This window comes from Triturus cristatus, chromosome 6, assembly GCF_964204655.1.
Source record: "Triturus cristatus chromosome 6, aTriCri1.1, whole genome shotgun sequence".
Taxonomy (NCBI): domain Eukaryota; kingdom Metazoa; phylum Chordata; class Amphibia; order Caudata; family Salamandridae; genus Triturus; species Triturus cristatus.
Genome location: NC_140589.1, coordinates 338,318,030 through 338,462,208, shown reverse-complemented (window position 1 = coordinate 338,462,208; position 144,179 = coordinate 338,318,030). Strand labels below are relative to the sequence as shown.

General features: G+C 45.4%; 1 protein-coding gene across 1 annotated transcript; it reads right to left on the bottom strand.

Moving 5' to 3' along the window:
- Nucleotides 1–30,328: 30,328 nt before the first annotated feature.
- LOC146817145 (uncharacterized) lies at nucleotides 30,329–139,246 on the bottom strand. The gene is made up of 3 exons (XM_085609175.1): nucleotides 138,331–139,246; nucleotides 69,711–69,763; nucleotides 30,329–31,570 (listed from the first exon to the last, which is right to left on the bottom strand). The coding sequence occupies exons 1-3, from the start codon at nucleotides 138,844–138,846 to the stop codon at nucleotides 31,471–31,473; spliced, it is 669 nt and encodes a 222-aa protein (XP_085465301.1). The 5' UTR covers nucleotides 138,847–139,246; the 3' UTR covers nucleotides 30,329–31,470.
- Nucleotides 139,247–144,179: the final 4,933 nt, after the last annotated feature.

Below are 144,179 nucleotides of genomic sequence, written 5' to 3'. Positions count from 1 at the left end.
TCTGAGATGGTGAACTTCAGACGACTTACACACCTGAGCTGTTATATAAAAATGCAGATGTTACACATGTTTTATTTCAAGGCTCAATCTTTCTCTCTGTAGATGCCTGTCGCCGTCGTGATAAGCCCGGGGCAAAAAGGTGATGGGATTGTGACTTAGGGCCTCTTTTAGGGTTTGGTGGAGTGGGAGGAACGGGACACGGAAAACCAATGGTTCTGCCACCCCCCAAACCCACAGGTCCTCTGCATTATTATAATTTTGGGGAATTGCTGGGCTACTGTTTGTTCTGCCAACTGTAAGTCTGACCCAGCAGTCCATCCACCCCAGAACCTCTGGGTCCTACTAATGATCACCCCCTCCCTATGGAGAGTGTGGCGGAGGTCACTTATTTTCCCTGCCCGGGCAGGTAAAATGTTAAATGACTCCTACCTACAGGGAAAAAAGCTCCCCACACGTCTGGGCCATTCCATTGACTGTTCAGAAAAAAAAAACTTCTGATTTGGAAAAATACTATCTCACAAGCATGGGAAAATATCTTACGTTTGAATGAGGAATAATCAACACAAATATTTAAGGCGCTATTTAGACTTTGGCAGGTGGAATAGTCTATAAAGAAAACTGTCCTGTTATCCTGTCTGCAGTATTACAAGTACCATAGGCTATGATGCACTTATAACACGGTGAACGGAACATCCACCACCTTTGTGATGGCGCATTCTTTTACCCAAACTCTAAATCTGACACTTACTCGCCTCAGTAATATAAGCACATATCTACTGTAGCTCCATGTAAAATCTACGGTGTTGAGAGAGTCCGTCGGGGCAGATTTACGTTTCCTGGCGCATCCCTGCAAATCAGCAGGGATGCGCCAGGAAAGATGCGTGATGCAAGTTTACCCTTGTGCCACCGCAGATGCGCCGCATTTACAATGCGGTGCATCATGGCGCATGGATAAACAGATGCATGTCGCATCTGCCGGCGTAAGGTTGGTGCCATGCTGGTGTTGTGTCGCGGGTGTGATGCAACCCCAGCACTGTTCCAACCTGGCCTATCCTCAACATGGTGCATCACGCCTTACGCCTGCTTCAAGCAGGCGCAAGGTTTTGACGCAGCGGCGTCGGAAAAGTGAGTGAGTGAAATCTTGTAGATTTCACTCAGGCACTTTTCCGAGGCATTCCTGCGACGGAACACCCCCCCCCCGCGCCAGAACACCCACATGAAACCTGACGCAGGTTTCATGTGGCGCAGGGCTTTACAACGTGACGCATCTCCCTAGATGCGTCACGTTGTAAATAGGGTGCAACGTGGCGCATGGTTTACACCGCCGCTGTGTCACAGAAGTGATGCAACAGCGGTGCAAATGTGGCGCACGGGGCTCGTAAATCTGCCCCTGAGTGTTTAGTATGATCATCACGTGCCAGCTTGTTCTAAACTCTGGACCACAGCCTGCTGTATTTTGAAATGTGCATTTTCTTTAATATGACCCTCACAGATTAAATGCTCGTTTAAAACACTACTTGCCACTTATAAGGTCCAGTGGAGTGGTTTCATAGTTTCATAAGTGATTAATCATTATTGCTTAACAGAGTAAACCTTGCTGCCTAACATTTCAGTGTCCTACATCTAAAATGCTTCTGAAGGACATATTTTTCATCATGATTTTTTTTAAATTAGATTTTAACTGGATTTTCGCATGGTATCAAAACATTTTACATCTGTCACATCAGCTTTCATATACATTTTCTCCAAACTTCTGAGATATGTTTTTTCCATATTGCGACCCTGTATACTTTTTAGGTTCCTTTATGAAACTCATCTTAACAACAAGGAATAAAAAACAAACCAAACATTCTCCCCACCATCCCCATTGTTGTGATAATTCGTGTGAAATAGGAGAAACATAACTTCCTTTCCATAATGTTATACCTATACTTGATTGTTTCTCTGTCAGTCCTGTCTCTATCAGTTGCTCATCTAGAATAATTTATTTTTTGCATCAACTATCATGAGGGACCAGGCCCGTGCATCCTCGTCTAACTTATCTCTTCTGACTTTTTTCATTCGAACTAGTTCTGCGGTTGCCCATTCATTCGGATCTTTTAACCATCCCTCAATTGTGGGAGAGTCCAGATTGAGCCATCTAATCGCTATCATACTCTTTGCCAGCACTAACCCTAATAGAACAAACTTTCTGCTTAGCTTTTTCGATTTTGTTGTGGGGAGCAGGCCCAGTAATACAGCTTTTATAGTAGGTGGTATTTTCCACCCCTTGGCTATTTGAATGAAATCTATTACCTTTCCACAAAATTGTGTCAATGTTGGACAGCCATATATCATATGACTGAAATGTGCATCTGTATGTCTGCATCTAGGGCATTGGTTTGTATGATCCGGGTATATTCTATGTAGGACTTGCAGGGTTAGAAATGTCTGGTGTATAATGTTATATTGTTGAGTTTAAACCACGCATTTGAACTTCCCCTTTGATTCCCTCGTGTAGTTTCTTCCATTCTTTCTCTGTTAAGGGTTCATCTATTGTACCGTCCCACCGCGCCTGGACTGGAAGGAATTTGTTGTGTAGGTCATCTCTTAGTGCTTTGTATATATTTGTGAGACTAATCTACGGCCTCCCGAAAGGCTAAGTATCGCCTGAAAGACCAATGTAATGGGCACCTCCTGCGGAAATGCAGGCCACTACTCCCGGGCCCCTGCAGATATTTTCAGGTATTGCAGATATTGCCTTTTCCCCAGCTCAAATATATTCTTGTTAATGTATAGGTCTCCCATTGTTGGACAGCCACCTTCCACCCATTTTTTTATGGACATTGTTTCTTCTATCTTCTTGAAGGGTTTCACCACCCATAGTGATGCATCAGGGGCATTGGGTGCATGTCTAACTACTGTCTGTATTGCTGTTTCCCAGAGTGCCACCACGTGCTGGATGATATATGGATAGGACCTGGGCACCCCAGACCCCATTATGAGGAGCTCCGGGAGAGTGACCCTTCCATAACTCGGATAAAACCGAGGTGATATTGTTTGGCAACAACATCAAATTCTGGACGCCCAACTGGTGGCCGGACACGATGGGCACTCTCCCCGTTCCCACTAAAAAGGTAAAATACCTGGGCGTAATACTTGATGACAAATTCACCTTAGAGCCCCAAGTGAATGCGTTGATATCAAAAACTATGTTCGTTATCAGAATGCTGAGGAAAGTGCTGCCTTCTTTGCCCCGGGAAAGCAGACAAACTGTGGTCATGGCTCTTGTAATGGCAAGACTGGACTACTGCAATGGGCTCTATCTAAACGTTCAACAAAGATCCTTGAATAAATGGCAGACGTTACAGAATGCTGCAGTAAGACTGCTTATAGGAACGTCGAGATTTTCCTCGGTTTCCAAATATATTAAGAAATTGCATTGGCTTCCAGTTAAAAGTCGAGTACGCTTTAAGGCTCTATGCCTGGTTTTTAAGGCCCTCCATGGCATAGGACCAGATTATCTAAAGCACAGACTCCAATGGTATATTCCTGAAAGAACACTATGGTCAAAAGGAGCCAAGCTGGTCTTGGTGCCGCGCATAAATAAAGCCCGATGGGGTGGCAAAAGCATCATTCAGGGTGCAGCATTTATTGAGTCTAAAAGCAACTCAGCCTTATCACTCCCACCTACGCGTTTCCACCAAACTGGTCTTGATCACAGTATACGATTCAGTCAATCATTGCTTTCCATCCTAAATACCTCTCTCCCACATTATCCATTAAGAGGCATTGTGGGAATGGTTGTCCACATAAAAGATAATATAATCCAATCACTTTATATAAATCCACAAATCAACTGTATCAAGTGGTGTATTGTAATTATACTATTTCCTAATTATTACACATTATTATATGTTTAGAATATAATTCAAATTACATGGTTGTTCATAACTCTGCATACAAGGTTTATCTAGTTCAAATTGAATGTCATGACTAAGTGTCAATGTAATGTAGCCATGATACTCTGTATTCTTAGAGGTCATCGTTATATACCACACTATTTATATCAATTACAAAACCATCCCATTGGATTGTATAGTAACCATCCAGATATTTATAACTCAGGATTCTCTGATATCTATAATCTATTAGGGCAACTGAGTGCTTGACCCCAACAGCCTGATAGATTTTCTGTATTCAGGGCTATACTACTTTGTATTTGCTATTTATGAAATTTTATGATCTTTTATATTTGAGGATAAGTGCCTTGGTAGTCCCATTACTATATTGTTAGTACCTTCATATGTGGTATATGGCTTTACCCTTAGTATGAACATTGTTTTTCACTTGGTAACCCGATATCGAAACATATATTTACTACTAGTTATGTTGCTTATAGTTTGCTTATTCAAGCCTGATACATATAATGTTTCTTACTAATAGGGTCAGAAGTGAGTTATAATATTGCATTACAAATGAATGTACATTTCCTCCTCCCTGTTTAAGCCTGAAGGGGTCTTTGTCTTAAATCTAATAATGAGTTGTGACTCCAACAGTCTCAATTTAACAGTTTTATTGCCACCCCTCTCATCTCTTGGAGCTGTGGCTATTCCAGAGTAGGTTATGTTGAGCCAGTTCATTCCTTCATGTGTTATCATATGTTTGGCGTTCGCATCATTTCCGTCTTTGTTCTCTAGAGCTCTTATATGTTCTATGTTCGTTGTTTCAATGGACATATCCTGCTGCCGATGTATCTTTTGCCACAGAAACACTCAATTAGGTAAACTACATATACTGAGTCGCAGGTGATTTTCTCATTGATGTTAAATATTTTACCTTTAGCTTTTAGCTCTTATGATGGGTTGGTGGAAAAAAGACCGTAGCTTGAAGAGAGGAAAATTAACAACACATAGCCAAAGTAGCCCTCTGGCTGAGATTCCTAGACAATCACTTTCTGATATGGAATGGGAGTGAAATTGAATTCATGGAATACTTTTCCATAGTCAATAATAAAGATGTAGGTCTGAAATTGACTTGCAATACAAGTACTAGAGAAATACAATTCTTGAACACAACCGTGTACATAGATGTAATGTAATGTAACCAGAATTACTAAAGCGCACTATCATCCCACGGGTATCCTGGCGCTGAAAATGACAGAGGTTCCTCTACAAGCACATGTTTTACCCACTGCATGAGTAGACTGCACTACATCCTAGGGAAGAGGTAAGTGTTAAGTTTTTTCCTAACTGAAGGAACTCCTCTATTTGTCTGATATTGGGTGGGAGAATGTTCCGCAGGTGTGCAGCCGCACAGCTGAATGCTCTCCCCCCATAACTGGAGGTTCTTATTCTGGCAGCGCAGAGCAGGTGAGCAGTGGAAGAATTAAGAATTTGTGATGGGGAGTGCCAGACAAATTTTTCTGCAGTGGCAGAGGTCCAAGTCCATGAAGGGCAATAAACACAATACATAATGCTTTGAACTGGATTCTCTGAGCTAGAGGGAGCCAGTGGAGATCATTGAGAGCCGCGGATGCAGAATCACCTCGCCTCCTCTTTAAAGCTAACTTTGCGGCTATTGTCTGTATTCTTTGTAGTTTCATAATGAGGAAATTGGGTGCACCAAGGAACAGGGCATTATAATAGTCCAGCCGGCTCAGGATAACACTTCTGACTACTAGAGCCCTGGCTGACAAAGGTAACATGGGGAGGATTTTCCGCAAGGGTTTGATGAAGGAGAAGCAGGTTCTAACTGTTTTTTTAACATTTTTCTCCATACTCAACTTGTTGTCGAAAACTACCCCCAGATTGCGCACAGCTACCGCTGGTGTAGAAGGTGTGTCTGCCTGAATCTGCCAGAAATTATCTGGAAGTGGACCAGGGGGAGCCGATTCACAGAACTCACTTAAGACGAAATCCTAAACTTACTACTTTTGGCATTCACAGAAGTTAGGATTTTGTCTTAAGTTTGTCTTAAGACAAACTTAAGACAGACTTAAGACAGTCTTAAAACAGACTTAAGACAGTCTTAAGACAGACTTAAGACAAACTTAAGACAGACTTAAGACAGACTTAAGACAGACTTAAGACAAACTTAAGACAAAATCCTAACTTAAGTCTGTCTTAAGTCTGTCTTAATTTTGTCTTAAGTTTGTCTTAAGACTGTCTTAAGTCTGTCTTAAGACTGTCTTAAGTTTGTCTTAAGTTTGTCTTAAGACAAACTTAAGACAAAATCCTAACTTCTGTGAATACCAAAAGTAGTAAGTTTAGGATTTTGTCTTAAGTTAGTTCTGTGAATCGGGCCCGGGATTTTTTTCACTGTGCAGTGTAAGATTTCCGTTTTCCCTCCATTAAACTGCAAGGAATTATCCATGAGCCATCTAGCAGTCTTCTGCATGCATTTGTGGAAGTTACTGAGGGACGTAGACTCTCTGGGGCCGATTCACAGAACTAACTTAAGACAAAATCCTAAACTAACTACTTTTGGTATTCACAGAAGTTAGGATTTTGTCTTAAGTTTTTTGTAAGACAAACTTAAGACAGACTTAAGACAGTCTTAAGACAGACTTAAGACAGTCTTAAAACAGACTTAAGACAAACTTAAGACAGACTTAAGACAGACTTAAGACAGACTTAAGACAAATTTAAGACAAAATCCTAACTTAAGTCTGTCTTACGTTTGTCTTAAGACTGTCTTAAGTCTGTCTTAAGACTGTCTTAAGTCTGTCTTAAGACTGTCTTAAGTCTGTCTTAAGTAAGCCTGGGCGAAGCACTACGCTACGCTCGCGTAGTTTGCGAAGTTCGCGCTACTTCGCACTACGCGAACTGCACGTAGCACAGTGCGAACACGCGTAGCGTAAAGTTGCGTAGTGCTGCGGTCATTTTTTTCTTGCTCGCGGTCCTCAACGTCAAGTTGGCGACCGCGAGCAAGCAAAATGACATCCCGGCGAGACTTTTTCCTTGTTCGCGATCAGCAACTTCAAGTTTGCGATCGCGAGCATGGAAAATAAACCTCCCGGCGAGATTCCCAACGCGAGGAGGTCAGGTTTCTCATTGCGAGTGGTCGCGTATGCTCGCGACCGCTCGCGATGAGAAACTACCAGTTCGCGTTGAGAAAGCTGAAGCTCGAGTAAAAATCTACTCGAGCAGCAGAAAACTACAGCTCGCACTGTGCAAGATGCCATTTTCAATGATTGCACAGTGCCGGTTGCTTGTCCGCACTGTGCAATCATTGAAAACGACATCTGGCACAGTGCGAACAAGGTACTACGCAGTTCGCGAAGTGCTACGCGTAGCTCACGTAGTGCAAACTTCACTTTGCGTAGCTTCGCGAAGTGCTACTTCGCGAACTGCGCCCAGGCCTAGTCTTAAGTTTGTCTTAAGACAAACTTAAGACAAAATCCTAACTTCTGTGAATACCAAAATTAGTAAGTTTAGGATTTTGTCTTAAATTAGTTCTGTGAATCGGGCCCATTGCCTTCAAGAGACAAGATGAGCTGCGTGTCGTATGCATAATTCACCAGCTTGATGCTATAGGATTTAATGATGGGAATCAGTGGTCTTAGATAGATATTAAAAAGGATCAGACTAATGGATGACCCTTGGGGACCCCATGCTGAACCGTTCTAAATTTAGATAGAAAAGGGGGAGGGCCACAGCTTGTTGCCTATTCTCCAGATAGGACTGAATCCTGTTAAGAGCCAGGCCCTCCAGCCCAATTTCAACAAGCCGCCTCAGTAATATTGTATGATTGACCATGTCGAATGCGGCAGACATGTCCACTAGAATCAAAACGGTCGACTTACCTCTGTCTGCCCGCAGTCTAAGTTCGTCCAAGACCATTACTAGTGCTGTCTCTGTCCCATGACCTGGTCGAAAGCCAAATTGCACATCTTCAAGTCTCAAATTGGTTTCCAGGAACAGAGAGAGAGTTCTGCTGACCAGGCGTTCAAGAATTTTTACTGGGTATGGGCGGAGGGAAATAGGACGATAATTATTTGGACACTGAGGGTCAAGGGTGGGTTTCTTCAGCAGAAGTGTCACCATGGCCTGTTTCCAGCAGGGAGGGGTGTCCCACTGCTCAAGGTTTGGCTGCAGATCCGATGGAGCTGTGGTAATAGCTCCCTGCAATACTCCTTCCAGACCTTGTGGGGGAGAGGGTTCATCGGGGACCCTGATTTGGTGCTCATAGCAAGTTTATAAAACTCTTCTTCCATGGGTGTAACAAACTGGCTTAGAGTTACAGGTCTATTCTCACCTGCCCCTTCCTCTAACTGATAGGCTAATGGCTGAGTTCAAGTCTCAGATACAGAGTCACACGAATTTTCCAAACTTTCTGATAACCCAGTAATTATTTTTGAGATTTTCTCCTCCAAAAAAGTAGCTAAGCTTTCGCATAGTTCTTGAGTTGCGATAGTTTTATTATTCAAGCAGTCAGGGTTGGACAATTCATCGACTATCTTAAAGACCCTAGGGGGTTTGTTGGGAGCCCCTAAAATTGAGTTGGCAAAAAACTCAGCTTTTGCTTTAGAAATCTCCTTTTTATAGTTATTCAGTGTGGCCTTCAAAGCTGCTTTATCAGCTGTATCATAGCATTTCCTCCATTTTATTTCTGCCAGTTTACAGCTCTTTTTAAGGTTTTTTAGATTCTTGTTAAACCAAGGGTCGGATTACTTACGCTTAGGGGCATATTCTCAAGGAGCTATCGCCGAGTTAACGGCACTTTATCGCAGCCAAAGTCGCGATAAATTTATCACCCCATTCACAAGCCGGTGCTAACAGCCCATAGCACCAGTTTACTCACGATAGCAGCCGCAAAAAACATCACCGCAGATGACCCCGGCAACTATCGCTAATGAGATGCAGAGTAAGCATTCCAGAGCAAAAACCCGCGACAACACCACACCACAACATTCTCAACGACCAGCCAGATCGTAGATAAGACCACGAAACAGGCGATAAGGCGCGTTAGCAGCAGGAAACTAACACCTGCTCTGACCTGGGTTAAAGTCGGATGGCACCCTGCACCACAAAAGGGAGCCCAGCCCAGAGCCACACCTGAAGAACAACAGATGCCATAGAGCCACTGATCATGTGGGCCGGACAGCCAAGAGGGCCACAACAACCACCGCCACCACCCCCAGGACCACCCCCCGGGCCCCACCCCAGGCATCCCTCAACTCTCCCAGACCAATACTGAAGACAGCGACCCTCTGAAAATGCACTAAACTCACAGACCCAATACCAGAGAATGTCATTGCCCACTACAAGCCCAAAGGGACAACCCTCCTCTGCATCCTGACCACCATTGCCCACAGGCTGATGGTACCAACACAGCATACAACCAACATCCCACCTCAGACAAAGCTGCTGGCCGTGCTGCAGGTGCTGGCCTCTGGTACTCTCCAACCAACATCCGCCTGAGACGGAGGAGTCACACAGCCAGGGCAATCCAAGACCCACACAACGGTAATGGATGACATCATCAGCTTGGTATCCCACTATCTATACTTCCCACACACTGCACAGGAACAGCCGAAGACCAAGCAAGGCGTGTATGCCACAGCTGGCTTCCCGCACGTGTTAGGGGGCAATTGACTGCACACATGTCCTACTTGTGCAGCCTGGCAACACTGCACACAATAAGCGCAACAGAAAGCGCACGCATCCCACCAATGTCCAGGCAATAGTGGACCACCTGGGAATCTCTGCCAACGCCGCCGCAAACCACCCAGGCAGTGTCCATGATTCCTAGACCTCCGACTGTCCATCATCAAGCTGCGCCACCAGGATGGCACCCACGTAAATACACTGCGTGTTGGCCAATACCAAATGCACACACCACACACCTCAACTCCACAATCATGCAAAACACAACACAGGAAATGCACACCTCACAAGCTCACATACAACATGCACACCCACCAGACACGACAGCACAACTCACTGTGGGCCAGCCATGTACATTAGCCATCAATGGGATGGCACCTCGGCCACACAATAGCAGAATGTCGGTTGAGGTGGGGGCCAGGCATGTGTGAAGGAGGCAAGGGACCGATGAATGAGACTGTACACAATGCCAAGTGTGGCGTGGATGTGCTGGACAGACTGCAGTATGCATACCTGTTAGAAATCAGATTTTTGGTAGGCTAGGGCGTGGGCCAAAGCCAGGCAAAAACCACCAGTCTAGTCAGGATAAGGGAGTTACACTTCTCAAATAACCCCTGCTCACCCCCTTGGTAGCTTGGCACCAGCAGCTATGCTTATCTTAGAGGCAGTGTGTAAAGCATTTGCACATAACCAACAGTAATACAGTGTACACACTACAAAAGGACACCACACCAGTTTAGAAAAATATCCAATATTATTATATAATTAAAACAAGACCAAAAACGATAAAAATCCACAATACTATACTTAAAAGCTCACAGTTCAAATATACGTTGATTAAAAAGAGTTCCTTGTGTGGATAGCTTCTTTCGGGCTACCACGGCGTCGTGAACACACAAATCCAAAAACAGTTCTGGCTGACCGCGGGGTCGCAGGCCATCTACGGTGTCGGAAAGACCTGCAAACAGTACCTTTCAGAGATGCAGGGTGATGGGGCCCTTGAAGTCACTCGCGTGCATACAGGTTGAGCTCCGTTCTGATGGGATCAGGAGCGTTGGCGCCAACATGTGTCAGGTGCTGTGGTGCGAAGCGCAGCGGCATGGTGTGCAGTGACCCCGGTGCGAACAGCGGCTCAGTGGCGGCATCAGCTGGTGTCGTCGGTGAGACCAGGGTTGCAGTGCGAGATGGAGGCGGTGCTCGTCACGGTGCTAGCAGGTCACGGTGCAAGCAGCAGCGTCGTCGTTGCTGAAGTGCTGTTGTCGGCTGTCGAACTGGAGTCGATGGTGCCGGCGTCGGTAGGCCAAGGCTGCAGTGCGGGATGAGGGCGGTGCGTCGTGTGACTTACGAGCAGTGCCCTTGAACCACGGTGCAAGCAGCGGCGTTGATTTCGGCTTGAAGTGGCGGCGTCAGGAAGGCCACGGCGTCGTCGTGTAGGGAGACGGTGTGGAGTGCGGTGCCCACAGGTTGTGGTGCAAGCAGCGGCTCGGTGGCAGCGTCAACAGGCATCGTCGGTGAGACCAGGGTCGTGGTGCTGCGTTGCGGCAGTGCTCTCTGCGGTGCCAAAGCTTCGGCGTGAAGCAAGGTGGTGAGGAGTGCAGTGCCCACAGGTCACGGTACAAGCCGCGGCTTGGTGGTGGCATCAACAGGCGTCGTCAGTGAGACCAAGGTTGCGGTGCAGAGTTGCGGCAGGGCTCTCTGCGGTGCCAAAGCTTCAGCGTGAAACAAGGAGGTGCAGAGTGCGGTGCCCACGGTCGCGGTGCAACATTGCGGTGGTGCCCTCTGCGGTGCCTTCATGACACGGGGTCGGCAGGGTCGTCGTAGGCGTCGTCGAGGTGGTGTTCTTCGGTTTGCAGTATGAAACACACAGTCCCCAGTGCTGCGAGTTGAAGAACCTGGAGTCTTTGATGTTCCTGAGACTCCGTGAACAGGGGGCAAGCTCTACCTCAAGCCCTTGGAGAGACTCACAAATTAGGTTGCAGAAAGTCCAGTCCAGGCCTTTCACTGCCCAAGACAGAAGCAGCCACTGCAGGTCAGCCCAGCAAAGCACCCAGCAAAGCAGTCGTTCCTTTTCTCAGCTTCCACGGCTCTCCTTCTTGGCAGTCTTCTTGTTCCAGATGAGTTCTGAAATTCAGGGGTCTGGGACCCAGTATTTGTAGCTAAAAATCCTTTGATCTTTCAGGTAGAGGGTGTCTGTGCCCAGCCATAACCAGTTCTGCCTTCTCTGGTGTAATTTCCTGGCAGGAGGTGGAGACAGCATTGTCCGAGGCAGACCAGGTCCTTTGAGGTGCAAGGAAATTCTTCCCCCTTCCCCCATCGCAGCTCAGGTCTAATCAGCCCTTTCCTGACCTATCCCGACCATCTGGAGCCCCTCCGGCCCCCCAGCCTTCTGTCCACCAAAACCCAGACAGGCAATCCACATTCTAGCAGAGGCATACGGGATGACTGAGCAAGAAAATACCCACTTTCTAAAAGTGGTATTTTCAAACACAGAATATAAAAACCACCTTCACTAAAAGAAGCATCTTTAGATTCTGAGTTCAGGCATACTAAATTCTATTTTCTTACCGAGTTCCATGGGCCAGTTATATTTATAAGATGTTATAAACAGACCTCCCATTCTATCCTATGGGGAACTGGTAGCCTTGCAATAGTGAAAAACGTAATTGGCTGTAATTCACTATTAGGACATGCCACACACACCAGGACATGTCCTACCTTTCACATACATTGCACCCTGCCCACAGGGGTACCTTGGGCCTACCTGAGGGATGTCTGACATGTATGAAAAGGGAAGGTTAGGGTCCGGCCAGTGTGTGCACTGGCCAAGTCGACATGGCAGTTACAAACTGCGCGCAGACTCTGCAATGGCAGGTCTAAGTTACCGTTTTCAGGGCTACTCACGGGGGTGGCACAACTAGTACTGCAGGCCCCCGGGTAGTATTTAATTCACTGGCCCTGGCACACGCAGTGCACTTTACTAGGGGCTAACAGGTAAATCAAATATCCAATCATGGAAACACCAATCTATAACACAATTTACACAGAGAGCAAATGCACTTTAGCACAGATCAGCAGTGGTAAAGCGCCCAGAGTCCTAAAACCAACACACACAGGTCAGGGAAAAATAGGAGGAAAAAGCAAAAAGTTTGGGGATAACCCTGCAAAAAGGGCCATTTCCAACAATACCACACACATATCCATGTCGTCACACACCGCTGGTGTTTGGAGTGTAGTGCACAGTGGACGCAACCATGTCACCCCAGCCAGTGGGGAAGATCGCGAAAATGTAGGTTGTTACATCCCCTCCGTAAGCGTGAGCGGAGTGGGCTGGCTCGGCGTACGCCAGGCCAGCATAGGGGTGTGAATAATAGGCAGGTAACTCTGGGCGTGGTCCTCTTCCGGAATGCCCAAAGTCTCTGCCAGGGCAGCGCCTCTCACCCCGCCACGAGGCCGACGCTGTGAGCGGAGTTGCCAGCGATCCTGTGCGCCTGCTGCATCCTGGGACGCTAGTCCCCGAACCAGTCCTGCCCACCACTGTGCACCCAGGCCTCAATGCGCAGATGCCGACACCGGCGTGTGTCAAAGAGGGCCCACCACGTGCCGGTGCAAGCTCCAAGCCCGAGGCCCCCGACCTTGCCAGACTCCTCGGACCATCACGGCCTCTGCAACACAGGCACGCGGAATTCCTTTCCCGTTGACGTACTCCACCGGCATACACAGCGGACAAGTAGGTCACACATTTGGAATTGAGTCTTGATTACACCATGGCAGAGTACATGATTTAAGGCTGAGTCCATGTCACTATACTCCCTCTGATGTGGTGCAGCCAAGTCTGTGCATAGGACTCCCACCAAACGTGTCTGTAGGCCTTTGCTGACTCCGGTCTTTGGCCTGCACTGTGGTCCTGTAGGCCTCACACCAATCCAATGCAGTCCGTCACAGGCAGGACACTTTACATTTTCATGAATGAATAAATAATAATACATAAATAAAAATATGGTTTGATCAGAAATACTATTAACAATGTACATTCGTTTTTACATAGGAAAAGTGCAACTTTTGAAAAATGCAAAGAAGAATGCGCGTTTAAATTACACAGTGCTGTTTATTTCTGTGCTTAGAAAGACACTTATTTTAAAAGTGCATGTAGGAATGTGCTCTCCCCCTCTATGAAAAAGAAGCGGGGAGAGACCAGAGTGGACCAAGGGCGGTTTATTTCTGGCAGGCTTGCTCTGGCACTTCGACCTTGGAAGACATTCCGAAGGAGGGGGCCTGAGCGTAGAGAGAGAGGGGAGGCTCTGCTTATGATTTTTGGCAAATGACCAGGCAGGTTCTATGAAGACATAAGAGAGAAAGAGGGGCAGCAGCGTCTGTGGGCCATTAGCAGCTCCTGACACAGCGAACAGCTTTGCCATGCATGCAGAATAATGGTTTCAATTTAAGGTTGCTGTGCCAGGGCCAGATGAGGAGACAATAAAATAAAGTTGGCATTAATGTGCCATCATGTTAAACAGCACAATAAGCTAAATGAATTGGTAGTTGGTCATTGGATTAATGTTTTCTAGTTATCTCAATGTGCTTGTACAGCAACATTTACAAAGTGGTACAGTCCAATAGTATTGGACATGGCCTCTTTGGTGTGGTTTCCCCTAGTTATTACCTCCTACAAGTCTGTTCATGCTCAGCTGCCAAAGGCGGTAAGTATTGTCGACAGGAGGTCACCTGCCTAGGTTACCTACTGTCAAAGGGGAGTAGGAGACTAGCTCCTGGGCAAATTAAGGGTAAGCAAAATTATGTAACACACTGTGTTTTTTTTATTTTTTATTGATCTGTATATTTATTATTGTGTCCTTTTTTCTTGCCTTTTATATGTATTATTGCGAGCTATTCTGCGTGGAAAGTACGCAGGGCAGCTTGTTGTTGTGTACTCTCTCTCTCTCTCTCTCTCGCTCTCTCTCTCTCTTTTAAGCCTGTCTGAGCTGTCTAGGAATGGCCATGAGACAATCAGTTGGGCTTGCTTTAGTCATTCACTTCACAGGATGCTGTGAATATGTTTTTGAATAAATAGAGACAAAGCACCTCACCAGTACACGTCTAATTGTCTATTAAGTAATACTGTTTGAACACATTTTTAGAATTAACAAAATGAATAAATAAATACACCATGTTACTACTCCTCCTTTCTGTAAACTGATGAAATTGGTATTGGATAAGGATGAAAGGATGGGTAGAATAGACTGATGTTCCCTTATTTGACCTTTAAGGGGAACTATATGTTGGTGGTTTTTGTTCCAAATTCCCAGGTTGCAACACCATTATTGTTGATGTTATTGCAGCACTACATAAGTCGCAGAGGCATCATGAGTCCCTCATCAGTTAGTCTATAAAATTGAGCTGACAGCCCTTGCTAGAGCTGGTGAATTGGTTTCACCCCTGAATATGATATTACATGGCCCGGATTGTGAAAAGTATTATGCATATGGTTCACAATGCTAGGAAAGATGCACATATGCCCTTAGCACACATTTTTAAGAACAACATGTTCTTTGCTTGTTTTCTTGCCTGCCACAATGTTCTGCTGGAGAATTCATGTTCCTATTAGGTTATGTTTAATTTAACAGTTATTCATGTAATATGGATCTCTGTTACATTCACAGTTTTAGAGTTTCCCGCTACACCTATAATATGAGAGCATGGTCATCAGAGTAAAACTTGGTTGTTCTTATGCAATGAAAATAATTTTAGAGGTGTCTGCAGTTTTGCACAATAGTAGAGGTTCACAAAGTAGAAGGTGTATTGTGATTCCTATGACTTATAAGTACAAGTTTGTTAAAAGAATAGTTGTTTTGAAATTGCTTTTTTTTTTAGTTTCCTCAGAAGAAGAATATAGGGGCGTTTCTGAAATTGAATATCCTCTTTTGATTGATTATTTGTATGTTGTGTCTAAAATTTCCGTTATGTTCACTAACAGATATCTTCTGCCCTACATCCATTGCCAGAGGAGCCAGGATATCAGATCCAACCAGGGGACTAAGTGCAAGTCTAATTTGGAGCCGAGGTGAAGGGACCCAGCCCAGGTGTTGATGGCCACTATAACAGTGGTGAAGGTGGAAGGCCAGAAGAAACGTGTACCCCTACCACTGTCGGATAATTCTTGGGTGAAAGACGGGGTCACAAATCAGGATGGAGAGCTGATTCCTTGCTTTGTTCTCTTTTTTTGATGCCTAGCTAGGAGAGGCACAGACCGATAACAAGAGCAAGGAGGTTTTGCCTGAGGGGACTCCCTCTGAAACAAGCGTTGCTTCAGATATTCAAAGTTTCTGTGCTTCAGGCCTCTGAGTCCCGGTCCCCAAGTGAGTGCAAGCCTGCACCTTTGTTGCTGATAAAGTGGTGCCTGGGCACACTAGGTACAATCTGTGGCCCCGACGAAAGTACAGTGCGCCAGCAGGGCAACACAGGAGTTAGGGAAGGACTCGAGTTTAGGTTACAGGTGCTGTTCCTTTGGTTCCTGTTAGATTAGAGTGAAAAATGGCCTGATGCCCTGCCCTTAGAATTGCTCTCCATTAGATCGATACCCCACACTCGATCTGGCCTTACACCTTATGAGGTTGTTTTTGGAAGACCCATGAATATTTGGGGGGTCCCAAAGCCACGCCCTATACATGATTTTCCCCAGGTGTTGATGAGTGACTACTTGTCACAGTTGACTGGCAGCTTGCTTTCTATTCTTCAACAGGTCTAAGAAGCTCTTCCTGACAGGTCGCAAGGTGATGGTCATGATCTGCGGCCTCGGTGACCAGGTGATGGTGAAGGTGTTCCAGGGGTCGAGCAGCCTAGAACCTCGTTGGCGTGGACCTGAGCAAGTTCTTCTGTTTACCAGAACTGCAGTCTGAGTGACCAATCGGAAGAACTGGGTCCATTCTACCCACTGCAAGAGGGTGCCGTCCGCCTTGGTGGAACCTGCTGCGCTGAAAGATCACCGCGATATCTTGGACACCGAGAAAGGCTGACCTGCGTCACCTGAAGGATCTGAGGAAGTCTTCCCGTACCACACGATTCCTGGTACATCTCGGTATCAGCTGCGACCCCGGAAGAAAGACACTTCGTTGCTGAAAAAAAACTGTTTGAGCCACTGTCCTGGGTTAGTGAAAGTCTGAGTAGCAAAGGGGGGACTCTTTTAGTGATACTCTTCTCAACCTCAGTGAAGAAACCAACGGCTGCCCAGGACCTTAGGGCCCCATCTGCTTTGTTGTTTAACGTCGAGATGAACATGCCTACTGAGAAGAAATCAACTGCTGCAAGAGTCTGTGATCAAAAGACTATGTTCATTATTGGACTCACTTCGATTATTGTTCTGATCACTGTAATAACATGGGTTGTAGAGGGAGTAGCTCCTGCTCAAAATCTACTGACTGCTACTAATCCTGTCCCCATTGAACACCACTACTTCACTCTTCCTTTTTATGAGAAAAAGCACCGAATGTCCTATCTCAACAATACGTTCATTCAAATGTTGCACCACACCCACAATGCTACGAACATTACCAACTGTTGGGTGTGTGGAATGATGCCAGCTCATCAGAAAAAGGGAGGAACTCCTTTTATTCCTTTGCTGTTTTCACACAATGGCTCTTGCAGGGCCTGGTTTGCGCTGCTGTGGGCTACTCATGTTGCTAACATTACTGACTTTGGTGTAGGAAGACTTAATGCCCAACTAAACAGAGCCTGTTACCCTGATGAAGAAGGAGATCCACAAGCTAAAGGAACTGTATGGGAAATGGAAGAGTATCGCCGAGGAAATTCCTCCACACACTATGTTTTCCCTAACACTCGAACTGCCAAGGGTAAAGGACCTCCTGTTATAGCTGTTACTAGAGCTCGAGCAGACTTTTGTGTGAACAGTATTGGCAGCATTCCTGTGGGGGAAAGTGATTGTACTCTGGTGTTAAATATTACTTGAGCGAACAATAGCAGTTTTTTGTCATCACAGAATACCTATTTTATTTGTGGAAATAAGAAATATTACCCTCTACCTATTGGTTGGTTGGGTACATGTTTTTTGTCCTTTTTGCTACCACCTGTGTTTTTGGCACATACATCCTATCATAAAGACTATAAACTGATTCAAAAGGACAATAAATCACGATGAGGTGGATCAAACTGATACTGCATTGCAGCAGTATGTTGACTTTAAATTGGGACTGTTTTTCTTTGTTGGTGTGGCCTTAAACAGCAGAAAGATAAGGCGCTTGACACGTGTTGTAGAGGCTGTAACCAATCAGACAGCCATGGCACTTGGAAATATCACAGAAGAACTACAAATTGTAAGAATTGTGGCGCTCCAAAACAGGATGGTCCTCGACGTAGTTCTGGCCGACCGTGGTGGAGCATGCCGCATCATCGGGAGCAGTTGTTGTGTCTACATCCCTGACCACGTCCCTTCATTTTTTGAAGCAATTTCTAAGCTTCACAAGATAGCCACTGAAATCCATCAGGATTCAGGGACATGGACTTTGACTGGATGGTTGTGGTCTTTGTTCACTACCTGGGGCTGGAAAATGTTAACAGTCCTATGTATATTTTTTGCGATCCTTTTTACCTGTTGCTTATGTATACAATGTGGCCCAATGCTCTGTTTCCTTTGTGCTTCTACCTGTACCTCATGTATACCAGCTAAACAAAATGCCAAGAATGTATATGCCCGACTAGTAACAGATCAAGAAATTAGTGAGTTAATGATGATTGACATCCATGATATCTTCCATGCTCTTTCTAAATCATAGAGATGTCTTCAGCTAATGCTAAAAGGGCCGTCTGTGGAAATCGAAAATAATTGCTGTTAGCATGAGCTGAAGCCATCATGTTTGTGGCATCCATTTTGTTAGCCATGTGGTTCTTCCGTCTTCACTGTTGCTTGCCTTCTATTCTGCTTGAGTCATCAGCTTTAGTTAACTCCTTCTATTCTAAGCTCAAGCAATGGATGAGCGCAGAAAGGCCTGTAGCTGCTAGAATGCACCTGTTTGAAAATGTAACTGTCCATCATGTCTTGCTGATGTAAGCAGTTCTGTTTCCCCACCCACTTTGCTGACTAAGTGATTTCCCATTTGTCCATGTTTGTCGGTAGTTATTCTTGTGTAGGCCTGTAACTTCTATTTGTAACTACATGCTTACCAGTGCAGAAAACTCTGTATATAAGCACCATGGTCTGTGTATTCAAGCCACTACCTCCTGGAACACTTGAGGGTGTTGTATGGACGTGGTCTCACTCATGAGTGAATAAACTTGTTCTTTGAATTCCAGCTTCAGTGCCAATCTCTTCTTTGTTGGTTTAAGGACCCGTGGACAGATAAGAGTGAACCCCTGAACCGGTGGGCCCCTAACAAGGTTCATTTCCCCATAGGAGTTGCTCCCTCGTGTACATCTGTCGTGGCGTAACAATGAGATACAAACTACAATGTTTCACAAACCAATAGCGACTAATAGCATTCATGGCTCAAGCTTCCATCCTAATTTATTGATCAGAAGTATTCCATATGGAGAATTCATAAGAATGTAAAGAATTTGCTCTGGCACAGATGAGATGGAATCCAAATTCATGGTTACAGAGAGGAGATTCCTACATAGAGGATATAAACACAGTGATATCAAACGTGGTGAAGCAAAAGTGAGATCTCTGACTCGGGCACAGACTCTTGTGAATAAAGGAAGAAAGAATACTAACAAAGAAGATGCAAGCGTTAGGATGATATTAACCTACAGTAAGGAGAGTTACAAAATCCAGAACAACTTGAATAAATATTGGAACGTGTTAATAAAGGATACAGACACTGGAGAAAAATTGAGAACAAGACCCAAAATAACATTTAGAAAGGCACCATCATTGGTGGACAACCTGGTAAAAAGTCACTTTACCGAGAATAAATCGAACAACTGGTTGCAGATACAACAAAGTGGCTTTGTCAAGTGTGGCAAATGTAAAGCATGTAAAGTTGGAACGAACATAAGAGCTCTTATAGATCCTACAGGCAAAATATTTACCATCAATGAGAAAATCACCTACGCCACAGTATATGTAGTTTACCTGATTGAGTGTTTCTTTAGCAAAAGATACATTGGCAGCATGATATGTCCATTGAAACAACGAATTTTAGAACATATAAGAGCTGTACAGAACAGAGATGGAAATTATGCCATTGCCAAACATATGATAACACATGAAGGAAAGAGCTGGCTCAACATAACCTACTCTGGAATCGCCACGGTTCCAAGAGATGAGAGGGGTGGCAATAGAACTCTGGGGAGGAGAAAATGTACATTCATTTATTTGTAATGCAATATTATAACTCGCTTCTGACCTTACTAGTAAGAAATGTTATATGTATCAGGTTTGAATAAGGAAAAAATAAGCAACATAACTAGCAGCAATTGTATGTTTAGATATTTGGTCAGCACAGAGCTTGCCAAACTCTGTGTCGCGTCACAGTGTTTTGTCGCCTGCCATGTTTGGGTGTGTCGCGCAACGGCGAGGAGACGCGCTCTAATCTTTGATTGAGCCGGACGGTACTGCACATGTCAGTGACGCAGTATGCAGAGGAAGGCGAGGGAGACCGTTAGGCGTGTGCGCGCGGCTTAGTTCCCTTTGCTGCGCGCGTCAAATGCATAGTCCAGTCCACAGAGCCCCCTCCGCTCCACATTCCCGGTGTTCGGTACATTTTGCCACGAATGGTAGCCCGGGGACAAGGAGAAACGGCAGGGAGTAGATGGTAAGTGTAATGGAGCATTAAGGATCCACGCAGAATATGCTCACTTGGGTATTATGGAAACTTCCAATGTGTGCTAAATAGAGGGTGGTGTGAAAGTACATATTTCCTGATAACACATTGCACAGTATAGTTGGGCTGAAAACTTTGCACTCATAAACAATGGTACCGTGTAGGAGCACCTCAATAGCGCTGTTGCAGATTATTCCAATAGAATGAGAATAGATGTGCATACTCAAGATTTTGGTTGACATGCCACATGGAATACCCTGTTTGGTGGGGATTAATGCTGCCACTTAGCACATGCCAAGAGGAGGTATTAAATAGAAGCAAGGAGATGGTGCAGGGCAAGTGTTGGGGGGAGTGGGGTAGGGATGGAATGAAGGCGCTAGTGGAGAATGTAGTAGGGCAAGTAACTCCCCCCATCCTTTCCCCCATGTGTTAGAAGGGGGTCAGGTTGCAGATGTCAGGCTAAACTAGATTTATAGCCCAGTCCCAAGCCAATTTTGATGGCTGGATATTCTGTTCAATAAAATAGGGTTCAGTGTTCCTGTACCCAAGAAATCCGGGTGCAGATATACCAGGCCGGGTATAATTTGGCAGAGCGTTATCAAACCCACAATACTACTTTCCTCAAGTTATAGGTCCAAAGTTTACTAAATTGGGCTACGCTGAGAACATTTTGAAAGTATGCTTTTATATTTTATAATATTAGGAGCAGCTTTCAGAATGCTGGTATCATAAACGTGAGTGTAGCTGAAGGGGTGGGTTGTTAGACAGACACGTATGGCTCACAAAAATGTCATGGGGAGCAAATAGACCCTGAATGGTTTTGGTAATTTGTGTATTCTTTACAGACGTTATTGCAAGCAAGTATGCTGCAAGCTTTTCCCTATTAATCGCATTTTTTCAATGGCACAAGGATGACAAATGATTGGATTTGTCCCTGTCCCACTGGTCTTTTGGCAGAACAAGTCTAATATGATTCTAACTCTTCTTCAGCCCACAATAATCGAGCACCGTGAGGTTGACGAGAAGGGACAGATACATACAAAAAGGGGACTTAATACATGGAGCTGATCATGGGGGAAGAGAGTGCAGAATTGAATGCATTGTGTTCACTGCAAAATAGCCTAGAATAGATAAAAGGAAGATACATGAAGATGGCACGTCAGAAGAGCAAGTAGCCGCAATGGTGCATGCCAGTAGTTAAACCCTATTTCCTCCCAATAAAAATGATGAAGATGTCTGACATGCTGCCTGGCTGTGTCCCTTTAAAAACAAAATTTGATTAATACTGTGACTTTCATTTTAAACGGGCAGGGCCTTCTCTCTATAGCCCCCCTTGCCCAGTTTTGGAACCTACTATTTTACAAATTTCATTTTAGCTAATCCTTCATAGGCTTAAAAAAGGAGCTTCAGACTTACTTATTTTAGGAGTATCACATTTTGTATGCCCCGCACCTAAAGACCCTTCAGAGTACTATGTGGGCCTGAGTAAAGCAGGCAGTCAGTCAACACTGACTGCACAAGAGCATTAGGTGGCAGAATGATTGCAATTAATTATGCATAGGGCGACAGTGGAGCAGTCAGTAAGCAGCCTGAAGTCTTTAACCAGCAGGACGTAATTACGAGGGTAAAGTAACATGTGGGACATTTTTTGGTACTTTACCAGACAGTACTTTACCAAGCAGGTATTTTTTCAAAGTCATAATATTTATTTTAAGCCATTAAAAAGGGGGCTGTTTAAGGGTTCAGGTGGTGGGACAAGTAAGGTTTCAGTGTGGTAAGGGTTATAAGGGGTGTTTAGGGTTCATGGTTGGGTGAGGGTAAAGGGTATTTAGGGGTTTTAAAAGGTTTAGGGATCAATAGGGGTATCCGACCTTCAGAAAGCTTTCATGTTTACAGTTTAAACAAGCCACAGGTGGTAGCTCAGCGTTCTAGTGTTAAATGTTAATAACCTGCATGCTGCACAACTGTCTGTTTTGTTTGCTCATTCTTAGAAAAGCAGACAACCAAAGGGCGGTTGGGTGTTTTTTTTAAGAATGGGGTTGCCAAATGTGGCATGTGGCCTGCGCAGTTTGCCTTATTGAAAAGAAGACAGCTGTTTTGTTTCTAGGATATGAGGAATCGTAATTTTATATTTCTGCTGTTTATCACATTTTAGGGCTCTGTAAACAAAGAAGCAGTCGCAGCTGCTGCCTGGAAGCAGAGGTGGGGCGGGTGGGGGAAAGGGGTGGATACCACCGGTTTAAATTAAGCACTGCTCTTCTCCCTATCTCCAGCCTCACTCATCTGTCCTCTTTCACCTGGTCTCCTTCCTATCGCTTCATGTCTCTTCCCCTCGTACCTTTCACTCATTCTTATCGCCTCCCTCCCTCTCATTTTTCCATCCTCGTTCGTCCTAAACCCTCTTCTTTGTTTTTCTTTCTGTTCATTCTATATCCTTCCTCTCATCATATCCATCACTAGCCTTCATGTTTCTCTCCATCTTCCACCATCTTCCACATGTTTGTTCTTTCCATGCCATCCTTATTTCTTTTTCTTCCGTATCTCCTTTACTAATTCTGATCTCCCTTTCTTTTTCTGACACTTTTTTCTGTTTTTTCAACCTGTCCTTTCACTAATTTGCTCTCATATGTAATTTTTGAGATATGAGAGCAAACTATCCTATAAATTGGTCTGTTTTCCAAAATGGGCTTTCCCCCTTCTAGTGTGAACTGGCTTGGGTGGGATCATCGTCACTTGCCACAATGTTGGCCTGGTAGATTTTTTTCCAAAGGTTTCTTTTGGTTCTTGGTCTGGTAGTGTACATTTCTAATCCAACTCGTTTAATACATTTTGTTTACCTTACTGGTGAGAGGCGGATTTAACTTGTACACTGGAGGATGGCATGATCCCTTGGCAAACCAGAGTAGATGGAACATAATTGAACATAGACATTAACAGGACAATTATGTTGTCAGCATATGTATTTGTCCTTATCTCTTATATGCAGTTAATTTTACCTCAAAGTGCTGAATGGAAAAACATATGACACATCTTATTTTCTGTTGTCTTTTGGAGCGCTGCGCTGAGGAGAGCGGTCCCACCTGAATTCAATGCGCAGAGACCGGCTGATAAGTTGCATGATTGTTTTACCACTCACAATTCCCCCTTCCTGAACGGATTTTTGTATAACTCATATTCAGCAAGGCAGCAGGTGGACTTTGTGCATGGTTGAAAGGGTTGGCAGTGCGTGCAACCGCCCTTTTTGTGCCGTAAATCACTGGGGCATGTGTCAATGTGTGCATGATTATATTCTTGTTTCAGGAACAAACCTAACCTTACACCCAGTTTTGCCAGTCACTGTCTTTGTTAGGACAGATTCTCAATTGCTTTATTAACCTTCCTGCTTTCTCAAATTTGCTTGAAAATGCACCATTTGCTCACTTTTTTTACGAAATTTTCTTGGGAGAGATCCCTCCAAACCTCCCTTAGGTGGTTCGGTCTCACTCGCTACGCTCACTCGCTTCACTGCCTTACCGTATCACAAAATTATACATGTCTTAAAAGTGTGTCACCAACATGAAAAGTTTGGAAAGCTGTGGGTTAGAAAGTGAAAAACAATGTTCATACAAAGGGTAAAGCCATATACCACATATGAAGGTACTAATGATATACTAATACTCGGAGACTACCAAGGCACTTAGCCTCAAATATAAAATTTCATAACATTTCATAGATAACAAATACCAAATACAAGGTAGTATAACTCTGAATACAGAAAATGTATCAGGCTGTTGGGGTCAAGCACTCAGTTGCCCTAATAGATTATTGATATCAGAGAATCCTGAGTTACAAATATTTGGATAGTTACTATACAATCCAATGGGATTGTGTCGTAATTGATATCAATAGTGTAGTACATAAAGATGACCTCTAAGAATACAGAGTTTCATGGCTACATTACATTGACACTTAGTCGTGACATTCCATTTGAACTAAAAACAACTATGTGATGTATGCAGGGTTATGAACAACCATGTAATTTGAATCAATTTGTTAACATTAAATAATGTGTAATAATTAGGAAATAGTATGATTACAATACACCACTTGATACAGTTCATTTGTGGATTTATATATAGTAATTGGATTGTACTATCTTTTATGTGGACTAACATTCCCACAATGCCTCCTAATGGATAATGTGGGAGAGAGGTATTTAAGATGGAAAGCAATGATGGACTGAATTGTATACCGTGATCAAGACCAGTTTGGTTGAAATGCGTAGGTGGGAGTGATAAGGCTGAGTTGCTTTTGGACTCAATAAACGATCTGGAAATTACTCTGGCAAGTGCAGCGTTATTTTCTTCCTGATGGATAATATATATATTGGCCCAGCGCAAGAAAATCTGAAATAAATACATTTTGCACAACAGAAAGAGGCGTCCGTTCCGTTTTTCCGATTCTGGAAACAGTGAATCACGAAGGAAAAAGGTTACCTGCAAAATATATATATATATATGGCGGCAAACTGCACGGAATAAAATAATTTGCACTAATTTGTTTGGTCAGTGTCCGTGTATGCTGTGAAGTGGCGAAGATTTAGCTGCTGCTCATCTGCGGAGTGCTATATATATATATCACTTAAAAAAACATAGGTTTCACACATGTTATAGTTAGATGGATATTTCACTCGTAAAAAACCAATGAAATTCCACCGTTATAGTTAGTTCAGATAACTATAACTCGCTCGCCCACAATCCTCTGCTCATGACATCACATATTACATCACTCATAACATGGTCAGTGGCATCACTCTTGACATCACTGATGACATCATCCTTGTGATAGAGTGGCGGTCACGCGAGTTATAGTTATCTGAACTAACTATAACGGTGGAATTTCATTGGTTTTTTACGAGTGAAATATCCACCTAACTATAACATGTGTGAAACCTATGTTTTTTTAAGTGAATTTGCAAGGTTTTTTAAATGCTAATTCCTAACTATAACGTGTGTGAAACCTATGTTTTTTTCAGTGAATTTGTACGTTTTTTAAATGCTAAGTTATGTATGTATTATTATTTTTTTTATATATTTATTTTTCTATAAACTACGTATTAATTTTTTTTTAATGGTTTTTCTCCGTGCGCGCACGGTGCGCGCACCCCGCTGTTTACAAAAAAAAAATTTCAATGTTTTTTTCTGCCTTCGGGGTCCTTCAGGGACCCCCTGACAAAGGCTAGGGGGTCAGGAACTCTCTACCCTGCCCCCTTTTCACGTTCGCCACCTTCCTTTTCCACTCTCGCACTGAAAACAAACAAAATGGCGGCCGACACTTCCTGATTTCGACCGATTCGAACGTTGACTGACATGTAACAACCAATCAGAATTACGCTCGCGCACGTTAGGGTACGCGCACAGTGCGTGGCAATAGATATGTATGTGCTTTTAAATGCAATTTTCTCAGGAACTACTGAACAGATTGACTCCATATATGCAAAAGGCACATCCCTGACCTGAGGACTACCTCTCTGCCAAATTTCAAGTAATTCTGTTCAGCCATTCGGGCTGTACCGTCGACTAAAGGTCCTATGGGAAAATGCATGGGGAAAACGTGTTTTGGGACCCCCCTTTTTTCTTGGCCCCCGCTTGACGAATCCCCCCGAGACTTTCAGGGTAGGAGCTGAGCGGAGCGCCCCATTAGTTTTGAAAATTTCGCGAAGATTCGTCAACCGGCGCCAAAGTTATTCAAAATAGAATTTTGAGATTTCCTATGGAAACACAGTCCTAACTATAACTATCTACTGTCGACCGCCAGTAGATTATATATATATTACCTACTGGCGGTCGCCAGTAGGTAGTTATAGTTAGGACCACGTTTCCATAGGAAATCCGCAACATTCTATTTTGAATAACTTTGGCGCCGGTCGACGAATCCTCGCAAAATAGGTGGGGCGCTACGCTCCGCTCCTACCCTGAAAGTCTCGGGGGGATTCGTCAAGCGGGGGCTGAGATAAAAGGAGGGTCCCAAAATGCATTTTTCCCATGCATTTTTCCATAGGACCTTTAGACAGGGCTACAGCCCGAACGGCTGAACAGAATTACTTGAAATTTGGCAGAGAGGTAGTCCTCAAGTCAAGGAAGTGCCTTTTGTAGGTTTGGTGTAAATCTGTTCAGTAGATTCTGAGAAAATAGCCTTTAAATCAATATATATATCTGAGCCAGCTTACGGTGCGCTTACGGTACGCTTACCATACGCGTACGGTGGCGTGCGCGAGCGCGATTCTGATTGGCTCTTAGATCTTAGTAAACATTCGAATCGGCCGAAACCAGGAAGCGGCGGCCGCCATTTTCTCTCTCGCACTGAGAGTGATGATGAAAATACAAAGCACAAAAACATGTAAAGGGGCTGTTTAGACAGCTCCCACACACATAGCCAAGGTGGGGGGGTCCCCAAAGATCCCCCAAGGCCAAAACCGGAATTTTTTTTTTTTTGCTAATTTCGCCGATTACGCTTACCGTACGTGTACGGTAAAAAATTATATATAAAAAAAAATTATCCACACTCTCCCCACCCCGTGTGCAATTGGTGGCCGAAGACCACCAAATGTGCATGGCTTATAAGAGAAGAGAAAAACTATAATATTTAAAAAAATAAAAATAAAAAAATAAATTATCCACACTCTGTCCACCCCGTGTGCAAATGGTGCCCGAAGGGCACCATTTGTGCATGGCTTATAAAAATTACGAAAAATTAAAATATTACCTTTCAAAACGAAGTGCATCATATGTCCTCCATGTGCGCACGGTGCGCGAAGCGCATCGTGCGTACATGGCCCATCTAGCGTAACGTGGGCACGCGGTGCGCGTAGCGCACCGCGTGCCCACCGTGCGTGCACGGCACTAACTGCGTAAAGTGGGCGTGCGGTGCGCGAAGCGCACCGCGTGCTTACTGTGCGCGCACGGTGCGCTTCGCGCACCGTGCGCGCACGGAACGAACTGCGTTAAGTGGGCGCGCACGCCACGAATGGCGTAAAGTAACTTAGCATTTAAAAAACCGTACAAATTCACTGAAAAAACCATAGGTTTCACACACGTTATAGTTAGGAATTAGCATTTAAAAAACCTTGCAAATTCACTGAAAAAACCATAGGTTTCACACATGTTATAGTTAGCGGAAATTTTACTGATAAAAAACCAATGAAATTCCCCCGTTATAGTTAGTGCAGGCAACTATAACTCACGCGACCGCAATCTTCTGCTGATGACATATGTGTCTTTATGAAAAAAAAATATTTGTAATATATGTATAGCTAAAAATGTATGGAAGAAGACATGGGCAAATAAGTGTCTAAATACAGTATTAGCATCAGCAAAGGATTGCGGTCGCGTGAGTTATAGTTGCCTGCACTAACTATAACGGGGGAATTTCATTGGTTTTTTATCAGTAAAATTTCCGCTAACTATAACATGTGTGAAACCTATGGTTTTTTCAGTGAATTTGCAAGGTTTTTTAAATGCTAATTCCTAACTATAACGTGTGTGAAACCTATGGTTTTTTCAGTGAATCTATATATATATAGATATATATATATATAGATATATATATATATATCGTATTTCTATAGCGTGAACCTAGCCAAAAGGCAGCACTGGAGCATTAAACTGCTTATTGCTGTTGACAAAGAGCGAAGGTGGAGAGAGCGTCAATCAATGGGCATTCTTCCACAAGTCTGTATCTTTTGTCACGCAGTCACTGGCATAGGTCCCTGCAGATTCAAAGTTAATTTATCTTTGTCGAACCAAAGCCGGTTTTATTTAGGATGTAAACCAGGGGCCTGGAAGTATAAGCTATAACCCGTGACCCGGAAGTGCTAACTCCACTTAATCTTGAAAGATTTATTGCTAGAGTGAAGTCTTCAACAGAGATCGTTCTGGGTAAATCAGTCCATATTCAAAACTTGACTGATCCCAATTGAACATTTGACAATTTTAAAGGGTCTTCCTTTTAAACAATCGACTGTACGTCCTGAAGATGATCTGACGGACAATTACGCCACAACAGACTGAAACGTCGACTTTCTCATCTAATCCCTAAGCATTTATTGTACTTGAGTAACTGTTCTCTGTGCCTTCAGATCTGTTACTTTGTAGATTATTTTGGTTGGGAATAGAAGTATACATTCATGACTTGTAGGTGGATCTGTACATCATCTTTCATGGTGTTTTGTGATATTTGATTGTACCCTTTCTGATTTTATCTAAATGTTGTATTTTCTTGAAAAAGATATTCCTATGTCTGAAATTTTCTTTGCATTCATTAGATGTGTATATCTCAAATAGTTTGACGTATGCATTGATTGTTCAAAGGTTCATGACCTGTTGGGATTGAACATCCAAGTGACTACATGTAAATTATATCAGAGTAAGAACAAAATCCCATGTATAATATGACCTCTGGGCACCTTTCAAAGGGTACACCCAGCGCAATCCAGGAAAATGCGTCCCATGTATAATATGGCCCCTGTTTGTAACCAATAAGAGTCTACTGGAACAGGCTCATTCAGCACAGGTTCAGGTGGCCTGGTGCCATGACAGATTTTTAGAAGAACTATTTTCTCTGTAAACAAACTCCTATCTAGATATCTTGTAGGTATACCTATCTTATGTGTCTCTCTTGAAAATGTGGAAAGACTTTGGTCCTCATAAACCTAACATCACAGAATCCTGAACTAGAAGTACATCAGCTCCATGAAAGAGTCTTGTGGGACTTCTCTACAGGACACCTGTTGGGAAGAATCCTGGGCCGGTTCCTCTTTTTTTCTCCATTACTTGCTTAAAGTAGAAAATTCCAATATGGCTTCTTTTGTTTGAATAATTGTCTTTCCCGCTGTAATGCAGGACTTTTTTTTTCAAAGTAAGAAGTCCATCCACTGATGGTTTACTAAGCCTGCCATATGTCCTTTGCTTCAAAAAGGGTCAAAGCAGAACAACAATGTTTGGGTATACCTAGCAAAGTAAAGAATTAGGGGAGGAGGAGCATGAGCAGGTAATCTCTTGATTATTTACTGGTAATCTCCATTACTCAGATTCTGTCTGCCTTGTCCCAAACAGTACGCCTATCCTTTTTTCTCAAGGGATCCCATCTGGCTTTAACAAAACCTGAGAGCTCTGTTAACAATATAAAAGGAACTGCAAGTTAGTTCACCATTTATGACTACACCCAGGCAACGGGAAGAGCCCATAGGCCAGGGATAGTTTTACTTTTCTGTAGGCATCTGAGACAAGGCCCTGGACTGGACCTCCTCCTTCCTCTCCAGCAGAACCCAGAGAGTCTGCCTCCCCCCATTCCGATCCGAAGCCTACGAGATCATCTGCAGCATCCCGCATGGAACCTCCCTCAGCCTGACGCTGTCCAACGTCTACATGGCGCCTCTCGCACGCATCACCCAACATCACGACCTCAACATAATCTCCTACACCGACGACACGCAACTGATCCTCTCCCTCACCAAGGACCCCCTCACTGCCAAATCTAACCTCCACCAGGGAATAAAGGCCGTCGCCGACTGGATGGAGGATAGCCGCCTTAAGCTGAACACAGACAAGACAGAGATCTTCATCCTCGGGCTCAACCCCTACGACTAACCGAAGACCTTCTAACCTTCAGGACACGACTCAAGACCTGGCTGTTTGACCAGTAGCAACAGCACCCCCCCCCTCACTCCCCACCCTCAGCGCCTTGAAACCGTTGTGGGTAAGTAGTGCGCTTTACAAATTATTTGATTGACTGATTGATTGATCAAGGTACCTATCTCAGAAGTAGTGATGAGATAGCTGGAGTAATGAAGGTTACCTGCAAGTAGGTGAGACCTTATCCTGTTAATACATGATTGTTACCATTGCGACTAGTTACAGTTACCTTTGACCATCGCTTCTTAGTTTTGGGGTATCTGCAGTTAGCATTAAATGAACCACTGCATAGTATCTACTATAGTAGGTCTTTTATTATGATGGTCCTATAAAGCTATATAAGAAACTCCATTTTCTGAAACACCCATCCTGCAGCAAACAACTAAATCTTTAAAAGTTGCAGCAACCAAACAAATTGCTGTGTTGCACACTTATAAAAATTTTGTACAATGTATAACTAGAGTGTGCTGCTTTTATGTGCGCCTGTGCTATAAATGGACTCAGTAGGAAAAATAAATATTCTTTTAAATTCCTCTTAGATGTAAGACTAAGGGGCATATTTATGAGAGCTTTGCGCCATGCTTGCACAACTCAGCGTGGTTCCAACGTGAACCAAACCTCTAAGTCAGATTTATGAAGCCAAGCAAAGCCACCTTGCGTGGCTTTGAATGGCTTAAAAAATCTGAAGTGAAGCAACGCAGCGCAACTCACTGCGTTGGTTTACTCTGCGCAACGGATGTGTTCCCTTAGCGTTGCGGTGGGTGTTCCCACGCAACTCCCCTGGTTTGCAGACTTGTAATCTAGGAATGCGTCAAAAAGATACGCCTCCACAGGAGAGACGTAACTAGGAGAAATATCTTTATTTCTCCTCGGTTTTTCCTCTTTCTATGTGTTCTAGGTGCCCCTTCCGGTACAAAAACAATCTTTCCTACAACACAGGCACCCTTGCACTTTGGTGCAAGAGTACCTGTGTTGGTGCTAGGCTGCCAAAATGGCGTCCGTGCAGGGGAAAGGGCAAGAATGCACTGTATTTGATAAATACGGCACATTCCTGCCTTTTCCCTGTGGCGCAGGGCAGCACAGCAAGGTGACTTGTTGTGCTGCCTGCGCCACACTTTTCATAAATATGTCCCTAAATAACAGAATGTAAGTATATGGGTGATTTTGATCTTCGATATTGCGCTAAGCTCTTGGAACACTTACTACATGTTAAAATGCAAGACAACAAAAGTGCAAAATTTCACAATACGTGTTCAACGTGCTTTGATCGAGCGTATAATTTAGCAGTTATATACAAGTAATAAGTATAAATGAGTCTTTAAATAGTGAATATAAAGTGCTATAAAAGTGTTCAGCAGAGCAGTCTCTTTGTCAACGCTTCAGTAAAATCCTTCTCCACCGCAAAGGCAGGGTGTGGCTGAAGATTGGACTGGCGAGTCAGTATTCACGTTCAATGCTCGCCATCAGCTCTTCTTCCGATAGGTCATACGAAATTGGCCCTTGTGAGCCGGAGGTAACATTTTTTCTGCTATGACACCTGCACAAAGAAAACAGAAGTACATTTTTGGTATGAGAACGTAAGGAGCCGAAACAAAATTACACAAAGTACAGTCATTCGCTTGTTAATGTCAAATCAAATACTTGAATAGTTATTTTATCACCAACTCCCTTAGCTTGGGAGAGTTGCGAAATGTAATGTGGCACTATTTACTTTATTCATTTGATTTAGAGCTCGACGGGGTCAGCTATGTGGAATAAATGTGTACAGTCGATCAAAGCCAAACACGTGCATCCATGTTACTTGAAAAAAATGTGTTTGCTCATTTGAAGGAGACAGCATAAAGCTGACAGTCTCATTTAAGAATTTGATATTATGTTTTAAAAAGAATGGACACAAAACATTTTGCGACTGGAACTTAATGCTCAACAGACCAGATATACACACTTGAGTAAAGAGGGCAAAGATACAAGTTGCAAGGCAGGCCCGCCCATCTCGCAGTTAATGTTCTTAATGAAAGATTTCCCAACTCTAAAGTAAGCATCATTCTCCGAGTACTATGATCTAATAAAATAAAACGAGCAATGGCTGTGTTTGTTTTACCAGTGCACTCTCGAAAACTGTTTTATATCTTTTTAGATTTGTACAATATTTACTGCTGAATTTAAACGTCAACAGAGGAATTATCCTTGTCAAAGCTTTTCACAACTGACTAAAGGAATAGGGATGTAATATGTCGATACAAAGTTCAAACAATTGTAATGCATGGTGGAATTTTCATATAAAAGAACCCTGATTACCAGCATTGGCGACAATTTCTCACTTAAGGAGATTCTTCAGGGATCAATCTGGAGGGTGAATTAAGCAAATACCCAAATGAAATGAACAACCACTACTAATGATTTAACGAAGTACTTGTCAAACCATGTTCAAGATACAATGCTTGAACCGGAATGGAAGGCCCCAGTGTACAGAACTTCCTCAAAACCTTCGTCTTTATCTAAGAAAGGCCTGTAAGAGAATGGAGTATATCTAGAGCATAAAGTAATATTCTAAGAACTTTGCAGGCATATTAACAAAGGCCAGCGATAATTATCGCTGGCCGTCCTTAGCGATAAATTTCTTATCGCAGGCTATCTCTGGTATTTATCGCCTTGGTAGCACGTTATTAACAACGCGTTACTCCAGGGCGATAAAAATTCCAGAGATAGCGAGGTTATTGCCATTTTGCAGGGAACATCGCTGGTTTTCCAGCGATGTTCCCTGCAAAAGGGCGATAACATTGCTGATACGACCCATAGGGTCGTATCAGCATAATCCACCCCCTATGTTAGGGATGGCTAAATCAGGATTTTAGCAGACGTTAGGTTTTGGCGAAAACGGCCATTTTCGCCAAAATCTAATGTGTGCTAAAATCATGTGGGCTGCCTTGTAAATATTGCGATGTAAACATCAGCGATATTTGCAAGGTAGTCCATCTTGGGTATGCCCAGTAACGCCCCCTTTGCATCTCATTGGAGATACAAAGTGAGGCATTGGGAAAAAGCGTGCTAACATGCGATTATGCATGTTAGCACCCTCTTGTAAATAGGGTGCTGGTTTTATCTCCGCTTTTTGGGCTTTTTAAGCCAAAAAAGCGGAGATAAAGCCCTTGTAAATATGTCCCTTGGTTTTTATAGGTCTCCAATAAATGTTTTCAATGTCTCCTCCAGAGAGACCCATACCATTGTTTGATGGCACCTGCTTGGGCCAGGGCATTACCCCCGTGCTGAGTAAAAAGATGCTGGTTACTTGTTATTCAGATCATAGAAAAAACCCTACATAAAGAAGGGCATGATTTTACTCTCTGAAGTATGTGCTGACCTAATACCCGGCTGTAAGTAAGGCTTTTTTCCTGGCCCCAGGGCTATCTTACTCTTTATCACATTCATCTTCAAAAAGTGATTTGTTGCAAAATGATTCAACTCAGTTACATCTTGTTGAAGGAGTATTGGTGTCAAGTCAAAAAGGACAACATCATAAGCGTGCATCAATACGTGTAAGAAAAGGAACCCTAATTTACACACATTTTTCTTGCAAGCCATGTAAATCCAATGAAGGGGCTAGGAGACTGAAATAAGATGAAATTAATGGAAGTAGACGAGGTGTAGCATAGGATGAATGCTTTATTGATCAGATGATAAGTCTCAAGGGGGGACCCCACCAGGAGCAGCTCACTTGGGGGCATATCAACAACAACCGGCGATAATTATCGCTCAGCGCTCTTAGCGTGAGGATAATTATCGCCGGCTAGCGTGAATTTTTATCGCTGAGATAGCGTGCTATTAGCAACGCTTATCTCAATAGCGATAAAAATCTACACGCTAACAGGCTAACGTGAGATTATCGCTGGAAACCCAGCGATAATCACACGTTACCTTGTTGATAGGGACAGGCAAACTTAGCCATGATATCCTCCTTCCATAGGATATCATGGCTAAGTCTGAAGATTAGCAGACGTAAAAAAGCAGCGTTAACCGCGGTTAGCGCTGCTTTTTTTGTCTCTAACAGGGTTAGCGACATTCTTGATAATAGGAGAAATGTTGCTTAGCGACATTTCTCCTATTATTTTACTCTGGAACGCCCCCTTTGCATCTCATTAGAGATGCAAGGGGAAGCGTAGAGTAAAAGGGTGCTAACATGCAAATTTGCGTGTTAGCACCCTGTTGTTGATAGGGTGCTAGTTTTATCTCTGCTTTTTTGGCTTTTAAAGCCAAAAAAGCAGAGATAAAGCCCTTGTTGATATGCCCCTTGCTGCTCAGCCCGTCCTCAACTGATTCCCACTCAGGCATTCCACCACTGTATTCCAACCATGCACCAACATTCCACTCTGGCTGAGCAGCAAGACCTACAATACTAGTCTACTACATCACCTTCCCCCTTTTAACAGAAACAAAAGAATTTTGTAATTACGGTACAATATGAATCCACATAGGGGTAAAATTGTTAATAAAGCATCTAAATGAAAAAAAAAAAACATGCAATAATTCATACAAGAAAATACATTGCATTAATTAAGAGCAAAAACATAGCATGCCTCATCCCCCTTAACGGAGCAAATGAAGGATAGAAGTAGCAAATGGTAGAAAAAAGCAAGGAAAGATCAAGCAATTCATAAGAATTTAAGAATTTAAGGAAAGACTGTGAAGAAAAAATATATTAAGAAGGGTGAAAACAGCACCCCGTTGAACTATAAAATAAGTCCAACGTGACAGAAAAAGGTGTGGAAACATGTACCAGAACCAACAAAAAGAAGAAGTGAAAACCACACACTGCCACAAAATTAAAGAAGCCGTAGATTCTACACACAGTGGATGAATAAATCCAGTAAAGTAGAGAAGTAGAAACACAGCAGGTGATATCTGCACGTACAAGTGAGTATCACAAAGCCAATAGGCTTACAAAATGTATACCTGAAAGTGACCTATCCACGCAAAAGTGGAAATCACCGAATACTTGACTAATTGGCAACCCCTTAACCAAACATGCAAAGATAACACTATGAGCGATACACAATAATAGTTGAGAAATCCACGTACCGGTGGAGAACCACGTAGCTGAAGGCTATTACAGTGTGTACCATCATAAATGAAAATTATAACCAAGCAGTTCAATAAAATAACGTACAGAAATAATTTATGTGACATTTCCACGTACAAGTGAAATAACACGGGCAATGTATGCGTACCATGAAAATCTTGTTACTGGCTGAATTTAGCAGGCTAGCTGTACTAAACTAATGAAAATTCCCATTAGCAAACTTGTAACAGATTAATTAGCTATGAAAAAGTGCATACTTCAATAATGAAAATGATTTCAGTGCGGATGAGTAAAATTCTATACCGTAATAACGTATGTGACGTATCCACGTACAAGTGAAACGACACGGGCAATGTATGCGTACCATGAAATTCTGTTACTGACTGTAGTAGGCTATATATCAGGGGTCTCCAACGAGTAGCTCGGGAGCTACTGGTAGCTCGCCAGTACCTTCAAAGTAGCTCTCTGAGGTGAAGTCAAGCCCAGTATCAATTTCAGAGTAGGTGTCTATTAAAGAAGGCAGCACTGATCATCTCAAGACCCTAAGAGTGACAGCCAGCCAAACTTATCACAGTAACTCATACTAACACTCAACCACACACTGTGCCAGCTTATAGGACCTGCTACATGACAGTCTGTATCCAATCTCAATATATTTTAAGCCACAAGCAGATTGACCATGTTGCAGTCCCTCCTTTATCAGTCACAACATGTGTGTGAACAGTGCACCATCAAAAAAGTATGGCAGCAGTAGCCTGAGCTGTAATCAGTGCTGACCCACCAAAGTGCGGGACTGCAGGAGTCAGAGTGAAAATGTGTCAGTTAGATGCATGATCAGCTCAAGACCTGAGGAGAACGGTATAATCCAGAGATTCATCAACATTTATGTGTGTGCCCATAATAAACACTATTGCTTCCTGAAACTATGCCTGATGTCAAGAACCGCCAAATATATATGCTAGCCCCTTCATAAGAGTGTTATATTTGGCATAATTGTGTCCATTCCTGACATAATAGTGCGAATGGCATAATTATGGTCATCCTTGACTATTTTAGTATTTTTGGTCTAGTTGTGGTATGCTGGCAGCCATCATAGACCTACTCTGAGCATGACTGGCCGATATGTACCTATTCCTGGCATATTAATGGTCATGACTGATATGTGCCTTATCCCTGATCCTTCTGATTTCCAGCCTTGGCACAACTGTGACCCTAGTATAATGGTGGGCATTACTGGCATAATCCAGGCATCCGTGGTGCTATGGTGAGCATCCATTATGATATAATGGGGTAACCCACAATTGTCCACGGACCTGGGTAACGTTTGGTAAAGGAAACAACGGTCCTAGACTTCTTTAAAGCTACAATTCAGTTATGAAAAACATTCATTAGTCGTGGTGCAATGAGGGTAATGTATCCCCTCTGGGGCTGTATCCCTACTGTACCCCACCCTAGGTTGCCTCCCCTCCCCCCGTCCTGAGGAATTACCCTCATTGCACCAGGGTCGAAACGTCGACACTCTCCCCCAGTGGGCCTGTACCTGATATCATCCCAGCCTGCCTTTTCACATATGAATGTTCTCTGTGCGTCATCAGGAAATCATGAAATGAATATTTGTAAATCCATAAGGGACAGGCCTATCTGTAAAACTGGTGCCACTATGAACCACGACCAGTTTTACTAAGGATACCAGAATGTGTAATTGATTGGTTATTGAATTTGCCTTTTGGATTCCTCTCCTTTATATCTATCCTACCTCACGAGCACTTTCCTTTTTCACACTCCCCTTGGAGCAACCTTTTTCTCTATTTGGAGCATTGAATATGGTGATCTGGTATAAAAGTAACTAAATAAAAAACAGTCAGTATTGGAGGGATATTTTGTGCCTTTGTGTCTTTTGAAGATATACTTGTTTGCATTGTAAAGAAAATGATGGTACAATAATGATGCAATGCTAATTCTATATGTACCGGATGCCCTTTGACTAATAAATGTTTTTCATAACTGAATTGTAGCTTTACAGAAGTCTAGGACCATTGTTTCCTATACCAATGGTGAGCATCCATGGCATATGACTGTAATACCTGGGAATTCTAAGCAGTCTGTCCATATGAGGCATTTGTACATGGGAGTACATGATGATAATGACAAGCTGATGTTTTGAGACTGTGCATTTCTCAGAAACTGAAAACTGATATTTTAAAGGCAGTTTTAGTTTTCACAAATGGGGTTTCTTCTGGAAAATTTAGTTTGTTTGCCCACAGTGGAAAGTAGTATTAGATAGAAAAATGTGCATTTTCCGAAACTGGTGAATGATAATTCAAGCTGAGCTGGGGAGACGTACTGCTGTGCTTATGTCCTTTGTGCCACTGGGCATGTCAAGATTTGAATGTTACTTCATAAGTCAAGGGGAGGCATTTAATATTGAAGAACTTTTTCCCAGCATTTCTGCTGGTAACCGCACTTGATATACTTGGGTGGTAACTACTGAAAATCTTGCTTTGGGTGGTCATAGTGTAGTCACTATTTTACAGGTATAACATTTTCTAGTAGCTCGGGAAGACTATCCTTGAGCAGAAGTAGCTCTCACTACAGAAAAGGTTGGAGACCCCTGCTATATATAAACCTAAACTAATGAACATTCCCAAATGGAACTTGTAACAGATAAATCGCCTAAGAGAAAAGAAACAAAATTACACATTGTGAACCAACAAACTTTGTTGGTAATGCATACCTCAAATAATGAAACATTTTGTTACGGACTGCAGGTTATTCACTCATATACCTAAACTAATAATAAAAAAAAATCTCCCATAAGGAAACCTGTAACCGATCAATATCTATACAAAAACCCTTGACCATAAAGACTGCTATGCTAACGAAATGGAACATACTGCAGTCATTTTAAAATAAATAACTTCTATTCTTTTTTCTTTTTTTTTTTTTTAAATAAAATAAATAAATATGTCACACGAATGAATGAATAGTTGAATACACTTTTTAGATGTGCCTGAGAGCTAACGATTATAACAACCCTAATACAAGAAAGAATAACATTTTTCCTTTGAGATTAGCCGATAACCAGTAAGTCAAGTTAATTCATTACAGGAGTACAAATTAGGCGTTCTTCTAAAGGGACGAAACGTTGCTCCAGATTAAAATATTTGCTTGTAGAAAATAAGCGAGACTGACCACATCCTGGATTTAGCGCTGGGTATCCCATGTGATTTATGAAATTGCTTCTCCTCCGTGCTGTGGCACAACTAGATCATGTCGCCAAAAAGGCGTAACTCACCAGAGCATTCGAGCAAGCAGGTCTTTGAACAGAGTACAATGTCCTAGTGCTGCACTGAAAAAAACTTTATTGTCCCCCAATACGGAAAACAATCGTGGTTGGCAAAAACAGCACTACTGGGTGAACACTTGAAGAAAACGTAGCCAAAATGTAGAGCTCCGGTGAAAATACAACATGGCGGCACGCCTCTTGACGCTGCCCCGGGTGGCTCACGGTGTGACAGAGCACACAGACGTCCAGAAGCAGCTCCGAACATCATGAAGGAAGACACGCCCCGCGAGGAGACGCAGGTGAGCTCGAGCGCACGGAGCATAGCTTGTGCTAAATTTAAACTGAGACGATGGTTTAACAGCCTTAGGGTGCTCCACAGCAATTAGTTAAAATAAAACAGCTGGCTAAAGTACTCACGGACAACGCTGCCAAAACAACTTCAACAATGTCCAAACAGCATACGCAGACGAACTATTCACCCGGGAGGTTAACCACAGCCAACTAAATTAGGCAGTCTCACTCCTCAAATCGATCAAACAGTACTTGTAAAAAGAAGTACGGGGATACATTTTCAGGCGAATTAAAGTTCTTTTTAAATCCAGTAGGTGGCAGCAACCATCTATTCACTCCTGCCAGTGACAAATCAAATACAAAGCCCTCAGACCTGTCTAAACGCAAAGATTGTTCTCATGCCTGCCAGTTCACTCTGTACCAGTTGAACTCTCCTAGCGCTCCGGTTTTCGAAATGTGCTGAATTCTCCTCAGACAGCTCTCACTTGACCTTGGCTTGACGGAGGAGTGAATGACAACCCAGGAACTGGCAAACTGGCACACTGCAGGTGAGGGATGGTTGCAGGAAGAATCACGAGTCCTGACACATTTCAGCGGGTGACCGATGTTGGTCACTGGTGGGGCCCCCTGGTGTCAGGCTTTTAAGATTGTAGATTTCCGTTTCAATATAGGTGCTTTACCTTAGATAATTTCAGTTTTCAGTTTCCGTCAGTTAAGGCAGCACAGGCAGGTTCTTCCGGATCGTCGCCAGATGAAATAAGATGAAATTAATGGAAGTATACGAGGTGTAGCATAGGATGAATGCTTTATTGATCAGATGATAAGTCTCAAGGGGGGACCCCACCAGGAGCAGCTCACTTGCTGCTCAGCCCGTCCTCAACTGATTCCCACTCAGGCATTCCACCACTGCATTCCAACCATGCACCAACATTCCACTCTGGCTGAGCAGCAAGACCTACAATACTAGTCTACTACAGAGACTTATTTGCTTGAAACTATTTTGAGTTTTAACCTTTGCTGGTAATCACCTATTGCCCCCATTAATACTTTATGCCATATTAATGGATATAATGAAATGAAATACCAGTATTTGTAAAGTGCACAGCTACATCCGAAGTGGTGTCCCTGCGCTGGGAGCCCACGGGAAGATTAAGCGAGCTATTGCCCAGAGTCACATGGTGCTGGGCTAACCTGCCGCCGGCGATCAAACCGTGAACCCCATAGTCCAGAGTCAGGCACCCTGGCCGCTGCCCCACAGAGGATTCATTGGAAAGGCCTTTGGTGTTAGCTTTGTCCAGAGTGCTGGCCTGTCTACACTGCCGAACTCTGTACACAAGTTTATAAAAGCTATCTGCCTCTAGAAACAACATACCTTTCAATGATAGATTGGACAGCAGCTACATTACCAGTTGCTGAACAGTTTGCTCTAAACCCATCTTGTTCACATGGTAAAATCGAATTCTCAAAAGCCCATGATGGAAGATGCTTTAATATCAATCAAAGACCTTCTGCATTCTGCTCAGATACACAATCTGCCTGTAACTTCTTGTGGTGTAACAAAAACTGTTCTTGTTAAGTTGAATTATAATACTTCCCACCAACCATGAAACAGATTTATAACAATAGTGTAAGAACTGGAACAGGAAATAACTACAAGGTTCCAGGTCCTTCTTCAACACTATTACTTGAGACTGATCTGAGTCAATTGTCCCCGAGAATCTTGCTATTTTTTTTAAAATTGTCAATTTAATGAGATGTTGGGGGAAGACGATTATAGGACCTGGATTTTCTTATACTTTAGTGAGATACCCATCAGATATTTTTATTTTATTTGGTCCTGATAACTCAAAGATATAATCAAACCAGCCCTGCTGTGGAACAGATATCACAGAAGTGTTTACTTTTGCCCTACAGGCCAGGTTTACAAGTTGACAGAACTGTGTTGAGCTGTTTTCCAGGCCCGCACTTTTAAAATCATGGCAGTTCAAATAAGACTCTCTTTTCTCTGAAGTCTGGTCTGCTTCTTCTTTAATATGGGAATCTTCCATAAACTGCTTACAAAGACGCCTGTGTACCTCAGCACACAATTTTAAATCCTGGAGGTTTCTCAGATGGGAAACAGCGATTACAATGAAGACCGAACCACGCGTTGCCTTTGCAACGTGGTCGAAACAACGAATGTGTCTTAACCACTTATTCCTTTACCACACATGTTGTTACAACATCATGCCTTAGGTAAAGCGCTGTTGGACTTTAAAGTCCAACGATTTCTCTACTGTTGCGCGGACTGGAGTTGGAATAGTAAAGTATACTGTTTCAAAGTCCAGCGCTTTCCTTAAGGCAAGTCGTTATAAAGACTTGCATGGTAAAGGAAGGCATGGTTAAGACACAGACACTGTTTCAACCAGATTGTTATGAAACGTGTGGTTTAGGCACTCATGGTTGTTTCATACAACACTCTCAGATGCCTCTTCTTTCCTGCCAGCATACCTGAACAGTCGACTCAAATTCCACACACCCCAAAGAACCCTCCGATCACCCCAAGTCTCCTACGCCGTGGTCCCCTGCACCAGAAAGACCAGATCGGGAGGCTGCTCCTTCTCCTTCCTCGTGGCCAGAGCCTGGAACGCCCTTCAGCTCCACCTCAGACAGACAACATCGCTCCCCAACTTCGTGAGAAACCTCAAAACCTTGCTCTTCGGCAGACCCCCTCCTTGATGGACTGGAACCTGCAGCCCCCCCCCCCCAGCACCTTGAGACCCTCACAGGTGAGTAGTCACGCTTAATAAACACCTGATTGATTGATTGATTTCCTTTCAGTACTTTATTCTTCTGTTCTATTGCCTTTCCCATTTTGTGTCTGCAGAGTTCAAAATCAGCAATAATATCGTTAGCAAGGATGTTAGCAGTTCATTAAACAAGACTGTTATAAAAGTGTTCCAATGTATCCAGCCCCCTGATATTTGGACATCAGCTTCACCTTGTTCCATATTCCAAAGCGGGGGATTTGAAGAGGAAGATGTAATCTAATTCACAGAATGGAAAGATCACCATAAACAGACTAGTATCTGCACTTCAGAAACGAAGTCAAATGTTTCATAGGTAGAGAAAATGTAGTCTATTATTGAGGCACCATAGCTTCCCTTTAGGAGTGTGGTGAGCAGTATCAGTCCACCCTACGATGGATCATCAAACCACCTGTTGCCCTTAGTTGTTCGAGCAAGAGAACTCCTTGATTATTTGATTTACAATATTGTGGTAAAGATATTTCAGGAATATTCCAGGCCTCTTGAAGGTTCTGAATTTCAGGACACATGAAGAGCTAAATTTGAACATTTTGCATTGAAATCTCCACAATTAAAACCTGCTGTCTACTCCCTTTCAAATGCATTAAATATAAAATCAAAAATTGAGAGCAAAGTGGGATTATGCTGCTGTCCAGGAGTAATACAAATATTGAATAGGAGAAGGGAGCATTTCTGAACATAAGCATGCGTCATAAAATCACGTGTTTTACATTGTATGGCAGTATTAGAGCAGGTAATAATCCCAAATTCCAAATAATAATCTACAGAGAGGAGTATGGCAATGCCAACACTAGCATGGCCTCACTATGAAAACTTAGCAGAGCTATTAGAAAATTATCAATTTATCAAGCTTGTTAAGATTGTGATTTAAGCAGAAATGGTCTTGCCAGGTTCCAAGAGAGGACTGAAATGTGTGGTTAATTTATAGGCTGAATATGATCATGTAGTTTACTTCTATTCAATGCTCCTGTGAACAAGGGCAGAGATTGAGATTCATCTTAACCCCTGTCAACCCAAAAGGAGTACAACTACTGAGGGGCACTAACTACTCTACCACATGCGTCAACTTGTCCCACCACAGAACAAGCTTCTTTCAGGAAGTCATGTGATAACGTGTGGGCCATATTAGATCAAGGTTCATACTTTGAAATTGTGGAAGAGTTGGTTCTAAATGGCTCCTTAAAAACATTGATTTGGACTGGCATCACATCACAACCATTTCTGTGGAAGAAGTTACAATCATTTAGAATTACTGTTGGAACTAGATACAAAGAAGACTTCCACCCTCGCTCTAGGCTGGTCAAAGTTATCTAGAAGCAAAACCAACTTGATGTCAGCTGAAGACAGTGATTACAGAAGAGGCTGTGCGGAAAGTAAACTAAAAAGTCTAGATCTCCTTAGCAGGCTACCCCATCACCAAAGGTTCTGCATGGTCAATAGTTGAAGATATGGTGGAATCCACGTCTAAATGTTTTGGTGAACAGGAGCCCTGTACTAAGTTAACATTCTTCCATGCAGCTTTTTGCAGGCTTGTAAATCTTTTTTTAAAACAGTAGAACTTTTATGGTCCTTAAATTAGCTAGTGGCTTGGGCCTTTGAGTAACATGAGGGACATTATATTCATCTTGAGATGGAATGGAAATTGAGAACATATTGATTCATTGTCAGGAAGGGGTAGCAATAACTGTTCCACTGGAAATATAAGGCGCCTCTTACGCTTTTTTGTTATTCTGCACTTATTTTATTTCCTTTTTCATTTTTGCTTTCCCTCTTTACCTGTAAAATAACACTTATAGTGCATTCTTTAGTTGTTTTAAAAAGATAGAAGAATACGCTAAGGGCATAACTTGTTCAACAGGCAGGAGGGAATCACCTGGCACCATTAGATCTTCAGAAAAAAGCTTTTGCAGGAAACATATTGCTCAATAGGCTTTCACCATTGTTTCACATTTTTCTCGAGCATTGGTTTCCCCGCCTGAGATGCCATGCTCCTTCTCCTCATATGTCCACCAGGGTTACCATACAGTTTAAGCCATTATCCATTAGCTCACGGTTTAGGAGTGGCTGATACAATTTGGCATTCAACATTTGTGTCCGGTTAACATATTGAAATATGTTTGATCCCTTAAGCTTTAGCACCACTAAAAGAGTCACTCATGCAGTCAAATGAGTTGCTTGTTGCATGAAGAAAGTCTGCTTCACCTGCGAGGTTTTCTGACCTAACTGGCACTAGAATTAGTGTTTATGCACACAGGAGCAGGCAGTGTTATGCTTATGGTAGTGGGTTGATCGCACTATGCTTCACCCATAAGGGGTGTTTTGTGGTGAGCCCTTCCATTTGAGTCCCGATAGCTACGGCCGTGACGTAGGGACGTGATATTAAAATTAACAGGCCTGGGGTATGACCTCATAGTCGAAATTTACCAAGGTTTAGACTAGGGATACTCGGACCCCATGCGGTCCTTCAGACCTTTAATTGCGGCCCCCTGGTGACCAGCAACTCTGGGCTGCTGTTCACTTGACAGATCAGGAACATTCAGACATCTATGAATCGGGCATACATAATGGTTTTCTGGTTTCATATTTACAATTCTGCCGTTTTACATTAAAAGTTAATCTTTTGACTTCTTGGTACCTGAGAATAGAGCGCTGGTGGCAGACAGAAGTCACTGGGCTCGGTTTGTTGTCCACACCAGGCATTTGCTTCACGTCCCCCTACACCCGCCTATCATTACCCGACTCTCGCCCTGCGGGTATAGGTCCGGCCCTCGGGCATGCCACAGACAGTACTGTGCGGCCCTCGGGAATTGTTTGCGAGTACCCATGGTGTAGAGTGTGCTATATTCCCATCGAGCAGCGGCTAAACAAATGTGGGCCACACCACAGATACACACCGCGACAGGCAGGAGTACGGGAGCAGGGTGGCCAGTGAAAAGCAGCCTGTATTAAGTAAATATCAACACAGTTTAAACACTGTGGGCTTATAAAGACATCTACAGTGGTTTTCTCACATGTATCATCCACACAACCAAACGTACACCAACAGTGAGTAGTGCAATAAGTGTAGGAAAGTGCACCATTATGCCCCATTTTCATAGCAGTGTGTGGGAAGAAAAGGCGTTTCAGGTAAAATCGTTTTACTTATGATGTAAAAAAAGGAATCTTTAAAAACATTTCCCCAAGTTCTTTTTGTTTGTATTCCCAAATAACAATAAAATACTTTGAACAAAAATAAATCACCCCGAAAACGTTTCTCCAAGTTCTAAACCATATACAGGTGGAGTTTATGCCAAATGAAGACTCCACACACACAGGGCTGGGGATGTTTGTGAAAAGCATACATTTGGCAATGTCTATTCTGAGAAAAAGCAGGAAATAAACTCGAACAACTTTTGAAATACTCATTCACCGGATTTATGACATCACTGTGAATCTTGCACTTTTGTGCTTGACTGTTGGAAAACGGTCAAAAAAGTACAACTCTAAGGGGCATATTATCAAGACAGGCGATAAAATTATCGCCGCTTTAGCGGCAGAGAACTGCCGCTAAAACGGCTATAATGGGCTTGATAATATGATCTATGGAATTCCAATTGAAGCCCAGGTTAGATGTCCTTCACATCTAACATGGGCTTCAATTGGAATTCCATAGAGCATATTATCAAGCCCATTATAGCCGTTTTAGCGGCAGTTTTCTGCCGCTAAAACTGCGATAATTTTATCGCCTGTCTTGATAATATGCCCCAAAGATTTTCAGTTTTACTCCAGCAAAGCTACGGCTGTTCCATTTTTCTGGGGAGCACACCTTTTAATCGTTGTAAATGCTATATAAGTAAACATATAGAGTTGTAAAGTCACTTATGATAAAATCTGAAAGCAAATGAAAATGCATTTTTTTCTCCAAGCGGAAATTATTGTTTTCCAATAGAGAAACACTTGCTCCTATAATTCACAAATTTTGGGGGTGTTCCATGCCCATTCCCACCCCTGAAACGTATTTTCTCCAGCCCTTGCTAAGCCTGCCTACTCAACAGTTTCCAGAATTATAATGGGCAAAGAAAAGGCTTATGAATGCCCAAAGTTACAAATATGTGCGGGTAAACAAATGTTCAAGGGCACCTCCACCGTATAACATCAATTCTCGGAGCAGATCTACCCCTTCTCTTAAACATTAGTTGACCAGCCAATCCGGATCCAAGTCCATTTTTTCATCTCTGTCCTAGTGTCCTGAACATTTTCATAATTTTAAGCATGTGTACCGGTTTTGAAAGAGATGGCCTGGTGAACATGTGCTCCACATTTAAAACGTTGATCACACATTTGGGTCCTATTTTTCTCTCTCTTTTGTAACATCTGCTCAGAGGTGGAGACCATGACTCGCTTTAAAAAACACACTGCTACTGCGATAACCCATCCCAGGTGGGCGAGCGACCCCTCAGGGCTTTACGCCGTCTACCTTACACCCTCCACGCCAGTCCATGAGTAATGGGTACGTAGACCTTTCTGGTGAGTAAATGGCCGTAGTTTATTGACATCATAAAGTTGGGTCATAAATCATCACAAATCAAGTCAGTAATATGATCCATACATCATGAAAATCATTAACATTCCATTTGAAACATCGTCTCCATCGGAGATCCTAAAAAACTTAAAAGTCCGTCCCTGATCGCGATGCCCCATCACAATAAGTCCTCAGATCACAGCTTTGACAGCACCTCCCGCATAGTACTTTACTCTGCAGTCCATTGGTGTAGTGCGCTGCAGCCTATAGGCTTCCCTTGCTACTGATGTCCTGCATAGGTGGCCCTCTGGCCTGGCATGGGCTGCAAGTGCTGTGTCCCCCTGGCACTAACCCTTTTGCTGGCCGTTGGCTCGCCCTTCAGTGTTCCTGCCATGGAGGCATCCCAAGGACCCTGTTCGAGCGTATCTTGCCCCTGTCCTACTGTACTGTTATTGGCAATTTGAGGTGCTGTCTCCACCATGCTGCAGGTGGTCCTACATATGTCGTCAGCTCCCCTTAACCGTGCCTTACCTATGCGCCACCCTGAGGTTTATGAAAATCCTAACTGCTCGAGGGCTCCCACAACGTTCAACAGGAACATGTGAAGGTGAAGGTCCATGCCTATCATGGAGAGGTGAGGCCCATCTTCCACGTAGTTGCCGTGGGACTTTAGGTTAATGAGACCATGCTTAACGAAACCCTAGACGTTGCCCCTACAGAAATTACTTACTTATTCGTGAAGATGTTAAGCTTACTCCTGGACCTCTCCACTGCCCTCTGGTCAATTGCTCCCCTTCATTCAAATCGTGCTATCAGCTCCGAACCGATGACCTCCCACGGGCGAACCAGTCTTGCCACTGCATAGAGATCTAATTTCATTGCCTTGAGGAGTCGCCTCTGCCGCAGGTCAGCCAAATTGTTGCCTTTTAGGTGAATCAGCACTGTGCCAGGCCTGTCCATTTTTTGCAAGGCCCTCTGCACCGTCTTTAGCAGCTGAGCCCACCCCATCACAGACCTGCCCATCCAGACTACGTCCGTGTTGCGTAACCAAACCCCCTGGTATGGCTTCTGGGGGGCTGCCAATTGCTGTGCCCTCATCATGTAGGAGTGGCCAAGCAAACATATGGTTCACCTGACATCGGAAGCTCCTGCAGTAAAAGACACATGACTTAGAGGTGTTTGGGTCTTATGCATGTCTTGAAGGTTCCAGAAGACCACCTGCCGAGGCGTTTAATGCACTTGTCGCTCAGGCCGTGGGCTGCCACAGTTGTTGCTACGCCTATGCATAATGAATGTGATCCAAATTCCCTGACTGGCAAATCGGCCTGACCTAGCGCAATCCACAGTCCGGCAGAGAATTGGAGTCTGGTGTTTTAACAAAGAGTGATCCCCTGAGGCCTGCTCCGAAATTACCCCCATGTTAGGCATACCAGGCAGCATTTGGAGTCTACTAGGCAGTACAGGCGCGTGTGTTTTCCTTTTTTCTCTTGGTCCTTTTTTGAACACCTAAGCCTCAGTATCATGTGATCCTCCCCCAGTTGAACATCCTCACGCTGTATGCATGCCTTGCCAAGGTAGGTCTTGGATGAGGCCACTAGCTCGATGACCCTGTTTGTCCCAAAGAAGTACAGGGCGAATGCAGCTTGAAATAGGACGACCTCGCCTGTTGTCCCGCATATGTCTGGCAGAACCTGCAATAATGACCGTAGTCTGGTGAAATCATTATGCCTGGTGTCTTCAGTCTTTGCTTGCACACACCCCCACCCTCACATTGCTGCCCAGCAGTAAAAAGATCCTGAAGGATCGGTGCCTGTGAGTAATTTAGAGAAATATGCCACTGTGCTAATATGCGCCTGGGCCCATGATTATATTTTTCCATTCAAGAATACTAACAGTATGAATTGCTCAACCTCTTGACTTGATATTTAGTAAGGGTACTAGGCCACTGTCTTAGGTGCTAGCGCCCGCTTCACCAATGCTGTTAGGTCAGGTCTGCCATGGCCCATTGGCCTGCTGGGACGGGTGTCATTTCCTGTTCCACTCACGGTGCCAACTTCCGTAACCTCTACCACTGAAAACAAGAAAAAGCGTTATTGCTACCAGACATGTGCCTGGCCTTGATCACCATGTTTGAGCTCAGTTGTTAGCTGACTACCTGTTGCAACAAGCCCAACACCATCGGGCAGTGCGCCACCCCCAGAATGTGTGCCTGCAGCATTGCATGGTTGATTGCCTGAACATAGTGTAATCTGTCAGTCAGTGAGTCTGTCCTTCCACACCGAAAAGGCTACCACGATGGTTCAGTGCTGGAGTTGTGATGTTCTTTGCAAGCTGCCTCTTGTGCCATGAAGCCAGCCTTCTTGCAGCCCAACATGCCATTCCTAGGATTGCCCCAAAACGTTCTTCCCATGCCGCGTCCGTGAACAGTTCTAATTGCCAAGTTGAGACCCAGTGTTCCCACAACACCAGAGTCCTTTTGAAGCCCAAGAGGCTGGTGTCCCACTGTTGCAAGTCCTCTTTCACACCATGTATTAGTCTGACCCTATGATTTTCTTGCCAAGTACTTTTGTCAGCCCTGGGTGGTGCTAGGGGGCAGGCTAACAAGATAGACGCACTGAAGTGAGGCTCTGTCTGCCCGGGGAAAACATCTGCAAATATCTTGTGTCTGGCTGTGGCTTACTCATGAAAAACGACGGGTGGAGATAACGGAAGGGGTGAGGCACCAGTGGAGCCACCCGACAGCTGCTGCATGAGCGGTACTGCCGAGAAATCCACTGCGACACGCTGCGGCACGCCAGAGGCTGGGAAGAGGGAATTGAGGTGCAGAGGTGCGGCGTGGTGCTGAAATTGCATCGACTGGATGCAAGAGCACAACTGCGGATGCTACGTTAAAACAAGTAAGGTGCGGAAGCAGAGGCCAGGGGAGCTCGGAACAGTGCCTTCACCACAAACAACGAGAACAAAATGGTTCACAAGCGTTGCACCCATTTCCCCAGAAACATAGAGTATTTATAGCAGGCAGCTGCGCCGCACATTCTGGGTCGCCATGCAAAAAAGACATTGCATAGCGCTAACGAGACACGCGCTGTGGGAAATATACAACTGCGTAGGATACGGCCATTCTGTTAAATAAAAATAAGGCCGTAGCGAGGCCTAATGAACAGTGTACTGTGCCAAAACAACAGAAAAGCAGTAAGAAGCGCCCAACACGCTGACTACGAAACTGCAAAGACGCATTAGTGCTGTGCTCAGAAAACGGCAGGATTGGCGGCCGTGAGACGGAGTTTGCAGCCATGCATAACCCTCAATTAACTGCAGAGAGCGCAACACATCGTGACAAATAGAGGGGCTGAAATAAGTGCTGTGGTAAGAACCACACCAACTAGGTCATTAAATTCAGACAGTTGTGCGACAATAATGTGACATACACACGCCATCGGAACTAACCACTGAATAAGTCAGGACCGGAGCTTGCTGAATCGGTATTGGTCACAAACTGCTCGAGAGGACCACAACTGGCGAAGCAGAGCACCGCAATCAACTATTGCTGCCCATTGCAACACTGTGCTCACACAGGTAATAATGGGCAAAACAGATGAGAAACAAGCTAAACTACAGTTTGAGGCCCGCAAAATGCAGAGAGGACAAGCACAAGAACCAGAAATAGATGCGACTGACCAAACTGCACAATACCCAGAGGATGTGGAGCTAAAATCTCTATTGATCAAGAAAAGAAGCCTCTCATCAATAGAAGCCAAAATGGATGGAATGTGCACCAGGATGGACTTCATAACGCAGAAATTAGATAAACAAGATGGACGCCTGGGAGAAGCAGAAAACAGAATATCGGCACTAGAAGATGATCACAACCAACGCAAAGGTCAAATCACGGAAATGGACAGGTTACTCAAGGTGATTGCTGCAAAGAATGAAGACCTGGAAGCAAGATCAAGAAGGAACAACATACGAATTCTTGAAATTCCAGAGTCCACCAACACGGGGAATATGGAGAAATACATAGAAAGGTTGCTCATCACCTGCTTTGGCAGAGAAGAATTTTCCCCCCGGCTGATCGTGGTGAGAGTGCTTAGAAGTTTGGCGCCAAAACCTCCGCTTGGTGCACCGCCAAGGCATAGGTGCAAAGATATCAAATTATAGAGATTGCGACACAGCCCTACATTTGGCCTGGGAGTTCAGAACACTAATATTTGAAAACAACACAATATCATTATATCCTGACTTCACATTGGCGGTCCAGGAGGCATGAGGAAAGTTACTGTCGAAAACTGCAGCAAGCGGAGGTGGACTACTCCATGCTGTATCCTGCTAGACTGCACCTCTCCTATAAAGCCAAACAGCACTTTTGCAACACGCCGCAGCAAGCAGAAGAATTCCTGGGAACGATCCAAAGATAAGCCAAGTGCGCAGAATACTCACCCTCAACTAGCAGAGGATCGTTGCCCCATCATAAAGAGGAGCAGTAACCACATATTGTTACGCATATCAGCTACATACAGACAGACGTGTGCGCAAAAAAAACCAACGCTTATACGTGACAATGGGTGACTTCGCTTCACATTGGTACTTGATGTAGTCATATATACAGTCCAAATGGAATCGTAGTGATCAAAGAAAAAGTATCCAGACACTAAGATGTTAAACTGCGGGCACCCACTTGTGTGGCACCAACTGTGCTGGAGGTTCAGCCTCACCCCCCAGAGAACACACCCCAAAGGGAGATCTCCCCTACCTCTACCAGTGTGGATGAAGAAACATGTGTGTTCTAACCACCCTCATGACGGGGGACTGTTGATTGTTTTGTTGGTTAACTATGCAACTGCTGTACATTTTGTAAACCATGCCAATAAGAAAGCTGCTGTCCCAAGTTACTATAACTACCAGTCAGCCAAAATATATAATGTGCATACAATGGAGGACAAAGGCTCTAAGATTGATGTAGAAAAAGCAACAAAGCAGTTAGTTTGAATATCTGTTAAGGGGTATTTGAGGTGGGAGGGCGCGCTACAGGAGGCTATTGTGGGAAGGGGTTATGGGATAGGTAGAGATAACAACAGACATAGAACAAGAAGGCATGTGATCCAACAGTAATGGGCTTAAGCGCATACACAATACCGGTACCAAAAGAACACACCATTACAGCACAATTGTCACGTAACAGTGATAACAAAGATTAATCAGCGGGTATAGGCTTACTGACCTGGAATGTAAGAGGCTTGGGAGATCCTCGAAAGAAACAGCTACTAGCCTACATGGATAGACATCATGTGAATATTGCTATGTTTCAAGAAACACACACATCCCCCTCCAACACGATTATGTTTCCCTCAAACTGGGCTTCACACAGATATGTTTCTTCATACTCATCATATTCAAGGGGAACTGCCATCCTCCTAAAAAAAATACACCAAATGTAGAAGAGGGGGCAGTAAGTGACCCACAAGGTTGGTATTGCATAGCTTGGGGCAGATTGGCTTCACAGTCCATAACTTTAATAAACTTTTATGGCCCCAATACTGACGATGAAGCTTTCTTCATCAAAATCTGGGGGCTAATTGTAAACATAGGCTCCACACATATAATATTGGGAAGTGACTTTAATCTCACGCTATGTCCCGCCGAAGACCGCTCACGTCCTCAGCCACATTACTATACTAAAGGCACAGCATCAAATAAAGCAGATTGTAGCTGAGCATCACTTGGTGGATGCATGGTGGCACAACCACCCAAACTTGACGGAAGGAACATTTCACTGTGCAGTGCATGGTACCTGGTCCAGGCTTGATGTCTGATTAATCTCCAAAGGGATGGCTGCACATATCACCACTACACAACACCTGGCACGCACATATTCAGACCACGCCCCAGTATATATGCGATTGACCCCTCCAGAAGACAGAAACAGATATATTGCATGGCGACTATCTACCACTTCACTGCCAAACTTGGCCTTTAAGACAGAACTTGAACAAGAAATAGAGGAGTTTCTCAGGAACCATATAGATTCGGTACCCTCATTAACCACGGTCTGGGAGGCACTATAAGTCACTATAAGAGGGATATGTTTAGCTAAGGCGGGTGGTATTTTAAGGGACATTAGGAAGACTCTATTCCAACTGGAAGCCAAACTAAAGGATCAGGAAAGACAGGCGCAGGCATCCAAGACAAACTCCACACTAGCAGGTATCAGGGAACCACTAACCGAGTATCAAGACATGGAGGAGTGAGAAAGCCTGTTCTGTGGGAAATACTACAAAGCTAGGATACGGCGAAGGGGAAAGGCCAGATAAAGCGTTAGCTGAGCTAACACGCCCTCCTAAAGCCACTAACTACAAATTAAAAATCATGGACGAGGATAGTAAAGTGCAAAGAGACACAACGGACATTATAAACACAATTGCTGCGCACTACACAACATTATATACCTCGCATAATTCCAAACAAGCAGAAACAGGGACATATCTCGAGAAAATGGAACTGGCCTGGCTAAGCAATGCGCATAGGGAATTCCTGGCCGCTGATCTCGAGGAAGAGGAAATCAGAGTATCCATAATGCCGATGGGTAACGGGAAGGCCCCAGGACCCGATGGCCTTACGACCGAATTTTACAAAACTACATAAAAATCTTTGCCCCATTCCTGAAAAAAATGTATGACGAGGCTGCGCAAACGGGTATACTGCCACAATCAATGTGAGAAGCTCTCATAGTGTCTCTTCTGATACCAGGAAAGGTCCACAACCGCACAGATTCGTACAGACCCCAATCCCTTATCAATTGCGATGCCAAAATCCTAGCCAAAGTTCTGGCTAATAGACTGAGCCTGTTAATGGAGAAATTGATTCACCCGGACCAAACAGAATTTGTGCTGGGTAGAGCTACATCTCATAACTTATGTACACTATTCTCTATTATTCAAGACATGGATCCAGATGAAAAGGCGGTGTTAGTCTTCTTAGATGCCACAAAAGCATTTGATTCTCTTGAATGGGAATATTTATTATCAGTCTTTACACACATGGGATTTCCACCTGGATATCTGGCATGGGTGAAGCTGTTATATCACAAGTCAAAGGCCAAGTTACTAATAAATGGGGGGCAATAGAGCCCTTGGCGGCCACGCTTCAACAATACCATAAAGCGCATGTGTTGGACTACCCAACCAGGCCAGTGCTAGTCTTGTTATATGCAGACGATGTCACACTGTATGTGCGAAACCCAGACATACGAATAAATGGCATTATTTGGGAATTCATCAAATTTGGAGCATACTCAGGCATAACAGTAACCTGGGGGTAATCCCAGATTTTCCCTCTTACCCTAAACACTCCGAACAGTCCACTGGAATACCCGTTACAGTGGTGTGACACAGAGCTCCGATATTTGGGTATCAATATTACCAAAGATTGGAAGGAACTGATGAGAGCTAACTACGGCAGAGTTCTTAACTCGGTAGAGGAGGCAATACCAAATAGATTACAATGCCGCTGTCGCTGGTTGGATGCATTGCTTTAATGAAGATTTTGATATATTACCCAAATTCCTATATTTATTCATAAACATCCCGTACCCATCAGGACAACCCTTCTTCGTAAGGCTAAAAAGTCAATTAATCAGATTAGCATGGGGAGGACATTAGCCTCGTATTAAATGGAGTACCCTCACGCTGCCCTTCGATCAGGGGGGATTTGAGGCACCAGATCCTGAACTATACTATCTCTTTGTGCAAGCTCAATATGCTATCTACTGGTTTAAGCCTCCACCATTTATGACACACCTAGCGGTCGAACAAGGCTATATGTCACCCACCCCCCTTGCAGGGCTTCTGGGGACAAAAATTCAGGCAGTGGGAGGCTAAAACTCAACGGTAACATGTACCAACTCTGCATGGAAAAAGTCCGCAAAGAAATCACAAACCCCTATGATATACTCTCTGTTACCCCCACTAACACACCAGTAGGCCCTCCCAGTTACGCATGAGGGAATATGCAGACATATGTTTTTAAAATATGGAATGCACACGTGGGGAGATATGTACGAGGAAGGGGAATTTAAACATGAGGACACCTTCTTTGGGGGGAAAAATCTTACCACAATGGACCGCTTCCTATACATTCGGCTTAGACAAGATGTCAAAGCAGCCACACCACTGTTCCCGGAAGAGCCTCCCATTTTGCTACCACTACACCTGTTATTACATAACGGGCCATCCCATGCAGTGTCGCGAATACATAAAGCAACTATTGGGATGGGAGCAGGGAACACTGGGCTGGCAAGGGCAGGCTGGGAAATGGATTAGGGATTCCCGTTAATAGACGAGATATGGACATACTGCTGACAGCAAACAGAAAGAATCACAGTGAGCAGCAGATTGACAATCATACATTTTAAATTTCTACACAGAATGTACTATTCGCCTGCAAGAGTATATAGATTTAAATTGAAGGAAAATGACGCTTGTGATAGGTGTGGACAAGAAGGTGCCAATTTCATGCATTTGGCCTGGTCATGTACTGCTATAGCTAACTACTGGGAGGAAGTGGGGAAGGCCTTAAATGAAATGGCAGAGACACAAATTTCACCATACTAATTCAACACTAATCCTTATGGGTTCCAGAGTAGCGTGCTACTCGCCAAAAAAGTGCTTTAAAACCCCATCAGGGGTAGCAAGCGCTATATAAATACAAACCTCTTTCCCTCTTCTATCCCGCCACCTACCCTTCTCTATCCAAATACCTGAATAACATATCCACCACTTAAATGACTTCATATTTCACTATACTAATTTTTCAACACTAATCCTTTATCGGTTCCGGAGTAGCATGCTACTCCCCAGAAAAGCGCTTCAACACCCATCAGGGGTAACAAGCGCTATATAAATAAAAAACTTTTTTCCTCTTCTATCCTTCTGCTATCCTTCCGAGTCCAAATAACTGACTGACCTATCGACCACTTAAAATTTACTTGCATGTTTCACTATACTAATTCAACACTAATCCTCTATGGGTCCCGGAGTTGCGTGCTACTCGACGAAAAAGCGCTTCGACACCTCGTCAGGGATAGTAAGCGCCATACAAATGCAATCACAATACAATAAAATGCAAATTGACCTGACCCCTGTGATGGGACTATTAGGCTACACAAATAAGATTGAAAGGCAGATCAAACGACTGATTGCGCTCGGATTGCTAATGGCGAAACGCAATGTAGCATGCAGATGGGGAAGAGGAAGGGCCCCTAAATTTAAGGAATTGCTTAGAGATATGACATACTGTCAGGAGCAAAACAGTATATATGCAGAATTACTCCCACCCAGTTCTAGGCCCCGAAATATATGGGAACTCTTCAAGAGTTACCTACAGCGTATAGGAAATGATGAGGAAGAGAGATAGGCACTCGACAATTTGACGATATTTAGAAATAGTAAATTGTGATCCGTGAACAAAGCCTCTGTGGCAGGACAGTGTTAAAAAATGACCCATGTACTATGTAGAGTGGTATCACAGAACTGCAGGATATATGGGTGAGAAGCTAAAGTGTGATGGGACAACTAGCATGCTATAATAATGTCATAGATATGTGATGTATGGAAAACAAAAGGTCTAATGTTTTTGTTTCTTTAAGACAAGAAGCTATGACACAATATGTAATCAACTGATGTCTGTAATGTATTACTGAAAATGTCAAAGTTAAAAAAAAAAAAAGTACCTTCGTCAGCCATGCCAGGTACCAGGCAAATGTTCTGCCCACGTGGATCACCCTACTAGCAAAGTTTAGTTTGCCCAGCAACTGTTGAATCTTGCTGATGGTCGTTTTCTTTTTGACTAGCAGATTTACAATAGTGTGCTTCAAGTCATTTACCTTTGGAAGTGGCAGCCCACAAACTCACTCCTCTGAGTCTAGCTCTAGACATAGGAACATTGGAAGGGTGATGGGGCCCTCTGTTTTGTCATGCACCAGAGGCACACCTAGCTGATATGCTACTGTGACAAAGTGACCCAGTAGGGTACTTCATGGCTCAGTATGTGAGTCCCCAATAAAGAGAACATCATCCAGAAAGTGAAGGTGCCACCCTGTTGGGCGCCTTTCACCCAATTTCCACTGCAGGAAGGTACTAATGGTTTCAAAGTAAGAACAGGAAATTGCATAACTCATGGGGAGACATTTGTTGTAGTAGAAAAGTCCATATTGCTGGAAACCCATTGGGTGGTAGCTGCTAGAGTGCACTGGGAGGAGCCGGAGGGCGCTTTCTATGTCTGCCTTGGCCATCAAAGCCCTGCCTCCCTGCTGTTCTCAGCATATTGACTGCATCATCTAGTGTGGTGTAAGATTCTTAGCACAGCTCCTGATCCAGCTCGCCATTGACTGATAAGCCTCTGGGGATTGAGATGTGGTGGATGAGCCGGAACTTATCAGCCTCCTTCTTTGGGACCATGCCAAGCAGAGAGATGACAAAATTCTTAAATGGTGGGTGTGCAAACGGGCCCTCCACCCAGCCCAGCTGAAGCGCCCTTGCCACTTTAATGCTTGCTATTTCTATATTTTCAGATACTGACGTAATGTTTCGATTAAAGCGATCCACTTGTGGACCCTATAAGGAATGATGAAGCTTTCCTTGAAACAAGTTACTAACATGTATGCATCCCAAAGCTTGTGATCTCTATCGAGCATAAGTGTAAGTTCTTTGACTCATATGGGGATGGGTGTCACCTCACCTGATCCTCCTGACGGTGACCCTCTGGTCAAATCCTCAGGTGCATCAGCTCCTTTGGGTCTCTTTTTTATTTTGGGCGCCCTTGCCTTTTTTACAATTCACCACTGGGAGGGAACCCTCGAAACTGCTACAAATATGTCTGAATTTGCAAGACTGGCCGTACTTACATTAATCTTTGTTGTATTTCCAGCATGCTGTTTCTCGCTCTAAGTGCGCCGGCTATGCCTAGACGTAGGTCCCGGGCTCACTTTGCCACTGGATTCAAGCTATCCTGGCTGAAGAGGGGTGAAACCCCGAAACCGGTCAAAGGATGCTTGTTTCCGGTCCATGGATTACCTGGCTTGGCAGTTCGAGCTGGACTGTTCCCATGAGGCACAGGGTCAAGACTGATTTGCATATGGCCAGGTCTAAACTGGGGTGGCATGGTGAGCTAAAGAATGAGGGATTTAACCCAGATCTCTTGACTGGGGGAGAATGTTTTGATTTGTTCTGCATTCCGTCCATCAATTGTGTGTCTTTTGCTTTCTCGCCCTAAGTGTGCCGGGTATGCCTAGACGTAGGTCCCGGGCTCACTTTGCCATTGGATTCAAGCTATCCTGGCTGAAGAGGGGTGAAACCCCAAAACCGTTCCTAGGATGCTTGTTTCCGGTCCAGGGAGGACCTGGCTTGGCAGTTCGGGCTGGACTGTTCCCATGAGGCACAGGGTCAAGACTGATTTGCATATGGCCAGGTCTAAACTGGGGTGGCATGGTGAGCAAAAGAATGATGGATTTAACTCAGTTCTCTTGACTGGGGGAGAATGTTTTGATTTGTTCTGCATTCCGTCCATCAATTGTGTGTCTTTTGGAAATCCTCAGGGGCATCAGCTCCTTTGGGTCTCTTTTTTATTTTGGGCGCCCTTGCCTTTTTTACAATTCACCACTGGGAGGGAACCCTCGCAACTGCTACAAATATGTCTGAATTTGCCAGACTGGCTGTACTTACATTAATCTTTGTTGTATTTCCAGCATGCTGTTGTATGGCTTTTCCCCAACCTTCCCCAGGGAGAGGTCTATTTCTGCTGCTTTGCTGATGGCCCTCCTGTTTACCTTTATAACCGCACACTTGAAAATTCGACTTCTGCGTGCTTAACCGTGGTCGCGCTGCCACCATGTGGGATGTAAAGCTGGTTACATCATGATGCTCCCAGTGTATGATGGGCCAGGTCGACATTTTTTCCCAAAAGCCGTCATTTTATCGCTGCCATGCCTAACCCTAATACTTATGCTGCAGTTCATGGACATTCTGCTCATATAGAAAAAAGGCAGCTGATCTCTGGGGGGAATATCTCTACAAATATGCATGCTAGTGTTCTGAGTGGTTGGAGCCAGTTATCAATGGACTTCTATATTCTGGATTTGCCCCTGTCTCTCTTTTCTTCGTCCTTCTTGTCCTGCGCTGTTAAGTCCAACGCATCTGCCGCACTTCTAATAATGACAAAATGTCAATAAATTCCTTACACCAAATCCTCTCCTTCACAGCTAGAAAAATAAGGCTAACCAACCCCATTACTCATGCAATGATAGGAGGGTCCCAGGGTGATGGCTGAAAATATTCACTGGCTGGTTTCTGGCTAACTCACCAGTCACCAGTCACTGCTCGGCCGGCCCAGGCTTTTGTGGGGTCCACGTTGCCCGTCCTTACTTACTTACCCTGTCTCTTTGTTTGGTTCCCTGCGCTGGCTACTAGTTGTAACCTGACTGCTAGTAATGCCCTGTCCACTGGCTTGGACTGGTCCCTTGAGGCTGCCCCAATATTGCTGGTTCCTTGACTGCTACCTCCCGTATCCTCAACAGATGTAGGGGGCTGTTAGACTTGCCATCTTTTGGCATGTTTCCCCTGTCTTTTTGCTTTCTGACCTCCTGATTTTTACTTTGTTTTTGCTGGTTTAATGTCTCTATGCACTTTCACACTGCTGCTGAGTGTTAAAGTGCAAGTGCTCCTATTGTAAATTGTGTTATGGATTGGTGTTTCCATGATTGGCATATTTAATTTACTAGCAAGTCAATAGTAAAGTGCACGAAGGGTGCCAGGTTCTGTACATCAAATGCTGCTAGTGGGCCTGCAGCACTGGTTGTGCCACCTACACAAGCAGCCCTGTAAAGGGTTCTCAGGCCTGCCACTGAGGTGTCTGCACGCAGTCCTGAACTACCATGTCTGCCTGGTAAGTGCACCCACTTGCCAGGCCCTAATCGTCCCTTTTCTGACATGTACGTCACCCCTAAGGCAGGCCCAAGGTACCCCTGTGGGCATGGTGCTATGTATATTAAGGTAGGACATGTACTGGTGTGTGTGACATGTTGTCCCTTAGGATAGAATGGGAGTGTACATATAACATCTTATGAGCATATCTTCCCATTGGGACAGGATAGGGAAACTGAGTTTAGTATCCCTGCACTCAGAATATAAAAATGCATCTTTTAGTAAAGATGATTTTTGTGTTCTGTGTTTGAAAATACCACTTTTAGAAAATAGGTATTTTCTTGCTTAGCCATCCTGTGTGCCACTGCTGGGTTTGTAGATTGACTGTCTTGCTTTGGAGTGACATGGTATGGGGATGTGCATTCTCTTCAGACAGCCACTGGGGGAGTTGAGGTGTGTCCTGCCTTTCCTGGATGAGTCAGGGCTGGGTTGAAGAGACCTGGGCTGCATTTAGAGTAGTGGGAGGAGACTTCCTTGCACCTGCATTGGCCTGGTCTGCCTTGGACAATGCTCTCTCCACCTGCTGCCAGGAAGCCGGGCCAGAGAGGAGAGAACTGGTTTGGGTTGGGCACAGACACTCTCTGCCCAAAAGAACAAAGTGACACTGAGTATACATATTGGGGCCCAGACCCCAGAATTTTAGAACTCACTGGAATCAAGGAACTTGCCAAGAAGAAGAGCTGGAAGAACTGCCAGGAAAAGTACTACCCCTTTGCTGTGTTGTTGCTTTGTTGGGTTGGCCTGCAGCAGCTGCTTCTGCCTTGGGCAGTGAAAGGACTGGACTGAACTTTCTCAACTTGTTGCTGAGTATCTCCAAGAGCTTGAAGTAGAGCTTGCCTCCTGTTCTGAAGTCTCAGGGACCGCAAAGACTACACCAACCTCTGGGAACCGCCTCTGGAACCATGGTTTCAGTTGCCACAGAGGGGGGAAAGCAACCGACTCCGTGGCCTGAAGGCACTGCAGATGGCACTGTTGCATCTCGCACCGCAAACCTGGTGTCACTGATGACGACGGCTGCAGCCGCCGCCACGAGCCACTGCTTGCACCGTGACCTGTGGGCACCACACTCCGCACCGCCTCACGTCTTTCGCCACCATCGTCTCACTGACCCCATTGCTGCCCGCTGACTCCGATACCCATGACAGCACCAGGGCTTGGGGGCAGCACTCGTAAGTCTCATGATGCACTGCCCCATCCCAAACCGCAGTCCGGACCCACTGACTCCAGCTCCCTGCAACCGCCTGCACCGTGATCTGTCAGCTATGCAACGAGCACCGCCTCACTCAGCACCGCAGCCCTGGTCTCACCGACGCCGCTGGACAAGCGTCACCGAGCCACTGCCTGCACCCTGCATTGAGGGTACTGCACGCCGCACCTCTACGCTTCGCAACCCTGACGGTTGCCTCGACCGGCCCGCACCAACGTGATTGGCTGCAACGAAAAGGCACTGTTTAGGAGTCTGCCGACACCACCACCGATGCAGTCGGATGAAACTGTTGGATTCTGTTGTTCTCAGCACAGGGGTAGCACTGGACAGAACTATAGACTACAAGGAACTGCATTTTTAAGGTTATTCTTGCAAAGTGCATATCCTTAAGTACTGTATGGTGGATTTTTTATCATTGTGGTCTTGTTTTCAATATATAAAGTATTGGATGTTTTTTTAAACTGGTGTGGTGTCCTTTTGTAGTGTTTATACTGTGTTACTGTTAGTTATGTGTGAATGCTTTACACACTACCTTTGAGATAAGCCTGAATCCTCGTGCCAAGCTACCAAGGGGGTGAGCAGGGGTTATTTCAGTACTGACTATGAAGAAGGGTCCCTACTTGGAGAAAAGTGCAAATCATTGCCAACTAGAAACCCCAATTTCTAACAGGGGCGTATCCAGCTCCTTGGTGTGCAGTCCTACCATTTCCTGAGAATGCTGCCTTGTTGCTCCTGTAGTACCTGTGGGCCCCTGATCTTGCAAGCACCCTAGGCCTGACCAGTCATACGGTGCACAGTTTAGGGGAGGAATGCCTCCTATTCCGTGCCAGGGCCACCATATCACACCTGTGTATGGGGGTAGCGGTCGGGGGCCTCCGTTCAGCTACCCAAACACATTGAGCCCACTGTGACAGGGCCAGCTGCCTTTGGCCCATGTATGCCACCTTTGATGCTGCTCAAGGGGACCTGTAATTCTGGGGTGCCCTGCTGTGCTGAATTGATGATGCTTACCAGCATGCCCTAGTTAACTATGCCGGGTACTGCCCCTTTATCCTCCTACCTTTACGTGCTTAGTGCCTGGGCACCTACTTCTCCCGCGCTACCACTCCCCTGATGCTTACTCATGGGATTCCTATCTGCTAGGTGCCGCTGTGCAGGCTCCTCCAGGAGCTGCCCACATGAGCCTCAAGGCCTTCATCATAGCTGCTGCTGTTGCTGGACAGTGATCCTTAGGTGGGATACTGTGCGGGCTGTATGCCCCTTTTTGCTTGGTTCCCACTCCATTGAGCTGCTGTTGCTCATTGAGTGCTTACAACCGTTAGCCGGTGGCCCCCTATTGCACGTGCTGCTTTTGCCTCTTTCGCAGTGCACTTGTTTGCTTTGCCCAGTCTGAGGTGGTCCCCTCACCTGTTCCAGGAACCACCCAGTTCTCCACCGACCCGCAACTTCACTGGATTGCTCAATAATCTGCTGCAGTTCTTTACTGGAAGGCCCCTGCCTTCCTCTCGCTAAGCCTGACGGTCGGCCATTCAACGAATAGTCCCATTGTGGCGCTTCCTCCTGCTCATTGTCACCGTGAGCTGCTTACTTCCTATAGCGAATGAGTTTGTGGCTATATCTCCCTGCTGCCCACTAGCTGACATTGTTAATTGCAGCCATTACTGGCCCCTCATACGTATGTGGGTTTGCCCTTCCTGCAACTGCCCGTAGTCAAACCGGGTCCTGTAAGGGAAACTCATGCGGCGGTTAAATCTCGATCGTAACACTCCGGTTACGCTAAGTCCTCATCAGCTCAACCAGTGGTGTAGCAAAGCTTTAGGGGGCTCCCCTTCAATGTACATGGAGGGGCCCCATAATGGACTTCCTCAGGAACTCTGAGACCAGGGTACTGCGCTGAGGGGGTTTCCTAGAGCTCGGGTCCCCCACAGCACTGTGGGGGCTGCAGGGGCCTTTGTTAGGCCACTGAGCTCAACTCTATGTTTCCAGTGATGATACTGTGAGGGTCTGCCGCTTTCACTCTTTTGGCTGTGTGTTGGCCCTTCCTTCTCTCCTATTGGTTTTACACCATGCCGGGCAATTTCGTCTTACCATTTTCACAGGCTTGCGGTTGCCCGTCCCTGATGGCTTCCACCCATTGGGAGGGTTAGAGACAGGGCCCCTCACTGGTCCGGTTGCACCTCCAAAGCCCACGGATCTTAATGGCATCAAATAAGATTTTCCTGCATGTATTATCTTAAACATAATTCACCCCAGCATTCCCTCCAAATATGTTATACTTAATTAATGTATTTACTTGTATGCTGTATTGTCGTCATCTAATTACGGCAAACGTATTCTTTGAGTTACTGCAGGCATTGTCGTATAAATAAACCATTATTTAGAACAGGAAGCATTGTACATAAGTACTGAATGGCAGAGCAGCAGTTGAGTGATAGTGAGGTGCGACTTGGGCACTGTGTTGTAACTTAGGACAGGCAGCCAGGAAGAGGATATAACACCCTGCCTTTTACATTTGGTCTACAACTACTCAAGGAGAGGATGAGATTGTTGTAAGAGATGATTTCCTGAGTTTAGCGTCAGGCTGTTTACTGTCAGAAAGAGGTGAGAGCAGTGTTGTGATCTCATTTTCTCTGCAACGTTCTTATACAGTGGGGGAGCAGTGAAGGATGAGGGGTCCTGAAATCCACGACTGGCTTAAATAATTTCCTGACAAGGTTGGAACCTCTGACATTTATGGAGGCGATATGGTAATGAGTTCGTAAGGTCTTCCACTCAAGCAGGCCTGTTAGTAGACTGGGGGGCATATTAACAAGGAACAGGGAAAATTAACGCTAAGGGCACTTAGCATTAATTTTTTTAACGCCCGCTATCGCTGGATAATATCGCCTGGTTATCGCGTTATTAACAACGCTATCTGCCTAGGTGATAAAAAATCCAGCGATAGCGGCATTTTGGGAGGTTATCGCTGGTAATGCAGTGATAAAACTACATGGATAGGGATATCCTTGTTGATAGCCCATGGTGGACTTAGCCATGCAATCCACCTCCCATACTGTTGCACTCATTTCATTTCAAAACTTTATTCGATTGTTTAAAAACAGTCATAAAAGCACATGGCATCAGTAATACAATACAATACATAAAATGATAAAATAACAATACATTCGATTAACGATAAGAAAAATGGGGCAGGAAGGGGGGGTGAGCCAGATGGACAACATCTACGAGTATCATTTCACATGTAATTTCAGTAGATCATACTTTTCCTGACGGACACAGATTGCAAAATGAAGGTCTCTGTAAAAAAGCATACATCCGGTTCGTCAAGTGCAAAAAGAAGGCTCATCGCAGATCCGACATTAGACACTGAATATTTTTTAAAAAGTGGTTTGAGGTAGGCAATTCGGAGATATAAATACAGAGGGCAAAGAAGCAAGAAGTGCTCGGTACTCTGCTTCGAAGTCCAATCACAGGGACAGGGCATTGCCGTGTAATTATTGATCAACGGAAAGGCCACTAAAATGTGGGCAATACCTAGACGTAGTCTGGTGAGGACAAACTGATGAGATTGTTTGGTGACCACTTTTAGGTACTTGGCGAAACCTAAACTTGCCTGGTTAAGGGAGTAGTAAAATTGGTGAGTAGCCATCGGGCGGGTTATGTCTCTACGCACTTTGGATTTAATCCCCAAGTAAATAAGTTTTAGCTCCTTTTTTGAGGAATCTACAGCCCTGGCAGGGTCCACCAAAACATTCATATCGAATATCTCTCTATAGGATATGATCACGTAATTAAGCCATGGGATCTGGTTATGTTTATCCAAACGGAGGCAGTCTTGGATAATTTTCCTAGTGAAGCCAGTTTCCTCCTTTGCCCAAATCGATCTCCAGGTCATTAGTGGGCCTAGCCCCGTAAGGTCAGTCAGGTATTCCAGCCCACCCTCAAGGAGGGACAGTCCAGTGGAGGCTGAAGTTGGAAGGCAAAGAAGCCTCTTTAAAAAGCTATTTTCCTCCACCTGGAGGTCTCCATGGCGACAATGACCCCAAACCCCTGATCCATAAAGGGCCACAGAAGCACATCTAAGGCGGTAAATGTGCAACATATCACAAAGACGCCGGCTTCCTAATTTTGAGGCGAATTTAAAAACACCAGAAATGGCTTTGCCCATCTTGGCCTTAACGTTACAAATCTCCTGTGCCCACATGCCATTACTACTAAGAGTGATGCCTAAATAGCAAAATGTATCCACCACTTGTATCTTTTGGTCCACAAACTGGAAAGATCTCAGGTTTTTTATTTTCTTGCCACAAGCCATAATAAACGTCTTGGAGTTATTAATTTTTAATTTCCTCCCCTGGATAAAACTAAAAAAACTATCCATTAATCTCTGCAGACCCACTGGAGTTCTAGACAATAAAACAGTATCGTCTGCGTAGAGCAGTACAGGAATGGCTTGGCCCTCGGCTTGTGGTGCATAAGCGGAGACCAATCTCAATTCAGAGTCCATGTCCTTAATAAAAAGAGAGAAGAGCAGTGGGGCAAGGACGCAGCCTTGTCTGATACCTGATTGGACCTCAATATCATCAGTGCATTCACCCGCTTGGCCATAACGAATCCTGGCCGATAATTTACTATATAGTCTGGCCAGAAAATAAATAATTGCGGGTGGGGCGCCCATATTTAATAACGTGGTCCACAGAAGGGCATGGTTCACCAAATCGAAAGCGCTGGACAAATCAGCAAAGCAGAGGAATAAGGAGCCCTGTTTGGCTCGGGTGTATTTACCTATGATAAGATCTAAATTAACACACTGCTCAACGGTACCAAGGCCCCTACGGAACCCAAATTGGGAGTCAGCCAAGATACCATTGACCTCTGCCCATTCCTCCAGACGCTGTAGGAGCACCCTACTCATAATTTTTAGGGAGGAGTCCAGAAGGGAGATAGGGCGGTAGTTCTTTGCCTCGCTCCTATCGCCCTTCTTGTAGATTGGTATAATAATTGATTTACCCCATGTAAGAGGGGTGCTTACCATAACTGCCGCGTTGAAGACTTTGGTCAGAAGGGGGCCCCACAAAAGAGTGTCAGCTTTGTAAAGGTCTATCGGCACCCCATCAGGCCCTGGGGCCTTTCCTCCCTTGCTGTTTTGGATGGCAGTAACTACCTCACCAGTTGTAATATTTAGGGGAAGGTTTGGACCAAGGGCTGCTGCTCTAGGACACGTACTAATTTCCCCCCTGGATTAAAAATGCTATTATAAAACACAACCCAGTTTTCTTCACTAATCTGGGCTGACAATACTGGGTAAGCCTCCTTCTGAAGCAAAAAAGGACTATTCACAGTGCTCCAGAAGAGTTTGCTGTCCCGCGATTCGGCTGCTTTGGAGAAATTATCCCAGGCTTCCTCCCGTAATTCATGCTTCCTACGGGACAACTGGTCCTTATAGTTTGCTCTGAGGGATTTAACAGCACACTTGTCCCTGGGGTGATTGCATAGGGCTTTCTTTAGTTCCTGCAAGGACTTCGTACAAGCCCTATCAAACCATCCCATGTTAGCCCTGGGCCTGTTGGGGGCAGTAAGTATTTTTTTAGTTATGGCATTAATTTCCTCGAAGTCAACGATAATGCTTGCCGCACTTGTATTATCATCTAAACAGCGCTGCAGCTCAGGGAGACTTACAGCCACAATTTTTGACATCAGCTTCTCAGAATTGTCACTGCACCATTTTATTCTACATCCATTAGGCCTATGAAGGATTAATTCAGCAACTGTCCTACGGGCAACTTGGACCTTCCTCCCCCAAATCAAGGTGGTAAAAGTAATTCCGTTATGATCACTAAGGGACAGGTCTACAATTTGCGGGACGGAACAGAGAGAGCTGATGTTCTCCGAAACCAACAGGTGGTCAATAACAGAGGCTGAGTTCCTCCCTACGAAAGTTGGGACCGGGTTGCCCTCCCTATCATTAGCGGGCACATGAACAAGTAAATCCAATTTTAACAATAAGGCATTTATTGACTCTCCGTAAGGTGTATGTACAAAATGAGCCCGGTCAGCCCCTCGGACCCCATCAAATCCGCAGGCATTAGAAAAAGAGAAAGTACATGTGGGAATAGTAATTTTGCACTCACTAACGTGGGAATAGTAATTTTTACCCCTACGCTATCCAACACATTCCCTACTGTTGCACTCCCTGGAGTGAGAATAGTAATTGTATCCCCTACGCCATCCAACACTTTCCCTACTGTTGCACTCACTGGAGTGGGAATAGTAATTTTTACCCCTACGCTATCCAACATTTTCCCTACTGTTACACTCCTTGGAGTGGGAATAGTAATTTTAATCCCTACACTATCCAACACTTTCCTTACTGTTGCACTCACTGGAGTGGGAGTGATAATTTTTACTCCTACGCTATCCAACACTTTTCCTTCTGTTGCACTCCCTGGAGAGGGAATAGTAATTTTAACTCCTACGCTATCCAACACTTTCCCTACTGTTGCACTCACTGGAGTGGGAATAGTAATTTTTACCCCTACGCTATCCAACACTTTCCCTACTGTTGCACTCCCTGGAGTGGGAATAGTAAGTTTTACCCCTACGTTATCCAATATTTCCCCTACTTTTGCACTGTTTGGAGTTGGAATAGTAATTTTATTACCTCCGTTATCTAATATTTTTGGTATTATTTTAGTTAATGTAGTATATAATTAATATTAAAAAGATTAAAAATAATTTTAATTGTTTTAATTTGTTACATATTTATTTACTTTTTGTTTATACTATTGTTTTATGTATATAGATGTATTTATAATTTATATGATATTTTAGAAAAATTATGTTATTAAAATAATTATTAAAAATTATTAGTAAGTATATATATTGTATATTTTATGTACATGTTTAATTTATTTTTACATTATATATATATATTACTTATCATTTTTAAACATTTTAAAATATTTTTAACTATATTTATTTTAATTATATGTATTATTTACTTTATTTTACATTATTTTTTTAACTTAAATAATAAACAATATTTTTAACAACGATATTTTTGACATCGATATTTTTTCTCTCGATATTTTTGTACTTACCATAATGTAGATGGGATGTCGATATTCTTGACTTCAATATTCTTGCTGCGATATTTTTGTAGGTCGATATTCTGACCTTCGATATTTTGTCAGTGATTCCTGCTAATTGCATCCTGGATGCAAATGAAACCAGGAGCAAACAAGGGACAAACAGATATCACGTGATATGCCTATGCATTACAGGTGCAATTATAGAGGAATTACACATTTCACATGGGTTGCCCATGGATATTATATCCATGGAGAATGTAACAGATGGTGCGCATGTTGTTGCTCGGTTGCCTTTGCGCCATATCGCAACACTTAGCGTAGCAGTAAAACTGTTTACTAAATATAGTGATGCACTCTTTTTTACCATTCACCCAACACAGCAATGCCACCTTTGGTGCAGAACTGTGCTCTGTAAATGTTAGTTAATCTGGACCTAAGCCTTTATATGAGAAGCACAGAGAGGTTTGATTATGAAGATAGGCAAAATGTTATGGTTGATTTTTTTAAGACTCTGTTAATCGTGTCTTGTCCGTGTTAAGTGGATGGTTTGTATCTCTGAGGAGACCAGAGGCAATGTCAAGCCTGGTTTCAAACAGTGGTATTCTGCTAATGGCCTTTTCAAAGGCACGGTCATGGAGATGAGCCACAGAATGATTTTGACTTTGGAATTTGAAGGAGAAACCCTTTTTGAGGTCCACACAGAGGTGAATTCTGTGTTGAGTAGGTGGAGGAGCGAGAACCAGACCTCGGTTAGAGGGTGTGAACCATCAAGATGTGAGGGCGTTGTAAAAGGAGGGAGAAGCAAAGGAAGAATTTGGAAGGTGAGTGGATGAAACTCTTGAGCTGGACCAAAAAGAGGAGGATATGAATTTCAACAATTAATTAATTAATTAATTGAAATTAATGTTTCCATTCATTATTCTGTATATGCTTTGAAAGTCACAGATCAGTAGAATAATGCATTGTTTTCATGTATGCTTATCTCTAATTTCTGGTGTATTGTTAACTGCCCCGCTGCACAGGTATTCATTTTACCAGCTTGATGGATTTATTCAGAGGAGCTTATATTGTTTGTAGGGGGATCCTTAACTTCTTGGTGCAGAAAGACTGCGAAAGATTGACTCCTATCTCCATGGTTGGTGAGCGGACCAGGCTCCTCTGTGCGATGGCTGCTACTCAGTTAACCTCCCCTTCCTCAGTGAGGTATGCAACAGGTTGTAATGTGTAGACAGGCTGACGCTATAGGAGGGGGCCGTTGGTGTAACAATGTCAAGGTCTTCAGTAGTAGTGGCACGAAGAAGAAGGCTCTTCTCTCTCTATTGTCCCAGGCAGGGCTGAAAGAAGTGAAGTGGAGCAAGAGGAATGGTTATGAGAATAGCACCCATAGGCAGCTTCCACATTAGATTTCACTGGTGATGCAAGAATCTCGGCTGTGCTGCCCGACCGGAGATCAAGTTGAGCGATGAAGAGGTGGCTATCAGCGGTGAGCTTAACCGGGGCTCACTTTGCTGGAGGTGGACGATCTTCAGAGTGCATTTTTAAGAACGGAACAGGGAGAGACAGCATTGCTGCAGCCTCAGTGATGAGGACACCTGGGTTGGTGGCAGGCAGCAAGTCAAGAAGTTCTTTACCATGGGTGGCTGTTAAAAGAAGACCTGATTTCTAGACCAAACCAAGCAACAGCAACTGGGCCCAAGTATGTCAAGTGTTTATTTATAGCAGGGCTCAAAGAGGGCAGACATTAGCGCGACAAACTTGCTAGCATCCACTCAGAATGGTGGTAGGATCTTTGTTGGTAGCTATTAAATCACTATGCCTTAGTGTTATTCTTTTCTTGCTTCTGCTAATATGTGGAAAGGGGTTGGACACAAAACTCAAACCAGATGGCTAGTTGAAGCCATTCTTGCAGGGTAGCAGATTAGAGATTAGGCTCTGGGTATTATTGATGGTCCGAGGGTAGAACTGTTCAGATTCAGGTCGTCACAACTTTGTAGTTAGGAGACAGAGGTTTCAAAGGAAGGATCGAGGAGCGGACGTCCACAGCCGCCATCTTCCTCAGAAGACATCTCATCAATTACAATCGTCTTGGCAATTGCAACAGTAATGGTAATGACAGGTCTATAACAGATAATCGCATAATCGCATAACTTGGCGTATAGCTAGAATTTCTATATTTAATCATTTCTGTTAATGAAGGCTTATGATGCAATCGAAATTTTAGCACAAAACGTTTCAAAGCAGTTTCAATTAACCTTACTGGAAGTTAAAAGAATAAGACAAACACCTTCAGTTCCATATGTACGTGTGATTATTTATATATATACTAAAAGGCAGGAATATGCTGACGTGCTCCCCAAGAATGAGGGACCTTACAGCTTTTAAAAAATGTTCACATTTATACTTCACAACAATGAAAGAGTGAAGCATCAGCATACAATATACTTACTTCTTGGAGAGATTATTATTCTGTTCATCCTTCGTGCTTCTTGAGAACAAGTCCTAAAAAATTGAGAAAATAACTTAGTTGAAACGTTGCATACGGATGCACGTTCTCTAGAAAGTGTTACTGTGCCAGCAACAGATAGCTCCCAATGTACTGGGTTATATAAGAAAAATTATCAGGGCTCCAAGGTTGCCAGTAAATCACTAATTTTGCATCTCTTACACTTCCTCCTTCTGCTCTTGCATGTTTCCTCATTAACACTACTCTCTACAAGCTACCTCTTTAATTGTCTTCTCCATGGCACAACTTTCTCCTGAAAAAGTGCTCTGATCAGCTTAGTAATAAAACATTTTTTTATTGGGAAAAAACTTGCAACATTTGATGTAAAAAAAAAAAATCGTATTTTTTCACCATATGTAGTTTTAATTGCGAATTGTGATGGAATCAAATTTCATTTTTAATGTAGTTGTTGGTATGTTTTATACACAAACCTGATAAAGTACGTCGACAATTATTTTTAATTAACGGTTTAACAATATATATTCCCTAACTGTAAACATGGGACATAATGGCAACTGGCTGTGTCTCCACAACTGTATTTGCATCTTCATTTCTCATGATAAAGGAAACTATACTACTCACAGATATACTTCTAGCGAGTTTTTAATTACAATTTTTTTCCCATATGGGATCTGACCACTGAATCTTTATAAATGCAAACTATGGGCTCTCTGTGTGCCACGAAAACCTTAACAACCCACGTTGATATTATCAGCAAAGGCTTTTTGGGGGGAAATAAACAGCGAAAACGAAATACAACAATATTTGATAAAAGTGTCTAAATCATTATTACTTCTATTGGTGCTCCACGTCGTATGCGCGCGCATTCCAGGGTATTCCTGACATTTCTATTCACCATTGAGCTCTTCATCTCCTTCCCGGAGTGGCATTTTATTAGCCCTTACAAAGCGCAGCATGTAGCTTCATTCTGAGTACCCCGTTAAAATAATACGGAAATAGTGCACTGAGGAATTTCCAATATCACAGGGTTTGGTTTCTCCTGGGTGCGGTTTTACCCATCATTACAAGATCTGCAGGTTAGAATGGGGGTGAAAGCAGTTATATGGCATGATTTTCACCGTTCTGAGTTGCAAAACATAAAATATTGTGTTTTTTCCCTGCACAAATTTCGTTAGGTTTGACCTAGAGAAATGTAGGCATGCAAACCGCTGAGTCTGTGCAGTTATTATCACACAAGCTGTTTTTCTGATTCAGGTGCAAACTCCTGTGTAAACCAAAATCAGAGTTACTGAGTGAGGCGCTTGGAATGAGGTCCTGAGTGGTCTGTGGTCACCACGGCAAGTACAGGAAATAAGTGTCCACAACAAGTGTCACGGCGAAAAATGCTAGGTTTTGGGGTCTTAAGTCAAAGTGACTCAAACACATAGGGGCCGATTCACAGAACTAACTTAAGACAAAGTCCTCAACTTACTACTTTTGGTATTCACAGAAGTTAGGATTTTGTCTTAAATTTGTCTTAAGACAAACTTAAGACAAACTTAAGACAAAATCCTAACTTTAATCTGTTTTAAGCATGTATTAAATCTGTCTTAAGTCTGTCTTAAGTTTGTCTTAAGTCTGTCTTAAGTCTGTCTTAAATTTGTCTTAAGTCTGTCTTAAGTCTGTCTTAAGTTTGTCTTAAAACAAACTTAAGACAAAATCCTAACTTCTGTGAATAACAAAGTAGTAAGTTTAGCATTTTGTCTTAAGTTAGTTCTGTGAATCAGGCCCATAGAATTTGAGTTACACAGACAGGAAGACAGTATTATAAAAGGGTGAACACTGGAGACGTCTTTGTGAAATGTGAGATTTAGGAGGAATACAGCTCTCATTGTCCTCAAAGAATTTGTTAGATGATAGCGAGGCAGATCTGATTAGGAATGGTGGACATGTCTTGAGTACAGTTATTGACCATCACAAGAATGTTTTACATTTACTTGTCTTGCCAAAAGGGGCCTGTGCACGGCTCTACTGGCTTGTGTGTGGTTCTAGAAAGATGTCCAAAGATGCTGTACTCCAGTGATCACGTGGCAGCTCTCTTATTACGTTGTCAGGGAGAGATGTCTGTCTAGATGCCCCACAAAGAGCTAGGGCGCTTTTTGCTCAGCATCCTCCCCCACCTGAAGTCCACACTCACACCTACACAGGATGATAACACTAGCATCCCTAGAGAACATCTTCCAAACTAGGCAGCTGCAGATCATGAAGGACAAAGAAGAAGCCAATCCCAACACATCTCTCTTCTTTATATTGACCCCACAAATGATACATGTAAGAATCAGAGCTCTACAAGTCCTTATGTCAGAAACAATCCAACAGACGAGCTGTAGATTTTTGCAGTTTTGTACATCATACAAAGTAGCCACAAGTAGTTCCAGACTGAGATGATCAGCATATACCACATGAGCGAATAGAACCGTAAAACTGTCTGTAATCTGCTGTAGCAAAGCCAGCAATGGTAAGATTCTTAAACGCATTTAAAGATCAAATGCACCGGCTCCCTTGACCAAGGCGATCAGTGGGTCCATGAAAGTGCCCTGGTTAATCAAGATTGTTCACAAAAGTAATGGTATGGGGTGTTTTTCTGTGTTTTTGGGCCACATTCTTGGCTCTGTGGTAACAAATGGGAACCACATTTTGAATGGATTCATTTTTCACTTGTTTGCCCACATGTGGACCCTAATTCACAAAACAAGTAGGAAATCTACACTCACAAATTTAGATTTTCATTTTCTGTGTAGATTTCCTACTTTTTGGAAATTCATAAACTCCTTGAAGAAGGTGAGCAATAAAAAGTAAAGCAGGCTCGGAGGCAGCGTATATATTCCAACATTTTTAGTTTTTTTATTGGCAATAAGGAGCCCTCGCCCCATGGATCCTCTCTGCATCAGTCCCCAACTCCAACTGGCATAGCTGGAGTTGGCAATCATGGAGAAGTAACACAGAACATAGATCCTAATCAAACATCAATAGATCATGCAATGCTAGATAACAGCTAGCATGCACATGCACATAAAATAGTAGAGAGGAAGGACAGACTACTTAACACTACACTATTTTAGGCACTGACATGAAAAGGTTGGCCAGGTGCAGGTTTCCATACAGATTCAATAGATGATCACTCTATTTTTTTCATTGGAATCCTTCCCATCGGCACAGAGTTCCCCTGGCAGAGAAGTCCACACACATGGAATGCATACCCATGCAAATGCAATTTTTCGGAAGGTGAACAAACTATGCACCAACATAGCAGAAAGGGTAACTCAAGTCAAAGAGAGAACTGCAACTTTGGACGAAGAGGTTGGAAAGCTCCAACATCACAGAGAGACACAGGACAAGCAAGCAGAGTATGTGCTCTGGAAATTAGAAGACTTTGAGAACCGGCAGCAGAGAAACAGTGTCAGACTGCTGGGTCTTGCGGAAAACATTGAAGGGGATAATATAAGGTCTTTCGTTGTGAATCTCCTGAAAGGAGCATTTCCCAATCTTTCCCACTGGAACTGGGATATCGAGGTCCAACGTGCACATCGCTTACCGATGACACAGAGAAGAAACAACGCTGCGGACCAATGGCCCAGGGCAGTTTTCGTTTTTATAGGCAACTTTCTCCTACGACAGGCAATAATGAACAGAGCAAGGTCGAATGCAAGCGTTCATTTGAGGGGCACACTTTCTTTGCACATCCAGACTTCTCCCATATCACGGTAGAAAGCAGATTGAGGCTTCGGCAAATGATAACTCTCTTTCAGGGGATCGGCTGTGAGGTATTTCTACTGTACCCAGCTCTGCTTAAAGTCATCTCGAAAGTAACCCCGGGCGTAGCACTCCGCTTCGCCCACGGAGTGTACGTAGCGCTGCCTGCTTCGCAGTCTTCGAAGTAGGCATAGCAGGCAGCGCTACGCACACGCCAGGGCGAAGCAGAGCTGCCTGCCGCCCGCCACCCGCCTCCCGCCCACCCTCCTTTTAAAATAATATAAAGTATGATAAAAAAATTAAATAGAATGACTTACCTGCAGCGCGGCGTCTCCGGGGCTCCCTCTTCCTCGTTCACAACTTCTTTTCACAAATGCGCATGCGCGGAGGCCCGCGCATGCGCATTTCTTGCATTTGTGAAAAGAAGTTGTGAACCAGGAAGAGGGAGCCCCGGAGATGCCACGCTGCAGGTAAGTCATTCTATTTAACTTTTTTATCATACTTTATATTATTTTAAAAGGAGGGCGGGCGGGAGGCGGGCGGTGCATAGTGGGGCTACATGGAGCGTGCGAGTGTGCGTAGATTTGGGCACACTACGCGCTGCTCCACGTAGCCCCACTACGCCCAGGCCTGCTCAAAAGGGAAAGTACAAATGTTTTCATCCGAGATTAAGGCACAGGAGTACCTGAAAGAGATGAGAGAAGCTAAAGGAAGGACTGGATCTGGATCTGGGCTGGCACGGCCTTTTCAGGGGGGCCCACTTTAGGCTGAGACTTCCTTATGTTTTCTACATGCAAGATTGTCATAATTTTCTAGAACAGTCTTTTGTTAAAAATGTATCAGCACTGATCTATAACTGGTGTATTTAAGGCATTGGGGTGGGAGCTCTTCGGCAACTCGAGCAGTGATATTCGGCCGCTACACATGGGTCATAGGTGACCTATTTGCTCGTAAGGGGTGCAGGGAAGGGGCGGGGGTTAGTGGGGGTGGAAGTGGGATGGTGGGAACAGGGAACGGTAAGAGGGGCAGCACAGCATTTGAGGAATATTTCGATAAATGGGGAAACTAAAGATAGCAGGTTGATTCATAAAATAACCAGTGTTGGACCTCAAAGATATATTAAAGGTATTATCATGGTAGGCAAATCACTTTCATGTAGTTAATGAGTATTCAAATTATCTCAATGAATATCTGTGGCCTGAAAGACCAGGGTAAGAGACAAAGGGGCATATTATCAAGGACAGCGTTTAAAATTATCTCCGGTTTAGCGGCAGAAAACTGGCGCTAAAGCGGCAATAATGGGCTTGATAATATGCCCTGGAGAATTCCAATAGAAGTCCATGTTCTGGTGTGAACAGGGCTTCTATTGGAATTCTCCAGGGCATATTATCAAGCCCGTTATCGCCGCTTTAGCTGCAGTTTTCTGCCGCTAAACCAGCGATAATTTTAATGCCGTCCTTGATAATATGCCCCCAAGAGCTGCAATAATCTTGAGGAATCTCAGAGCTGATATTATATGTCTCCAGGAGACTCACATAGAGGGCACTAGGGGGAGCATTATGGAACAACTGGGGTATAAGCTTATTGTCAATACTAAGCAGGGGGCTAGAACAAGAGGGGCTGCTATTCTTTCATGGCGGGGGGACATATTATTCAAGAAAAGCCATTCTGACAGGTGGGGCCAATGGGTGCTGGTTGAATGTACGTTTCAAGGTGCTACTTTTACTAATTGCTCAGTTTATGGCTCAACTGCGGATGACACCGAGCTCTTTGAATTCCTGTATACAGAGCTTGCACTATGGCCAATCCCCATAATTTTGTGCAGTGATTTTAACCTTAATGACTTGGGAGGACTTTGGGGGGAGACGGGTGGCGACAAATATTTGGGACAAAAGAGAAAGGTTTTCGTGGCTCTTACTAATTTAGTACAGAATAACGGTCTAACTGACGTATGGTCGCATCTAAGGCCAGCGGACCCGAGAAGTACGTTCTTTTCAGCCCCTCATAAGTCAGTCGTTCGACTAGACTATTTCTTTGTCTCTCACCAGTAAATATCAAGGAGTAAAATAGAGAAACACCCACTGATTATTTCGGACCACAACCCCCTAACACTAGTAGTAACGTTAACACTGGCAGAAAGATCAGAGAGGGGATGGACATTCGAAAGAAGACTTTTAAAAGATCAAGAATATGTGGCGCTATGAATGGCTGGATTAAGGGGTTTTGTGGTATTAATAGGGGGAGCACAAATTTGGGGGTGGTTTGGGACACGTTTAAAGCTGGTGTAAGGGGGAGACGCGTATGGGTCTATTAGGATTGCGGATGGATGGCCGCTGCCGGGCCTGCAGTGTCAACCGCCGGGCCGGTGGGGGACATCCGTCTACGATCGCAACCCGGAAAACCGCCGGTCACATTAGCATGGCGGTGATGACCGCGGCAGTGAGAAATTTCACCTGCCACTTTTCCGCCAGTAGCAGTCCGCACGCATGCCTGGTGGGCGGAGCTGGACCGCTAAAATGGGGCCGGTGCAGGGCCAGGCTCCGCCGGCATGATTATGATGCTAGCGGTAGCCAGCCTTTCCGCTGTGGTGGAACCGCCATGGAAAGGCATGCGGAGAATGTCTCCGGGGGCCCATTGCGGGCCCCCAATGTGTTGGGGGGTGTGGGTGCACTACGGGGGTACCCATGGTACCCCCCTACATGTCCCTGGACCAGGTGGCAGGCACTGTGCAGTGCCTACCACGCAGTGCAGGGATATGCAGGACATGCTCCTTTTGACATCGCGGCGGTGCTGCTGGCAGCAGCAACTGCCACAATGTTAAAGGCCGCGATCGTACCGCCGCGGTTGGATCTCGACTGCGGAGCATACTAATTGGACCGGCGGTTATGCCGTGGTCCTGGCGGGCGGTCTTTTCCCGCTACCATGGCCGTCGGGGTGATTTTCCGACCGCCATTCTAATAGACCCCTATGATTTAGCCTACATCGTTAAAAGAAAGAGGCACAGCGGGAAAAAACGCTTTATAAAGATTTAATGGAGGTAGGAGAGGAGCTTGCAGCTACCTGGGCGCTTGGTATCTCTCCAGATAACATACAACTTAAGTTGGCGAATGCCAAGACGTTGATAGGAGACATCACTGCAGCCAAGGCAGCTGAAAGATTCCTTGGTAGGAGGGAGCTATGTTACAAATTTAGTGAGCGGGTGGGCCACGTCTTGGCAGCGCGATTAGGACAAAAGAGCGCTGCAGGAGAGATCCTTGAAGTTTTAGATCCTAGCAGAAATTTGATCAGGGGCTCACCGGGGATTCGTGACGAATTTTGAAAATATTATAAAAATCTGTATTGCAAGGAACAGAGAGGGGACAAGAGCCAGATCTTAGAGTATCTGCGAGATATACCCATACAGCGCATAACCTCTGAAGACGCGGAGTCACTTGAAGCTTTATTGACGATGGAGGAGGTCTATAGCGCACTTAGTAGTCTCGCCTCTGGTAAGGCTGTAGGACCAGACCAGATTCCATTAGAATTCTCTAAAACCTTTCTCAATGTAATAGGGCTAGATCTAGTGGAACCTGTTCGACAAGCTCAGAAAGGGAATTTGATTCCTTAGTCTTGAGCCGGGGCAGTTATCACTATATTTTATAAAAAGGGCAAAACACCTAGAGAACTGGGCTCTTATAGACCAATAACGTTAATGAACAGTGATGCTAAAATATTGTCCAAGGCCTTGGCGACTCGCTTAAACTATGTCATCGGAAAAGTGATTCATCCACTCCAGCATGGGTTTATATCTGGGAGGGGTACAACTAACCATATCCGAAGGGTCATAACCTTGTTTGATGCAGCTGAAGTCTCAGGGTATCCTATGGCTTTAATACTACATGATGCCGAAAAAGCATTCAATAGGGTCTCCTGGGATTATCTGGGGATGGTTAGAAAATGATATGGCTTTGGGAATTCTTTTCTTGGGGCAGTACAGGCTCTATATAAAGCACCGATATGTCAGGTGAGACTGAACGGGGGGCTTACAGCACCAATATCGATCACATGGGGCACCAGGAAGGGTTGTCCGTGCTCACCCCTGCTATTTGCTTTATACATTGACCCTTTAATTTGGAAAATGGAGGGCAATAATGCAATTTGGCCAATGTGATTTCATGGGCTAGAAACAAAAATCCTGGCATAAGCAGATGACATCGCTGTGGTCACCCCCGATCCTCATACTGCCCTAGCTGTAATTGAGAAAGAAGCTCAAGCCTTTGGTTTAATTTCTGGATATGCACTAAATCGACAAACGACCCAGATAGTAAAGAATGGAAAGGTGAAACTAGAGGATTCCCAGGTTGCAAACTCAGCAATATATTTAGGCATTTCCATTACGTCGAACCTGGGACAACTGGTAGAAAGAAATATGGCCCCAGTAATTCTAAAGGCTAAAAAAGATATTGACAGAATGCATAACCTTCATATGTCCGTTGTTGGACGGTGCAACGTGATTAAGATGTTTTTTTTACCTACGGTCCTCTACCTTTTTTAGGGCTATCCCACTGGAAGTTGAGAAACAATGGTTTTCAATTCTGGAAAATATCTTGAACAGGTTCATATGGGCACACGGGAAAACAAGGAGAGCCTTAAGATATATCACACTACCAAGGGACAGTGGAGGCTGGGCAGTCCCAGTCCTGAGAATGTACTATTGGGCTGCTGCGTTTCAATATATGCGGGGACTACTAGGTGGGTCCGTTGAAGACCCATGGATTAAAACGGGTTCCCCAGATGTCTACAAGCTACTACTAGGGGAGGACACGCAGAACTGTTTACTGAAATATAGTGAGCCTGGTTACTATAAAAAACAAGATTTAAAACATTGGTGGCAGTATTTAAGATTTGGGCGGCTTTAACAAAAAAATTGGTTTAGGCAGAGTTAATTTTTACACTCAGATGTACAGAAATCCTATGTTTCCGGGAGTCTTTTCGGATAGTGCAATGTTAGAGTGGGAGGGGCACGGGCTACAAAAGGTGGGTGATCTCAAAGGGCCAGAGGGATTTCTAGCATTTGGAGACATTCAGGGTAAATTTGGACTGGGAAAAATAAACTTCTTTAAATATCTTCACGTACGGAGTTTCTTGGGAAGAAAAAAAGGTGGATTAACTGGTTTCAAAGTAGTTAAAACAATTGAGGCTGTAAGAGATACTGAGAAATGCACCATTAGGAAAATCTACGCAGAATTATCTCTTCTGAAGCAGGACGATATAGAGAAGCACAGGAAGAAATGGGTGGACAAATTCAGTAGAAATTAAGAGGTATTTCTCAAGTCCTTAGCCTTAGGTCAGACTGTTTTGTGCTCAGCAGGGCTTCAAGCCCAGCACTTTAAAACAATATTCTCATTGTATTATACACCGGCGAAGATAGCGCAGTGGGGGGGAAAGGAAGGGACTAGATGCAATAGTACTAATGCTGATATAATCCATATGTTCTCAACCTGCCCACAGCTCGAAACACTAGTAAAAGCAATTGGGAAATTTTTGGATCAAAGTCTGAATCTAAAAGTGGCATCAACATCTGAACTAAAGCTTCTGGGGCTTAATGGGGAGAATACGCAAGATCAGTCTCACTATTTTCTTTTCCTGGCCATGGCAGTGTTGAGACTCTATTGCCTCTGCTTGGCTCGATAAAATGGCCCCGTCATTCCAACAATGACTTGATAGGCTGCTTTTCATCGATAATCTGGAAAAGGGAATTTATGAGAGAAAGGGCAGAAGTGGAAGATAGTGTGGTAGGCGTATATGGGCACCAATTTACAAATGGAAGGAAAGAATGGGCTGAGAACCAACCTTCACTGATTGCTTGAATACTCTTTTAGGTTGTGTTAGATGATAGGGTAATTTTGGGGGCTCCATAGATTAGCTTGTACTTTTCTTTTCTTTTTAATTAATGGATTTAATGTTTATACTGTGAAGGTTCCCCTTTTTTTATCTTCTGAATGTAAAAAAGATGATTGATAATTGCTTATGTGCTAATTTGTAATGGTTAATATGGTGTTGCAAAATAAAATCATTTAAAATAAAAACCATTTAAATTTTTTTTTTTAAATGAATCCTTCCTTCCCATCAGCATGGAGGTCCCCTCTGGCAGAGAAGTCCACTCACATGGAATTCATACCCCCATGCAAATGCATTTTTTTGGGGGGTGGGGGGGGGGGGGGTGTTCGACCACAGAAATATTTTTCCCCACAGAGAAAACCTGTCAGCTACCGCCGCACCAAATTTGAGCCTGGTTTATTTCCATACCCATCATGGAAAGGGTATTTACACAGGCACTAGGCAGAAGTAAATACACAGGCTGAAAAGGGGAATGATAGTAGTTTCTTTGATATTCAAGTTTTATTGATTTTAAACACATACAAACAGTTCAGCAAAATCACGGATAGCAGATATTCATTTACATCATCAAAATCTATGTGACCCCAACTAAGCACCCCTCGGGGTGTACAACCACAGGAAGACTTAAAGTGTCATTCATTTTCTTCGACAGCGCCCGGCCATTTACCCCACACTCTTCGGTATTTCTTGGGGCATCCACTCGCCGCGTATAGAGCTTTCTCTTGTGTCGCGCACCAGTCCACCCCCTTGCGCCACTTTCCCAGAGCTGGTGGATCGGGACAAATCCATGCTGCCGCTATGTCGCGCTTGGCAACTATCATAGCTGTGTTAAAGAAGGTCTTATTGTTCCGGGACCCATCTAGCCCATCTGTTATCCCCAGTAATGAATGTCATGGGTAGTGAGGCACTGTACACCCAAAGAGCTCTGTAAGTTCCCCTTCAAAGGCTCTCCAATAATTTGCCAGCCGGGGACAGGTCCAGAACACATGAAAAAAATTTGCTGGGGCCTGGCCGCACCTAACGCCGGACGCATCAGAGCGTAGGCCTGCTCGGTGAAGGCGTACCGGAGTGAGGTAAGCAATGTGCAAGTAATATAATTGGATGAGTCTAAGTTTGGCGGAGGCGGTAATTGTTTTGGGTGCCATGAGCGCATCGCGCCAATCCACCTCATCCAGTGGCCCCACCCAATCTGCCCATTGGTCATTCAGTCTGTCCAACGAGGTGGGAGTGTTGTTGATTAAAGTGCGGTATATACGGGAGAAGCCCCCCCTGCCCAAGTCCCCCAGTAGTGTCTGGGCCTCCGTGGAGCTGTATTCCGGGAGCCAAGTGTTATCTATGATGTGTACGTGAAGGGCGTGTCTTAACTGCAAATATTTATAAAACTGAGAGGGGTGCAGGGAATAACGGGTGCGCATATCTTGGAAGGAAAGCATGTGATCCCCAACCCAGACGTCCCCAAGCTGTGACATGCCTATGAGGTCCCAGGCTTTGAAATCCCGTAGACCACTCACTTCCCGGAGCCGAGCCCCTTGCCAGAGGGGGGTGCATTAGGTCAATTTGCCGGTACGGCGCAGCGATGCCCGCCAAGCCAGGAATACTGAACGTGTCACGTCTGGCAGCTGGATCGGGACGGGTCCACCATACAACATGGCCTGTACTTTAGAAAATCCCAGCTCGCACAACTTTAGCCGGTAGGACGGTTCAGTCCATCCCCCGTTGAATCAATCGTCGACCACCAGCAAACGTGTGGCTATAGAGTAGAGGTACAGATGCGTCATGCCCATGCCCCCGTCGAAAGAAGGGATCCGACATGTGGAGAGAGCCAGACGCGACCTGCCGCCGCCCCATAAAAATTTGGTAAGTAATCCGTCCAACTCCTTAAACCAGGATCTGGGAAAACAGAACGGGGTGTTCTGGAGGACATAGAGGAACCTGGGGAGGATCAACATTTTAAACAAGGCGACATGACCCACAGGGTTCAGGGGCAGCGTCTTCCATTTCTGAAGGTGTTCTTTGGCCTTTTTGACCAGTGGGGTTACGTTGAGGGACCAGCCCAGTTCCGGGAGCAGAGTAATCCATATTTCCAGGTATTTAAAGGAGTTATGCCGGATTGGAATATTAGACTGCCAATCGTAACAGTCCCTTGACAGGTGAAGTGGGACCAGTACTGATTTCCCGGGGTTCAGCCGAAGACCTGACGCTCGCCCAAACGCCTGCAACAACCGGAGAAATGCGGCCCCGACGAGGCGAGCTCAGCCAGAAAGAGCAGGACGTTGTCCGCGTAGAGCGCGATCTTGTCCGTTTCGGTGCCTGGCCACTCCCATCCCTTAACATGGATGTCAGCCCGCACCAGGGCCCCCAGGGGTTCCATTGCCACGGCAAACAACAGGGGCGAAAGGGGGCAACCCTGCCACGTGCCCCTAGCAATGGGAAAGGCCTCGGACAGGACGCCATTCACCAACACCCGTACCCGTGGCTGCGCATAGAGTACTCGGACCAATGCCCGGAACCGGGGCCCGAATCCCATCTCGGTCAACACGTCTTGGAGATATACCCAATCCACCGAATCGAAAGCTTTTTCGAAATATATAAGCAGGAGGGCCAAATAAGGAGTGAGTAAGTGTCGGTGGGCCAAAGCCAGCTGTACCTTCCGGAGGCAATGCTGAGTCGCACGTGCGGGCATAAAGCCACATTGGTCCGTATGAACCAGCATGGTCAGGTACGGCTTTAGCCGTTGGGCCAGGATGGTGGCATAAAGTTTGATTTCGGTATTGAGGAGGGATATGGGACGGTAGTCCGCACAGTGATGGAAGGGAGGCTGGGATATCGGAACGACCACAATAGTGGCAATGTCTGTCTCCGGCGGGAAGGAGCCCTGATCAAGGGCTTCTTGAAAAAGGCCAGCCAAGTGGGGCACCAGTGTGTCGCAGTAAGCCACGTAGTATTCTTGGGGGAGACCATCTGGTTCCAAAGTCTTGCCCGGGGACGTGAGAGAAATGGCTTCCTCAATTGCTTTTCTAGAGATGGGGCGGTCTAGGTCTTCCTGGGCTGCCGTCTTCAACTGGGGGAGACTGACGTGGCTCCTTCCGAGGAAAACACGGAGCGATGGTTTGGGGGATAGTAGCTGGCGAACGTGTGTACCATCGCTGATGGGGCGTTGCATACCGATCCCTGGTCGTCCACCACTTCCGGAATTATACGGTTCGCCCTGGGAAAAGTAGCCAGCCTGTGTAAAATCGTGCCATTTTTGTCTCCCCAGCCATAGATTCTTGCCACAGAGGACCTCCATAGGAGCTTGGCCGCGTCTATAGATAGTTGTCTAATCTCGGACCGGAGAAGGGCTAGTTGTCAGCTTTGGGCAGCGTCATCAAGCAGGGAAAGGGACTGTTCCAAATGAAGCGCCTGCGCCTCTTTTGCGGTGATTTCCTGGTGTTGCTCCTGCCTCTGCTTCTTAAGTTGCTCTTTCGCAAAGCCCCGAATGGTTGCTTTCCCTGGATCCCATAGGGTCCCCGGGGAGGATATGGAGCCCTTGTTGGTGAGGAAGTAATGCTCAAGCTCCTTCCCTACGGTCTTATTAAATTCTTTGTCTCGGAGGAACCATGCATTCATCCTCCACGTTTGACGGGCCGAGGGAGGGGGAGTCCCCGTACTGAGGAGCACCGGTGAGTGGTCTGAAATTCCCCCGGGTAGGATACGAGTATCTACAACTGTCGAGCAGTCAGTGACAGGGAGAAAGATCATGTCTATGCGTGCCTGTGTGTGGTGGGCTGCGGAGGTATGAGTAAAATGGGTGCAACGCGGGTGCCACGTGCGCCACACATCGCAGAGGCCCAGTGACTCGGACCAAGACCTCAATTGTTTGGCTTGTGCAATGCGGACAGTGGAGGGAGGGCCCGTTGTGTCTACGGCTGGATTGGAGACCGCGTTGAAATTGCCACCCACAACCGTGACGCCCAGTGGCTAGGAGGGTGGTGGTCTGTGCCAGTGTAGAGGTGAGCAAAGAGGGAGGCGAATATAGGGACATAAGATGGCGAGGGGAGCCGGCCAAAGAGCCGCACACCATCACATATGTGACTTGAGGGTCGTGGAAGGGTAAGGTGCGTCTCATGAGGATGGCCACCCCTCGGGAACCGCTGGAGAAGCCGGAGTGCCACAGTCTGTCGTACCCGTAACGGGCAAGAAAGAGGCAGCAGTTACCCAATAGGTGTGTCTCCTGGAGGAAAAGGATGTCAATGTGGAGGCGTTGCGCATAGCGCAGGACAGCGGTGCGCTTCAGCCTGTCCAGGAGACCGTTAACGTTCCAGGACAGGACATGGAGGCAAGTCCTGGTCATGGTGTCGTCAGTCATGGCAGGTGGTGTCTGGGGCTAGGCCGCGCCACCCCATTGGGCGGTGTGAGTACAAGCTGGGGCCGATGTGTGTGCGGTTGGTCACGCGCGCTAAGAGATAGTGCAATCTTTGCAGAGGAGGCAAATACCTGTCCGTGGAAGCTGAAACAGCACAGGGGAAAAACCCAATCCCAAACTAGTCCCCATCCCCCTCCCCCACCCTACACTTCGAGAACGGAAGCATCTGTCGACCCCCCATTTAACTAAACCAAACTAAAACGCTTGGATCAGTAGCGTGGAGGACCCCTCCAGAAGAACGGATAACCAGAGCATCGGCATAAAGCAATGTAAATGAACATATAAGTCCATCAGAGTCTGGTGACCCCCCCTAATGAAGCGCTGTACCCCGATGGCGGTCCTGCGTCCAGAACTGAGCATATGGCTACTAAAGAGTGGGAGTGCAAGAAAGGACCGAGTCCATTTGAGCCCGCGGTAGGCACAAGCCCATTAAGTTCTCAGCGGAGCGGCGCCTGCTTCGCGGTGGAGGAGTCGTGGCGATCAGGGGCCGCCACACTGAGGGATCTGGTTGTCGAAGCACGTAACTGGCGCCCCTTTTCGAGACCTTGTGCGACACCATTGTTGGCGTCCCGGCGATCCTGGCCCCACAGGCTGCGACCCCGTGTGCTCTGATGAGTCTTCGCGTCGGGGGCGGAGGGGACGTTCCTCTGTCAGCCATGTCCATGCCGCTTGGGGAGATTAAAAAAATTGTGTTTTGCCCTTTAAAATGACTCGAAGGCGTGCCGGAAATTGGAGCTGATATTGCAGGCCCAGGGTGCGCAGCTTCTTCTTGACCTCCGTGTAGGAGCGCTGGAGGTCCTGAACTTCCCTGGTGTAGTCTGGGAATATCATAATGACGTGATTTTGGAACCTGAGGGGACCTCTCGCCCTGGGCGCCCGTAAGATGGCATCACGGTCTTTGAAGTTGAGGATTTTAAGGATGATGGGGCGGGGTGGGGCACCAGGAGGAGGCCGGGGCGCCAAGGACCTATGGGCTCTCTCTACAACAAACCAAGTCGACAGAGCATCTCCCAGCATCCAGGACTTAAATCATTGTTCAACGAAAGTGGCCGCTTGTCCCACTTCCACTCCCTCGGCAACCCCACCGGGCGAAGGTTGTTGCGACGTGCGCGGTTCTCAGCATCTTCGGCATGCCTGTGGAGCTCCCCGGTACGAGCACGAAGTTGGGCCACCTGATCCTAAGTTGGGAGATGTCTTCAGCCGTGGAGATACGGGATTCGGCCTCTGTCAGTCGGGCGGTGGTGTTGCGAAGGTCCTGTCTGAGGAGGGACACGTCTACCTTGATTTCCCCAATCTTTCCCTCTACGGATGCCTGAGAGGCACTGATAGCCTGGAGGATGGTGGCCAGATCCTTGTCTTGTGTGGGGGGGATCACCCCGCCGCCCCCCCAGGAGGCTCCGACTCGGAAGTAGTAAACCGGTCAATTTTGGTCTGTGTGGATGCCGGTGTAGGCTTGGGGCCCTTATCCTTCCCCATGGCAGGAGCCAGTCCCAATGTCACTGTGGCTGCAAGAGACATGGGGAGGATGAAAGATCAGTGTGGGGGAGGGGGCAAGGGACCTGCAGATGCGTGGAATGTCCTTGAGCCACACAAGGACCTCGTCAGATGGGATTAATCCGTGGACACCGTCAACTGTAGGGACACGGCACCAACAACGTTGGTCCCAGATCTTGGGGGGGCCCTGAGGCTCGGCGGATCCCAGGGGCATAACCACTAGCCCTCATCCAGATGCGGGTACCTCCGGTGCCTTCCCCGGGGTCCCACGAGTGACCAGTCAGTCCGGACGTTACCCGCTCCACAAACAGCTGGAGGACGCCGAGTTCCCCAGTGCCACCCGATATGGTGGCCGAAAATTCCCCTCACCTAGGGCCTGACCCACCGCTGAGAAAACGTGCCCGGACCGACCCCCACAACAGCCGGGGTCTGCCAACCACCGCCCGAGAGCACTGGCAGGCAGGGGCCCAAAGATGCCCAAAGGTCAAATAGATAGGGGGGGGCCACCCCGTCAAGGCCCGCCTGCAAGGGAGCATCCGTCACCACCCGGTAAGATGGCCGAGTATGCCCAGCACGGGACTGACCCAACCACCACCACAGCTCCCTGTGCAGGCTCACGCTGGTGGGGATTCAACAGTGCCAGTACAGGAGGGGGCACAGTTCTGCTGCCAGATAAATGTGTGTGTGAGGGGGGGCCACCCGTCGCTGCCCGATAATGTAGGCGATCCTCACCTCCGACGTGGGATGAGGGAGATGCAGCCAGGGACACGATCAGGCGTCAGGAGGCCTGACCCAGTGCCACCTCCTCTGTGTGGTCTAGACTGCCAGCTCCGCCGCCCCAGGACCTCCGATCTGGAGCCAGCCCTCGAGTCAAAGGCACAGAGTGAGGGGGCGAAGCAAGAGGTGGGAGGGGAGCCTCCCGCACTGCTGCCCGAATTGACAGCCGGACCCCCCCACTCACCACAAGGTCTGCCGCAGGTCCCGCTGCTGGAGGCCCGCCCGGCCTCGTGTCACCCAGGTCTCCGTCGCCGCCGCCACCTCTGCCCCTCCCACGCCAGCCGATGTACTGGCCGATCAGATGACGGGTGCCGTGGAGTGCAGCAAGGTCAGCTGGCCCCTGGAGTGCGGGCCACGCGCCGAACCAAAGCTGAGGGGGCAGCCCACCTCTCAAGCATCACGGGCCGCCTGGCCCACACCGGCGTCACTGCTCAGCGGGTGCCTCAACCCCACCGATAAAGGAGCCGCACCCACGGGGACAGGTGGGCCGCGACCGGCCGCAGCAGGCCGCCGCACTCAGGAGGCTGTAGACACCTTGTACCGGCACCAGAACACCAAAGGAGGAGCACCGCCGGTTTCGGAACAGACTGCGATCAGGTAGGGTTGCGGATGGGCGCCGATGTCCGTGGGATCCAAGGCGGATGACGGAGGGGTCCGGAGCACTCTTAGAGTGCGACCGCCATCTTGACGCCTTCGCGGTTCCTTTGATAGTAGTTTCTAATACCCACAAAAACCTATCCATGTCTTGGAACAACCAGAAATACCCTCAATCCCAAACAAGGAGTGAGATTTGTGGGTGTGGAGATCTCTCCCCTCCTGGCAGAGGCCTCTGCACCCTTAAAAGGGCTTATGTCTACCAGGAATCTCTTACTGAATTCCTGACAGGGGTAAATGAAGTAAAGTAAGTTGCATCGGTATTTTTACAGCAAATCTAATTTGGGAATTAGCATCACATCCTTTAATGGTGCACTTGGTGTTAAAAGTATTTGTAATTAGCAGTTGCTAGGTAGAACCATGTTGTGATCAGTATAACCAGCCTAATTGTATTACACATAGCCAAAGCAACTGATCGCACATGCCCAACTCGTTGGAGCACCGCATGTGGAAACCTAGAAGAGGGAATCGAAACTGCAAATAGTAACCATGAAGAGCGAGGAAAGACGTACTATCAGAATGCCAAAACGAGCTGATTGATTGTCTATCAAGATGGAGTGATAACCCCTAATGAATACAACAGAGTGAACAACTAATAATGCCTGGCTGTCAGGGCAGCACCTTTCAAGATCCCCTATTGATATCTTCCAAGAACGAGAGGATAAGTAATGCATTGTCTCTAGCATTCCTGCCTGGAGAGGATCTAATATGTGATTGTCCTCCATAAAGAGTAGCAACTACTCCCAAACTGCACTTTTGATTAGCTTTGCTGTGGAGGTAACGGTACAAACGGAAATACATTTGACAAATGTGTTCAATTCAAGGAGAGTGCTGTTGAGGAAGGCTACAACTAGTGAGTTCATGAAGATGGTCAAGGCTTTCCTAAATGCAGTGCTCTGAGCGAAATATAACATTTGTCTGCTGGACTGCACCATACCTTAGATTTAAAAATGACATTTTCAGGGGTTTTTTCAGTAACATTGCACCATTACTAGCACCAAGCGCCTGATGCCTTATCCTCACTTATGTCTATATATACTATGAGGATGTAAGTATGAAAAAATAGATATCTGTCTCTTTTCACTTTCTATTTTTCATTTCTCTATTTTTATCCAAGGTTGCCCTTTGCTTGTGCAGCCACTGGTATGCAGTTTTGTGAAGAGTGGAAATGAGGGCCCGGCAAACAAAGCAAGATGAAAAGTGGATTTATTCTAAAAGATATGCAAGCCCACGACAAGTCCAGGCTGTGCAGATACCAGCAGCTAACTGACTGCTGTCTGGAATCTCCGCAGTCCGTCTGTGCAGTGCGTGTAACAAGTCCAACAAAAATAACCAGACGTGCACAGAATGCACGAGGAACATTGAACAATGTACTGTACCACAAGTTTCCCCTTGGGAGACCTCTGATCATCACCAGCAGAGGAGTAGTTTCCTTCTCAAATCAGCAGAATCAAAAAGGTGGCACCTGTAAGCTAAACAGAAGACACCTGCATGGAACTCATAGTTGTTAGACCTGGTATTATTGGCGTGAGTCTCCCTTCCATTAATTTTTCTGATTGCCTCCTCTGTTTTTGACATGTTTTGCTGGTTTAGATGCTTTGGGCACCGTGCCACTGCTATTCAGTGCCACAGTGCACGTGCTCCCTATGTTAAATTGATATATTGATGAGTGACTCCATGATTGGGTTATTTGATTTACTTGTCAGACCCTAGTACAGTGCACCATGTGTGCCCAGGGCTTGTAAATCAAATGCTGCTGGTGGGCTTGCAGCACTGGTTGTGCCACCCACAGAAACAGCTTGTAAAGTGTGTCTCAGGCCTGCCATTGCAGAGCCTATGTGCAGTCTGGTACTGCCATGCTGACTGACCAAGTGCACCCACTTGCCAGTCCCTAAACCTTCCCTTATCTTCATATCAGACACCCCTATGGTAGGCCCAAGGGTAGTATGCATTGTAAGTATAAGGTAGGACATGCCCTGGGGTGTGTGGCATGTCCTAATAGTGAATTACAGGCATTTTCGTTTTTCACTATTGCAAGGCTACCTGTTCCCCATAGACCAAAATGGGCAGTTTGATTATTACATCTTATAATCCTAACTGACTCAGGGAACATGGTAGAAATTCGAATTTAGTATGCCTGAACTCAGAATTATAAAATACATCTTTTAGTAAAGTTGGTTTGAACATTCTGTGTTTGAAAATACCACTTTTAGAAAGTAGTTATTTTCTTGCTTAACTGTCCAAGCCTGCCTCTGCTAGGTTGTGTATTGTGTGTCTGGTTCTGTGAGAGACAGGGGCTGGGGATTCCAGAGGAGAGGGTGAGTCAGCCCAGGGCTAAATAGGAAGATCTGCATGCAGATGGGTGGGAGGAGTTGTACCTGGGACCTGAATAGGGCTGTGCCTTCCCTCCACAATGCTGGCTCCACCTCCTGTGGTGTATCTGATGTCTCTGCCCGGCACTCTGAAAGGAAAGAAGGAGTTGGGTAAACAAAGTGCTCCAGGACTGACCAGAACTGGTTTGGACTAAGCAAAGGCCTCTCTGCCTCCAGAGAACAAAGAGAAAAGTAATATAAATATGGGGACCCAAAGCCCAAGACTTTAGAACACTTCTGGAACAACAAGAAGAAACCTCTGCCAAGGCGAAGAACCAAAGGAAGCTGTAGTAGTTGGACTGACCCCCTGCCAGTGTGCTGTGTTGTTGGGTTGGCCTGCAGTGGTGTCGTCATTGCCAAGGAGAGGAGAAGGAACTTTTACAGAACTTTCATCATCTTGCAGAATATTTCTTCAAGGGCTTGAACTTGTGCTTGCCTCCTGCTGAAGTCTCTGGGACAACAGACTTCACCACCAGCTCCCCTCTGAATTTCTTTGCTGGGAATTCTATCTGCAGAAGCCTGCGTGTCACTGGGAGCTGGAAGCGCGACGCAACGAGAAGAAGCGTGTCGCCGCCGCAACTGTAGTCATTGCATCGCCGAAGAAGCGTGCCGCCGCCGCATCTCCCAGATAACACTAAGAAATACAGGCAGTGGGTGACCATCAATGGCCATAGAGTGGAGGCTCTTAGAGACACAGGAGCCAGCGTGACAGCTGTCAATTGTCACCTGGTGTCTCAAGAGCAGGTTGTCCCCAATGCCTTTTACCCAGTTGTTGCTGCTGACAACAAAGAGAGCCACTGCAAGGTGGCTCAGGTTCCCTTTGAGTGGGGTGGGGTCTCTTGTACTCTTCAGGTAGCTGTGAGGCCAGCCATGCCTGTAGATTGTCTGTTGGGCAATGATTTGGAGAGCTCCCCTTGGGCTAAGGTGGAGAAGAAGGGTCATTTGGAGATGTTGGGTCTGCCTGAGTGGGCGTGTGTTACCACTCGGTCTATGGCAGCCAGTAAGGATGTTGAAGAGGTCCTGGAGCCTGAACATATGGCCCAGGGACCTGCCTTAAAGAGAAGAGGTAGGGGGTGGAGGAAACCAGCCCCCATTGTTCCCACGGTCCAGGAGGAGGCAGGCCTTGAGGGGGATGCCCTGGAACCTACAGGGGAACAGGTTGCTGAACTGGGGGGCCTGCCTGAGCTGACCCAATGGCAGCAAGAGGGAGGACCCTCCAGGGAGGAATTTTGTGCAGAACAGAAGAAGTGCCCTTCTCTTGTGGGTTTGTGGCAACAGGTCACAAACCAGGCAGCAGGTGATCAGTCTGGATCACATTGGATCTACTGGGAGAACAACCTCCTGTATACAGAGCCTAAGGTTGCTGAGCCTGGGTCAGCTGGTGTGCTGGTGGTACCCCAGCGCTTCAGAGCCTTCCTACTGGGGTTGGCTCATGATTTACCTTTAGCTGGATATCTGGGGCAGGACAAGACCTTTGAGAGGCTTGTCACCCACTTTTATTGGCCCCAGATGCGGAAGAGTTCAGATACTCATTGTAGAACCTGTCAAAATTGCCAGGCAAGTGGGAAAAGTGGAAGGAAGCAAAAGGCTCCTCTCCAAACTTTCCCAGTAGTCAGTATCCCCTTTGAACAGGTGGGAATTGACATTGTGGGGCCACTGGACCCCAAGACAGCCATGGGCAAAAGCTTTATCCTGGTCTTGGTGGACCATTCTACCCGGTACCCTGAAGCCATCCCGCTCAGGACAGTGACGGTCCCCGTGGTGGGACGTTCACTGATGGGGATTTTCTCCCGTGTGGGGTTCCCCAGAGAGGTGGTGTCAGACCGTGATACCAATTTCATATCCAGTTATATGAAATCCCTGTGGAAGGAGTGTAGTGTTACCTACAAGTTCACCACTCCTTACCACCCCCAAGGTAATGGGCTGGTTGAAAGATTCAACCGGACCCTTAAAGGCATGATCATGGGTCTTGAAGAACCAATGAGGCATAAGTGGGACGTCCTCTTGCCATGCCTTCTGTTTGCTTACAGTGAGGTGCCACACAAAGTCCCTAGGGTTCAGTCCCTTTGAACTGTTGTATGTACACCCGGTAAGAGGACCTTTGAGTCTAGTCAACGAAGGCTGGGAGCAATCTCCCAGGAAACCTCCCCAGGATGTATACAGTTACATGCTGGCCTTCAGGAACCAGACTTGGCGATTCAGAGAGCTCGCTCAGGTGAATCTGGAAGCCAGCCAGGAGGAGATGAAGCGGTGGTATGATCAGAATGCCACTCTGATTGAGCTTCAACCTGGACAGAAAGTTTGGGTCATGGCCCCTGTAGAGCCTTGTGCGCTCCAGGACAGGTGGACCGGTCCATTTGAGGTGGTGGAGGGCAAGAGTGATGTCACCTACCTGGTGAACTTGCGGTCTCCAAGCAACCCTTTGCGGGTCCTACATGTTAACCGCCTGAAGCCCCACTTAGAAAGGTCCGAAGTGGGCATGCTCCTAGCAACGGATGATGGAATGGAGGAGGAGACAGAGCCTCTTCCTAACCTCCTGTCTGCAACAGATCAAGATGGGTCAGTGGATGGTGTCAGCCTCTCTGCCACACTGACCCCTGATCAGCAGCAAGGTTGTCGCCAACTGTTGGGACAATTCTCTGATATGTTTTCCTTGGTTCCTGGTGTCACTGAGTGGTGCGTCCATGATGTGGCCACTGGGGACAGTCCTCCTGTGAAGCACAAGGCTTACAGAGTGACTGACAAGGTCAGGACTTACATCAAGGAGGAAGTCTCCAAGATGTTTGCCTTAGGGATGATTGTGTCCTCCAACAGTCCTTGAGCCAGCCCAGTGGTCTTTGGTCCCAAAGGTTGCCTCGCCTGGTGCCACACCTGAACTCCGGTTCTGTGTGGACTACCGAGGACTCAATTCAGTCACCAGGACTGACGCGCACCCCATCCCCAGAGCTGATGAGCTCATTGATCGGTTAGGGGCTGCCCGGTTCCTCAGCGCGTTCGATTTAACGTCTGGGTACTGGCAGATCGCCTTAACTAATGGGGCCAAAGAGAGGTCAGCATTCTCCACACCAGATGGGCACTACCAATTCCGGGTTATGCCCTTTGGGATGAAGAATGCCCCTGCCACCTTTCAGAGGTTGGTCATCCAGGTGTTGGCTGGACTGGAAGATTTCAATGCCGCCTACCTGGATGACATTGCAGTGTTCAGCACCAGTTGGGAAGAACATCTGCGCCACCTCTGGGAAGTGTTGATGGCACTGCACAAGGCAGGCCTCACGATCAAGGCGAGTAAGTGCCAGATCGGGCAGGGTTCCGTGGTGTACTTGGGGCACCAGGTAGTGAGCGGCCAGGTGGCGTCCCTCCAACCCAAGATTGATACCATCCTGGCATGGGAACCTCCAAAGATTCAGACACAGGTTAGAGCCTTTTTAGGACTCACAGGGTACTACAGGAGGTTTGTCAAGGGGTATGGCAACATTGGTGCACCCTTGACTGAGCTGACTTCCAGGAAGCAGCCCAAGAAAGTGAACTGGACTGACACCTGTCAGAAGGCTTTTGATGCCCTGAAGACTGCCATGAGCACAGCACCTGAGCTTCAGGCGCCCAACTTCTCAAAAGAATTCATTGTTCAAATGGACGCTTCAGAGCATGGTGTGGGGGCTGTTCTATCACAGATTAATGAAGTGGGCCTAGACCAACCTGTAGTCTTCATCAGTAGGAGATTACTTCCACGGGAACAGAGGTGGAGTGCAATTGAGCGTGAGGCATTTGCTGTGGTCTGGGCACTGAAGAAGTTGAGACCATACCTGTTTGGGACTCACTTCCGGGCTCAGACAGACCACATGCCCCTCAGATGGTTGATGCAGATGAGGGGTAAGAACCCAAAGTTGTTGAGGTGGTCCATTTCCCTACAGGGCGTGGACTTTACGGTGGAACACCGCCCTGGTACAGAGCACGCCAACGCTGATGGTCTGTCCAAATGTTTCCGCCTTAGTGAACAGAACTCCGCAGGGGAAGTGTAGTTCTCCCCACATTTCAGCTGGCGTGGGTACGTGTTAGACCTGGTACCATTGGCGTGAATCTCCCTTCCATTTTTTCTGATTGCCTCCTCTGTTTTTGTTACTTGTCAGGCCCTAGTACTGTGCACCATGTGTGCCCAGGGCTTGTGAATCAAATGCTGCTGGTGGCCTTGTAGCACTGGTTGTGCCATTCACAGAAGCAGCTTGTAAATTGTGTCTCAGGCCTGCCACTGCAGAGCCTATGTGCAGTCTGGTACTGCCATCCTGACTGACCAAGTGCACCCACTTGCCAGTCCCTAAACCTTCCCTTGTCTTCATATCAAGCACCCCTATGGTAGGCCGAAGGGCAGGGTGCATTGTAATTTTAAGGTAGGACCTGCCCTGGGGTGTGTGGCATGTCCTAATAGTGAATTACAGCCATTTTCGTTTTTCACTATTGCAAGGCTACCTGTTCACCATAGGCCAGAATGGGCAGTTTGATTATTACATTTTATAATCCTAACTGACTCAGGGAACATGGTAGAAATTCAAATGTATTATGCCTAACTCAGATTGATAAAATCCATATTTTTAGTAAAGTTGGTTTTAACATTCTGTGTTTGAAAATACCACTTTTAGAAAGTCGGTATGTTCTTGCTTAACTGTCCAAGCCTGCCTCTGCTAGGTTGTGTATTGTGTGTCTGGTTCTGTGAGTGACAGGGGCTGGGGATTCCAGGGGAGAGGATGAGTCAGCACAGGGCCGAATAGGAAGATCTGCATGCAGATGGGTGGGAGGAGTTGCACCTGGGACCTGAATAGGGCTGTGCCTTCCCTCCACAATGCTGGCTCCACCTCCTGTGGTGTGTCTGATGTCTCTGCCCTGCACTCTGAAAGGAAAGAAGGAGTCAGATAAACAAAGGGCTCCAGGACTGACCAGAACTGGTTTGGACTAGGCAAAGGCCTCTCTGCCTTCAGAGAACAAAGAGAAAAGTAGTATAAATATGGGGACCCAAACCCCAAGACTTTAGAACACTTCTGGAACAACAAGAAGAAACCTCTGCCAAGGAGAAGAACCAAAGGAAGCTGTAGTAGTTGGACTGACCCCCTGCCAGTGTGCTGTGTTGTTGGGTTGGCCTGCAGTGGTGTCTTCATTTCCAAGGAGTTAGGAGAAGGAACTTTTACAGAACTTTCATCATCTTGCAAAATATTTCTCCAAGGGCTTGAACTTGTGCTTGCCTCCTGCTGAAGTCTCAGGGACAACAGACTTCACCACCAGCTCCCCTCTGAATTTCCTTGCTGAAAATTCTATCCGCAGAAGCCTGCATGTTGCTGGGAGCTGGAAGTGTGATGCAACGAGAAGAAGCGCGTCGCTGCCGCAGCTGTAGTCATCGCATCGCCGGAGAAGCGTGCCGCTGCCGCATCTCCCAGAAGCGTGCCTTCATCGTAGCTGTCTGCTGTCGCATCACCGGAGAAGCGCGTCGCAACCGTGAGTGTTTCCATCGCATCATCGGAGAAGCGTGTCGCGGCTCCAAATTACAGAGTCGCCGCAAGGCTTCCAGGGCGTGCCGCATCATCTCAACATCGTCGCATCAAGGGCGCCATCTTATCGCATCGCACCGGATTGTTGCATCGCATCGAGGCACCATCTTGCCGCATCGCAACCGGTCTGCAGCACGAGAATGTACGCATTACCTCCTCTCCGGTAAGGATCAAGACGCATCCCCTACTCTGCGCAAGCATTGAGGCGCGATGCATCGTCTCCCCCGAAGCAAGGAACCGACGCATCTCCAGCGCTGCGAGCCTTTTGTTTATTTTGCGTTACGCATGCAGGTACTTTTGTGAGAACTGTGTCGCATTTACCAACAACTTGAACTAAGCTAATTCTACCATCTTTAAGTCAATTTTGAGCACAGTATTGTGGATTTTTGTCGTTTGTGGTCTTGTGTTAAGTCTTTATAAAGAATACTTATTTTTATAAAACCTGTGTGGTGTCCATCTGTAGTGTTTTCACTGTATTACTGTATGTATTCACAAATGCTTAACACACTGCCTCTGAGATAAGCCTGTCTGCTCGTGCCAAGCTACCAAGGGGGTGAGCAGGGGTTATCCAGTAGTGTAATCCCCTTTCCCTGACTTAGAAGCAAGGGTCCCTATTTGGTCAAAGGTACCTACCTCTGCCAACTAGAGGCCCCCCAGTTCTAACAATAGTGTATTAAAAAGTTAGTGGTGGGTGGGTTATTGTGAGTGTATGTGTACACTTTTGTTTGGTCTGACTCTAACTAAACTAACACTTACACAGCCTCCATTTTGCCTTTGTTAAGGACAAGTAATCTTATCAGACTTATGATAAAGAGCAGGTGGATATATTTATTACAGCAAGCAGATATAAATTATCATATGATGGGGATTTAGTTCAAATGGAATAGTCTCAGTGGAAGCTGGCTGGTGAACTCTGAAAGCGGTGGCTCGTAAGCTCATGCTGTCAAGTGGATCGAACAAGACTGACTTCCTCTGGCAGCGAATGGTCCCCCACTAAGAATTTCTGAAAAAACAGGGATAACATTCCACATGACTTGGCAAAACAAAAACCAGCCGTCTGAAAGGGTGCTAATGAAGTGTTCCATTACTTTCATGGTGAGCCAGAAAAACCTTGACCCACCCTTTTTACCATGAAAAGTGGCTTCAGAAAGAATAGTGGGAAATAGTGCTTGTTCACAATTCCCCAACAAATTGGCTACCATGTTGCAGGTAATACAAAGCATTAAAATATGGTTATGCAATTTCATTAAGTATTTATTTTTAAAAATGTATCTCGTATATATTTCTTTACTTCTACATTCCACTGCCTTTCATATTCGTACCCTTCCCCTTCTAAGTAGATTTTCAGTCAAAGGTTTATGATTGGAATAGTTAGGGTGAAAAAGCACAGGCATGAGGAAATCTCACAGCACCATACTATAGACAAGAGACCTAAACAAAACTTACATTCTCAAACAGGAGTATTACTCTTCAATGTGGAAAAGCCTTACAGGTTCAGTTTGCAGACAGGTGATTGTAATCTTACATGCCGAGACCCCAGGCAGCATTATCACTATTCTAAAAAGCTTTATTAGCCCAAACAACATAAGGCTTATGCACAAATCAAAATATAAGAGCAAGATTCAAGGTCCGAGATAGGCACTATATATATCACTAAAAATACAGCTGTTCAAGTATAATTAAGCTTAAATACCCCAAATAAAAGGTTGTAATTTCTATGAACAAAATTGTATATTTAAAATACCACTGTTTTACTTCTTGTAAACACAAGTTTGAACCATCAAATTGCCATTTTCATAAAGTACGCTTAAGTACTAATGGCACACATGGAGGAAGATAGACTTTCAACCCCATTTAATATCGACAAATACCATGCCCATCATGTGGCTCCATTATGAAAGGGATAGCAAAATTCTGTCCACAATATGTCAAGGATGGGCACCTTTGTGGGAGGGACCAATCATATCTCTGATGGCCCCAATTATTTGAGGAACGCCTGCCATATGCCAGGCATAGGCACCATTAGGCCAAGACCATCACTGTGGAATGGATAGCACAAACATGTTAAATGCCCACAACATGTCAAGGAGGGCACCTTTATGCTAGGGATCAGTGGCAGCTGGGTTATGAGAGGGCAAATACACCACCCCACCAACACATCTCCTCACTCACACATCTGGTTGGTGATTGCCAACATATTACAGCTACTACATGAAAACAACTGATCTCATAAGGTTGATTGTTTCCATGTACCAGATGTAAAATGTTGGCAGCGAGAATGGCTACACTATCTCCTTTGATTGTACTGCATATACGCAAGAGGCATTTTGGGAAGTGCTCTACTTGCACAGCCACAAGACAAGGTAAAATGCTGTGCATGCCTGAGACAGTGCAGCAGTTCCTCTACCTCAGCTGTAGTGTGGCCTGTCCATCACCCCACCCATCCAATCAGAAGCAGAGCTAAAGTAGGGGTAAGATCAGGGAGAGAAGGAGGATCCACCTTAAACTGTTACCAAGGCACCTGACTAGGCAAAGACTTTCGACCTAGCTGGGACAAGCAGAGTCAGAGGGAGGGGCGAGGAGAACATGCTTCAAATACTTACTGGTAATTGCATTACTCTGTGTCCTACTCCCTCTGTTTAATTCTTTACTTCCATCCCTCCTACCTTGCCCTTTTAAAGTCAACTAGTTTTGGTTGCACCTTGTGATTTGTACGAATAGGACAGGTGGAGGGTACTTTTCAATTCGACTGCGCGTTGATTGGTGGCTGTGGAGGAAGAACTGCCTTGTGATGTGATGAATTAAAGTGAGGGAGTAGGACTCAGAGTATTGCAATTAGCAGTAAGAAATTTAAGTATTACTCTTGTTCTCCCCTCCTACTCCCAGTCTCTACCGGACCATGAATCACTTTAGCATTAATTGCATACATGCTATAGTAGTGACTCAGATATCACAAAACACAAAGAACTATCTTGGGTCTAAGAGTGAACAATGATCACAAGTGACAGAGGTTAGTTATGGTAAACTCCCACTAGGAAAAATCCCACTCAACGACCGTCTGGGGTACCGACGGAGAGAGTGGGCCCCCCTTCCCTGAGTTGTTACCAGGTTGAGGTGAGGGTGGATATCCAACTATTTGGATATACCCAGTAATACCAAAGACATATGAACTGATTACTGGTGTAGTATCAACATTTATTGTTTGTTTGTATGAGCACCAAATAGCAGCAGCTTATTGTTTACACACGGTCCTGAAGAAAGCCCGGATACTTCTCTACAGATCAATAGGGCTGAAACATGTTGACCTTTTACATCGAGCAATTTAAAGCTCTATACTGCTCTATTTGCACTGCTTTTTAACCCTGATGGTGAAACCTACAAAATAAAAATATTTTGGTTCTCACCACTCAGTTTTAACTTCACCACACTCTTTTTCCTAAATTAGCTTATTGTTTGCGCTGCTGTTTTCTCACTCCACTCACCGCATAAGGGAATAAAAAGGATCTCCTTTGTATACAGCCTCACCTTTACATATAACATCCCCGGACTCCTCCCTCACAGTGAGGGGGTTGTAGCCCTCGGTGGAACTAGGTTTTTCCATCGGGAGAAAGAACTCAATGATGAAGCATGTCACCTAGGGTGAGTGAGGGTTCCAGTCCTATAAAGGGATTTTTCCTAGTGGGAGTTTACCATAACTAACCTCTGTCACTTGTGATCATTGTTCACTCTTAGACCCAAGATAGTTCTTTGTGTTTTGTAGTAAACTTGATTGGGGTATTACTATCTTGCACGTCTATAAACTTTTCTCCCTTGGACCCTCCCCCATTGTTGTGTTTTCTATTTAGTGACTCAGATATCGCCAACAAGAGTGGGGAAGGGTTCTACTGAAAGAGGATGTGCTTTCTTCTTGTCTTCAACTTTTTTCAAGCAGTCGCAGCCAGAATTGCTCACAGGTGGGAGGGGGGGGGGCAGGTGTGAGGGGTTAGGGGTGGGGGGGCTCGCAGGGGTGTCACAGGAAAATTTAAAAAAATTAAATTAAATTAAACTTACCGTCCTCTCTGCCAGGTCCCGCATCTTCTCGTCTCCTGCTCCTGCTCTCCTGCCTCCAACAGAAATGGGAAGCAGGCAGCCAGGTTCCCTACGGACCTTCCCCTAAGCCAATCACAATGCTGCAAGCAGCGTTGTGATTGGTCGGGACGCCAACCAGCCAGGGGCTAATGGGGTGGCCATTTTCTCCATGGAGCCTGCTATGCAGCCTCCATGAACGAGGGCAGAGTGCGCAGGACTGGTTTGGGCAGCCCGAGAGGGCCGACCAAACAGTCTTGGTGCACTCAGGAGTGGGCAAACCACTCCTCTCCTTCCCTGCTCAAAAAGCAGAGCATCCCCACCCACCTGCCCGCCCGCAATGCTCAAAGCAAACATAAAATGGTAATAACTTTTAGTAATTATCATTTTATGTTTTGGCTTTTTCGCACTGCGAGAAAGCAGTGGAGCAATGGTTCTCTGCCCTAGAGGAGCCGCCCCTGTTTTGAGGGCTCAGACAAGAGAGGCGATTTTGACTAATGAAGTGGAGTGGTAAGTATTGCAAGTATTTCCAAGCAACTCCACCTAGGGCTGGGGACTAAACACAGTAGTTTTTACTAATTAAACATTCAGATGCAACGCGCTGAAATCTTTACAAGCAAATATTCTTCTTGTGCATTCACTGTTGAAAGCCTATACAACCTGACTGCATTATACCTCTCACACTGGGCTTGCGAGTCCAGTCTTAGTAAGTCTTTAGCAAGAGGTATTTTTGCAGGGAGCCTAAGGGTGCAACTCTGTATGTCCTTACAGCTGGTCCTGTACACAATATTTTGCTATTAAGTTTCAGAATAATGCTAGTCCTTCTGGGGAAAAATTGTTTCAAAATGCTTGTTTTGTAACTATGGGAAGATTGATGACCAGGACGGTCTGCTGCACAAACACCATGACAGTTCTGACTTTGACCTGTGGGTGGCACTATTACACTGGTGTCTGCTTTGTCTAATCCTCTGATTCTGACTGCAATCACATGCTCGTTTGTGTGCTGAATTTAAAAGCCCTACAGCGTACAGTGCAAACTGTGTATTATTAAACAACAACACACAATATCTGCCAATTAGCAGTGACCAAGGTTCTCTCTAATTTTTTTCCTCTGTGTGCGGCAGTATAAGGTCTCTGTGCGCTGCAACTAAGGCTATGTGCGTCAGAAACCAGACTGCGTATGTGGTGCAGCGCCAAATATCACTCCAAACCTTTGCTTAAAAAAGTGAAAAGAGAGTGCATTTCCACACATGTAGCGCCACATGAAGTGTCTTAAGGCAGGTTTTCAATTTAGATATACATGCAATGGCATGAGTTGGTTACACAGGCAAGTACACTTTGGGTTTAGAAAAGCATAGGACTCCAATGGTGGTATCATAATAATATGTTACTGAAGATCCTCAGCTCGAGGACTGTTCATAGGGTGGGGAATGTTGGGAGCCTATACAAGTTCACATATGTACACAATTACATAACATAACAGATTTACAATTAGACGTGCAAGCTACGGAGTAATGTCTGGATATCCCGTCAGAGATAGTTTGTCACCAGTCCAAAAGCGAGTCCCCTACAGCAAGTCGTCATAACAACTTTTGGGTTAAAATAACTTGTGGTAAAGTCGCAGTCGGGGTAGTGAATGCTTTGCAAAGGCTGGTCGTTGTTGAGACTGCGAGGTAAAGGAGGTTTCCCGTGATTAATATTTCTGCTGGAGAGAGATGTTTGTCTGGTTGCAGTTTTGACTCATCATAAAGTAGTACAGAGGGTTAATATGCCTGTTACAAAAATGTGTACCATACACATAACAGAACTGTATTTTGTGTGGATAGCTCATTAGGTAACTGCTTTTGTTGTAGAGAACCTTTTGTTACTTGCAGTTCATAAGTTACAATTATGATATAGGACAGTAATCTATGAAGTGTCAAAGAGCTGCTTGCAAACTGCATGGTATAGGTTAAAGAGTTATGTTTTTTACCTTATCTTTCACTATCTAATGATGGTAAAAAGGGTTGGTTTGGGTAGAAATACATTCTTATTAGTAAAGACTCCTAGCAGTAGGAAGTGAGGAGATGCAGGGGCGAAAAAACGACAAAGCTCATTAACATGCAAATGGTCTCAGAAAGCATTTATCAGAATGCCCAGTCACAGCTGTGTTCATTAAGTTTCAGATGTGGGACTTGACTGTGTGCGAGCTCCATACGTGTCTATGAGCGGCATCAAGAGACAAGGTAGGTGGCCGCGCACGTGGACAGGCGAGAGGGAGCTGTGGTGGGGAGACACCATCACTGAAAGTTGTCTAGTGGCTGTGTTTTAGCCATGGAACGAGGAGACTTGACATCTCATAGTGGGTTTACCATGTTAATGCTGGTTCTAAATATTGTATTAAAAATATCTCGCCATGCAGTGGTGTTTCCCTATGATGCATATTTTCTTGGCATTGCCATCAAAATCCTCCCACCCCAGGGCTGGCCTACATGGAAATTGTGGCTTCGGGAGATAGTTTTTATTTCTGACTTCTTCCTTTGGCTTAATACTGTGTACTTAGGTATTATTATTTTTTTAACCTTATTTTTCTTTGCCCATTTTTTGCTGAATTTAGGAGCACTTAGAATCAGACTTAAAGGTTCAAGTAAGTGATAGATTAAAACACTGGACTGGAACCAAACACGCTCTAGCCTAGACAATACTCACCGGGAAACAGTCCTGTCTCAAGGTCTCCAACAAAATGTCCTACAGTGGAAGTTGTAAAGCCTTTGGGGCAAACAGCACAGCCTTGCAGTCTCGGATCTCCTACTTTACAAAATGTTTTGACCTTGGTCAAATTATACTTGTCCTAATTATACTCGTCCTGCACCTCCAGCCCCTTATCTGTCAATGTGCAAGATCTTCAGAACAAGGGTAGTATCAAGATCTGTTCTTAACACTTAAATTACAATAAAGATGTGAGAAGATTAGAAATTTCAAACACTTCCCAGTGTTTGAAATGTATCCCAATGACTACTGATGTCATGAAGTTGCCACACACTGTAGAATTCATCCACCACATTCCTTTGCACTGTCTTGTCTGGCTAGTGTCTACAGAGGCTGGCTAGTAAGTCATTCAGGTTAATTCACGGCCTTGGGCTGCATTTAAACCTCGGAGGAGGCGCCCACACCCCAGTCAGTTTAGGGCTACTTAATTATAGTAACTCGCATTCATCTTGACACAAATTATTGCTGGCTGCTGAGAGGCAATTATTCACAGCCCATAATAGTCACAGCAAATGGGGCTGAAAGACAACTCAGGGACACGCAAGGTGGCCAGAGGAGACCAGCCTAGTCGCTCATGACTCCATATCCTCCTGCTTGCTACCTCTTCTTTGCTGTTCCATTCGTAACTGGCACGCAGCAGCTGGCTCTGGGGCAAGGGGCAGACAGGCCCAAAGTGGGGCAATGCCACAGATAGGATTTTTGGCCAAACAAAGAGTTACTCTGCCTCTCAAGACCAGCCTACAACACATAATAGCTTTTCACTGTAAAAAAACACAATTAGGCAGCGGATGTGCCCTCGGAGAGGCCCGTGGCATTTGTATTTGGCACCCAGAGTTCATAGGACTGCAGAACTTGTCTGCATTACTCGAGCAAACACAAACATGGTTCTAAAACATGCACATGGAGAGCGGCTGCCAGTCATTTGAGGGTGATTCAATTCTTCCAACAGTAGGAAGTGTGGAGATGCAGGGGCAAAAAAACGACAAAGCTCATTAACATGCAAATGGTCTTTTAAAGACCCGTGAAGTACTCAGTGCGGCTGTTATGTGCCCGTGAAGCTGTCTCAGCCCGGGCTGACACACGACGGGAGAGTGAGGGGCCGAAGTCCTTTAAGCACAATGGGCTTTGCGCGCCTGCAAGCACCATGTCTCTTCCTCTGCCTCCCGCCTGGATTTCGCGCCGCTCGCGTTTAAAAAGCGGCGGCGCGAACGGTCTTGTAGGGATGTCTCTGACAGTGTGCGTGCTAAACCCAGGACACTGCGCGCTCCGGGTGACCATTGTGCACGCGCGCCCGCGCGCGCATCTTAGTGGGAACAGTGGCAGTGACACTGGGCAGTTTTTTGCAAGAGGAACACTGCACGTTCAACAATAATAGCGCTAGTAAAAGGTGAACATTATTTGTGCTACAAAAGTGCAATGTGGCGCATCAATGGTACAAAATCCTCTAATTGCACCAGGTTTCAGAAAATATTTAGAGGCAAATACGAAGAAAAAATGGTGCGCCTCTGAAATGAGAAACAATGTAATACTTATGGTACTGTAGACAGTTTATACTTAAAAAACGGCAATGACTGGTATTCATAATATGATTTATTTTTAGAAAGCATATTTCTTTTCTATGTGTAATCTTGTGTTTATGTGTATGGGGAGTGTAATGGTGCTGGTCCCTTGGCCCTCATGCAGATATAGTGATGACACAGACACCGTTAGATACTAGGTAGAACTGGCCCAGGGCACGTGCGCCCGGCCCCTTTTATTGGCAGGGTCACATGTCCTGTGACACCTGTGTTGGATGGGTGTGGGGCGGGGTGTTAGCCAGCCCTCGGGGAGTGGCTGGTGCTGACAACAACTTGAACAGTTATCAGCAGGAGACTACATCCCTCCAAAACTTTGTTCAAAATAGAACAACAAAGTCCAATCTGTGGGAGAGAATAAAACAATAAATATGAACTTCCACTGAGTCTGTTCAGCTGCTTGCGGAAACAAGACGATGATGCAACTGCAGCTAGAATAACCAGTTCTGCTTGGCACAGTTCAGTGTTGCCCTATGGGTCCGGTACTCCTTAGATGCCAGACATGGAAGTTGACACCAATGTCTCTCTATGTCCAGTTCTCTGTGACGGTGGAGGTAGTGATGGTGAATCTGGAGGATGTCACGTTTTCACCAATCAGTCCTGGTTGTTGTTGCATCTTCACAAAAGCAGCTTTGTTCCTCGCTACGGAATTTATTTATTTATTGAGTTTTATATAGCGCTGGCTAGACCCGGAGGTATCAGAGCGCTTTACATGAGGATTTAACAGTGTTACAGTCTTAAATCAGTTACAGCTACATTCGTTACTAGTGCATTCACATAGAAAAACTAAACCGATGGAGTAAGGAGGGTAATAGGGGGAACAGTAAAGGGGATTGAGTGCAGATCAGGAATTAGCAGAAAGGTCATTGGGTGAAGAACAGTAGGGGACAGTAGATGGAGAGGGAGAGAAAGGAGCCTCATGGTGATCATGCAACTTGATGCGGGGGAGGGAAGGGAACACAACGGGGAGACGAGGAAAAACAATGTCCGATGTCTGGCTGGGTAGGTGCCGGCCGAGGGGGTGAATACCAGAGACAAACTCCTCTTTAGCCACATATGATAGCTCCACCGGGTATCGGTCAAAGGTTACTCTGGCTCCGCGATAAGTCCAAACCGTTGAAGATTCCGCCCAGAGGGCAACATCTTAGTTCCATTGAAAGCAGTTTTGAAGAGAGCTGGAAGTCCATAGGGAGGAGACAGCAGCGGAAAAAATGACGAGACCTATGTCCGAAGTCCGGCTGGGTAGGTGACAGCCCTAGTGGTGAGCCGGAGCCAATCTCCCCTATAGCTGTCGAAGCAGCTCCACCAGGAATCGGCCATGTTGCTCGGGCTCCGCCGGGTTAGAATGAAGATCATGAACTGTCCATAGGTCTCGAGTCCAGAAACGGGAGAATGGGGATGACGAGGATGGTAGGATAGGATATGGAGCTTGACTGCCATCTTAAAGTCAGGTAAGTTGAGTCGGTTGATCCCCGTGATTCTGCAGCTGGTCTTGCCTCTAGTTCTGTGTTTCTTTTACTCTGCTATGCCTTTTGTCCAGATTAAACTTGAGGACCCCTCGTCTTGAGGGACATCCTCCCTCTCTGGTGGCATTGCCATGGTGGGCGCCATTTTAGGGTCAGGCTCGGTGATTCTCGTTTCAAAAACAACAGCATAGCTTTCATAGGGGACCAATCTAGGCGCCAGCAGCCCCTCCAAACTCCCATTGGGATTGCTGGGGTCACACTCCGCTCCCCTACTCACCGCCTCCGAAGTGCGTCCGCTGTGGATCTGTGGATTACTGTGCTTGTGCGTTTAATTGGCCGTGGATCAACAGTACAATAATAAGCAGGCATGGTAAGCATGGGAGAAGCTCCCTTGCAGGACGATGTGCATGGTGAGCTGGGAGCTGTCACAGCACTGACAGCACGGGTGTGATAGCGGTCACCATCATAGGGTCAGGCAACATTGAGGTCCCGATCGGCGTGCAACATGAATTGGCTCAAATAGTAAATGGGTACCTTAAATGGTATCTGGTGAGTGGATGGATGGGTTTTCCCTCAAGGAACAGCTGCTTGAGTAGGGAAACCATTGTATCGCTACACTGGAAGCTCTGCTGTTCGGTGCGACTGGACCACCGCCATCTAATACACGCCGCGTGTATTACTGCCTGAGACATCCCGATTGCACTTTGCTGGAGTTAATGCATCCAGCTGATGATTGCCCAGTCTGAAAGACGCCACGTTACATTAGGTCCCTGAATTACGCTGCGGTAATTGATGCAGAGTGGGCCAAGTACTGAATTCACGGCTACTCAGGTGTTTATTTCGTGGCCGCCATTTTGGGATTGGCATCAGCTTTGGACAAGGTGCCGTTCTCGATCCAGCAGGCAATAGTGGAATGGTGGAGTACATGCAAACATCCCTCTCTCACTGGGATGCCCCTCTTGTGTGTATTTCCCTCTCACAGGAGGCCCTCTTCAAAAGGCTCCCACTGGAATGGGTGTACTATGCCGTGTCGCTCCAACGCCACCCTCTAGGTGTGTGGAGGAAGCGCTACAAGTCCCACCTTCAAGTCCCTAGCTCCACCTGAAGGGCAGTTGTTTACTCCTGCTACCTAGCACAAGATCTTCATCTTCCTGGGACCTGCGGAAGGGCGGCTGTAGACTGATCTCTTGTGGTGGGACCCGCTCTTACCGGCGACCCTGAGGACTTAGCCGTCACGGTCTGGTATGAAGTGTTTGGATCCTCTTATGCAGGACGTCTGAGCAGCCCCACCGTCCAGTCTCCTGTGCAACCCCAAAGGTGGATGTCACAAATGGTCCAGCCTGCTCGCCTCGGCAATCACCACGTTTGCTTGGTGTTCCGAAGTCTCATGGACAGCTATTTCTCCTGGTGCCACCGATGTTCTCCAGGTACTGTGCCCCATGCCAAATGTTCTTACCCTCTGTCACCTTTGTCTTCTGGTTTGCGAGTTGTCAGATCACATACTCCTCTCTTCTTCTTAAAATTTCTTCGAGTGGTGTCATGCCACTCAATTTCCTCCTTCTTGTTCTTTCGCTTCACAACGTGGTCTAGTCCCATCAGGTCTTGCACTTCTCTGACCAGGCCTCTCCGTGTGACGTGCACTTCACACGGGTCTCCCTGGTCCTGTCCTACTCCTGGGACAATGCATTCTCTTCCTTCGGTGACCAGACCTGTCGTCCCAACCTTCTTCCATTTATGAATTTTGACTTCAGGTCAATCTTGTCAGACCTCTCCTCAGTCCTCTTCAGGGACCTCTCCTCGGTCCTCTGGCCAGACCTCTTCTCAGGTCACCGCTTCTCCGACCTTTTCTCAGGTCGCTGCTACTCTGACCTCTTCTCAGGTCACTGCTTCTCTGACCTCTTCTCAGGTCATCTGTGCCAATCTCGTGCAGGTCATCTCCACTGTCCTCTTGCAGGTCATCTCTGCTGATCTCTTGCAGGTCATCTCTGCTGATCTCTTGCAGGTCATCTCCACCGACCTCTTGCAGGTCATCTCCGCCGACCTTTTGCAGCTCATCTCCACTGACCTCTTTCAGGTCCTCTTTAGTGACCTTTTGCAGGTCGTCCTCTCTGACTTGTCACTCTCTGGCTTCGGCCCATACCGTCCGTGTCCGGGGTACAACTTCGGCGCAGCTTCTCTCCTTATGCTCTTTCTTCACCTGATGGTACTCGTGCTTTGGGCGGCTTGCGCACTTACTTCTTTCACTTGCGGTGGCTTCCTTTCGCCACTGAGCACGCATGCCGTGCACTTTCCTCAGTCCTTCAGGGACTTGCTGCTTTCTCTCCTGGTGGCAAAACTTCCTGTGTCCTTGCTGCTGTAGTGACCACCTGTGGCCACTAGGCGTCACTCCACTCTCCTTCACAGGCCCTGGCAAACTTTCGGCTTAGGGTTCTTTCAGTGGTCACTTGCTGATGGAGATTCTGTCTGTTCAGCTTCCATGGCACTAACCGGTTTTGGGGGTGTCTATCATTCCAGTTTCTTGGGTTTTTTTGTTTTTTCACTCTCCCCTTCCTGTTTCCATTATCACTGGGCCTCAACAGCTTTCCTCATAGTGTCCGCTTCTTAAAAACATGGAGCAGTCTCTGCATTATCTGTGTGTTCTGGCAGTCTTCGCTGTGATCTCATCGTTTTGCACTTTCTTTTCTTTGGCGGGTGCAGTACTGCTACATGGCCACTAGATGGCAGTGCTTTTGTATCTCGAGGCCCTAAGAGCTTCCCAACGCTGCGGGTCTTGTGTGCAGCTACCGGGATCAGTGCACCGGCTGGTCACAGCATGCCCTGCTCCTCGCACCTCCTTCTGTGATGGGCTGCAGGCGTCCACGGCTTGAGTGCCTCTCGCCATGCTTTCATAACTTTCAGGGACGTTGCTGCCTTGCTCTCCCATGGTGAATCCAGCTACACAACTCTGTCTCTTGGGGGTGGGGGGGACAGTCCAATCGAGGCACGCTTCCCACGATGTCGCTGGTCCTGCATACAACTTGGGTTCACGCGGCACGCACGGGAGCCTCGCACTGCCCTGGTGCAGCAGGACTTCTTCACCCTGCTACCTCATCACCTCAAGACTCCCTGTGCTGTCGGTAGTACTCCTGCTGTCCTGGTGAGGGTCTGCTCTCCTTTCCTACCCATTGTGAGTGGTGCCCACATGCTGCATAGTGCTCTGCAGCCTCCTCACTTCAACCGCGCTGGCTACCAGATATGGCCGCACCCACCACAGGCCATTGTATGTCACCGTCACAGGGAATCTCCTCACACGGTCACCTACTCCATCCCGCCTCTTCTTTACCGGCTGCGTGCCAGTTCCTCTCTGCCATAACTTCCAGCCCTCCACAGCAGCCACTCCCCTCACAGGCTGTGCGGGGGCTGGATTGGCCGATTGGAATCTCCTGTGCCTTGCCTTGGCACTGCAGGCAACGGCCTCAGTTGACGATTGACGCCACCTCCTCTTGCCACTCGGTAAGGCCTTGGCACGAAGCACTCCTTCACATGCCTTGTGCACCCGCTAGTTTTCTGTCTTACTCTTCACTCTTCTGTGCGATGACAACCATGTCATTATCTGCTCCCGCTCCTCCGCAGCAGCCTCTCTTACCTGGGGACTGGAGCTGTCTACGGTGAGCCTCCATGATGTCCATTCACGCGGTGGGTGTCCCTGATGTCGAAAGCCACCTCATGCCGCTCTACTCACTTGGGGTCACTTCAGGTGCGGGGTGGGCTCCCGATCAACTCCTCCACTCAGGGGTCCCTTTTCTTTCTTCTTTTGATGGGGGCCTGTCACAGCCCCTCGGCAACTGTTACCCCGCAGGCTCACCACACGCCCAGCGGGACACCTGGCACTTTACCTGTTCAATGACGAACTCGCGACAGGCAGCCCACATGACCAGCTCGCCCCTCTGTGTTTCTAGGGGCACTCTTGGTGTGCCGACACCGGCGCCTTCCGTCTCAGTGGTAGCAGGGGTGCTCATGACACAGACAATGCCCTCTCCCCCTACACCACTACCAACAAGGAGGCTGCACACGCGAGCTCAGCCCGCTCGTCACCAATGTAATGGTGGCGGGCCCTCACGCAGATATAGTGATGACACTGAAACCGTTAGATACTGGGTAGAACTGGCCCAGGGCACGTGCGCCCTGCCCCTTTTATTGGCACGGTCACATGTCCTGTGACGCCTGTGTTGGATGTGTGTGGGGTGGGGTGTAAGCCAGGCCTCTACTAGTGGCTGGTGCTGACAACAACTAAAACAGTGACCAGCAGGTCACTACAGGGTGGAGGGGGGCGCGGGTCTTGATTTATTGTAACCTTGCCTCCAAGCATCCACCAATTGTCTGGTCATCAGTACAAATATCACCGGCAGTAATCTAATGATTTGGGCAGGAAAGAGGAAAAGGAAGGAGGCCATTATCTCAAATCAGATTAGTTCATAAGCAAGGGACTACTACTCTGGGGACTGTAGGGGTCTCAGGTTACAGCTCAAATACAATAATTGGCAATGACAACAGGTCATACTTATGAATGCAATGTCAAGCCAGACCTAAAAATCCATGTACTTTATAATGACTGTTCTCCGCGCATTTGGGCTGGTAAAAGAGAAAAACACCATAAATTATCTAGATATCTAAGACACCTTAATAGTAACATATGGTGATGGGGCCCCAATTTCCAATACCCCAACTGCCTTGCTGCTTCTGAGTATTTTATGTCTTTGCAGCTGCCCAGCCCAAGGGCCTCACCTATAAGTCCCCTTTCCCCTGCACCGCAGGGGTCCTCCGTTACACCCCTCAATAGCAGTACAGTGGCGTGCGTGCCCCTGAAAGTTCAACCTCAGCTAGCTGGATAAATAAACAAAATGATCACAGCTAAGGAGGGGGGTAGGGGGAGGGGAAGTTTGGTGTCTTGTGGAAGGAAGCACAGAACTTCTGCCTAATGAAAAACCTGTACTCCTGGCTCTTAACATGAGGGTGAAGCTAAAGCCCCTCTCTAGTAATGCTCACATGCTGTGCTGCATCAAGCCAGACCATAAAAAACATGCACTGGAAAGGGACATGGTGGCAAGGACAGACAATGTGAGTGCAGTGCTATGGCAGTCTAAGAGTTGTGACATAGTATCAAGTGTGAAATAATGTAGATTATTTGACGCTGCTACCTCATCAGTGGTTGAGGCCTGCTAGTCTCACACCCCGTTATCTTGTACCTTAAACAGAAGCATCACCTTTCAGGAGATGTGCTGCTGGAGTTACAGGGGGCACTTCCCATCAAACAAAATGTTTGATGCGAGTATGGGGCGGCACCTCCATCAGAAAAAAACCCAAAATGCAAAATAATCGACCACGACAGAGCTGAGCCACGGAAGCCGAACACAGCTTAATTTGAGGGGCATAGCCTGCCACACATCCGCCCTGCAAGAGACGTTGCCCATTCTTACCTGAGGGGGCGGAGGTTTTCCAAGGAAGGCGGGCATGTTGGCATTAAAAACAAGCACTGGCATAGCCAATAGGTCTCGCTTTTGGGACCTTAAAAGTATTTAGTTATGCAACTGTTGCATGGCTAAACACTTATAAGGTCCCAAGGGCAAGACCTTGGCTATGCCAATGCTTGTTTAAAGTTTCAACAGAGACAAAATACATTTCCAAATAAAGAAAAGTCCCTGAACGCTGAGGGACTTTACTCAATGTTCCTTCCGGGCACCGGCTTCATGTTATTTATAGAATTACTACAAAAGCACAGCCGGCTTCATATGTTAAATAAAGTCACTACAGAAATGCAGATGGTGTTTCATTCAATACATTAATGTGCTGAGGGGAAAAGGGCAAAACATTAGAACACAATATGTACAGTATGCAGCTAGTTTGTTCATACCCATGAATGTGTGCATCCATCCACCAAAGCATCAATTTGCGCATCCTTCCATGCACCTACCCAGACCCATCCATCCTTCCACTCAACCATCTGTCCATCCACTCATCCATGCACCCAGAAATATTCATCTCTCTTCTCAGCCAAGGCAGTCATCTACCTATTCATCTCCGACTTCTCAGTTAATTGAGATTTTTTCCATCAATCAATCCATCTATGGGCCCATCCATAAGTTTTTCAATCAATCAATCCCATCAATCTGTCTATCCACCCGTCCCAAACCAAAAAAAGATCAAAATAATAGACCATGCTCAACATAAATGAAAGCTTGCTGCGCGTGTGAAATACTCAGTGCCATTTACATGAGAGGAAAACAATTAAAAAATAAAATAAAAGTGGAAAACCATTACAACAAAAAGAAGGAAGAGAGTAGAGCAGGAAACTGAATCGAGCATTTCAAATCCCGTTTGGTTGAAGACAATGTCTCAAGTCTTTTGTCCATTACCCTATGCATTATATAACTATTTAGATTGAATACCCTAACTGTATGTTCGTGACACTGCTCCAACTAGAAAAAATGTAATAGGTATATTTTAATGTATATTTTATGGTGTAATGTATTTAGCTCAATTTAGTATATTGTTATGGTTTTAATTAACTAAACAATAAAATGTATTCTGATTCTGTTTGGCTGAAGACGTTTCTGTTCCCTTCGGTGTCTATCAACAGGAAGGGTGACGGTTTTATTTTGTCACAATGAATTGGGCAAAGGTGGGTGCCTTGTCCATTTTCCTCAAGGGCGAAGTTCTCGACTTCCCATGACTACCCAGCATAATAAAAATTTCTACCAGCCCAAGACAAAGTATGACATAAATGTTTTAGGAGGTGTAAACGTGAAGGCATGTTTGTTAGAATTTGAATTGTGTTGTTTGGAGTTAGGTATGCTTACACGTATTGTAGAGACGCTTTCATTGTGTGGATGCATGTGCACCTGGTTGTAGGCGTGGCTGGGTGAATGGCTGTGTGAGGGAGAATATTGACTATTACTTACATGGCAATGTTTATCTGGTGTAAGGCAAACTGCACAAAGAGAAAACATAACTTACTTGCAGTGGTAGTTTCACATAAAAACAATTAAAGAATTCCCTATAAGCGGTAATCAGACACTCCAGAGGTGCTCATGAACTTGGTTGCTGCTGAATCATCATACAAGGCCAGGCGAGACTGCTGCACAGGCCTGCTAATTCCCGGAGTGCCAAACTGAGAACTGGCAGAAGGCCTCTCATTGTCTGTGTGATTTTAGCGGTATACAACACAAGCCGGCCCGAGGACGTTGGTGCCCTTTACTTTGCACCAGATAACATTATACAAGGTGAGATTCACTGATATAGTTTTTAAAGAACGATTTAAGTGATTTGCCCAGAATTATAGGATGTTGAGCTGATGCCGTACTCGCACGTCTCCGATTATATACTGAAGAGACTCCAGATATCCAGAGAAGAGACTCCAGATATCCAGGGTGTTTGAGCCATCACGTGACTCAGAGTGCCCGACTCTGGGAAGTGGTTTGGGGCTGAAATTACAGACAAATGCTGACTCCTTTCCATAGAGGCGGACCATGGAGGCTTCGAAGCGGGCTTCGGACACGAACCTCCGGTGGCTCTTGTAAAGTACGTGCAAGAGTCAAACAAACAACAAGCGGGCGCAGAGTGATCGCGATCAAACATCAAAGCGGCCACAAAAGTGAAAGTAATCGCAGTCAAGCGCGGCGCGCGCGCCCGCGCACATGCACTGTAGCGCTAGGCTGGCCTGGTAGCACTTTTTGGAGCCCTCTCAAAAAGTCTCGCCAGACTAGCGCATGTGCTGGGTCAGGCGAGACCTAACAATTATACAAGGGGCTGGAGGAGCTCCTTATAATCACAAGACAGAATGTTGAGCAGAGTTTTCACGGCAGGGAGCTCATAGGCGGACTTCCTATGTTGTGAGTTCTTAGTGAAGTCCTAGAACTTAAAAAAGCACGTCAGCTACTTTACGTACTAACACTGGCTGTAGCAATTCCATATTGTTGCAAATAATAGGTATTACTCATACACAACCGACTGATATTCAATTTATCAATGGATCAGATTGCCAGGATTTTAATGTGTGGCCTGCAGATCTAAGACAAATCCCAGGAGCAAGTCCTTAACTCGCTGAGCTTTCTTATTAGCTTTGTACACAGACCCCTGGATCTGTTTTGTTGTTCACATTTTTACTATAAATTTCTTCCCAGTACTTTTTGCAGCCCTCGATTAACATCCTGCTCCGCAATCTTAGTCAATTTTCTGTTATTTTACAATGTCTTGTTTTCGTAAATGCACCCCAATAGGTGTTAAAGGTAACTGCAAAAAAACCTAATGGGGAAAGAATTGGGATAATCAGACTACCGCAGGCTGAAACTGGGTTTGCTGGATAGGGTTGTGTTCAGTACTTTCTTACAGATTACACTGCCCTCAATTTTTTTAACATCACAAATTATGGCCGGCTACTCTGAAAGCCGCCCCCGCGTCATCTTCTTCCAGTAACTATTTGTTAACTTCTGGTATGGGAAAGAGGATTTATTTAGCTAATGCCAGAGGTCGACTCTGTGTGAAAACTGATTCTTACCTTTATCTAAATCTACCTCTAATGGAAGGTTAACAGATACTAAGGGCCTTGCGCAGGTTGCACTACCCACTTAGAACCCGATTACGAATTTTGGCGGTTCGGGGGCTGGTGGCCCACAACTGCCATGCCCCCGCACCACCAAGAGTTGCTGCCACTTGCCCACCAGATTACAAGTAATTTTGTAGTCTGGCAGGTGGGCGGAGTGCTGTTCCCGCGGCAGTGCCTCTTTCAAAGACAGCGGTGCCTTTGAAAAAGGCATCGCAATGGGAACACCACACAGGTTCCTGCAAGGCATGGACGGTAAAGTCCATGCTGTGCAAAAAATGGGTCGCATGCACACAGGGGGACAACATGTTGTGCCCACCCCCAGCATGCATCCCCAGGCTGAGGGGGCACAGGGGCCCCTGTGGGACCCCCATTTTTTCAGTACCCCCAGCCTTTTAATGGAGGAAAGACCTCCATGAAAACACTGGCGGTCCTGAAACTTGTAATATGTATGGCAGTGGCACCACCTGCATTTTACAATGGCCCTTCCTTCCGTTTCCCTGGCGGTGCCAGCGGTCTAATTACAGTCTGACTCGTAATAGGGCGGTCGGACCACCGCTGTGCCACCATGAGTCTGGTGGTCCTCGGACCACCAGACTCGTAATTAGGCCCTCAGTCAGTAACCCATCTGGCTGACAAATAATAAGTTAAACATCATATATTCGTAGCGAGCTAAATAAAAAAATGATTTTCTTTTTCTTCACTAATTATTCATAAACCATTATTTCTATTTTCAGTCAGTTCTCTTATTGAAAAAATGTCTAAAAAGTCTTAGTTTCTGATTTTCTAGTGCAGTTAATTTGGCTGATAATTACATTGAGTCAAAGGATTGTGGATTCTTTTCAGAACGGTGTTACCACAACTCCTAAAATGGTACATGGGTTCACAGTACCTGTTTGGGAATTGCGGAACACAGATGCCCTTGTTGGTATAAAGCAGGAGTGGGTGAAATTTGCATAATTCACTTTCGCATAGTTACATGAAATTTCGGGAAAATTATGCAAAATGATACGTAACTACACAAAATGCATATCTGCCATTTAGAGCTATATCTTAGCACAAAAAATACATTTGTCGTGAACAACAGCTCGTGTTATAGCGCCACTATAATTTGTAGTAAACTGCGGTGTGATTACACAACATGGCATTATAGCATAATTTTGAGAATTTCATGTAACAAGCGTAACACAAATTTCTCAAGATTATTGGAATTATGCCAGCATAATTTAAATTTTATCTGGGCCTAGTATCAAGGCATAAAGGATCCAAAACGTGCCCAAATACGATGAATCCAAGATAAGTTTCACCAACCGATGTCTCACTATTTGGGGGTTTGTGGTCATGGCTTTGGAACTAGGGACAGCTGTAGGAGAGGCATGAATCAGAGAAGTTTACACTGGGTTTGCGGTCCCAGGACCAAAAGATCTGGATTAGACAAAAGCCACACTATGTAGGTGAACTCTTATGAGCAGTGAGAGTTGACCACCCACGGCTGGTTGGACATTGGGTCTAACAGCATGTAGATACATTATAGTTTGCCTTACTCTAATTAGAGTAGGAAAACATGGGAGTTTTGCAGAGATTTAGGCAATGTATACTGTCAAACACAACAAGATGATGGACAGAGTGCTAAAACTTTACAACCGGTTACAAGGTATTACCCCTCATTAGTCATCACATTGAAACCGGTCCCGGGATGCTTGTTTCCAGCCCAGGGAGGACCTGGCCTGGCAGTTCAGGCTGGACTGTTCCCATGAGGAACAGGGTCAAGATTGATTTGCATATGGCTGGGTCTAAACAGGGGTGGCATAGTGAGCAAAAGAACGATGGATTAAAACCAGATCTGTGACTGGGAGTGTGTGGTTGAAAAGTTATAGCGCTCCGTCCATCATCTTGTTGTGTTTCCTATGTTCCCCCTAAGTGGCCAATGGTATGCCCAGACGTGTGTTGCTTGCTCGCTGTGCCACTGGATTCAAGCTAGCATCGCTGATGAGGGGTACTATCCCGAAAACAGTCCTGGAATACTTGTTTCCAGTCCGGAGAGGACCTAGCATGGCAGTTCAGGCTGGACTGTTCCAATGAGGAACAGGGTCAAGGCTGATTTGCATATGGCTGGGTCCAAACTGGGGTGGCATAGTGAGCAAAAGAATGATTGATTAAACCCAGATCTGTGACTGGGGATGAGTGGTTGAAAAGTTTCAGCACTTCGTCCATCATTTTGCAGTGCATACTGTCTGCCAAAAATGTATGAATAGTAGTGTTATACTTGCGATATTCAGAAAGTTTCTTTTTCAAACGAAGTTACTACAATCCACAGCTTACAACTTGAAATCCATACAAATCACATCTAAGCTTACACTAGCAGATTGTTTGTCGCTGGAGGATGTTACAGCTTCCAATTCATAGGTTTTTTTAAATTAGCAAATATATATGCAGACTGAAATCTGTGAGGCAGCAAAATCTTTGGGCCTGATCCAGAGTTTGGTGGATGGTATTCCGTCCTTCAGGGTGGCAGAGGACATTACGCCAGCCACCCTGACATTCGACTGTTCCCTGCCCAGTGGCAATCTCTTGTTGATGGAAAAAAAGGACATCACACTAGCCACCTTAAATAGGGTGGGCCGTGTAATGCTCTTCCTATGGCTCCATCGCTCAGAGGGAGCTTACTGTCAACGAGCTTTCTGTCAACACTCTGTCATCAGAAAGCTGACGTTCTTTCCGACTCAACCCTAAATAGGACATGCAGAAGGTCCGTTTGGTGGACAGCTTTTGTGATGGAGTACCCTGTCTGCCAAAGTCAAAATCACTCTCTAAACTCTGTGAGTCAGGATTTGCAGTTGTGTCTTCAATAATTGGTGTTCGCGAGGAGAGGTAGGAAAATAAGAATTGAAGTGGGGTTCCCAGCTAAATAAAAAGATATAGTAAGAATGAGACTGATGATAAAGAAGTAAATGGATAGGTGGGGAACAAGGGTGAGAGGAAATGATGGATGGAATGAGGTGCCCTGTATGAGCTGGATGGACAGTGCATGAAGGCAGTTAACAAGAAACACATAGAAGAGAACAGAAAAAAAAATAGAATCAGAATTGATGGCGCATAACACTCTTTAGAGCAGGTGATGGGGCAATAAATGAGAGACAAAAGCTGAGCTCATGGAGGGGCACGTTGTTTTCACACTCCAGTGCAAAATTCTTAAAAAAAAAAAAAATGCTGCAACATTTCTAAACAAGTTTACCTTCTGAGCTTTTTCGCCCAAGACAAACAATATGCTTTTTGCCACAACCAGTTTGTTGGAGCAATCCCTGCAAAGATAGCTGTTTCCAAACTTAAGATGGAAATGGAAATGGCAAAAAGCGGGCTATTGCACACTTTTCTAGGGTAGCAAATATCAACTCAGGAAATAATAGGATTCTTTTGATTATGTACACCCCACTTCCTAATAGTCTGACAAGGATAGCTAGAGGAAAATGCCTACCTCCAGGAGTCTCATGGTAGCTGATCGACTTTTTTGGCATTGCCTGTCCAGGAATACTCACAATTTCTTTTTTTCAGCTTTCCAGTAAACAATATTTTTTTCTGTTTTCCTCACACACTTGCACACCCGTCAGTGGAGAAAATAGATCCACCTATGTGTTACACTTTGTGACAGGTTACTTGAGAGATGGTGTAACAGGCACCTGTAGGATTTCAAAAGGTTTGCCATCTCTAAAGGTACAAAAACAGCACCACACAAGGGATATTTGAACAGAAACTTTCAGTACAACTAGTTTCGGGCAAACCTCATTGATGGCAAAGAACGACCCCGGGCCACGAGAGAAATGTAGCAAAACAATTATGTGATCCTAAGAATCAATCAGTTGTGGAACAATTAGCCTTCTCATGACTGGCTGGCCATGGCACTCAGAGAATCATTGGTGCTAGAAGTAGAGGTGCTGCAGCGCCCCCACCATAACCATGCTGGAGTTCAGAAAATGTATGAGCAATAAAGACACCTTTCAATTTTGCTTTTATCTTGTCACATTTGCTATGCATTCATAGTCAAATGGTCACATATCAGCCTATGTTTTCTGAAAAATTGTTGCTTATTCATTTAACATGGGAACGGTGTTTCCGTTTCTTTCTCTCGCCGCAAAGTGGACTATCTGACAATATTGCTGCGGTACATGAAGTGTGAAAGGGAAGGCTGTACGATGTCAGTTTTTTCTAACACACAGCAACATTTAAATACCTATAAATGGACTTTACAAATATTTCAAACTAGATCAGTAGCTTAGAAAGGACATACGCTGCACATTTTTTTGTAATTTTGAAGTGTGAGAGGAACAAAAATGTTAAACGGATCAAAAAAATCAAAAGACAATACTTGGTGATGTGAAAATGATAAATATTTGTAAAAATCTGTATTCTGCAAATTATCATTTGTGAGCTATATAGTTGTATCAGTAAAACTGCATGTCAGAGTGAATTTTGGAACTATGTCAAAGGAAAAAGTGGTCTGTAAAGTACAGTGAGCTACCACACCATGTTTTAGTAATATATTTGCAACAGTGTACTCCAAAATACGCCCCGACCATCATACCACACCTTTACCACTCTCTCGCTGAATTGGTGTGGCTCATTGATATACTCGTTGTTTGTGAAACTCTTGGATTTTTCACATTCCCTATGACTTTAGTGATGCAACCGTGATGGCAGCGCCACCACTCTGAAAATTGCTCCAGCACCACTGCAGAGGATGCTACTTTTTTTACTGAAACTATTTAAAAACTACTCGAAAAGTGACATTTTAATTGTACCTCCTTCACACAAACATATTTCAACTGGAGACGTGGAGCCAAATATTTATGCAGGTGTCATCCACCAGACAGGCGCAGTTAATCAATATGACAGTAGGGGTATGCACATCAACAGAAACAGCTCAAGCATGTGATTTCTGATTTTGGAAAGGTTTGGAGGACACCTAGCTCAGCGACAGATATAAGCAAAACAGCTAAAGCATACAGAGCAAGGGAGCAGAGGAGGCGTAACATACATGCAGTGTACTTTTTCAAGGTGTCTCCTTGAAGAGGTGTCCACCATTACCGTGACACCATTACTTCAAATGACCATGACTTATTTGCCATCACTACCAACAAAACCATTACTCTAACTACCATTACAGAGAACGACCATCACTCTGAATTTGAAGGTACGTAAATAATGAAGTTGAAAAAGTAACTAACTAGTTGTAGAAATTTACAGTTATATATTTCCTTTCATTCAAATGCATATTATTTCAGAAATATAACATTTATTGAGCAGTTTTCCCTATTTCAAAGTAAATAATTGATGTAACTAAGCATCAATTATTTGCATTGAGCTATGGAACACTACAAACAGGTAGGAATCTATATTTATTTTAATTAAATAAAATTAATGTAAATACAAGTAAAAATTCAACATGTGTCAGGTTAAAGGTTCACTATTTCGGTAATGTAATTAGACGTAATTTAAACTGATCAATATTGATTTAATTAACTTTTTTGCAATTGATAGTTATTTTTCCTGGCTTTTAAAACGTAATTTAATGTAAATAATGTTATAAAATGTATTTAATATGTTTGAGGGTGTTTGTTACCTTCCCTTTCTAATTTGTTGTATTGAATAATACAATACTGATCCCTACTTTATAATTCCATAAAATAATGTTCACAGGCAGTTACCATAGCGAACTGGACCCGAGGCACCTCTCGGTTGGTATGGTATTATGTCTAAATGCCAATCATGAATGTATTAACCATCAGCATATGCCCTGCACTCCACAACCACTACACAAGCTGCTCTCCATCCAAGAAACAAGTCACCCCTTTCACTGATTTGATGACCTTTACACTCAAAATATATGATGACCATACCTGCAATACGTATGTTTGTCTCTATACTGAAAATGCATGCCACACTTCAGACCTAATATTCACAATGTCACTTAAACCCAGTGGTTCTGATGCTCTGTCCTAAATTCACTTGGTGCTGTACTAAATTCAGGTGGTGTTGACACCCTATCAACATGATGCAATCACCCCAATATGTGTTTTGAAATTCATGCAGAAGGTATGTGTTGATCATTACATGCAATATATGTAATTAGATTTTGAGGCTTCTATACTTGTTGCCCAATATATTATACCCATCGGCACTGTTAGTTTTGATACTCACTATACATATCAACCCTCAAAATCAACATGTGTATCACCATTTACAATAACTACGTGTTTTCTAGGCCTCGCCTACCAGGCAACTTTTAACTGTCTAGTTGTGTAAGACTGCCTGTGGTCTATACCAAAAAACCTACAGTGGGATTAGAACCCGCCCACTGTTTCTATTTGTTTTTTAATTGCGAATCTTGTTTGCTTGCTTTATATTCAATGACTTGCCTTCTTCTTCTTCTTGTGTTTGTCCCTCCCATGGAGCATGGCCTCGTTGCAATCCTTGTGATAGGCTGACTTATAGCCTTGCACTGCTCACATCTATGGAACTTATGTTTTTAATTTCAGCACTTCATAAAAGTGCATGTGTTTTCTTGCTCTGTCTTTGCATGCTGGTTCCTCCAAACCAAACAGCAGCCTTGCACTCCTGTTGCTCCCTCATCCCTCCCCACCAAGATTGATCATTGCTTTCCTCACGCCTCCCTCCTTTTCTTTTTTAATTAGAGTTCCTCCATTGCTTGGTAGCCTCTCCCACTCCACGTTGCTTGCCCGCCACGTGCTCGCCAACCACTCCCATGATGCTTGTGGTTCTCTCATTTTTTTCACATTTTTTAGGAAGGACCTGTCAGCTGCCATTTGCTGCTGACCAGCTGCACGAAGCAAAAAGTGCTTTTGTACAACTCAAATTACATTTTTTTTATTTATTACGTCAAATGGTACCAACTGTCTTTGGACTGGTAATTAAACAACCAGTAAAATGGGGCATACACCATGTTCTAGGTGCACGCATTCCTTGTAACGCACAAATCCACAGGTATGCGTATGTGCATACGTCATCCTGCATACAGCGCATACTTCATCAGGCATGTGTGTGCATATGTTATCAGGCATAATCATGCATACGTCATTTGGCGTGAACATGTATTTGTCATCAGGCATCTGCATGCACGTTATCACATATGAATGAATACCTCATCCTGCATGCATATGTCAACAAGCATGCATGCACCTTGGGAGTGACATGGCCGCCAGAAGCAGCCCCATAATCGCTTCTTTTTTTCATCCTTTTTTTTTAACCAATACTGCACAGAATCGGAAAAAAAACCATTTTGCTTCTTGCCGATGCTGCAAAGGATTGCCAAAAAGCATTGACAAACTCAGTAGGTGAAAAGGTGGCACATATTGGCTTTTCCAATCCATGTTTAGTTTTTCACATAACTTTTTAGCACATATGTTATGAACTGTCAGATGAAGTACCAATTGCCAGAATCTGGCAATGTTGACGGGGTATAGGGGAGAACAAAGGGGTTATTAAACACCTGGAATGTTGAAAGAGCTTCTTTGAAGATGACAACTGTGGGTTGTACACTGTTGTGGGTGTTTGAACTTGGTCCGAATATCAGCACTTGCAATGAAAATCGCCAGTCCCTTTGCCTAGTACATTCGGATGCAAGATTGTGGAGTCTCATGAGGTCTAAGTGGTTTCTTCGCTACACACAGTTTCTAGTGGGAAGAAGGGGTAGTATTGTCAAGACATAGGCACTTCAAGGGAAGTCTTGATTTAGCTGTGGAGGACTTTTTAGTCACGGGTGATGGGGTTTCTTTATTGGAGGATTGTGGTCAGTTTAGTGACCATGTTTGGATCATTTATAACTCAGTCAGTATTTGGGGAGGTCTTACATACAGCAATGGCACACTGTGGTGTACTGATAATAAATGAGAGTGGCGTGAAGGTGGGAGATTCAAGTAAGACACTCTGTAAATGTTACCTAAAAAGACACTTCTGGTTACAGAAGTGATTTAGGAATTCATGTTGATGCTGACGTCTAAGTTCAGACTGTTGCCTACATGCAGCTCAATAGATATGCACCATACCACACTTTTTTACTGTGTAGAAATAGGTAAATAATCTAAAGAAAAAAATAGGCAGTACACAATACACAGAACTCTATTCAAGTTTATACCAGTACTGCCATAGTACTTAGTTCAAATCACTGACCCCCTCAGTAGCATACTGTGTAGAAGGTGAAAAATATATATTTTCATTTATATAAATTTTAGCTACAAATGAAGCATCAGATTTATGCCTATGACATAAAATTGTAGCATATATATTTTTGTCAAATTATAACACTCTTTCTTCAGAATTAGAATTCATTATTTACACCCTAAATTATGCTGCTCCCAACTTTCAAAATAATGCAGTAAAAGTTCCAGGGACTGTAGTCCCTCTTCAAAAGCTTATCATGTTCCCTGCCTACATATCTAGAAGATTTTCCATGAGTGATGGGATGGTTGATAAATGAAGGTTTGGGATTTAAAGAACATACAAGAAAGGTGCCTGCGACTGTGAAGTCGTGGCAGGACTTACTTTACAGTTTTTAAGCAGTTGTATCCTATTCTATCTTCTGACCCTCAGTTACCCCCTTCTACGTAGTCCTATCTGAGAGTGCTACCCCAATAAAAGTAGTAAAGGCCTAGAATTCTCAGAGAGGGCAGAGAAGTGAGGTATTTCTGTAGAAGATGGCTAATCTACTTGAACATAGAAAAAGAAGGATGAAATATGAAGGCTAACTTAGTCTTCCCTGAGGATGGCATTCCCTTCCAGAGGACTATGCTGTCAATAGTCAGTTTCTTTAACTCTACTTTAACTGCAGGAAGTAGTTTCACCCTGGTGGTTGCCTATTACGCAACCAGAAATTCAAACCCAGGGTTCTTTTACTTCAAGAAGCATATGTGGTGGTCTACTTAGAACAAGCTTTAGTGAAACACTTTAGCTCTTTTGGAGCCAGCATGACCAATATAGAAAGTGAAACTGCTCAATATAATGATGGATCGCTGAGAAAGGGTGGTAACACAAGAGTGGGCCTGAGGATGTAACATGGGCTTGTGATAATCCCCTACGCATACTTGCACATGAGAGAAATGCTGAACACATAGGTGAAGGTGCACGGCGGAGCCATGTTACAGCGCTGTCGAGCTGCTGAGTGGTAGACGTCACACGTTGAAGACAAAACCACCAGAGAATGCAAAAGTATGTAGAAAACTACACTACAGCTGCTGGGTCCATGGCTATGTAGTTGGCATTGGGAGCATGTAGCAGAGATTGTGAAGACCATGGAGAAAAATCACCCCAGTCATCAATGTCCCTATACCCAATAATAAAAGCAGAGCTCTCATGAGAAGCAAGCATAGAACCCAGCATTGAGCTCTGGAGTTCTGTGGTAAACATGAATGAAGTATAGTTGAACATTTAGGACAATCCCTCATCAACAGGTGGGACAGTCATGATGTTTGACTGCCTTCATCTTTCCTCTGGATGAACAAGTCAATAGAGAAAGAGAACAAATGGCTTATAATGACAAGAAATACTTACTGTTGGCTCTTGCAGGTGTGCACTGGGGTACTGGAGTTTAGCGGAGTTCGTGTCCCATTCTGGGGATTTCCCCACCATCTCTGTCAACTTCCTTGATGGTAGTCTTTCTTGTACTTAAGTCTATGTTATTCTGTTGTGAACCCACAAACGTTCACACTAAAATCCTTGGAGAACATTAACCTCTTCAGCGCTGCGCGGATTCCCGCGCGGTGCTGAAAGTTCTGAGCGCGGGCGGGGCCATGACGGAACGGTTCCGTCATAAGCACAGCCCAACCGACGTGCATGACGGAACCGTTCCGTCATCGGCGTCGAAGAGGTTAAATCTTTTGCACTGCAGTGTTATCGATAGAGCCAACGACTCCCTTTTCTTAACAATACCCAGATAACCCAATGTGGCAAGCCAGTAGGGGACCTGTTACACTCTACCATCAAACTTACACCACCAGAAGACCTCTCAAAGTCATGGATCCATACGGACTATCATCCACTGCACCACTCTTTTTTCAAGTCATCTTAGCTCTTTTTCCCTGCACTGAATCCCAGCCCCAGGGCTGAGTCTATTTTTGTACCTTTGAGCTTCTCGTCCAACTTATACTGTGTTCTGTTTGTCCACCACAGCTCCATGAGATCTAAAGACTTTGCAGAAACAAGAATCATACCAAATGTAGTACAAAAGCTAGAATACTTTCAGCACATCCTGCCACCAATCCTCTGCTTCAATTCCCCCATCCTCAGTCTTCCTCAGTCTAAGATACAAAGTTAGATCCTTGACTTTTGGTAGACAGTAAGGCCCTTATTATGAGCATCCAGTTTTACGCAGCTGTGAATTTCCAGCTGCAGAAGTACTGATAACAAATTTCAAGCACTTTTCTCGCAGACAATTTACACCGGTTTTTAATTTTCACAATGTCTCCTAGGAAAAACCCAAAGGTGAGGCTTTTAAAGCATTACTTGTAATCCTGATTCACCGGTAATATCTACCATTCTGTGCAGGAAAAGCAAATGTTGCTGAAGGTGTTTATATAGAACTCAAAATTCAACTAAACATTTGGATGCGTTTTTCACACAGGCAAGCATAATTCGAGGAAGAACCAGAGGGCAATGTTTTCCTGAATCTCCAGTGGCTGAAAATCCCAACTCTAGACATGTTTTACAGGGGTTGTAGTCTGCACAGACCCTAATGTGAAATGTAGACATGCTAAAGAATGGTATACTCAATGACGACGACTAAAACTAAAATACCAAAGTAACCATAAGTAGCCAAGCTAAAAATGATAGCCCACTGAACACCCGTAATTATATTAGTCTGAGCTATTCTTTCGTGTTGAAAAACAATCCCAACTCCAGAAATTGGCTTAGTCATACACAATGTTAAAAAGTAATAGTAGCCTATTGTGAACCCCCTGAATATTGCAAAAGTGTTATATACATTGTCAGTGTCACCATTTTGAAACTATGGTTGACTTTGTTAAATATGGGATTTCTTTTTTTTTTCAATAAAGATTTTACAATGGGAGACATGGCCTGCAATGAAAGCTGCCGGGGACCGAGCCCTCTATCCCCTAATATCCGACACAAATTCCGACAACGCGGTACGGAGATAACGCTAATGATGTCCGATCAACGCAAATCAAACCTCCATAAATGGTCATCTATCCTCCGATTGTTGCGATCCGTAGACTTTGTGAGGCCTGCAAACATAAAAAGCCAGGACCCACAGTGACGGGCTGACCCGACATGCAAGAGAAGTAGGTGGGGCACAGTACGGGCGAGGAGGGCGCCCGTATGAGCAACTTATAAAATAGCACCATACAAGCATACAACCAGAAGTCCACACCAGCACCAGTAAAGAACAGGTAGAAACCTCCGACCGCTACACACACCTTGCAACTAGAACCAGAACTGATGAGAAGGAGCCGACTGCGGTGATGAAGCAATGCATCAGACGTGACGAAGATGCGAGTCCCCCACACCGGACGAGCGAAAGTGAGCCGGTGTCCCACAAGAGACTGTCGGGTAAGGGTGCAGCCGGTCCCCTATCAGGAAGGAAGTGACATCAGGGAAAGAAGGAGCAGGTCAGAGGGGCAAGAGCAGCAATACTTCATACAACACAGTGGAGGGCAAAGGACGAGAACTTAGGTAACACAGTGAGGAACAACTGGTGCCCTCCCCCGCATCTGATAATACAGACAGCAACGGGGCAGTCACCCAGCCTCCACGATGGCGCTGTTTTCTCTTCTTATTTCCCCCCTTGCCTCCCCCCACGGACATGTAAAGAGCGGTAGACGACACACACTGAAGGAGAGTGCTCTGGGGCCTAAGCGCTGCAAATAATGATGGAGACCTGCTCAAACGCCTGCAGAAGAATATATGCAGCGCTCCGTGGGCTAATCCTAGCATATACAGTGCCAAACGTGCACCACAACGAGACTATGTTACCGAAAAGTGACTGTGAAATACCTAACCGGCGAAAACCGACAGGCTGCAAGGTGGAATTCTCCAGGGTGGCGGCGCTGAGTACCCAGGGCAGGTGATCGAAACTACGCCACAAGAACCACAATCCATTCAGAAAATCACAACATGTTGGGCAGTAAAGGAGGGCATGGAACACACCAGACTAAATTAGAGAAGTATACCCTACAAAAAGGCAAGGAAGAAGGTGGCTGCACGACTGAACCAGGAGCGGGGAAGGATGAACTACACTTGAACGACATCATGGTCCCCATTATCAAAGTTCATAATTCCCTAGAAAAACAAATAGACTCGGTCTCTACAGAAGTCTCTCTCACAAAGGCGGACCTGCGCAAACTGGGCGACAGAGAATTGGAAGACATGGCAAAATCCCTTATGATAGACACTTCGATCCTTCAACAAGTGAAAGACTTGAAAAATATGACAAAAGCATTCAAAATAAAGTTGGATGAATAAGTGGGTGGATCCAAAAGAAAAAAACATACGTATTATTGGCGTACCCGAACAAGCAGATGGGACCAGCGAGGAATCTCTTTTGGGTAGGAATTAATTTTGAAACACCTACAACCCCGAGGATTGTTAAATTATTTCTCCATTGAGAGAGCCTACCGAGTTCTGGGAGTCAGACCCAGACCAGGGGCCACACTGAGACTGATTCTGGCCCGAGTCTTTGATTTCCAAGATCGTGACATCATATAAAGAACGGCGCGCAGTGCCCCGCAGGTCCAATATCAAAATAGTACAATTACATTCTTTCCTGGCTTCACCATAAATGTGCAAAGACAGAGACGCAGAGGTCAAAAGAGCACTCAGAGACAATGAAATGAAGTATGCAATGCTATTCCCCGCTAAGTTAAGGGTGGAGGCTGAGGGGAAGACCTGGTTCTTCTCCAACCCTGAGGACACTGGGAGTGGTTAGAAGGGTGGCGAACAGTAGATCATACGAGCACCCTCTGGAAAAGGAGCAAGACACCCCAAGAAGTGGCAGAAAACACACAGATACAATCCCGGACAAGAATTCACATATAAATGCGGAACTAGACAAGAGCGAATAACACGTTTTGAGAGGCCCTCCTAAAACACAAACTATGCCTAAGGCCTCGAGACAACCCAATGGCGTAAACACCAACAGGCATGGACAAAGTATGTGATTTAGATATATAACCACCAAAGTGGAAAGCGAACTCCACCTTCTGATATAGAAAACAATTGAGGTATCAGACACCAGAAGAAGGCAAGATAGAATGCATGCACCAGGCTGACACAGTAATTAGGGGATGGGGAGGGAGTGATTGGTCTTCGGGAGACCTTGATCTCCTTAGTTTTTGTTTGGGGAGAAAACAGGCACTCTGCAATGTTGGGAAGGCAGGCAGTTAGTAAACCATCATGCAAGGAGGCAGTGAGGGGGGAGTGGAATGTTCGAGTACTTTCTGGAATTACAACCTGCATTGATTATATAAGTTGGGGGAAGAATTTTGTTACTTCTGGTTTAATTATCTGGGAACACTATACACAGACATGACTAAACTAAAAACATTGGAAGCCGATCAAAGTGAGGTAACAGCCCGCAGACCGTTCTCATCTCTACTACCGTACAGTTTGCAGTATTCGGAAAAAAGAGAGCAGATATGCCCACAAACCAATCCCCACTGATACCTGATATTATGCAACCTTCCCTCCAGCTACTTTCCTGGAATGTCAATGGTTTAGGTGATAAGCTGAAGAGGGGGATAGTCCTTCAATTTATTTTACGGCATACACCTGATGTAGTATCACTACAGGAGACGCACCTTGTAGGTAACACATGTAAAGCGTTGAACAGATGAGGATACACATTAGTGACACATGCAGGCTTTACAACCGTATCCAGAGGGACAGGAATTCTTATATGCAACAACTTTCCCTTTATAATAGAAAGTTCTTATATAGACCCACTGGGTAGATTTGCTGCAATTATGGGTACACGGGAAGGTAAACCACTTAATATCCTTTCGGTTTATATCCCGCCAACACTGCAGAAGATTACCCTGCCTGAATTAAGTAAATTAATCCTTGACCTGCCAGAAGGGGACTTGATACTAGGGAGGGGACTTAAATAAGGTGCTATTCGGGCAAAAAGATCGTAGACCCTGAGACATGCACTAGGAAACATCTCTCACCTAGCAGACTATCTGAAGACAATGGTCCTAGCAGATGTCTGGAGAACACATAACCCGGACACTTCACAACTCACGCTTCATTCAGGCACTCAAAACAGCCAATCACGAATAGACTACATCCTAACATTAACTGACCAAGTGCCCTTCCTCAAGGACGTGCAACATCTCGCGCATGGAATATCGGACCACTCACCAATATCTGCCCATAATACACGCGGCACAATATCGATACGGAAGATGATTACCCTAAATCCCCGGTATCTCAGAATCTCTCACATACGCGACAACCTAATCCGAACCACAGAATACTATTTTATCGAAAATGAAGATTCTGTTAAATTCCCGTAAATCCAATGGGAAGCATATAAAACAGTTATCAAGGGGCAAGCACTATCCTTAACAGCTGGACACATAAAGGATAGGCAGATAGCGCTCACAAAATTGTAAAAAGTGATCCTAGAGAAAGAACACAGATAGCCCCTCAGAGAGAGTGAGGGGACTAACCACTCACTGGTTATCAAGCAACAGGAGTACAAAAACCTAGTAACAGAGGCGGCCACGAGTAGCCGTCTAGCAGTACACCATATAATATATGAAACAGGAGATCAAGCAGTGAAATTACTGGCATTGCAAGACAGGCACGAAAAGACAAATATATGGGTGGAATTTCTCAGGACCGAGGATGAAGAGACAGTAAGAGACCCACAAGAAATAGCTGAGGTATTTGCTATATATTTCACATGTTTGTATACTCCCTCAGTCACCAATGATAACTGATGATTCTAACGAACTTCTAGCAGAAATGCCTCTCACCTCATTAACCACAGAGGAAGTGGCCATAGTAGATAGCGTCATCACCTACAACGAAATCGTAAGTGCAATAAATAGTATACAATCAGGGAAAGCAATGGGACCAAGTGGCCTTCGAAAAGAACTATTCAAACTTATTGCATCAAAAATTGCACCTTACTTATGAGAAATGTATGAAGACAGTAGATGAAAGGGAAGCCTGCCTTTGGACCAGAGATTGGCCATCATCTCAGTTATGTACAGACAGGGGAAACAAGCAGAATTATGCAGCTCGCACCGCCCCATATCGCTGCTTAGCATGGAGGTCAAAATACTGGGCAAACTACTAGCAAATAGACTTTTACTGGTCATCACGAATTTAGTGCACTCAGACCAATCTGGCTTTATGTTGGCGGAGAAACACAGCCTTAAACCTGCGATGCCGACACGACTTGTTGGGCAGAAGAGAGACCATTAAGGGAAAGGCTGCAATAATATCACTAGATGCTCATATGCTGTTTAACAGTATCGAATGGCCATATCTCTTTGCAGTACTGGAACCACTAGGCTTTGGCCCCAGATACATCGCGTGGGTAAGGTTGCTATATGCAGAACCACTAGCACAAGTAGTAGTAAATAGACATACTGCACATAATTTGCCCCTCAAACGAGGAACACGGCAGGGATGTCCTTTATCACCACTGATTTTCGCATTAATGCTAGAGCCACTTGCTACCTGGATGAGAGGAGATCCTTTGATCTGAGGATTGCGGTGAACTACGGGATGGGAGGACAGAATCTCCTTATATGACGATGATATTCTGCTCTATGTAGCGTCGCCAAATTCATTCATTAACAGGATCATGCAAATTTTCACTAATTTTCTGGAAATACTCCGGATATACCATCAATTGGTCCAAGTTGGTACTTTTTATCCTTCATGGACCTATTCCCAAACTACCATCGGCCTGTACAGTGACAATGGCCAAGGAGGGTTTCCGTTATTTAGGAATCTATGCTGCAAGTGATCCTGCTCTTTCCTACACGCACAATCTACGAGGCCCCTTAAAACGACTGCAAAATGACACTCTACATTGGAGGACTTTACCACTATCCTTATTAGGGCACGCTGCTCTCTTTAAAATGATGGCATTGCCAAGATTCCTGTATGTCCTACAAAACACACCTTAACCTGTCCCAGACACATACTGCACTGATATTAAAAGTGAAAAACGATCACTACTGTGGGATGGGAAATCCCCACGAGTTGCTATGCACAAACTTGTAAAGGGATAGTATTACGGAGAGATAGCCTTTCCAGATATCCGAATGTACTACTGGGCTGGGCAATTGGCGGTGATCAATCAGTGGATATATGGCTCACAAACGTACCCCGCATTTGAGATGGATAACATACTTATGGACCCAAAGGCTATAGACATGCATTGCATAGGAAGCCAATAAAGCAGCCTCTAATGGGCCCAACGCAACAATCTTTGGCATACAGTGACAAAAATGCTAGGGTGGCAGAATAAAGTGAGCCAGTCTATGCCACTATGGGATGCAGAGAGATTAGGTACACAGATTAAATGTCCTGGATTTGATAAATGGGATATGATCTGCATCTCACGAATGGGTGACCTATGGTCAAAGTGTACAGTCAAACCATTTGTCGACATCCAAACAGAACACGGGATGGCAGAATCCGAGGCATATAGATATCTACAAATTAGGCACGCTCAAAGACGGCTGAATGACTGTATAGACAGCAAAGTGATTTCTATGACGTATAGAAAATTCCTCAATAACATGCCCGAACCTTTACTGAAGCTGTGTGAGAGATGGCAAGATAACATAGGAGAGCTGGAAGAAGACAACTGGCAGGAAGCTCTAGGCTCCCCTAGAGAAGTGGCCATAACCTCTAGCTTAAGACTAATCCAACTTAAAAGCGTTCACAGCACGTACTTTTACTGTACCACTCTTACAAAAATGAAAACAAAAGAAGATTCCACATGCAGAAGGCAGTGTAAAGAAGAGGGAACATTCTATCGTATTGTATAGGAGTGTCCTGCCATTCAGAAATATAGGGGGTCGGTGGCAACACAACCGCAAGTAGTTAGTGGAAAGGAACTCCAACACACACCCAAATTATGTCTACTAAATATATGGGGACAGACAGACCTCAACAGTTAGGAACAAACGTGGGTGACCATGGGATTTGCCATCACTAAATGGAATATAGCACGGAAATGGGGAGTAGGTGAATCACCCACACTAGTGGAATGGGAAAGAGACATGGACTGGTTGATGGTCGCAGAAGATACCATTTATGAGAATAGAGGATGCCCTAAAAAATGGGAGCAGATCTGGATTAGGTGGAATGCACATAGTGGCCAGGTGTGTGCCTCAGCAATACCAAGAAATAGAACGTTCTTTGGGAGAGATGTTAGAAAGGGAGATAATGTAAACTTGTAAGGGCAAGTTTTAGATTGCAACTTATGAATGCGGGCTTGGACTGTAAACTGTTTGCTATATTACTGTGATGTTTCTCACTGTATCATAAGACTGTGTATTGATGTAATCCAAATAAAAAAAGAGTAAAAAAAAAAAAAGATTTCACAAATGGTGGCCAAACTTGTATATTTATTTTTACGGTAAACCGTTTTTATACCGAAATGTGGATTACCAATTTCAAGCCTGCTTTTTTTCATGCATGCATGCATTTCCCTTGATGTAAACCCTATGTGCAGATCTGGCGCCCTGAGTCCCAGGCTTGAGAAAGGTGTATGTAATTCAAACAAAAGCCTATAAAACAATCTAGGGAGCTGCGCTCACCCGGGTAGATGAAGGACCAGGTGTGAACAAGAACTGTTGAAGCAGCAATAGAGAGCTCTTGGCCTAGATGAGGAACTGTATCACCCAAAAATAGAATGCAATACTAGACCACTTTCCCTGTTGGGCCCTTTTGAAAAATGACAGGAATTCTCGAAGATGGAGTTCCCAACCACGCCCTTCTTAGAGCTGGCCAATCAGGAATAATGAATGCATTGCCCATAGGGCGATCCAATCTGGAGATCTTCATTTTCCCAAGCTGATGATGAGCCGAATTTCATAGAAAGCCAATATTTAAGCATGGGCCAGGAAACAATGATTAAAGAACTGGAGGCTTGCCTCAGCAACCAGGGCACAAATCAAATCAGGAATGGAAGGAAGAATCCAATCTTCTGTAGATTCAACCCACGCTGGAGGAGCAGCTGGGAAGAAACATAATGACAACAGCATGCAGCAATGCTTTCCCGAGTGTGGCCACCTAGGCAGTGATCAATATGAGACAGTGGATGGGCAACACCATTCATTTTTGGCTACCAAGACCAATTTTTTACTCACTGACTTTGACCCAGAGCAAGCAGAAAATGAATAGATAGTCAGAAAGGGAGAAAGCAGTAATGAAAAAGAACCTGCAAGAATGAGATAAAGGGACATTAAGTGTAGGGAGGTTGAAGAGGGAGGTCTGAGGTGGAATCACGGTTAGGCACCACTGGAATTCTGCAAGCCCATCATTTGAAAATGTTGGGGCCCGTGCCTATTTTATTACAAACTAAGCAAAGCACCCAGGGCAGTGGTTCAAAATTAGGAACATTGTTTCTTTAAAAGAAAATACTTTAAGAGAATACATTGTTATATTTTAGACCCAAGGCTAGAAGCAAGACCCAACAGTCGACAGAAACGGCAAGAAGAAATAGCTTTAAAATGTAACTTTCTGATTAAGTGGTGAACAAGAACAGCTCAAGCCAATCACACATGGTCAATGCTTGAGCACATGTATGATTATGAATTTGCCTCATTTTCAACATAATCCACCATCTAATGCATAATTTGCTGATTTCACCCCAAAAAAGGATTCTTGATCAAAAGGATCAAATGTTTCTAAACAAATGGTGCTATGTTTGAATTTGTGCATTGGCAGATCCTTTGAATGGAAACCAGTCAACTTTAAGTTGCTGATTGCTGTATTCAGGTGCTAAAATGCCTAGAGAGTAGTATTAGTTTTTAAAAGGGCCAACTAAAGAAATTATACTGCTTGGGAGTGTGCTACATAATATGCCTTTCTTGGACATACTTTTGTCAACCCTGCGGCATAATTTAGTCCTCCACTGCTGCATAATTCCAGTGAATGCTTGTCACAGAATTCGAGACTGGCGAACAGGTACTGACACTCTCTGGTTTTCTGACACATGACAGGACCGTGCTGTGGGCATCCCCAGCTCTCATCCATAGAAAAACAAACAATACAACTACTTGTCTTGATGGCCATCTCTTATCCGTTAATGGCACCAGGACACTAAATGGGAACTGTGGAAGAGCTGGGAAGAAGCAAATGTTTTAGAAAATATTCTGTAATTTTACCGATGCCTTGCTGCCTTCTTCCTTCGTAAGGGAATTCATTATATGAATAATCTGCTCTTAAAACCTAGTTCTGCAGCCCATTTCCAAAATAGAGATACATTGTTCAAAATTCCCCCTCAGTTTTGTATTTGCTTGTTGTTGCATGAATACAAAACTGTATTATACCTTTACCAATCGTTTCTAAGAGAATGCCTTCTGAACTGGCCATGTTACAAACATTGCGGCCGCAGATGACGTCTGGATCCTGGACTGGGGAGACATGCTGGACCTCTGTACAGCTGTCTACATGGTTTGCCATCCCTCACCAACCCTATCCTCATTCGAGGGATAGATGCCATTGGAATCCAAGGATCTACCATCAGATGAATCTCCTTCTTCCTCACTGGCAGGACTCAGTCAGTTATCCTGGTCCCACAACCTCATCTGTGGCGTACCGCAAGGATCCTTCCTGAGCCTGACCCTCTTCAATGAATACATGATCCCACTTGCCAGCATCATCTGCACCCACAACGTCAACGTCCTTTCCTACGTCAATGACACCCAACTCATCGTCTACCTCTCAGACAAGACTCCCTACACCTGGAACAAGTTCACTGCCTGCATAAACTAATTCGCAGACTGGATGAAGATCAGCTGCCTCAAACTAAACACTGACAAGACAGAAGTTGTTATCTTCGGTCAGAACACCTCAACATGGGACTACACTTGGTGGTCAGTTGAACTTGGTCCCACACCATCTGCCACCACCCATGCCAAGAATCTCTGGATAGTCATCGACAGCCAACAACATAATCGTCCAAGTCTACACTGTCAACTTTCTGGTTCCATAACTTGAAGATGCTGTGAAAAATATTTAAGTAGCTACCTTTCTGCATCACACAACACCACAACTTGAGACCGAGATGACTCTCAACCTCAATTGCCACACACACATCACACCACACCACAAGCAGCTCCACTACCTCCCCATACACAAACGAGCACTATTCAAACTTCTCACCCACTCTTTCAAAACACTACACAACATGGGCCCAGCTTACATCAACAATCGCATCTCCTTTGACACACCCAGACAACTCCGCTCGGAAAAATTCCTAATTGTACACATCCAACAAATTCACTAAATCAGATCTGACAGATGGGAGTTATCCTACATAGCACCTAAAGCGCCGAATGACCAGAGCCTCCTCCTTGATTCTTGAGTTTTGCAAGAAGCTGAAGACCTGGAGTTTTTTAATATCTCCCCATCCGACATAGGAGTTGCTAGAGTCTCACCTGTTCAGCACCATGACACACTCCTGTGTTGGCATGCTTTACAAATCCTCATAACATTGTGCATAATATGTACATTTCGGGTTAAAAGTCACGTTTGATACAGCTGGACAGGACATTTTTACTGAAAAATAGGGTCAAATCATGGCTGAGCCCTCCAAATGAGGACCAATTGGCTCAGCATTAAGCATGTGTACGTCTGACATGAAATTGCTTGCAAACATTGCTCTGTGTCAGAGAAAGGGTCACAGTGTGTGCACAGAGCCAAGCCCAAGTCCTAATTGCTTCGGAAATAACATACTGCATTTCGGTGGAGTTTTCTAGAAGGGACAGTGTTCGTGCAGCAAAAGGTTTAGGGTAACATGTTGTGAAGGTGACAGAGGTTTTGAAGGAATAGATCATTAAAATGCATGGAGTAGGAAGAGTATAATTACTGATTACATGAGTTGGGTGGTGCAGGTGTCAGTGCTCTGTTTCTTGTTTGGCAGCATTGCCTCTTTACCCATTTATTGCCCGCTCTGTGCACACTGAAGTGACTCTGGCCACAGGCCCAAGTATCAGCAGGACTAGAACGGGAGGAAGGTCCTTCTCCTACCTCGCTGCCAAAGCCTGGAACACCCTCCCCCTCCACATCTGGCAATCTCCCACACTGCCCCAGTTCAGGAAGGGTCTTGCATTTCGGAGGACCCCAGCAGTCAACGGAGCCGCCCTCTTCCCCTGGGTGCCTTGAGACCCTCACGGGTGAGCAGTGGGGGCTCCTCCACTAAGGAGGAGGAGGAGTGTTACCCCCACAGAAAACTAAAATGATAATAACTAGTGTTATTATCATTTCAGTTTTCCTTTCCTGGTGCGGGCGAGGCAGGGCTGGGCTGCCAGAGCAGGGCAGGGAAGGAGCGGTTTTCCTACTCTAAAGTGTGCAATGACGCTCTGACCGGGCCTATCGGTCCAGCCAAACCATCATGACCACTTTGCAGTTTCTGCACCCAGGCTGCATTACAGCCTGGGTGCAGAATATGCCCCCGGCTACCATTCTCTGCCTGAGCGCCGATCCACTATGCTCAGACCAACCACAGTTCTGCATTGCAGCGCTGTGATTAACTATGGTAGTCAGGAGCTTTAGTGCTTCCTGTTCCTGCTTCTAGCGGCGAGAGGCGGTGGCGGTGAGCGGACGGAGAAGCGGCCGCCAGCCGGGTGACCGGCCTGTAGGTAAGTGTTTTTTTTTATTTAGGACTCTCCACATCCCCCCTCCCCACCACCTCGTAAATAGTGGATTCCACTGCGGGTGAGAAGTTGCGCTTTACCAACCCTGATTGATTGATTGATTGACTTACATTGCTCGGCTGTGCTTAAGGCTCCCTTTGAGGTTGCTACCGTACAGTGCCTTTAATACACAAATAGTTTGAGTGACTTAAAGTGCCTAGCCCCTCCCCCCCACAAACACACCCAAGCGTATGCGTGTTGCGATATTCAATTGGGTTCAGGTGTCCCTGTAAGTGTGCCGCGAGTGACTTACATTTCAGGCCCGGTTCTAGCAGGAGGGCCAAGCCCACCCAAACATGAGCCTAGCCCACTCAAACATGAACCTTGACCCTTGCAGTGACGTTAAGAAAGCCAACAGAAAATGGCGTCTGAAATTTAAAACTTTCCTCTGAACGTTCTTTTCCTTCTTCTTCTAGGAGTTGTGTGATTGGGCCTGGGCTCTTTCTCACAGGCACTCCCAGTCACGCATCTCCTTTTAGCAAGGTGGGCTGTATCCCTGCCCACTCGTGCAGGTAGAATAGGGGCATAGCAAAGGGGACAAATCCTTTCTTTGGCACCTGGTAACCTTTGCGTGCTGGATGGATATTTTCTTCTCTATTCAGCCAGGAGAAAAGAAGTTTGTGTATCCTAATTCACCTTTCCTGAGCCCTTTAGCTGCTTATCAGATCGGGCTGTGAGACAGAGTTCCAATGGAGCAGGTAAGAGAATGTGAGGCTATTCTGTTTTTTTTTTTTTAAACCTGCAAAGGCCCTGCAAGATACATACTTCGTGTATGCTTTGAGAATGTGTGGCTATTTGTTCGTATACATACTTGTATGTTGTGTATATTTCATTTAACCCCTTCTGTGCCACACCCTTTCCCCCTCCTGTGCCGGGCGTTACATTAGTGGGTGGGGTTCATGACGAGATAGTCTCGTCATGGGCACAGCGCGACCGTGCTCCATGACGAGACTATCTCGTCATGGGCACTGAAGAGGTTAAATCGTTTGTATTGTTTTCATGACTGGCTCTGCCACGAATGCAAGACAACAGTAAAAATGTCCAGATAACTGGTGATTAATGATCCTGCTGGAGAGCAATCCTTTGTCTGTTGGTAGTTTTGAAATGCAGATAAACTGTAGTTTACGTGGATAGCTCAGTGGGTTACTGCCTTTGTTATAGAGATCCTTTTGTTACTTGCAGTTTAGAAGTTACAATCCTAACTGGACAGTGACCTATGAACTGTCATCAAAGAGCCGCATACAAGCCTGAATGCTATAAATAGAACTTTTTTTGTGTGTTGCGATATAGTTAATATTTCCCAAGTATTTCATTATTCTGATGATGCTATAAAGAGTTTGACTGGACAAATATTCATTTTATTCAGTAAAGCCATTCCCCCTCCCCCCCCACCACTGGGTTTTTTTTTTAATCCTGTGTTTGTGCTTCTCCAGAGTCTAGACCAAACTCTCTTAAAAGATGCTGCCCACCAGTATGGATGCCATGTGATTCCTACACCTGGTAATCCTCATTGGCTAATGTGACATTCCCTTTAGGCTGATTTACATACTTGTATGATTCATATTCTCTGCATAATGTGTACATGATGTTAAGTACTGTGACACCCTACACTATGAGTAGCACTATACAACAAATGAAATGCATACGTGAGAGGGGCTATGGAGAGATCAATGACACTGTTGGAGGGTGGCAATTAGGAAATCCGAGGAGGAGGCCAATAGGGGATAGTCTATGGAGAGATGAGGGGCACTGTTGAAGGGTGGTAGTGAGGGAATCCGAGAAGGAGGTCATGGGGTGGAGGGAGGGTGGGAGCTACAGAGGGATGAGGGGCACTGGTGGAGGGTGGTAGTGTGGGAGTCGGAGGAGGGGGTTATGAGGGGGAGAGGCTATGGAGAGATGAAGGGCACTGTTGGAGGGTGGTAGTAAAGGTATCTACAGAGAAAGAGGTCAGTGGTGGGGCACCAATAAAGACTTTTGCACCAGCGCTAAAGCCGGCCCTGTCATGACCTTTCTGTTTTTGTTTATTTAATCAGCAGTCAGGTCCTTAGGGCCACTGTGGAATATATTTTAAAGTGTGTGTTGCTGTTATATTCAATGTTTTAGGTTTGAGGGTGATGATATTAATGTTCTTTACCGGGAATAATGAAAGTGGAGCTGGATGGTGGCTGATATGGGGCTGGGGCCCAAGGTCAGCTGTGAGATAAGGTGCATGGGAGATGGATGGTAGAAAATGTATACTCAGGCTTTGAAGGGAGTGTTCTGCAGAGTCCGGTGTCAGTTGGAGGTAGTAATGAATTAATATTATTAATTTTAAAAAACAGGAAGCAGCCAGCCAGTCACCCTCCCCTAAGTCACAGGAAGCAGTCAGCCAGGCTCCCTCCCCTAAGCCAATCACAGTGCTACAAGCAGCGTTGTGATTGGTTGGGACGTCCCCCAGCCAGGGGCTTATGTGTAGGCCATGTACATCATGTAGGCTGCAGGCCTGGAAGGGGGTGTGCTGCAGAGTCTGGGGTCAGGTGGAGGTAGTAATGAATTAATAATATTTTTTTTAAACAGGAAGCAGTCAGCCAGCCTCCCTCCCCTAAGCCAGTTACAATGCTGCAAACAGCGTTGTGATTGGTCGGGACGCCGCCCAGACAGGGGCTTATATGTAGGCCATGTACTTCATGCAGGCTGCAGTGCAGAGTGTGCATTACTGGTTTGGTGGCCTCAGAGGGCGGACCAAACCGTCCTTGTGCACTCAGGAGTTGGTACACCACTCCTCCCCTGCCCTTCTCGCTGAGCAGCCCTGCCCACCCTCAACCAAACATTGAATGTCAGTAACTGAAAGTTATTACCATTTTATGTTTGTGTTCAAGTGGCCCTGAAGTGTAAGTGGCGTACTTGCCTTTGCTCAAATCTCACGGTTAGTTTGTGTGACTCGCAGTGCCTGGCTGAAGTCCAGCGACTTAAAGCGCCTGTCTGTCCTCAGGCCTCCCTCTGACTCTATGGGTGGCTTACAGTGCCTGGCGGTGTCCCAGCAGACTTTGCATGGTTCGGCGAGTTACAGTGCCGTGGAGCAAGTATGTACTGTGCCCTTGTTTCGCTCTGCAGAGGTCAGTGCTCGCTGTACCGTGTACCCTCGGGTTAATCTTACACTGTGAACAGTGGCAAAGGAAGAGCGCATGGGGCCCTTATAGCCAGAAAGGAAAATACCCCCAAAGGCCCTGGTTGGTGGTAACGAATGTAACTGGAGGGGCATCGACCCCTCACTGGGACCCGGTGCGCCTGCATTTGCTGAACCGTTTGTAGCTACGCTCGTGCTTGTGCTGACTCTACTCTGTGAGCGGCTACAGTTTCCTTGCTTCTCTGTGCACAGGTCAGTACTGATAGCATAGGCACCCCGTTCAGGAGCAGTACTTACAGTGCCTGGGCGGCTCCCGCGCTGCTCCGGGAGGCAGGATGTGCTGCAGTGCCCCCATCCCCAGCTGGTCACCTCGTCGTCCCGCGGGAGTGGGTCCGGCAGTTCCCATCCTGGCGCTGCACTGGCAGCGGTGCCCTCCAGCTCCAGGCTGGGTATGAGGGTAGGGCTGGAGCCGGGCACTCGGTCGCACGTGCCGAAGGGTGGTTCTCGGCTGCTCCCTCTGCCTTCATCTGCCTGAGGCTGTCCACGCTGCGGTTCACACAGATCCTCAAACTCAGACAGCGCCTTGTCAAGTTCCCCATCCGTGTCATCCTCTTCCGTGCCTGGAGGGTGGCCCGAAGCCAAGCGGGGTCCGGGACAGTCCCGCGGTCCCACTGTCCAGCTGGGTGGTGGCTCTTCTGCCGGGACTCGACGACAGGGGTCGCTGCAGCTGCCCTGACTGGGGCTCCGACTCCTCGGGGCGGCCCCGGAGCTACGTCCGCGGTTCCTCCTAGTTGCGCTGATCCCACTGCCCATGCCACCTTGCTCAGCCACTGGTATCTGCAGAGCCCGGTGTGAGCTGCACCCCTTCACAGCGCCACCTCCATGAACCCCGGCGCTGCCGCCATTCCCAGACTCGGGAGCCTGCCGCTGCCGCACCCGCCTGGTCCGCCTCACAGACCGGCCGTGTCTGACCTGCAGTCCTGCACACACAGGAACACTGGAGCAGGGCACTCGGACTGGGGAGGGCGAGCGAGGGCTAGCCCCTGGCTCCAGTTCACCGCAGGCACCACGGGCGTGTCTTGTCTCCAGTGTTCATGTCCCTCCCGGAGGACCACTGCTGTCAGCTGTGGGGAGCAGGAGCGCTGGAACCAGCACACGCCCACCGTAACCAGAGGCTGCAGTTCTGCCTGCGCTGTCACACACTCACTCTCATAGCCATCTCATTCCTACTTCATTCAGATCTCCCTTCCCAGTCACGCCCCTCCATCACCACTTCTGTTCTAATGACACTGTTCTCCTTTATCCTTCTCCATTTCGACTCCGCTTTATTTTGTCCCTCAATTTTCCATTGTTGCTGCTGCCTTGTCAATAAGGTTACACATTTTTTAATAAAGCAAATGTGAAACGTCATTTGTCTTTGGGCTATCGTTTAGAGGGCACAACAGGAACACCAACACTCATTCACTGAGGGAGTGCAAATACCTACTGTTGGACCTATTCTTCTCTACAGGGTCAACCCCCAAAGGTTTTGCCTTTACCCTGCATCTTTTTTGCTGAATTCGTTTTGCTGGCTTTAGGACTCTGCACTTTACCACTGTTCACCAGTGCTAAAGTGATTGTGTTCTCTGCTCTAAACATGGTAGAATTGGCTTATGCCCAATTGGAATATTTCATTTACCTGTAAGTCCCTAGTAAAATGGTACTACATTCACACAGGGCCTTTACATTAAATTCTTTGTGGGCCTGCAAAACTTGTTGTGCAACCCACTTAAGAAGTCCTGCAAACCTGTTTCAGACCTGCTATTACAGCTTGTGTGTGCAGTTTGAAACTGTCATTTCGACCAGGCAAATGAAACCGTGTACCAGGCCCAAACCTTCCTTTTTAATGCATATACGTTAACCCTAGAATAGGCCCTGGACAGCCCAGAGGGTAGGGTGCAGTGTATTTAAAAGTTGGACATGTGCTTTTTAAGTTTTACATATCCTGATTGTGAAAAACTCTTAAATTCTTTTTTCACTATTGCAAGGCCTACCTCTCCTATAGGATAACATTGGGTTAACTTATTACATTTAATAAGTTGTCATTTCCAAATGAGAATGGGTTCTCAGTACATGTTTGGTGTCTTTGGAATTGTAATGAAAAATCCTCTCTTATGGTAAAGTCAGATTTTACATTAGGATTTTGAAAATGCCAGTTTTAGAAGGTTGACATTTTCCTGCCTTAGCCATTTAGTGCCTGCAGTCTATCTCAGGTCACATGACTGGTTGTAGCTTACAGTTGGGCTTTGTGTATTCTTCCTAGACAGCCACACACAACAGAGGGCTTAGGTGTGCCTGATGGGCCATCACTACAGGGTCGGAGGGTGGAGCTGTGAACAGCCCTATTTACAATTAAATAGGCTGTTTTCTGCCTCCACATAAATGGCTGCATACCCCCTATAGTTAGTCAGAAGCTAGGACAGGGAAGGTGAACTTCAAAGGAAAACCTCTAGGAGCTTCTCCCACTTCAAAGGAAGAATCAGGTGTATTCAATTCAATGTAAATAATCTTTATTGGGTCAATTGAGGCAACAAAAGACACATATCAATACAATACACCGAAAAGATCACAAAACAGGTTAAAACAGCATATCATCTCCTGCAAAGGAACATAGCATTAAAATAATGCGCTTATCCCTTATTTCAACAGGCAAAACATTCAGCAGAGTATAACAGCAGCTTATGAATCAGACTAACAGCATACATAAAAAGTGCATATGAAATGTAAATACTATATGATCAAAAATAATAAATATCTAAAACTGAGGTGCTATTACATAAATAACGCAGACATTGTTGACCTTCCATTGAATTTCTGGCTCGGATTGCAGCTTTAAGAAAACCACCCACCCTAAAATAGATAATTGGCGTATTCAGAGATTTCAACTTGTGCTGGGCCTGCTCACATCTACGGTACCCTAACATATTTAATTGGGGTTTAAGACAATGTCTTTGCAAATAACTAAAATAGTTGCAAAAGAACATATAATGCAATAGAGATTGCATAGAGACCCTGTCACAAGGACATGCCTAGGAAATTCCTCTCATGGCATCGGTAAGCTTTTCGAACCTCATGAGCCGCCACACTGAGCCAGATCTAATTCGGAAAAGGAGAGACCTTTCCCATTGCGTTAATACTAAAGAATGGTATAAAATGGGCTCTGGGCTAGAGAGAGTCTGAAATTACTCATGACAGTACTTTTCGCCAATTAATTTTTTCAGCACAAGATTCCAAAACAAGATCCTTACCTGTGTTGTATCTGCTTTCTTTAAATTTATGGGGGACAGGAACAAAGAAGAAAACCAGGCCTGGGCGGAGCTCGCAGAGTTTTACTCTGCAGAATTCCGCGGAGTTACCGAAAAACTCAGTGGAATTCCGCAGAGTTCTGCTAGCGGGTGGAGTACTTTATGCTTACTTGGTGATGCCATGAATCCAGATCCACTGAGGCATGTTAACCGAAATGGACAACATCTCAGGAAGAGTCCACATTACAACTCAATCATTGTGTGCCAGACCACGAACCACACATTTACCCCCCCTAAAACCGAGAGCCGGACACAGAAGCTTATTGTATCATAAACCGGGCAAGGGTACCCAGCACTTACCACACCTGATTGGCAGCCGCGGTCGGTAGTAGGAGTTCCTGCAGGGCGGTGACGTGGGGAGGGGGAGAGGCAGGGTGGGGGTAGTAAACTATGGATTACGGAGGTTTACAGGTAAGTAAACATATAAATTAATAAAACGAATTTCGTTGCGTGCACTGCATCGCCAAATGCGATGCAGTGCACGCAACGAAATTCGTTTTATTAATTTATATGTTTACTTACCTGTAAACCTCCGTAATCCATAGTTTACTACCCCCCACCCTGCCCCTTATGAAGTAACCAAAGACTACTACTGCCCTCGCCAAAACTCTCTCAAAAGTTTTGAAGTTCTTTGTAACGTTCCCACAAAGAACTCTGTGCTCTTCCCTCCACCACTTGGCACCGGGCGAGTCTCGTCAACCAGCAGCGCACACAGAAAAATAATTCCACTGGTGGGTGAACTCCACACTCTCACCTTAAAAAAAACCCACAGAGGCCCGGCATGTACCAAACTCCACCTCATCGCCAGACTCCACAATGCACAAGGAAACCTTTGCAAGCCCACAGCACGGGCAGCCATTACTTTGAAAACTTCCGCTCACACCCACCCTCACCCTGGCGGAGTCTAGGTTTCACAGGGTCACTTACATGCACACGTACCCCGGCTCCTAAACCCTGAGACCAGATGAGATCTGTTCGGGAGATGTGAGGTCCTGGGCCAACTCTCTAGCTGTACTGGCTCTTGTTGGAGGCCACAGGTGTTGTCTCAACAGAGCAGTCTGTCCTCTCCTTCTTTCTCTCTCACACCAAACCTCCCCTTGATGGCAGCTCTGTGAAGCGTCAGGGTTAACCCTTCCGCCCCAGGAGGTTGCTAAAATGTCCCTTTATCTATCCCGAGTTAGCATTCTAGAATACGGTGCCGTGTTTACCCACACCTAACATGGTAACCTCGACTGTAAGAATGCGCAGCTGCGCACTCAATTACTGAAGTGTTAAAGAAAAAGCCTAAAAAAGAAATATTTACAGACATGTGTTTCACTGTTTACTGAGTTTCACACAAGGCAACCTGCATAGCTATCCAGTCCCCTGTCCTTGGACTGCAGCAGGAAGAGAGGCGAGGACGTGGCAGGAGGCATAGGCTGGTACTGGTAGGCGCTCTTTGTTGGCTTGCTGTCTGAGATGAGGTACGCGCTGTGTGCTCTCCCTAGAGCAGGTTGGGAACTCAGGGGACACTCATATTAAAACTAAAAGCCTTTTGATTCAGCAAGGCTGCACGCCTATCCTAGTCCCCTGTGGGTGCCAGTAAACTCCGCTATGCCCCAGATGGCAGAGTTTTTCCAAACTCCACGATCTAAGCGGAGGGCGGAGTGGTTAAACTCCATGAATTCTGCCGGCAGAGTGGAGTTTACCGTACACCCCTAAAGAAAACTACAACTCCTGGAATGTCAAGGAAATATATTTCAGCCAGGAGATAGAGCTCCAATTATCCAGACTAAGACAATCTATGATGACGTCCCTACAGAACTTCGCTAGAGGGTTTGCCCAAATATTGACCCAGAGTAACAAAGGAGCCAATCGAACACTATCCTCACTATAGAGCAGGTTTAACTTTGCGTGTAAGATAAAGCCTAGGTGTGGCAGGGGGAAGCTGTAAAAACCTTCCTCATATGTGATTTTACTCAAGCTGAAGGAGGGAACATTTATGGAATCCTCACATCCCCGCCCCATATGTAACAGACAGGATGCATTGGGCATTGTACATTTTTGGAAGTGGAGTGATCATCCCCTTCCTTCTCAATTTAGCTAAATTGAGAATGGCTCCAGCAGTCCTGCCAAGTTTGAGGCATGAACTAGTCAGTTGGGACTGCCATGACCCTGAGGAGTTAAAGGTGATACATAGGTAACAGAAATATTGTACATTATGCAAGGCTGCCCCTTTATAATAATTCTACAGGTGTCAATTCTACCTGGTTCATAGGCTATAATGTGAGATTTGCCAGAGTTAGTGGCCAGGCCGACGCAATCCATGAACTGGACGAAGCGGTCCACTAGTACATGCAACGCTTTTGGGGTCCGAGCCAGTAGGACTGCATCATCCGCATACATGAGTGCAGGCACCTGTGTGTCAGCGACACTAGGGGTGTCAACCTGAACAGAAGTCAAGTGAGGACAAAGGTCATAATTGTATAAAATTAAATGCATGGGGGCTGAAATACATCCTTTGTGCACACCGCACTTGAGGCTAAATACCAGGGACATTTCACCTTCCGGGCTTAAACACACTTTTGCCACCAGATCAGCATGTAAATTATGCAAAAAAATTCACGGGGTTGCTTCAACACACATAGCCTTAGCCACAATCAGGTGTGAATATTGGACATCAGACATCAACTCTTCAGTGCACTCCTGGGCCTGTGGAGACTCTGACAGGAAGAAGGACTGCTGTCCTGCTGAAAGGATTGCTAACACTGCTGGACTGCTGCCCTGCTAAACTACTGCCTTACTGGAATGCTGCCCTGCTGC

Bases quoted from the DNA above. Each gene is read 5' to 3' on its own strand.
- LOC146817145 (XM_085609175.1), bottom strand. From the start codon at position 138,846: ATGGGCAGTGGGATCAGCGCAACTAGGAGGAACCGCGGACGTAGCTCC. The intron at 69,764-138,330 runs GTAAGTACTGCT...TCAATTTTTTAG, and splicing joins GCGGGAGCCGCCCAGGCACT to GACTTGTTCTCAAGAAGCAC. The intron at 31,571-69,710 runs GTAAGTATATTG...TTCTTTGTGCAG, and splicing joins AATAATAATCTCTCCAAGAA to GTGTCATAGCAGAAAAAATG.